This window comes from Ptychodera flava, chromosome 7 (assembly GCF_041260155.1).
Source record: "Ptychodera flava strain L36383 chromosome 7, AS_Pfla_20210202, whole genome shotgun sequence".
Taxonomy (NCBI): domain Eukaryota; kingdom Metazoa; phylum Hemichordata; class Enteropneusta; family Ptychoderidae; genus Ptychodera; species Ptychodera flava.
The window spans coordinates 3,866,000-4,007,494 of NC_091934.1; the positions used below are offsets into that span (position 1 = coordinate 3,866,000).

At 37.8% G+C, this 141,495-nt stretch overlaps 1 protein-coding gene and 10 long non-coding RNA genes across 13 annotated transcripts; 9 read left to right on the forward strand and 2 right to left on the reverse strand.

Moving 5' to 3' along the window:
• Positions 1 to 30,025: 30,025 nt before the first annotated feature.
• LOC139136593 (uncharacterized) lies at positions 30,026 to 31,443 on the reverse strand. The gene is made up of 2 exons (XR_011553199.1): positions 31,343 to 31,443; positions 30,026 to 30,235 (listed from the first exon to the last, which is right to left on the reverse strand). It is a non-coding gene; the product is annotated as an uncharacterized lncRNA (long non-coding RNA).
• Positions 31,444 to 56,435: 24,992 nt separating this feature from the next.
• Positions 56,436 to 64,610, reverse strand: LOC139136594 (uncharacterized). The gene is made up of 7 exons (XM_070704355.1): positions 63,572 to 64,610; positions 61,315 to 62,141; positions 60,491 to 60,656; positions 59,082 to 59,870; positions 58,130 to 58,384; positions 57,549 to 57,614; positions 56,436 to 57,176 (listed from the first exon to the last, which is right to left on the reverse strand). The coding sequence occupies exons 1-7, from the start codon at positions 63,736 to 63,738 to the stop codon at positions 56,936 to 56,938; spliced, it is 2,511 nt and encodes an 836-aa protein (XP_070560456.1). The 5' UTR covers positions 63,739 to 64,610; the 3' UTR covers positions 56,436 to 56,935.
• A 1,207-nt stretch (positions 64,611 to 65,817) lies between these two features.
• On the forward strand, positions 65,818 to 67,388 carry LOC139136061 (uncharacterized). Its single transcript, XR_011553081.1, has 3 exons — positions 65,818 to 65,896; positions 66,033 to 66,376; positions 67,294 to 67,388. It is a non-coding gene; the product is annotated as an uncharacterized lncRNA (long non-coding RNA).
• A 194-nt stretch (positions 67,389 to 67,582) lies between these two features.
• LOC139136062 (uncharacterized) lies at positions 67,583 to 69,693 on the forward strand. 2 transcript variants are annotated; one of them, XR_011553082.1, is made up of 4 exons: positions 67,583 to 67,645; positions 68,096 to 68,201; positions 68,339 to 68,681; positions 69,599 to 69,693. It is a non-coding gene; the product is annotated as an uncharacterized lncRNA (long non-coding RNA). The 2 variants fall into 2 exon arrangements; XR_011553083.1 differs by lacking the exon at positions 67,583 to 67,645 and adding an exon at positions 67,874 to 67,945.
• An 845-nt stretch (positions 69,694 to 70,538) lies between these two features.
• LOC139136063 (uncharacterized) lies at positions 70,539 to 81,005 on the forward strand. The gene is made up of 4 exons (XR_011553084.1): positions 70,539 to 70,593; positions 70,744 to 70,849; positions 70,986 to 71,329; positions 80,911 to 81,005. It is a non-coding gene; the product is annotated as an uncharacterized lncRNA (long non-coding RNA).
• Positions 81,006 to 83,238: 2,233 nt separating this feature from the next.
• On the forward strand, positions 83,239 to 84,200 carry LOC139136064 (uncharacterized). Of its 2 annotated transcripts, none has more exons than XR_011553085.1 (3): positions 83,239 to 83,275; positions 83,748 to 83,853; positions 83,991 to 84,200. It is a non-coding gene; the product is annotated as an uncharacterized lncRNA (long non-coding RNA). The 2 variants fall into 2 exon arrangements; XR_011553086.1 differs by lacking the exon at positions 83,239 to 83,275 and adding an exon at positions 83,534 to 83,597.
• A 10,140-nt stretch (positions 84,201 to 94,340) lies between these two features.
• LOC139136066 (uncharacterized) lies at positions 94,341 to 94,959 on the forward strand. The gene is made up of 3 exons (XR_011553087.1): positions 94,341 to 94,394; positions 94,545 to 94,650; positions 94,787 to 94,959. It is a non-coding gene; the product is annotated as an uncharacterized lncRNA (long non-coding RNA).
• A 1,948-nt stretch (positions 94,960 to 96,907) lies between these two features.
• LOC139136067 (uncharacterized) lies at positions 96,908 to 98,466 on the forward strand. Its single transcript, XR_011553088.1, has 3 exons — positions 96,908 to 96,973; positions 97,110 to 97,453; positions 98,372 to 98,466. It is a non-coding gene; the product is annotated as an uncharacterized lncRNA (long non-coding RNA).
• A 1,123-nt stretch (positions 98,467 to 99,589) lies between these two features.
• Positions 99,590 to 101,270, forward strand: LOC139136068 (uncharacterized). Its single transcript, XR_011553089.1, has 4 exons — positions 99,590 to 99,627; positions 99,778 to 99,883; positions 100,021 to 100,363; positions 101,213 to 101,270. It is a non-coding gene; the product is annotated as an uncharacterized lncRNA (long non-coding RNA).
• A 3,706-nt stretch (positions 101,271 to 104,976) lies between these two features.
• Positions 104,977 to 105,685, forward strand: LOC139136069 (uncharacterized). The gene is made up of 3 exons (XR_011553090.1): positions 104,977 to 105,045; positions 105,263 to 105,368; positions 105,586 to 105,685. It is a non-coding gene; the product is annotated as an uncharacterized lncRNA (long non-coding RNA).
• A 580-nt stretch (positions 105,686 to 106,265) lies between these two features.
• LOC139136070 (uncharacterized) lies at positions 106,266 to 112,172 on the forward strand. The gene is made up of 5 exons (XR_011553092.1): positions 106,266 to 106,335; positions 106,875 to 106,979; positions 107,131 to 107,240; positions 108,957 to 109,264; positions 111,169 to 112,172. It is a non-coding gene; the product is annotated as an uncharacterized lncRNA (long non-coding RNA).
• The last annotated feature ends 29,323 nt before the right edge of the window (positions 112,173 to 141,495 follow it).

Genomic DNA, 141,495 nt, shown 5'->3' on the forward strand with positions numbered 1-141,495 from the left:
AAAAATGGAAAAAAAAAATCCATAAAAATACAGATTTGCATATTTCATCACAATTTTAACAAATCTAAGTTGGGTTATCCCTAGGGACCTGTATACCAAATAACAAAGCTGTCTGACCAGTGGTTATGAAGAAGAAGATTTTTTACAAAAAAAACGCCTTTTTGGTGCTAATTTGCATATTTTCAACAATATCAAAAATTAATAAGAGTTTTTCAAAATCAAATATTTTATCCACACAACAAATATCAAATCAGTAAGTACTGCAGTTCTCAAGATATTTGAGTGGACGGACACCTCACAAATTGACATACATACATACATACATACATACTGACAATGCACGCCGGACAGATACCCATCCCAATAGCTTCTATAGACTATATTAGTCTATAGTAGCTAATAAACGAGAGTTAATTACATTCTAATTAAAGTAAACAAGACTTGCTTAAATCAAGATTTTCATCATTAAAAAACAGCAAATCTGTCAGGTTATAAAGAATCTTGAGCTGGTAATCTTTTTATCAGTATTTTCATCCTATTAACCAAGCACATTTTAACTTTCAAATTAACATTGTAAGTAAGTTCTGTTGAATAAGTTGAGACTGTACGTACTCAGAGAAAGCACACTGAAGAGACAAATGTTTGAAACTTAAGAAGTTCAAGGTCATCAAAAGCATCATGTAACACTTTAATTGCACTATTTACACAGATTGCATAATTGCTATAAATAGCACATGAGGAATCTTACAGCCCAGCTTTACCGTAAAAACCCTATCACTTTGACCACTCTTTTAATTGACCACTCTATTTTTTCCCTCAAAAAGTCATTTTATTTTATCCTTACCAAGTCAACCATAAATGGAAATTAGAACTTTCTCTATCTCTATTTATTTTATCACCCTATCATGACAAACTATTTTGAGCATTGCAATTTCTTTTCGATAACACACAGGCACAATAAATGATGGTTCAGAATATGTCAAAGTTGGGATCAGTGTTCCCTCTAAGGTTTTGAGAGGGTGCGCAACAGTGTTCTCCCCAGGATTTTTTGAGAAGAGGGCGAAGAGGTGGTGCGAAGCACCACAAGCGACCGCGTAAGCGGTCGCGGGGGGAGGTCAGTTTTGGAGCTTTTGAAAAACAGCGATTAAAATGGTGTCATTTGGTGGCACTTGGGGAGTATTTTTTCAGATTTTTTTCGTATAAAAAACTCAAAGGAAAGGAGATCTGAGACAGTGTACCATAACTTTTATTACAGTTCACTGATTTCAATTATGAAGATTTCATTTCTTGAAAACGAAAACGTAGTGAGAGACATACATTTATTCATCGATGTCAAAATTATCACCATAACACTCAGGTTTGGGGAGCATTTTTTCAGATTTTTTTCGTACAAAAAACTCAAAGGAAAAGAGATCTGAAACAGTGTTCCATAACTTTTATTACAAACGAAAACATAGCGAGTCTAGAGACATACATTTATTCATCGATGGCAAAATTATCACCATAACACTCACGTGTCTCATCCTGATACAAGTCCGACCGAGCCTAAAATTAGGTTGTTTTGCTTTTGGAAGGAATACACAAACGAAATTCTAACCTCCTATAAAACTTCAGTGTACTCTGCTGTCCTTGGTTACCCTCAAGCTCCTTGCCATGTTTACTCAGCTAAGTCGGTTACCTAATGCACGGTCCCTATGGAGGGACCGTGGCTAACGTAACGTTACGGACTGAGCCATGCAAATATGGCTGCCTTCGATGAGTTGCACATGGGCTTATGATCTCGGATGACATCACAAACTCGCGAGATTTGCAAGATCGATGAGAATTACGTTTGCAGTCTGCAGGATCGACGCTCACGCTCGCATTTTGCTTGTAAATCACTGTCAACTTTTTTTCCCTGTACATTTTATTGTTTTATTTTTCAAAAAAATAAATCTTTTTCATTTCTGGCAAGGGGGCGCTCGGAATTTACAAGAGGGCGCCACGCCCCTGAGATACGCCTGATTGCCTCACAGGTAGGTCCATTCATTTATATGCTAATTTATTGAGGCACGTCACACCGTACAATGAACGTTGGTGGCAACTGCGCCGCAAATGGGCGCTAAACTCGAAACACGGAAGTAAAATCTACGCTGAGATCGCACATTTCGCCCCGAGTTATCGTTTCCAAAACTAATACCGATCGAAATGACTGAGACTAATGTTGCGCAAAACATGAAATTTCACTGCGAGAGCAGTCGGAGACACTGCGCAAGTAGCGCGCAAATAAGCCTTAGCGGGAACACTGGTTGGGATTCAGGAAAGTTGCCTTTACATGTTTTAATCCTTCAAGATGGTAAGCACTTCACTGTGAACTGTCAAAAAAAGTTGAACTTTCTGATAATTCTACAATAAAATTGTTTTGGCTTTGATGATTTCCTAATTAATTCAATTATTTAAAATCATATTATTTATGTTTTTCTGGGTGAATTGATAGGGTTTATACAGTAGAAGAAATACATACAATGTAAGTCAAATTTTGGATCAAAAATGACAAAAAAAAATCCTTAAAAATACAGATTTGCATATTTCATTACAATTTGAACAAATCTAAGTTGGGTTGTCCCTAGGGACCTGTATACCAAATAACAAAGCTGTCTGACCAGCGGTTATGAAGAAGAAGATTTTTTACCAAAAACGCCTTTTTTGGCATTAATTTGCCTATTTTCAAAAATATCGAAAAATTAAAAAAAATAGTTTCTCAAAATCATATTTTTCATCTACACAACAAATATCAAATCAGTAAGTACTGCAGTTCTCAAGATATTTGAGTGGACGGACGCCTCACAAACGGACATACATACATACATACATACATACATACATACATACATACAGACTGACGCCGGACGCCGGACGGATACCCATCCCAATAGCTTCTATAGACTATAGTCTATAGTAGCTAAAAACAGAACAAAAGAGAACGTACCTCAAAGCTAAAAATAGAAATAATAGTGAAACAGTTTGTCTATTAGTAAATGGTGTAGAGGAAATGAGCTACATGCAATAGAACACATCATATTAATCATGTTTGCGAGTGTTTCAGTGAAGAGGATGCCTTGTAACAAACAGTATTTCTTTTTTACGTTTATGTAATTAGAACCACTATGTTGAAAAGGTTCTTGCAACATTGAGTCCAATCAGGAACTTATTGAGTCCAATCAGGAACTCCACAAATACGTTTACAAATGTATTTGGAACATGTAAGTTTTATATAATGCTGGTCCACAGTCGTTTGGAGAGCTATTCAGCGCTGGGACTATTCGCCCCATAGACGAGTGTGCAGAAGTGAGAAATACTCCAAGTCTGGAAACAGAATGGCTATTTTGTATAGGGATTGTGCCACCATGTCATCTTCGACGTTCGATTTTACCGTGAAAAGTAGCAAGTTCATCTATCATGTAACCGTCGACCGTTCCCTATCATTATCAAAATTCATACCTGGTACTTGATTTGCTTCACAAACGCTCGTTTCGTGTGATTTTCGGCCGAATTCGACGGACACGTCGGTAAATCATAAGCGTGAGCAACATTCCGGTCACCTCACAGTGGACGTTGGGCACCTCCACTTTACTGACGTTAGCGCTGCGTACCCATGAGGGGTGACTGGAAGGTTGTTCATGCCTTATGTTTTGGCAACGTGTCTTCTGAACTCGGCCGAAAATCACACGAAAATTCATACCTGATACTTCATCTGCTTACAAAATGCTCATTTCCTGTGATTTTCGGCCGAGTTCGAGAGACACCTGGCCAAAACATAAGCGTAAGCAACATTCCAGTCATCCCTCATGGATAGGCGGCGCCAACGTCAGTAAAGTGGAGGTACCCAAGAGGTGACCGGAATGTTGCTCACCCCCAGGTTTTGGCGAGTTGTCCGTCGAATTCGGCCGAAAATCACATGAAACGAGAGTTTCTGAATCAGATAAAGTATCAGGTATGAAATTTTAGAATGATAGGGAACGATCGACGGTTGCATGATAGATGAACTTGCTAATTTTCACAGTGAAATCGGACACGGAATGTGACATGGCGTGGTTTTTATAGCCATTCTGTTTCCAGACTTGGGGTATTTCTCGGTTCTGCACACTCGTCTATGGGGCGAATAGACCCAGCGCTGAATAGCTCTCCAAACGACTGTGGCTGGTCTAGCCACTCAATTCCCAAAGCTACCTGAACTTTCACGCTCACTTGTTCATCCCCAATAAAAAAAGAAAAATACATGACAATGCAAAGTGTGGTGATTCGTTTATGTTTCTCTGTCTGACATGCATGGAGTGGCCCTTGTGCGTTGTGTAACTGAGAGCATGTAGCTGATTAAAGATGTAAACAAGACCACATCTAGCCCAGTTTGTTAATGTCGTAAAAATACACATCGATGAAAACAAACACCCTGGTTAATGAAGTTCTGCAGCTTAATCGAATTTCACTGTAACTGGATGTTAACTACAATGTGTTTTGGTACATAGGGGTAACTACCGTATGGGAGCAAAGTTTTTTGACAAAATGTCACATGACCAGCCTCTTCCTGTACCTCATTAATTATGGACATACCTAATTCTGGGCTTAATAATAGAGCTAGAGGTCTGATTTTTGGTATGTAGGGATAACTATGGGATACAATTTTTTTGACAAAATATCACATGACCTTGATGACCTTTGACCTCAAATATACATATATGTGCGTAACTCAGTAATCACAAGGGCTACACCCTTCATATTTGGTATGATGGACACCTAACAATGACACATCCTTTAGCTCATTAATTATGCACATATCTAATTCTGGGTAAACCAACAGAACTGGAGGTCTGATTTTAGGTATATAGGGATAACTATGAGATACAATTTTTTTGTCAATATATTATGTGACCTGGATGACTTTTGACACCAAATGAACATATATGGCCATAACTCGGTAACCACAAGTACTTTATATTCGGTATGATGGGAGACCTTATGATGCCATATCCTGTACCTCATTAATTATGCACATGTCTAATTCTGGGCAAGCCAATAGAGCTAGAGGTCTGATTTTGGGTATATAGGGTTAATTATGGGATACAATTTTTTTGACAATATGTCACATAATCTCAATGACCTTTGACCTCGATTTCACAAATACTACTGCAGCCTTTCATCTTTTTTGCATATTTATTTCTCTATTGCCCCTGAGCACCGAGATGTCTCGAAACCCGGTTATTGCTGATTTGCAGCTATATTTCATTCTGCTTTAAAATACCAGCAAGTCAAGGTTTTCGGTATAAACTATTAAACACTGACAAATTAAACACTCTACGAACAAAATATATGAATTTATCAGTTGTCATAATGATGAACCATAGCATGGTTGGTAACAGTCAATTCAATTTATTAATCTCCGTCTTCAAGAAATCAAAGGAAATAAACAGATATTTGGTGGTGTGTCAATAGTCTCTGCAGGTGATATGTTGCAACTCAAACCTGTCATGGATGGATGGATATGTAATTACAGATCTATACATGGGATATTGCCCTTTATCAATAAATCTCTGGAAAGAGTACTTTACAGTCCATGAACTGTACAGATATTATGCAGCAGAAAGATGATAAACATTTTGTAGTATTACTTATTAATTGTCTCAGAGTTGGCCAATATACACAAGAAGAGATAAACCTACTTCAGCAAAAGGCTGACGAATTTTCTGGTCAAGCAGATCAATGTGAAAATACAATTCACTTGTATACTACAAATGTAAATGTTGAAAAACACAATGAAGCAATTTTCACTAGATTGCTAACAGAGAAATTACGGTGGCTCACCTGCATTCCAATGCAGCAAATAGCGCTTACTCACTCTACTGGTCGTCTGATATAAACCGCCATGTACTCCATCAGGACAGATTGGTGTCAATGTATGCAACTTATATTAATGAGCCGAATCATGCCATATATACAATTAAATGTATCAAACACAAATCTTGTGTATTCCATATCCCAACCCCATGCCTCCAAGTCAATTACTGCTTACCAACAACCAACTACTTGAACTGTCCTCACACTTGAGGAGCTTCAGTGTCCTTGACGCTATATTTTACAAACCCGGAAGTGTGTCTCACTCCATGCATTTCCTATCGATAGCGAGGGAAACTGCCCACATTACATGTATGTACCTTTTTCCAATGCCAGTACAACGCTATCTGTGCAAAATTTGTGGAGATATGCTCCCGTGTGATGGAAAACCTATCTTGTTCTAACATGGATGCAGTTGATTTTGGATTTCGATTTTGTAAATGTGATGTTGGCGCGTGTAATGCAATCTTCAACCGCCTGTGGTCCAATATCTCGCATAATAATAATAATAATAATAATATTGGGTTCTTATATAGTGCACATATCCACAAGTACATGTGATCAAGGCGCTTTTACAATTATTGTTACCCCTGGTCACTGGACCTAATATGATACCACTCAATTTAACTCCCTGGGGAGCAAACAACAGCTCACATGTGCAGCCAATAAGCGCAGCAGAGCTAAACACACACATTACAACCACTGTCCTACCAGGTACCCATCACTCCTGGGTGGGGAGAAGCAATGAGGAATAAAGTGCCTTGCTCAAGGACACAACACCACAGCCATGCCGGGGCTCGAACTTGCCATCCTTTGATCGTGAGTCCACTGCTCTAGCCACTGGCCCATGATGCCTCATCAGGCATATGATCCCCCGCATAAGGCATAAGATCACAAGAAAGATTGCTAGAAACCCGTATTTCAACTCTGTTGCAGTTTTTCAGTTGACTTCATTCCTTATCAGAGAGGTTTTTAGCTCCCATAGCCATATGTATATATGGCAATGGAAGCTATTCTTATAGGCTAGGGAACTGTCTGTATGTATGTATGTCTGTATATCTATATGTCTGTATGTGTGTCCGTCAACATCAAAAACTCCAAAACCGCTGCACATTTCATCTTGATATTTGGTGTGTACATGGATGATGGGCTGTAGATGAGATTTTGTTCAAATGAAGTTGTCATTGCCAAAAATATGCAAATTAAGTGAAAAGATGTAAAAACAGTCAAAATTGAAAAACTCAATAACCACTGAGCAGATTTCATGAAAACTTAGCATGTAAGTACTTTGGGCTGACCTGAAATGATCGTGCACATCTTGGGTCAGTATCTTGGACTTGCTATTTTTCATGATTTTTTTTGTAATTTTCTCCCCTTTTTGGTCAAAAAATCTTCTCTGAAACCACAAGTCCAATTGATTTGAAACTTGGTATGGAAGTGCATAGGAGTGACCTTTCCCAAATTTGGGCAAATCGAGGTGAAATTTGCATATTTTTAGTTTACACGTCCATAGATCCCCCCTGCATAAGGCAGATCTCCATAGACTCCCATGTATAAGGCCACGAAAAATAAAAATTTAGTTTCTCATCGTATTCATATTACAAAAAGGATGCAGTGACACAATTTTTAGTCCCCACGGATGAAGTCCAGTGAGCTTATAGATTGGGTCATGTCCGTCTGTTCGTCCATCCGTGAGTCCATCCGTTCACGCAGATATCTAGGATATTTTGACAAAATGTCACGTGACCTCAATGACCTTTGACCTCAAATATACATATTTCTCCATAACTCAGTAACCACAAGTGCTACCACCATTCATATCTGGTATGATGGGACACCTTATGAGACCACGTATTGTACCTCATCAATTATGCACATATCTAATTTTGAGCGAGCCAATAGAGCTAGAGTCTGATTTTTGGTATATAGGGATAACTTAGCAATACAATTTTTTTGACAAAATGTCACGTGACCTCGGTGACCTTTGACCTCAAGTATACATATTTGTCCATAACTCAGTAACCACAAGTGCTACACCCTTCATGCTTCATGTATGGTATGATGGGACACCTTATGATGCCACATATTTTACCTCATTAATTATGCACATATCTAATTTTGAGCGAGCCAATAGAGCTAGAGGTCTGATTTTTGGTATATAGGGATAACTTAGCAATACAATTTTTTTGACAAAATGTCACGTGACCTCGGTGACCTTTGACCTCAAAAATACATATTTGTCCATAACTCAGTAACCGCAAGTGCTACACCCTTCATATATGGTATGATGGGACACCTTATGACGCCACATATTGTACCTCATTAATTATGCGCATATCTAATTTTGAGCAACCCAATTGAGCTGGAGGTCTGATCTTTGGTATAAAGAGGGATAACTTAGCAATACAATTTTTTTTGACAAAATGTCACGTGACCTCAGTGACCTTTGACCTCAAATATACATATTTGTCCATAACTCAGTAGCCACTAGTGCTACACTCCTTATATTTGGTATGATTGGACACCTTATGACACCACATACTGCACCTCATTAATTATGCACATATATCATTCTGAGCAAACCAATAGAGCTGGATGTCTGATTTTTGGTATATAGGGAAAACTATAGGAGAGAAATTTTTTGACCAAATGTCATGTGACCTCGATGACCTTTTACCTAAAATATATGTTTATGTCAATAAATAAGTAACCACAAGTGCTATGTCCTTTGTATTTAGTAGGATGTGAGACCTTATGACAACACATGCTTTACCTCATTAATTATGCACACATCTAATGTCATGTGACTTTGATGACCTTTGACCTTGATTATACACACATATATATACATATATATATATATATATATATATATATATATATATATATATATATATATATATATATATATATATATATATATATATATATATATATATATATATATATATATATATATATATATATATATATATATGCATATCTCAGTAACCACAAGTTCTATACCCTCCAATTTTGATAGGATATTATGTTCGCGGAGGGCGATGCGCGGCGCCAATGTCCGAGTGCATCCTTTGCGGTATTTTCGTAATAACCTTATTATTATACATCTTACATTCCTGACTGGGGCATCAAATTGTCAGAGTAGTGACCGTTTTCGTGCAACGTCAACAATTTGTCTTCCGATTTTATTGCGCTAGTGTAGAACGCTATCTGGGACGTGCTTCTGCAAACTTTGGAGTGTGTGCACTACACCTACGTACAGAGTGCGCGCGAGACTCGTTCTGCATCTGGCACTCGTCCAATTGGTCTCTTGAAACCGTTCTACAGTGACTGCGCAGATATAGACGCAGGGAATGGGGTGCCTTAAAACCGTACGTGTTACGGAACGGGCGCGCGTTCCGTACGGCTTTTTTAGCGAACGCAAAATTCTATTGTTCTCGATGGTAGATGTATAATAATAGACCTTATGATGTCACATCTTGTACCTCATTTATTATGCGCATATGTATTTCTTGGCTGGCCAATACTGCTAGAGGTCTGATCTTTTTTCCCGATTTAGAACTATAACTTAGACATGCCTCATGTGTTTCAAATTGGGAACAATGACATAGACCCATGTGCCCATAGATCTCAACATATACACTCCAGTGATACTTCTTAATGACCACATTTCCCTGCCCCATCAAGACTAATACTCCTATTACAAGTGGGGACTATGTCATTGTCAATGACTTGTTGAGTTAATGGTTGTATCACAGTATTTGATATTTCTAATTCTGTATTTTTTCCATTTTATATTTTGAATAATACATTAAACATATTTCACTGTCTCCAGTACATTACATTTAAGTATTTTCACTTCATGCACTTTATCCCTTTCACACATGTTCAAATATCTGACCAGAGAACAAACACTAAATAGTCCAGGATGGGAGCTGATGTGTCAATGACGCTATTTTTCCAGGATTGGGAGCCATGGCAATGCAAATCTATATCTTTCTCCGTACTGCGCCCTGTTAGATCACCTCCAACTCCTGAAAACAACGTTCGAAATCAAAACCACGCGGCAATTTGCAAGGCAAGGGTTCAAAGATCATTTTCTGCGTGCTGGAAAATGTGGCCACCAATGAAACTTTGCATCTCAAAGCATTAAAGTTGAGCATACGAAATTTGTATTGCTGGAAGCCTTTTTGTTTGCCAAGGACCTAAAAGCTGCCACCTGATTGGTCCAAACGATGAGATAATGTACATTGAAGATACTATGATAACTATGATATAACATCATTGAAAGTCATTTACTAGTTTTATTTCAGTCAATTCAATATTTGCATTTATAATGAACATTTCTAATTAGGGATATATATATGAATTGACTCAAGCAAAGTTGATGAATCTTGCTACATATATTTAAGGCACTATTATACATGTTATTTAAATTCATTAAGCATTTTTGCTTCAGCCAATTTCTAATTTGCATATTTGATGAACTTTCTTAATTAGGGATATTTATCTGTATTGACCACAGTCGGCAAAACTTGCTATGTACATTAAAGATACTATGCTACAACATTATTCAGTCCGGGTTATGTCCATAGAGAGGATATTACAATTGACCAATCAGCGAACCTGCCGCCGCCAACGTCATGAATAATTAACCATGCAACCTTGGCTCGCAGATTGCAATGAGTTCGGAACTTTTGGCCAGATTTCACCCTTTATTTTTAGCACTCGGTAGTTTTAAGATGTAGAAGTTACGCACAATGTTCAGTACGGTTGAGATTGCGACTGACACTGGTGGTTATTACATCGAAAATTACTTCTTTTGATGGTTTTCCTGGCCAGGTACCACTCTTAGAAACCAGGATTTGACCCTTGTAAATTTACAGCAAGTTATTTGTCGCCAAATGTCGCCTATGTTTGGTCAAATTTAATTTAACCTTTCCATCTGTAGCATGGAGAATGTTTCAAACTTTGCAACGATGGGTCAACTGTTCTTGTCAATGATCGGAGCACGATGGAGCACAATTTTTTTGATCACCACGCACTTCCCGGTACGATGACCCTTCGCTCAGAAAAACGTGCACAGAATGAATCGCCGAGAAGTTAACCAGAAGCTGGTAAAGTGTACGAAAAATGTCCAATAACTCTTTGTCGAACATGGTCTAGGGTAAAGAAACTCAAAAAACTATTCCTGAAAAAATCCTTACAATTTTTAACACGGTAGAACGTCGCAAATTGACTAGACACTTCCGGGTAGCCAACATTCTCACTCGATCGGTACAGTGGATCTGTCAGGTCAGATCGCGATCTCAGCATAACATTTCAAAGTGAACCCACTTAATCTTTAACTGTCATTACATATACAGTACGTGATTGGTTCTTGCCTTAACCTCATTACATACATGGTACACCATTGGCTCTTCCCAACTATCCTCTCAATGGACATAACCCGGACTGTTATTGAAAGTCATTTGACATTTTTATTTCAGCCAATTCAAAATTTGCATATTAAATGAACTTTCCTAATTAGGGATATATACTGGGATTTACTTGATAAAAGTTGACAAGTCATGCTGTGTACATTGATCATTATATCAGGTTATAACAGTATTGAAAGTCATTTTGCATTTTTACGTCAGCTAATTCATAATTTGCATATCTAATTAGCTTTCACAGTTTGGCATATACAGCTTGAAGGACTTGACCAAAGGTATATTAAGTGGTGATACAATAACAGTACTCAAAGAAATTAATTATTTTATTTCAGCTAATTACATTATTTAAATACTTAATGACCTTGAACATCGATCTGTGGTGAATTTTGTTCATTATGTTGATCACAATACTTTCAATGAAGTTGCAAGCATGTAGCAAAGGTTCAAATTTGCACATAAACGCAATATATAATGATGCACGTGAGCACTTTCAGTTAATATCTGGTTAAAAAATAAAACAATAAAATGTACAGGGAAAAACAAGTTGACAGTGATTTACAAGCAAAGTGCAAGCATGAGCGTCGCTCCTGCAGGCTGCAAATGTAATTCTCATCTATCTTGCAAATCTCGTGAGTTTGTGATGTCATCGTAGACCACTACCCCATGTGCAACTCATTGATGGCAACCATACTTGCATGGCACAGGCCGTAACGTTAGCCACGCAACCTCCATAGGGACCCTGCATAAAGTAGTCTACTTAGCTGAGTAAACATGCCTAGGAGCTTGAGGGTAACCAAGGACAGCAGAGTTTTTATAGGAGGTTAGAATTTCGCTTGTGTATTCCTTCCCAAAGCAAAATGACCTATTTTTAGGCTCGGTTGGACATCTACGTGTATCAGGCTGAGAACACGTTATGGTGATAATTTTGACATCGATGAATAAATGCAGCTAGTTTTCAATCGGGTTTGAACCCACAACATACGGCATCAGTCGCCTAGCGGAGAGGCCACAGAGAACCGCTCGGCTAAATCTCCACTCCCAAAAAAGAGTGGTTCAATAGCTGGCTAAGTTGTTACATTTTTCTGACTGAGACCGCTCCACATGTTGTAGAGTTTGTGAGGCAGTAACGCACGCATGCTCACTATCACACATCGCACACATACAAACTTTATCGAAGTGAAGAAATGAATTCCATCACTTTAACTTTTTTTTGTATATCTGTCGCTATGTTTTCATTTTCTAAAAATGTAATCTTCATTGAAATCAGTGAACTGGAATAAAAGTTATGAAACACTGTCTCAGATTTCTTTTCCTTTGAGTTTTTCATACAAAAAAAATGAAAAATACTCCCCAAGTGCCACCAAATAACAGCATTTTAATCTCTGTTTTTCAAAAGCTCCACACGGTCACTTGTGGTGCTTCGCACCACGTCTTCGCCCTCTTGTAAAAAATTCCTGGGGAGAACACTGAATGTACATGGTAGTCGATTAGAAAACCATGATTTGTTTCAATACAAAACAAGCTATATCTGTGTATTTATAGATGCTTAATAGGTTTGGTCATGTCCGTGCGTCCTTGCATCAGTGCGTCCGTGCGTCCGTGCGTTCACGCAGATATCTTAGAGATGCCTGGAGCGATTTCATTTAAACTTGGTACAAGGATTAATTCATATGTCATACAGATGCACGTCGATTTGTTTTATGATACGATCCAATATGGCTGCCAGTTGGCCATTTTATTACGATTTTTTCATGTACAGAGCCATTACTCAGGCATGTTTCAACCGATTTTATTCAAAGTTGGTACAAATGGACATTGACTAATGACATAGATATGCACATTGATTTGGTTTTGTGATACAATCCAATATGGCTGCCGTACGGCCAGTTTGTTTCAATTTTTTTCATGTACAGAGCCATAACTCAGGCATATCTCAACCGATTTTATTCAGACTTGGTACAAGGAAATTGACCTAATTAGACATATGCACTTCAATTTGTTTTGTGATACAATCCGATATGGCTGCAGGGCTCCCCCTAAGTCACCAAAATGATTAGCCAACTCATTAGCCAAATCAAAAATCTTTTAGCCATTTTGAGTAACTTTTAGCCAGTTTATGATCTCAAGTGTGGCAACAGCTTTCTCGTCATTCAGGATCCCTAATTTTACAAATCAAGATGTTTTGTATGATGTTCATGATGGTTTTTACATTAAAGAAATATGTGTTTAGTTTTTGCATTTATAATTTGTGTTTTTATGACTTTTCAGGGATATAAATCCTTTTTTGGTGGTAAACTTTAAACACCAGAAATAAAATTAGGTAACAATTGAATTCTAAAAATCTGGTAGCAATGTTCAGTGTATATTACAAGAGGCTAAGAGGTACAGATTGAATATTTCTGCCACATTCAGTTAGTATTCACAGTATGATAGCTTGTCATAAGTTACAGGCTTCTCTTGTGGCAAATTTATGCAGTCTTCCATAACCTAAATGTTTGAGCCACACAAGTAAAACAATTTTCCATGCAGAAGACAGCATTTATGGTACAGCACAATGGCAGTGTAGATACGATTATTGTGGTATTTAAGGCCCCGGTTTTACTTGTATGTCATAGATGTGATCAAGCAGGCTGAAATAGCATCTTGAGTATAAGTACTTTTCTTGAGACAAAAAGGGCTGGGCCAAACAGAACTCTTGTAAAACAAGACACAACGATATATGTTCATTTAAATTACTCACTGTTTGAGGGCATTCATTGTTTTAATGATTATGATAACATTTTAGCCCAGATATATTTCCATTTGATATTTTGATATCATCAAGAAATGTCTGATGATGTTCACTTCTAGATCATTAAACTGATGGAATCAACAAAAATATTAAAATCATTCAGAATCACATAATTTCTTGTATAAGTTATAGCAGTTTGAAAGTAGGCCGAATGGGAGTCAGTCAAGCTGAATGCCATTTAAATTGGAAGGCAGCAAAATTACCTTTCACCTATTGGACCACCCTAGGTGGTTTCTTGTGAACCATAATTGTGTAATTAGGGGGTCTTCATGCATGACATCACATGATGAGATGACCTAGACTTGACCTTTCAGAAAACCTCAGATTTTCTCCTTTTCCTTTGTATTATGGCTCCGTTTGTGAAAGTTTCCTTGAAATTATGGTTTTTATTATCAAACTGAGTAGTTGCAGGCCAAATTTTGATACAGCAAAGAAGGTAAAACTTTTGATAGACTCAAGGACGACCCAGGGACTCACAGAAGCAAAGCAGGCCTCAGTGTATTCATGGACCTTACGTTCATGATGTATTGTAGTATCGAACAGCAACAGTGTTTGTTTTACGTACCAGGGAATTTGTAACTTTGTAGAAAGGAGATTAAACTGTTTCAATACATTGCAACTTTGTAGGAAGGAGGGTAAACTGTTTCAACATCTTACAACATTTTATTGTTAGGTGTAGTTTTCTGTTGAGGAGGTCTAAGAATTCAATAGCCACTACATTCGCCAAACAGGATTTTTTGTAGCCATTTTTAACTTTCTTTCGCATTTGGCGAATTGGCGAATAGGTAGCGGGAGCCCTGGGCTGCCAGGCGGCCATTTTATTACGATTTTTTCATGTACAGAGCCATAACTCAGACATGTTTCAACTGATTTTATTCAAACTTAGTACAAGGATATTGACCAATGTCATAGCTATGCACATCAATTTGTTCTGTGATACGATCCAATATGGCCGCTCTGCGGCCATTTTGTTACAATTTTTTCATGTACAGAGCCATAACTCAGGCATATCTCAACCGATTTTATTCAAAGTTGGTACAAGGACATTGACCTGCGTCATACATATGCAAATTGATTTTTTTTGTGATATGATCCAATATGGCTGCCATGTGGCCATTTTATTATGTTTTTTCATGTCAAGAACCATAACTCAGACATCTATCAAGCGAATTTATTCAAAGTTGGTACAAGGAGATTGACCAATGTCATACATATGCACTTTAATTTGTTTTGTGATACAATCCAATATGGCTGCCGTTCGCCCATTTGTTATGATTTTTTCATGCACAAAGCCATAACTCAGGCATCTCAACCGATTTGATTCAAAGTTGGAACAAGGACATTGACCTATGTCATACATATGCACATTAATTTGTTTTGTGATATGATCCAATATGGCCGCCATGTTGCCATTTTATTATGATTTTTTCATGTCCTGAACTACAACTCAGACATGTATCAAGCGAATTTATACAAAAGTATTTTTATCACAGACCTAATGAAGAAGACTCTATCCTCTCTAAGGACCTGTAATCAAAGTACCCGTTAACAAGTGGGGACTGTGTCATCAACGAGGACTTGTTATTGATATTAATGTACTTGATTAGACTGAGCTGGTTACTATAGTGAATGTGTGTGCAAGAAATTTGAGTTCAGAATTTCACTAGAATGTTGATTCACTATACATGTACATTCTGGTCTCTGAAGAAACTGTGAATAGATATTTCAAATACAACACAAGTTAAATCAGAGTGAAAACGACGCCACAAATTACACTTTATTAACAATAATTTTTTGCTTTTCCCTCAATTTTGTACAACATTGGTTGCAATTCCTTATCCCGTATCGTGCACCAACCCCTGTAACACAATCATTTCTCCATTCTCCCTTCACACATTGCCGATAATTGTTCCCTCAAGACACTTCACTCCGGCACTTCACACGCCATGATTAGCGCAACCTGATCTGCAATGTCACCTGCTTTGTGCTCATGTTATCTCAGCCATCCATCGCCTTGTAATTAACAATGACACTCAAATTAACCATCGACATTGTACTCGCTAAGTACCTGTTTACTTTCCCAACAAGATGTATTTCGTTTATTACGCTATCAACGATCCCTCAAGGGACCCCACGAGAAAACACGTATTTCACGTTTCCCATCGGTTCCCACAATATTTTTAAACACTTGTCTACCTATCCATCATGTACATCACGCCCCTATTACTAATTTCTCATCGAATGAAAATAGAGCATTTTTATTACGGAACCTCGTTTTAGCCATTTTTGCACTCGTCCCACTCATCGTTCCCTGCACCCAAAAACTTGTGTCCCGCTCTCCGACTTCACTTTCCCCTGTGCGCCGCTTCCTGACAACTCTCGCAAGTCCACCTGCAGTGTCACACCTTCCACCTTGTACGCCTGCTAGTCACAATGGATCCACATAACACTGCTCCACAATGTGGAAGGGTTCATAGTCAACGTTTCCCCACTCAAGACCTCGGCTAAGAATGCCAAATATTTTAACGGAGTCATCCAGACCCAAAGAGAACAATATCAAAACATTGTGTGCTTCTCGCCTGACAAACACGAAGTTTTCACATCGCTTCTTAAATCCAAAAGTCCCATCAAGCTCCAAAACGTGGACTTCATCCCCAGCAGGGCCAATCCGTCCGTCTCGGACATCCAAGTATCCAAGCGGTCCGGTTTCCAAGGTGTGCAACAGTTATCGTTTTCAATGAAAAAACCAACACCTAAAACTACAAATATTGCAGAAGTAGCTGATATGGCACAAGGTTTCGGCCCGGTAAGTATCCACTCTTTTGTCAATTATATAATGATACTCCACGCACTCGCCCGCCGGCCCGGCCCGGTCCCGTCCCGTCCACCAACAAGGATTACCGAGCACTGACAAGTAACTTTCACTTCAATGCTTACATTACCAATATCTGTCACATTTTTAACCCAATATCTCATACCATTGCATCCATACTTCGTGACAACGACCGCTCTGTACATGTATTTTCATCACAACGCTATTTTCATCAGTACTACGCGTTCCTTACCGAAGGTGATTTTCCAAACACAAACTATGTGAGCTAGTTTAAAATACGTTCGCACAGTTCTTCTACAACACAGTTTCCGTTTCCCACTATTTCTTTACGATTCGCAATAAACCACATGAACGCATCTTTTTCTTATATTTATCGATGTTTCTAACTCTATAAATTCGACTTTGACTCAAATAATGACCATGAGGGACCGTGCATACACGTACAAATGATGCTGACATACTTTCAATTCCTCGTGTATTGATTTGCTTCACCATCGCACTGCAGCGCAGTCACTAGAAACCTGTGACGTCACAAAACTCCCCTTATAGAGTGCGTGGAACGAGCATGGCATCCGGACCGTTGTACTCGCTCCAACACAAACGCAAATTTGTCACATTTGACACTGACATCTGCGTTCTAAACCCTGCTCGGTTCCTGGTCGACTTACATACAAATACCTGACGACTCGGACACTTTCTGGCATCCAAATTAATGCGTGTTTGCGTGACGGCAGACGTTCAGTTCACTGTTCCATCGCCATTTACATGTCTGCATACTCACGCCTTCCATCGTGTCAAACTCACAGCGTTGTATTGAAAACATGTCGGATTTCCATTTCTACTTTCTCTCTTTTCATTGTTTTGGGTTTCTTTTGCGAAACTAACGACTTCGGCCCTGTTAATCACTAACATCGACGAAACTTCATGTTCTTGCCTTACAGATCACCATCACTGCAAAGGTGTTGCGCATCCTCAGCGTCAAAAGCAGCAAAATGTCAGAGGCAAAATAATTGACAAGCAGTCGGTGCTCGTCGCAGACAGCTCAGGCTCTGTTGAACTTACACTGTGGGCAGGCCTGATTGATACCGTCGACATTGACAGTACGTATACTTTCACAGCTCTGAGTGTCAGACGCTACGAGTTCACCACCCTCACCACAACGCCTCAACTGCCATCACAACCGCCGGTGCTATCGATCACAAGGAAACACCCATAGAGGACATATTGCCGCCTACACAACTCAACATCGAGGAAATCGTTCAAGTCTCAGCGAAGATGACAACTGGTTGCAGTGCGTGCCACACACCCATCGTAACACCTCCCAGCACCGTACGCTTTGTCAAGTGCACATTCTGTTTTATGCGTCAGAAAACTACGGTTATGGTAACAAAGTACACCTGCAACGTGAATGTGAAGACTTCGGACAACCAAACCATGAAACTCACCATACCAAATCAAATCATCCTCGACTTTTTCGAAGAACAACAAACGCCTCCTATGGACACGGACACTCTTGAAGAATACCTTCTTGATGCCTCTCACGTCCAGATGTCTGTTCGTGACAACAGAGTTGTTGGTATGACCATTCTTCCTCCCACCATGGATGTTGAACCAGATGCTCCTCCTAAACATTGAACTGCTTTCCTACTAAAGATAGTTCTCTTTCTCATGATGTTCTTTACCACTCGTTATTACCTCAACAGTTTCATATTTTTCAACAACATATTTAACCATGTTCCTATATTTACTACCTACTAGACAGCCTACTACCCAAACTGACTTGTAGGCTCTTCAGCACCTTGTGTGCACACAGCCTTTTTTGGCTACGGAGTTTTGTGTTGATTACTCCCATTTCATTCTCTTATTTTTGACATTCCAGTGTTTCTAACAAACTCTATCACTGTGTCATGGTTTTTTTTACTTGATAGAGATGTTGTTCACAACACAAAGAGTTTTTACCAACACAACATATTTTTCACCTTTCACTGCTCCATTGACCAAATTTACCAAACATTTCCGTGACCACTTTTATCTACAACATAATATCAGTGCACTTAACGAAAATTACACCACTTCCATGGTCTTCTCAACAGTCACACTCTCAATGTTGAGTAAAACTTAACACTTTCACTGCGTAATTAATTTTTATACGTGCATTCCTGTGCGTAGTTTTCTATGGATATATGGCCTTATAAATATTGATTTACATGCATGAGCTGTATCTTTGAACTATACGAGTATTCGGGACAATTTTTCCAGTGAGTATTGCAATATGACAGAGTATCATAAAAATGAACAAAAAGTCACGTGACTCATCTGGAAGGTCACGTGACAGTGGCGGCCATATTGGATTTTAGAAAAAAATTCAAAAAATGTTGCATTTTTTGTTATTTCAATATATAGATGTGTTTTTTGTCAGCGTAACACTTATAAAATTACCACTTACATTATATCAACTCAAATTAAGCAGGGGGAACACATACTCTAAAACATATTTAACATAAATGAGGTAAATATGCATATTTATTGCAAGTTCATCTTCGAACAACAGGTATCATCTGACATTCAAAAGAGAGATATATTATATATGCTTATATACTTGTAGCTAGTCCGATGTGTAATTGTCACTGATAGATTGATGTCGTACAACATCCACAGGATACCCCATCAACTTTTATGGCGTTGGTCACCGACCCTTTGTAGCACTTTTCTCTCAGCATGCTCAGCTGGCCTACCTTTCTGTCTTGCTTGCAATCTCTGTCTTTGCTCAACTGGTTCGGGAACATATTCAAGTTCGGTATTAGAGTTGTAATTTGAAATGTGACTTCCGCTATCTCCGTCGAGTTCAGTTTCACGACCAGTGACAATTCCACTATCACTGTCTAGGAAAACATGCTCAAGGGCTTAGTCAGTGTTAAACTGTGCCCACGTCGTCATTTTTAAATACCACTGACAGAAAAATAACAACTGATCACACGATCCTGACAAATTACGGCGGAGAAATGACCGTAGACCGAGTATGGCGGCATTTGTTTACAAATTTTGCGCGCATGCTCATTTAGATTTGACCTCTACCTCGTACGTTACACTAGGCTTGAGGAAATAGTCAACAAACATGATGTAGATCAGACAAAGCCAACGTTTATCGAACGCATATAAACGCGTACGTTCTTGGCGCGTTTACGCGCCTCCCGCAGTCTGGCCGTTGGCGCAGAATGCGCCCTCCCGCGGTGAAAGTGTTAAGGCACAGACTGTAGACAAATCTATATACTGATGTCATTTTTTACTACAAACAACCCTGTGTTTCACTGTAACTGTTACATCAAGCTGTCCCTGCTACATAGTCTCACCACTATGTTGTATGATTTTTCAATTCCCTGTTATCACTTCAGCATTTCCTTTGCCAATATATTACTCGTGTTTGCATTTCAACAACAGACTGCAATATCTTTACCATTTTTGCAACTGCTCTTCCATTATGATACAGACAATGCATAGCATCTTTAACATTGTCACAGTAATTTTGACCTCTGTTATTTCATGTTAATTTCTGTCACAGTAATTTTGACTTCTGTTATTTCATGTTATTTCACCGTAAACCATTTGTCTGAAATAAAGACATATTTTCTTATTCTTACATTTCTGCCTCCTGTCCCATGATTTTCCGTTATCATACATCTGCTGCGTCCACATGTATGGTCCCTCCACATCAACACTTCCTAAACTCCAGCACCTGCCATCTTAGTATTTGGTGTACAGCTGCACCCAGCAATGGAGATATGCATTTATTCGCAAGAACCTGTCAGTGTCATAAACATGCAAATGTGTGTACAGGCAGGGATAATCCTGCACATTGCTTAACACTCTGTAACCACAGACCACATTGCTTTCAAACTTTGTACACACGTTCTTTATGATGACAATTACATTTTCTTCCAATTCTGGTCAAATTTTGATAGTTGTATTTGTGATCCAATTTCCCTCCCTTTTCATTTGTCACAACACATTTCTCTCTGCAATTGCCATCCCACAACCCTGAAATTTGGTATGCATTATCCTAGGGTTGACCTCTGCCACACTTTATTAGCTCCGCTGTCAGCGACGCGGACCTTATCAAATAGGTTGATTTTCCGTCGTCCATCAACAATTGCCTTCTCCTCTGAAACCGCAAGTCCAATTGCTTTGAAATTTTATATGCAGTTCACTTGGGGTGACCTCACTTAAGTTTGTTCAAATCGTGAAATTTGCATATTTGTATTTTTGGGGCATTTTTTGGTGTTTTTGGTAAAAAAATCTTCTTCTCTGAAACCGCTTGTCCGATTGCTTTGAAATTTAATATGCAGTTTACTTAGGGTGACTCCAGTCAGATTTGTTCAAATCATGGTGAAATTTGCATATCTGTATTTTTAAGGCTCTTTTGTCATTTTTGGTAAAAAAATCTTTAAAAATCTTCTTCTTCAAAACTACCAGTCAGAAAGCTTTGAAATTTGGTACATATGTCCCTAGGGATGATCTATTTCAGATTTGTTCAAATTGTGAAGAAATATGCAAATTTGCATTTTTAAGGCAATTTTTGCCATTTTTGGTCAAAAAATGTATTTCTCAAAAAGTACTGTTCTGATAGTTTTGAAATTTGGTATACAGGTTTCTATAGATGCACTAAGTAAATATATTGAATTTCTGATGAAATCTGTAATTTTGTATTTTTGGGGCAATTTTTGCCATTTTTGGTCAAAAAATGTGTATTTCCAAAAGTACTCATCTGATAGCTTTGCAATTTAGTATACAGGTTCCTACAAATCACCTTAATGATATTTTTAGAAATTATGATGAAATCTGCAATTTTGTAATTTTGGGGCAATTTTTGCCATTGTTGGTCAAAAAACGTGTTTCTCAAAAAGTACTGGTCTGATAGCTTTGAAATTTGATATACAGGTTCCTACAGATGAGCTAAGTAATATATATTTAATTTCTCCTGAAATCTGTTGTTTTGTATTTTGGGGGCAATTTTTGCAATTTTAGGTCAAAAAATGTGTATTTCAAAAACTGCTCATCTGATAGCTTTGAAATTTGGTATACAGGTTTCCATAGATGAACTAAATGATATTTATTGAAATAATGATGAAATCTGCAATTTTGAATTTTGGGGCAATTTTTCCCATTTTTGGTCAAAATATGTGTTCTCAAAAAGTACTGGTCTAACAGCTTTGAAATTTGGTATACAGGTTTCTATAGATAAACTAAATTTGATCTTTTGAAATTATGATGAAATCTGCAATTTTTATTTTGGGGGGCAATTGTTACCATTTTTGGTCAGAAAATTTTATTCTCAAAACACTAATCATCAGATAGCTTTGGTTGACATGTTCCTAGGGATGATCCGATGTGATATATTCAAAGTATGATGAAATCTTCAATTGTGTATTTTTGCAGCTTATTTTAGCCACTTTTTTCTGGCCACTGCATTGAGCTATCAAAGATTTCCTCCTCCTTCATCAACATGTGTCAAAAATAGTTATTCTCTTCATAAACACAGCGGAGCTATATCGGCCGCTAGGTCGCTTGTTAAACATTATGGTGACATTTTCATATTTGCACTTTTGGAGCATTTCCTCCCATTTTCAGTCACAAAATCCTTTTCTCCCCACTTTTTGGATGCAGTACTTTCCAACTTCATACTCTTGATCTTTGAATTGTCTTCTTTTACACGTCTGTACAGCAATCTTTTGTCAGAAAAATGTTTTTCTCTTAATTATTCTCAATGCATTGATACGTACATGTACCAACAGCATTTTGAATCTCTCCACATTCTGGTAAAATTTTCATATTTGAATCTTTGGGACAATTTTCTCCATTTTTCAGCAAGAGATCATTTCCTCTCAAATCGTGCGATTCCTTTGAAACTTACTATTCATATTCACATGGGTAAACTAATTTCAGTATACTCCCTCTTGTTTGCCACATCACAAACCAAATGTAACCCCAGTGTCTCTTACAATGTTTCTACCAATTTTTATATCTATCAATATTCACATCATGCATGGTTATCAAAATTTCTTAAAGTGCTTCACTTAAAATTTTCACTATGAACAAAAACTTGCTTCTTGAGGCCTTACAATTCCACCTGTCCACTTTGACTACTAAAACTCAATGCACCTGTCCATCATAGGCAGACCATCATTATTTTCAGCCCTGTACAACTCCTTTGTACTTATTTTCTACACGTTGTCATCCAAAGGACGTCGGTGCCCCCGGGCCCCATGTTTCATGTACAGAGCCATAACTCAGACATGTTTCAACCGATTTTATTCAAAGTTAGTACAAGGACATTGACTAATGTCATAGATATGCACGTCAATTTGTTTTGTGATAGGATCCAATATGGCCGCCAGGCGGCCATTTTATTACGATTTTTTCATGTACAGAGCCATAACTCAGACATGTTTCAACCGATTTTATTCAATGTTGGTACAAGGACATTGACCAATGTCATAGATATGCACGTCAATTTGTTTTGTGATACGATCCAATATGGCCGCCAGGCGGCCATTTTGTAACGATTTTTTCATGTACAGAGCCATAAGTCAGGCATACTCAACCGATTTTATTCAAAGTTGGTACAAGGACATTGAACAATGTCATAGATATGCACGTCAATTTGTTTTGTGATACAATCCAATATGGCCGCCAGGCAGCCATTTTCTAATGATTTTTTCATGTACAGAGCCATAAGTCAGGCATATCTCAACCGATTTTATTCAAAGTTGGTACAAGGACATTGACTTATGTCATACATATGTACGTCAATTTGTTTCATGATATGATCCAATATGGCTGCATGGCAGCCATATTGGTTACAATTTTTTCGTGTCCTTAGCCAAAACTTGGGCACGTCTCAACTGATTCTATTCACCGTTTATTTAAACTTTGTACAGGGACATCGACCTATGTCATACATATGCACATTGATTTGTTTTGTGATACAATCCAATATGGCTGCCGTGTGGCCATTTTTTCTGATTTTTTCATGTCGGGAACCATAACTCAGACATGTGTCAAGCAAATTTATTCAAAGTTGGTACAAGGACAGTGACTTATTTATACATATGTATATCGATTGGTTTCACGAGATGGTCCAATATGGCCACATGGTAGCAATTTCGTTATGGTTGTTTCATGTCGAGAGCCATAACTCTGGCAAGTCTCAACTGATCTTATTCAAAGTTGGTACATGTACATTGACTTATGTCGTACATATATTGTTGATTTTTTAAACAGTAAGATCAAATATCGCTGCATGGCGGTGAATTTGTTACAATTTTCTTATGTACAGAGCCATAACTCAGACATATTGCCACCAGTATCATTCAAAGTTGGTACAAGGACATTGACCTATTTCATACATATGCTCCTCAATTTGTTTCACGTCATGTAGCAGTAACATGTCAATTATTGAAGTTTCGTAAATAGGCTGATATGTCAAGAAATACTGCATCAAATTCATGAAACTTTGTACAGATGTTAAGCTCACATTGCTTTAACATTGAAAAAGACATTTATCAGTGTCATTTTAATTAATTTGTAATTGAATAAGTAATGAACTTTCCTAATTAGGGTGATATAGCCACAAATTAATACAACGTCAAATGTGATGAAACTTGATACAGATGTTGATCTCAAAGTGTTGTAAATACTGCATCAAACTTTATGAAATATGGTACAACTGATAATCTGTTAAGTGTTAGGATTGTATGCAAAAATGTTTTGCAACATCCTGTTGATTAATTCCTAGTAGACTCATTTTATGAACTTTAGGATGGTGGCCTACTTTGGTTTTATGTTTTCATCACCATGGAACTCATTCTTGGCCATTGAGTGTCATCTGTATCAAAGTATTTTATCACAGACCTAATTAATGAAGAGGACTCTATCCTCTCTGAGGAGATGTAATCAAAGTACCCATTAACAAGTGGGGACTGTGTCATCAACGATGACTTGTTTTGGGTAATTTCGTCAGTTGTGCGTTGCGGTTGATTTTGACATCATTGTTGACTTTGATCGCTAAAAACAGCATGTGCTTATGTGCTGACCGATTTACTAAGGAAGTACGCGCACTTCAGAATCACGGCAAAATCCGACATGGCAATTTGGCGTGATCATCAGATCATACATGATCCGAGATTGCACTTTAGCATGGTCATGATAACTGCCCTTACGAAAGATCAAAATTTGCCACAAGTTTGCATTCCTTACTTGGTACAAACTTGATACAAATTCTGACATCCAAACAAGCACCAATCTTGCTAGTCAGTTATATACACTTTGATTCAAACATTGGCTAAGTTTGCAGCAAGTATGTGTGGAGAGTGTGATTAACATTGCACCAAGTTTGTACAGAGAATGTAGAGGTCATTTTGTTTTTGTTTGTATTGAGTGTGCACCAAGCTTGGAGATGCGCGGGGGGGGAATTCAATATCTGGGACATGGTATCTGTTGCCTTAGCAACAGCAGACCTACTGTTGCCCTGGTAACATTTCAGGGGATTTAGATGATTGTAATTCCTGACAGCGTCTTTTTCAAAGTAATGCTCACACAACATGTGGTACATGACATCATCGTGCTGCTACTCCCCATTGTATTGTATACAAATGATTCTTTCTAAACTGGCTTATAAATGTACATTCTTTAGATATGTTTACCTTGTGAGCAGCAGATTCTAAAATTCACCTTAGAGTCATGTATCCAGATGCTAGGTTGAACATCTATGAAAAAGTTGAGAGGATATTACTACATCCAACACGCACTCACCCTATGACACATTTAACTATACTACACTGTAAAAAGAAAAAACTTCTCAGACAATAAATTTGTTAACTAAAAAACACAATATATTACTGTAGAATACAGTATCTCTACTATAATAAACATACAATCTTTGTACTTTATACATAAAATGAGCTGTAAAATATATTCTTTTTGGCATATATGTACAGTACACTATAATTCAAAATATTCCCTGACAATGGAATTTACATTGAAAAATGGTAAATTCTGTCTCTTTAAAGAAGATCATACAGATCACAATTTTTTTCAATGTGTACCAAATAGAAACTGAATAGTGAAAAAATATTATTTTAAAATCTCATAGATAGTTAACTATGAAAAACTTATTCAAAACATTTTGTAATTCACTTTGAACATTTCAAAATACCTTTCCGATGGAATGTACATGGAAAACATGAGAGTTTTAAGGTGGTTGGAAAGGCTAGAGCGTCAGTTATAAATTTCAACAAAACTATTAAAATATAAAAGTAGTCAACATTCTCTGTGGAATAAAAAAAACTAGACATTTGGGCACAAAGGCATTGCAGAGTTATAGCCTGTTAAAACTTCTGAAAAACTGACCAAATAAGAAGAAGCTGGGGAGTCCTTAGTGTATTAACTATGGTAGAGGTCCCCTAGCTTTTAATAAAATGTTTGAAAAGGGAAAGTCATTATTTGCTGTTTTTCAGGAAAGTTTGACAAGGCGGTGCTGGCATTCAGAGTAAGTGACTGCTATTGTAAATGCATTTTTAGATTCTTTGAGTGTCAAAGAGGTGTCAAAAGTGAGATTAAAAAAAAAACCTGCTCGATGACTTCAAAAGAGGGGTGCAAATGTGGCTTGTTTTCAACATTTTTGACAGAATAACAGTTTTCCTACATAATTGTATACCAATTTAATCCAACTTTGAAATGAGATATGGACATGGAATTTTTACAGCCTATTAACAAGGTCACAGATAAGATTTGTAAGGCACAATTTTCCTGTATTTGAAGTACTTTTTGAAAAATCACATTTTGAAATTTGAAAGAATTTTTAATAATTTTTTGATATATAAACCCATGTAAAATCATAAAAACAAATTTTATTTACAAATCCTGCCGTACAAATCTTACAATAAATAGTGTTAACATATTTATAACTAATTTGGTAATATTAATACTATCCAATTATAATTAAATTCAAATATGTAAAAAAATATGAAAAATTAAATTTTAATATTTACTGGTGTCATATTTCAAAATCATGGCTGCAAATATACAATTTTTATATTCTTTGGAGAAAATATTAACTAAGGGAGTTATACTGAAAATTTGAACTAAATATCTTGATTCTAACACTTGAAACTTGACATTAACTTTGAGAAAAGAATTGGTGCAAAAATAGCCTTTCCAACCACCTTAAGTTAATGTTGTATTATTTATATGTTCAAATCAAAACGCAAAATCATGGAAAAACAATGTCCATAGCTACAAAAAAAATAAAAACTTCCATGGAGTATGTGATGACCTTGACTTAACAGCGATATTTGACCAGACACTTACAGTCCAACTTCAAAAAGCAAACAACTAAGCAAAACCAAATTCCACATCACTTGGATGATAGATTAGTTCCGCCGAGTCCAAACATATTTCTTCCACCATAAGATACCGACAACTGTGACGAAAGTAACTCTGCCATGTCCGATTTGTCCAATGCACAGCATGCATGCAGTGGAGTTTCTATCACAAGTCCCAATGCAATGATCGATACGGACAGTCTCATTTCTTGTCATCATGATGTTCTCAAAGAACAGTGGCTGGTTTGAAATAGTCCTCTGTGGCATTGAAAGCGTCAAAGCAGCAAACTCTAGCTTGAAACTTAAATGAAATCCCGCGGAATTGTCCAAGACCATTTGAGTGTATAACGGACATCCATGATGATCTACTGAATGTGTTTCACTTACATGAACTCTTGCTGTCAAATGCAGGCAATGTCCTTCAATTTTAAACAACAATTGTACTCCCAAATCTCTTCTTTGTTCCCTTAATCGTCTGATGATAGAAATAATCTACAATTTCTCCCCAAAACGGCGGGTAAAAACGTTGTAAATTTGACTGCTGAAGCAATGCATGACTTCCTTAGTGGTACTGGAGTTCAAATGCTGGTGTTGGCAAAATTAGCCAATCAGATGTCTCTTTTCACGACATGTGATCTTGTAAGGTTGAAGTTCGAATACATAATTATCTGTGTGACCTGTGACCTCGATGCTCTCATTTATCTGAAATGTCAGTTTCTCGAGAAATGGGAGAGTATATTACTTTTTGACCAACTTTTATGCACTTGAAATCAATCATTTGAAGACATCTGGTGTCAGCTGGGATCCATGGTCTTTGGACATGTGTAATAATGCAAGTAACGATCATGATTTATAGCCGTGGCAATGACTTTTCCCTGCTCTGAGCATACTGGTATGACCACAGGCTCTTGAGTCAATGCAGGCGAACCGCTAGCCAAGTGTGAATGTGTTTTGGCGGACACATTGCAGGTATACTTTCAGTGGTTATGACTAGTAACCGGAACAAAAAAGTCTTTAACTGGAATTCGAGTACCATTTTGGATCCTAATCATTTAAAATATGTCCAAGGAAACTGTTTGAAAAATGGCAGCTGATACGAACTAAGTTTTAGTTGACTTTTGATGTTTTTCATTCATGATGTTGCAATAGCTAGTTTGATCATGGATTTAGCTATACCTCCATGGTTTGATAAATTTGTACATTCCACGCGTAACCTAATTCATATGTGTTTAACAACCGAGAGTATTTAAAATTTTTAAATTTGAAAAAGAATTAATTTAAAAAAGAATTAATTTGTCATTTTGTACAATGAACACAGGGTAGTAGTTCGATCATTGTTTCAGTTCTGTGATAAAACAGTGCCACGTGGGACAGCTAAAAAAATCTGAAGTTCGTACCAAACTTGATATGTATTTCACATATATCTACAAGCTTGGTACAAATTTCACAACTACCATGGTGAAAATCCCATAGTGTGTACCAAACTAGTACAAACTTGGTGCATATTTCACATGTTCAATTAAAGTGTGTATCAAATTTGTAACATATATGTACTAATGTGTAGCAAGTTTTGATCTTTCGTACGGGTAATGTTGTTTGTTTCACTGTTGTTACATATATTTCCACTAAAAGACCATGAGAATTTCCTCGTGGCCACTTGAAATCGTGCACTGTCAACATCACTATGCTTGAATCATGGAGGCAGCAGAGAGATTCTTACTATGAATTACATCGACTGTCACTGCATATTGCATATGTGTGCAAGGCACTCGTATCATATCAAAAAAATGTAGTTATTGTGACGTTTGAGCTGCCAGAAGCCAGAATTTACAGTTTACGAGAAAGTTATCTTACAATGTAAAACTCAGTTCTACTGTGAACAAAGTGCAAGCTATGTTGTATAGATATTTTGTATCACTGTGTCAGAAAATCAGAAGGAAACAACCAGTCAGAGAAACTGTGGTCAGGATGATGCTGTCCAATTTTAATATTTGTCTCTTGGCTCACACCAGATACTCATGACTGTTAAACAACATTTCAATATCATTGTATACTCAGTTTTTATAGTTAGTTTGCTTTTCACCATATTGTATGTCCTTCCCTGTACTACGTAATTCAAAATTAAATATTGTTTTTGCCTGTACATATACTTGAGGGGTGAGCCTATTCAGTCTCATACATTAAAGATGCACTGTTGACCTACCCCTTATGAAAATTTTAGCCTTCCCGACAAGATTTTCGGGAGCTCTCCAGAAAAGGTCCCGCAGTGGTCCAGGAGCTCTCCAGGACCATCTTTCCGGGAGAGCGTGGCATTGCTAACCAAATTAGGTTTGCTGGATCCCTCCCGGAAAGATTAATGTCGCTCTGCAGGACAGGTTAGCTGTCGCCCTGCTGGACGGTTATAGCTGCCGCTCTGCCGGGCTGGTTAGGTGTCGCTCTGCCGGGCGGGTTAGCTGTCGCTCTACCGGGCAGGTTAGCTGCCGCTCTGCTGGGCAGATTAGCTGCTGCTCTGCCGGGCAGGCTAGCTACTGCTCTGCCAGGCAGGCTAGCTGCTGCTCTGCCATACAAAAATCAACCTACCTTCTGCACTCTGACTAACATTTACTCCAACAACCTGAAACTTATCACTGCTGCTGAAAATCAGCCATTACCAAGCCATCACCTCACAAACTACACCACTCTGCTGCCCCCCAAAAAAGAATGCAAGGGCTAAAAATTTGGTAGGAATAAAATTTAATCCACCATATTTTTAAAGCCAATCAACATGACCGATATAAATACTTAATGTTCAAAAAATGTTCAAGTGTCCGTAAAGTCCTTAACTTCATATTGTCACAACGACGGATTATTCTGAAAGACTTGTACTTGTCTGTTACAGCTTTGGTTATCGCTTGACTTGTCATCTTGAAGTTGTCCTATGTGTAAGCTGGAAAAAATATAAAAAAGTTCAAGTCAGATATAAAGTTTATCAAACTTATGACAAAATTATGTATGCAAGTTAGAATCCTCGTTGGGGTTGAAAATTTTGACTCGTTCAACAGCCATCAAACGTTGAAGACTGTGAAATTTGCATGTATTCATAAAATAAAGAAAATGTTCCCTCAACTTGTGAATGACAAAATGTGATTTATAGCAGTAGTCTAGTATCCATCTGTTCATCTTGCAATTTGCTTCAAACCAGGAAAGTAGCAGAATCATTGGCATAAAACAAAATTTAACTTGCAGATGATTTATCCCCTGCAGTAATTCCGTTAAAATTGTAGACTTCACCATGTAAAACTCGCTTGGTTTGAGTACACTTCATTGCATACCTACATGAACTTTCCAAAGCCAAATTGAAACGTAGTTAGAAAAAAGGTAGGTCTTTGTACTGAGCTTATATCTAACTTGCTTATCAAAAGGTTGCAGCATTAAATGCAATAGAATATTGTATGCATATTTTGTGATGTAAGAGTTCATGTAGAACTTCAATGAAATATCGTAATGAAATATTGTAAATTAATCATTGATTCCCCTTACAATATGCCAGCAAAATATCTACAGGTTACATATAAACAAATGTCAAAATACGTTAATAACAATTTGAAAATAAACTTCAATTTAAGGACACACGTTCAGCAAACAGATGTATATTGATGTCATAGAGAAGTACGTTTTGGAATACATGTAGCAGGTACCAGACTCGGTCAAGAGTTTGAGAACTTAATTCGTATTCAACAATTCCTACATGTTTTGTTCTTTCTTTGTTTTATATCGTACATTGAGGGAAATTTGTATACATGAGCAAAAGTTTTACCTTTGCCAATGCATGAGAGAAGTATAATAGTATCGGCATGTACTCCATTTTTGTGTACACTGTACCACGGTCCCTCTATCGATATATCGTTGTACACTCTACGTTCAACCTCACCAGTTATACCAATTTATTAGAATTCATACAATTGAACAGTATTACTCAAGAATTGCGCCGAACAAAAACAGTAAAAAACTACGTCTTCACGTCGCAGAGAAGGCAAATCGAAAATTTACTTACCGAACTTTAAACGATCGCCTAGATCCACGAGGATGTTATGGTGATCATTGTTCAAATCGACGAGCCGATCGATCTCCACAAGCTGATCATGACGACGATGAATTTTTTTACGTCGTAAACATTGCCTATAGGTTTTACATACATAGTTAGCGTGTATGAAGTCGTCACGACGATGTCAAACAGCAAATTTACGCGAAATTTTGTCAAACTTATTGGGAAAAATCAGCGACGATTTACTCAGTAATTCAAAGGTCGTAACTGTCCAAAATTTGCCGCTGAGATTTGACCTTTGATTGTTTTACCAATCTGACCAATCATAACGAAGTCTTCACATGATCTATGATGTCATCATGCGTGATACTATTACTTCCGGTACAAAGTCCTCGCGATCGCTGCAGTGTAACTAGCATGAAGTACAGCGGACTTCAAAAGCGTTTAAAACGTACACTGACGGAAAATTCATTGAAAAAACCTAGAGCGTTCGATCGACTATCCAAGCAACAGTACATAGAGAGCTCCTGTGGCCATGACTAAGTCGCGACACGATGTCAGAATATAGCAGGAATATAGTGGCGAAACCCTACGTATAGCATTCCCATATGCCGCCGTGCTACAACTGTGTACCGTACAAAACCTTAGGTACTGTACTACTGGAACTATAGTGTGCCTTTTCGGTTTTACGGGACCCAAGTTTCAATGAAAATTGTATTCTTTGCGACAGAGTGAGATACGAAAACCAACGCATAAGTTCAACTGTGTAAACTTGTGTTCGCGTGTGTTTCTCTGGAGTCTAGGTTACACGTATTACGTGCACGTACACGCATCCATGGGATGAGAACACAATAATGAAAATGGATTTACAAGATTTATTCCCTTGTCTTAAAAACTTCAAAAGTCGGCGATTTAGTAACTGCACTGATCAAAATAAAATGTTTTTGGAAATAATTGTCGATGAGTTAATTTGTAAGGTCAAATATTGTCACAGACGTGATGTAAATCCTATCTTTAAGGGCAAGCAATGAAATGTTATTGTTATCAATTATTCTTCGTGGACTACGGCCGATTTTCGAGAGATTTTCGTTGCTGCCATGAATTTAATTTTGAAATTCTTACGGATTAATTTATCATTGGCTCAAAAAGTAACCTGATGGGCAAGGAAAACATTTTCATAGGAATCTTTTGTGGCTGCCTATAGTGTACTCATGAAACAGCATTGTTAATCATCAGAATACCCTTTTAGCAGTTTGTAGCTCGATCGCCTCAATCACATCATAGCAGCTTTTACTGTCTATTAATTATCACACTGTGAATGAACTATAAGCACTGCAAACCCACGCTCACGTTCATACATGTATATAATCGCTGGGGCTTATGTATACCATCTGCAAACTTCATTTATTTTTATTTTATTTTTTATATTTGTGATAGACAATACCGCAGCAAATATTAAGCTTACTGATCGCCTCGGTGCAACTATGAATACATAAGTCGATCTGTCCTCTGCTACCTCCATGGTCTGATAGTCAAAATGCATTAAGTGCAGAGATGCTGGTCCACTCCTATCATTTTCTGTCGCTCTACGGGCCAGATTTGTTGTTAGATTTATCTGATCAGCCACAATTATTAGGCCACTAATGTTCCTGCAGAGATGCTGCACCGGTCAAGTAATTTGCTGCCGCTCTGCCGGACAGATTTGTAAGAAAGTGATCTGCCCAGCTAGCGGGGCAGATTCTGCGGGCCAGAAATCTGCCCCGGAACTCTGCAGCTTTAGTCCCAGAACATTCCTGTCGCTCTCCCGCAGCTCTCCTGTCGCTCTCCTGCCAGGACCTCATTTTTGTAAGGGACAGTGTCCAAACTATTTTCATTGTATTGTAGATAGCTGTACATTCCAAATACTAAGTCAGTGTTGGCGCTAGGAATTTTTTCATTGTAGCCACAGTCTGTTAGTATGGCTAAAATGATCAAATTTTTTTTAGCCACAAGCAATGTTTATTAGCCACACCCAACAAATCAATTTCACATACAAATTGCACAAACCCTATTTTCAATAACGTTTGTACTTTATTATCCACATGTTGGGCCAGGGCTGTTGTACATACACTTTAATTCCTCGACAGATAAACTGCTGAGCACATTTTCTGCCAATTTTATAGTTGCAAATAATAGTGACCAGGAGCACAGTAAAACTCCTGGTCCTTTGTGAAAGTTGTCTGTCCTTCAATTAAAAAAAAATATGTATTAAACAAAAATTGGCCGTAACTTCCTTTCAGATCTATATTTTATGAATGCTGGTGAATAAATTGACCCCTCTCTTTATAGACAGGGACAAAAAAACTTTTGTTTATTTTTAACTTTTATTATGACACAAACAACAAATAGGTCTACTAGAGTTTTTGGTACAAAACTTGCACAACATGTCATGAAAAAATCATCGAAGTCTAATCATTGGCCATAATTGTTCCTCTTTTTTATTTTTTACAAGATTTAAAAACTGCTGTATATACCGTTATCTGGTGATCTTCACAAAATTACAGTGATTGCCTGACTATGCAAAGCATTTTCCAAAAGTATCAAAGAAAACTATTGGTATTAAAAAATTGCTTAGGTTTTAAGACTTAAGGTTTTGAAAATAAATGAAATTCGCAAAGTCAGTGAAAAATCAAAAGAGCAGTTCGACAGTACGACAAATTTATGATCAACCGACTCATCTCTGGTCTCACATTTTATACTTCCATGCACAGACAAAAACCTTGCTGTAATTTGTTCGATCATGGTCTAGGACCGTGGTTCGTCTGTCTTTGTTCTATTCATGGTGGTTTTCTTATTTCCTTATTTTTTGTAAATTAGAAGCTATTTTAAACCTAGTTACTTTCCCAGCTGAGAACAATCAATAAACTCTTTGTAGTTTGCAACCGTAGCTGCCCGCAAGTCGCATTGCATCGTACCGTGCATTCGCGACACATTTGCATTGTTTGGGTGTCTCGAAACTACCCAAACCGTACATGGACCCAGGGTATACAAACTGGGGATCTTAAAACTTTTTCGCGCATGCTCATTTTCACCCTGGGCAAAGTCCAACGCCATCACTTCAGTCTCATGCTCAAGAACTCTGCCGTCGATCATCGGTCGTCGACGTACAACAGAGCAAGGAATTATTTTGCACAAAGGCTAGATATTTGAATGACTGAATGAATGACTGAATATTTCGATAATTAATTTGACTGATCTAAGGGTTATTTTGATTCGTTAAAAGTGACAGAACCGGCGTGATTAACGATGATGCACGCTGTTTTGAATACGCGTTGTGCTGCTATGCTGGCGTAAACTCAAATTACCCTTCACGCTTGCACCCTGACGCGACGTACGTCATGTACGTGGTTAAATGTTTCGTACGATGCTTGCAGCATATGCTGAAAATTTTTTATAGCGGAAAATAACGTACACTTATTTGTTAAAACGTCTAGTTGTTAGTATAGTAGGCTACATAAATAATCCAGTACATATTTTGGATCGATCACAATAAACACCCGAATGTGGAAATTCGTGGTCCTTCGGAAAACAGTCGGTCTGGGATCGTAGGACTGACGCGACTTTCGAAGACAACGTCTTGGGTCAATGATCCCCACGGCACCCGTTCACGAGCTTTTGCCATGCGTGGCGAAGGCGGAGCAATTTTTTTTCGCCACAACGGACATTTATTTGCTATTTGCGACTGTGGCGAACGTTAGCGCGAACCCTGTAAGTACAAGTGTGGTGAGTGTAACAAGCAAATGTTTTTTAGTCAATGGCGCAAATTTACTTTCTATTTGATGGACAATAAATGCACGTGTAATCAATGCCAACAATCCAGTTTAAGTTATTTGGTTTAGATTAGCCATGGTCCATTATATTACAATAGTTTGTGGCTAAATTTTCCATTGCCACTGATTATTTCGAACACTGCTTTCATAATTATGTCCAAGCAATTTGACTTTTTGCCAAATTTCACATTTATGGCAAATAATAAACAGTAAGGAGGTACAAAGGACGTCGATGCCCCCGGGCCCCATGTTAAGTTTGTAGGTTTTGCATGCTTTGTGTTATCAACTAAACTATCAGGCTGACTTTACATCAGTCTTTTAATTGTGGAGCCCATTTCAGCATCACTTACATAAGATCTACTCATTAAAGAATGATGATTGAGGTGCAGAATAACATGCGAAATTTAGAGTAAAATTCACTTTGTTTTTCTTTAAGTGCAGTGTCAAACAGCAGTCTTTGGAGTTTTGTGATAGAGGCCTGAATCATTAACCCCTTGACTACCAAGGCCAATGTATTCCTATATACCAGGCCCCTTATGTTAATATTGATAAAATCTTGGGTGTGGTCATTGCATGAACACTGCTTAGAGTAAAAATGAAGTAAGTACCAATAAACCATTTATTTTCTGAATCAGCATGAAATTTCCCACTTTTTCATACATAAGTTTTGTATTTCCAGTTTTGTATTTCTGGCATTTAATGAGGAAGAAGAATCACGAGGGTGTAATTAAATAGATACTCTTGGCAACCAGATTGATTGTGGGAAATAAAAGTGTAACTTTATGAAAAATCACTTCACAGCAAACGTGTTCACAAGTTCTGTCACTGAAACCATGGGACTTCCATGCTGAAACAGCACAATGCTAGGGCTACGCTCTAATTAAATCACTTGCTTTTTTGATACTTTTATAGTGTAAAACTGTGAAGTTTTCCTTCAACATGAGGCATTAATACCAGTCACAGACGAACTCTGAGGTGATAGAAGATTGAGAAACACAATTAAGTTACTGAAATGTGAAAATATATTATTTACAGTGCTAAGAATGCGGACAAAAGGTTCACATAGCTTTAAAAGTCCAGTGAGAATTTACATTAGCAAACTTATCAATAAGCCAGTAGTCATACAAAGGTCTGTCGATGAAAAAGAAAGTGAAGCAAGGCAGGCTGGCAAAGACTGACCCATACTACCTGGTGATCGAAAATCGGCAATTTTATCGATTACCGTTGTGTTGGATTGACTGAGTATTATATTACTTCAGCATCCTATCTTCTTGAACCGTACTATCAAAAATCGTCAGTTTTACTGATGCCTGCCTTGAATTTTGAAGCAACTAGATATCCTTGATATAATGAATGTAATCTTCAGAAAAATCTGTACAAACAAAAAACGCAAATGAAGGAGACTGCGGGATATGCCTATGGCGATCGGTACGAATGCCATTTGCAATTGCAGGCAACATCCATGGTTTTACGTCATTTCTCCTGACGGCGAGACCTATTGGTACGTTGACTATGTCGTCAAGTATACTCGTTCAATTTGCTACCATTTTATCAATGTCTGGATACCATTGTGGCGAAATTTCATCCAAAGTTTGGCAAAGAAACATTACAGAGTAACCCCGAAGCTAGTTCAATACATATAGAGTAACTGTCATTTGTGTCTTATTAGACGTATACCATTTAGGACATAAGTTTGTGTCCTAAACCCCAGCGTCGCTCACGTTGATTCGTAGGTCTTATGTCCCTATGTCCCATCTGCGTTCATTCATTGGCTGCCTATATGTCCTCAAGTCTTATTAATATTTACTGTTCCGAATCCAGTTCATTCATTGGCCGCCATATGTTATTGTCCCTGCCTCACTTTCGAGTGTTTCTTGTCTCGTTCGGCCATGTGCTTACTGTAACGCATCTGCGAGCCTAGCCAATCATTACCAGACAGCTAGAGCGTAGGCGCAACGTTTGTGAAGACAAAATTGTCTTTGCACCTGCGCTGCATTTAATCTCATTGTAGCTGTGCTAAGCTATTATTATGAAAATCAGTTTTGGCTATGTGAGCTCATTACATATGCATTTAAGTGTAGGCTGACTAAGACAGAAATACTAAGACTTCCTTTGCAAGTGCTGTCATGGATGTACATGGGTCACATATGTAGAGGGTATGCAACATTCACATTTTCCAAAACTACCTGAAAAGTGACAACTCAGCAATTCCGGGCAAAAATGAAAAAAAAAACAGTTTGAACTACCATTGAATGTTCTTCTTGTTGTCCTCTGAAATGTTTTTTGGTTTACAAATAAAAAATTCAATGTGAAAGTCATTGCATTGCATTGCATTCACCATCTACAGTCCATGCCTATTTGTGGCTAACTTCGTTTTGTGTGAGGCCTAGCAGCTAGGCGATGTTGCCGTGAAGTGTGTGGGGGTTTGAATCCCGTTTGGGTAATAGTAAAAAAATTATTTCTTTAACCTGAGTGGACAGTTTCTGCTGGTAGATATTTACTTGTCCCCTAGTCTGTCTGATAGCTCAGTAAAAGCTTCGTGCTTTCCCGATTACTATATGTGTGTTTGTACTGTGTCTATGTGTCATCTGCTCCATGCACACTGTGTTGCTCGGTCGTGCACAGGATTGTAACATCTAAGTCGGTTGCCGTGATCAACTCTTTTTGGGTTGGAAATGGTGGCTGACTGGTTTTGTGTGAGGCCTAGCAGCTAGGCGATGTTGCCGTGAAGTGTGTGGGGGTTCAAATCCCGTTTAGGTTATAGTAAAAAAATTATTTCTACATGCAAATATATGCAATGTTATATGCAAATATTTCACCTCCAACATTGACTTTCACCATATATGGATTAAATCATTGTTAGAGGCCAGTGCAATCGATGTTCTTTTGTTAGCTCCGCTGTCAGCGACGCGGAGCTTATCAAATAGGTTGATTATCCGTCGTTGTCCGTCGTCGTCGTCCGTCGTCCGTCGTCGTCCGTCAACAATTGCCTTCTCCTCTGAAACCACAAGTCCAATTGCTTTGAAATTTTATATGAAGTTCACTTGGGGTGACCTCACTTCAGTTTGTTCAAATCATGGTGAAATTTGCATATTTGTATTTTTGGGGCATTTTTTGGTGTTTTTGGTAAAAAAAATCTTCTTCTCTGAAACCGCTTGTCCGATTGCTTTGAAATTTGATATGCAGTTTGCTTAGGGTGACTTAAATCAGATTTGTTCAAATGGTGGTGAAATTTGCATATATTTGTATTTTTAAGGCAATTTTTGTCATTTTTGGTAAAAAAATCTTTAAAAATCTTCTTCTTCAAAACTACTGGTCACATAGCTTTTATATTTGGTACATATGTCCCTAGGGATGATCTATTTCAGATTTGTTCAGATTGTGCAGAAATATGCAAATTTGCATATTTAAGGCAATTTTTGCCATTTTTGGTCAAAAATGTATTTCTCAAAAAGTACTGGTCTGATAGTTGTGAAATTTTGTATACAGGTTTCTATAGATGAACTAAGTAATATATATTGAATTTCTGATGAAATCTGTATTTTTTTATTTTTGGGACAATTTTTGCCATTTTTGGTCAAAAAATGTATTTCTCAAAAAGTACTGGTCTGATAGTTGTGAAATTTTGTATACAGGTTTCTATAGATGAACTAAGTAATATATATTGAATTTCTGATGAAATCTGTAATTTTGTATTTTTTTTGCAATTTTTGCCATTTTTGGTCAAAAAATGTATTTCTCATAAAGTACTGGTCTGATAGCTTTGAAATTTGGTATACAGGTTTTTACAGATAAGCTAAGTAATATATATTGAATTTCTGATGAAATCTGTAATTTTGTATTTTTTTTGCAATTTTTGCCATTTTTGGTCAAAAAATGTGTATTTCCAAAACTACTTATCTGATAACTTTGAAATTTGGTATACAGGTTTCCATAGATGAACTAAATGATATTTATTGAAATAATGATGACATCTGCAATTTTGAATTTTTGGGGCAATTTTTCCCATTTTTGGTCAAAAAATGCGTTTCTCAAAAAGTACTGGTCTAACAGCTTTGAAATTTGGTATACAGGTTTCTATATATGAACTAAGTGTGATATTTTGAAATTATGATGAAATCTGCAATTTTTATTTTTGGGGGCAATTGTTGCCATTTTTGGTCAGAATATTTTATTCTCAAAAAACTACTCATCAGATAGCTTTGGTTGACATGTTCTTAGGGATGATCGGATGTGATATATTCAAAGTATGATGAAATCTTCAATTTTGTATTTTTGCAGCTTATTTTAGCCACTTTTTTCTGGCCACTGCATTGAGTTATCAAAGATTTCCACCTTCTTGATCAACATGTGTCAAAAATAGTTATTCTGTACATAAACACAGCGGAGCTATATCGGCCGCTAGGTCGCTTGTTTTAACTATCATGGAGGTCCCCTGAATTACCTCGGCTAACTGCTATTTTTGACCCAATGACCATGGCGGCCGAAATCAGCAGACATTGTCAGTGCGAAAATAGTCTGTGATACGCATGTATCAGGTATTTTCCCTTGTGAACTCCCATCACTTGAGGAGCGGGCAATATTCAAAGATTTCAAAAAAGTAAAAACTACCCAAAATTAGTCAGTTCACTGATAAATTGGCCTAGTACCGAAACTCTAAAATCAAAACTCCACCGTCCTGAAAAAGCAGAGTCGAACGATGCCGTCTTTTTAAGAACGACTGCGTAAATGACACCCAATACAATGCTGGCAGATTGTTGTCATGATCTGAAGGTCAGGGAAGTGCACCCTCTAGTGTTAGTTTAGCATAGCTACTCATTGTCAGGAAGCTCCGGCATCAAAGTTGTCTGCATTCCCCTGACACTTGGACATCTGACACGTGGCAAAATTGGTCTTATTAGCTGTAAATATTTCTGTCAGAAAAAATACGCTGCTTCTTACCAAATGAAAAATATACAACTTTGTAGTTACACTCTTCAGCTACAGGTTCATTTGTACAAGAAAATGCTTGCCATCGGATTGTGTATTGAAGCTCCATTAGCTGTCCCATATAGCTTTTTTTCAGTATTTTTCTCCGTTTTGACTCCACTTTCTGGTGTTAATCCCTAGACTATGTATAGGATAAAGCCCGAGTACGAGGGCTCTTCTGGTATATAAAGTCCAACCCAACGATAAAATGTCGAGGCCGCAGGCCGAGACATTTTATCGTAGGGTTGGACATTATATACCGCAAGAGCCCGAGTACGAGGGTTTTATCCGACTTAAAAACTAGCGCCCCTAACTGATATATTTTCGTTTTCAATGTGTTTATGTCAACCATCCCCTTTGTCAATGTAACATGTTTAGGATATGAATTAAAACTTTTATTTGTGAAATAGCCTTCCAATGTAATGGAACATCCTATAAATGCCCTAGGCCACATTATATAAATGCCCCAGGGCACAGCAGATTTTGTGTTGCAGCTGGTTTCCGCTGTGTTACCAAATTTGAATATTAAAACGTATCAGATGTCTACAGAATATGACATGTTCACTTTTGATTGGACAGTACTTTACTACGGCGCTGTCATTCGTTTCTGGAATTTGGTGACCAAGGCTTTATGAGTAGATAAAGCACCCTGAATTGAGCACTCTGATTGGTCAATCAACAGTAGATAGTTTTTAAGATGAAATAAATACCAAGTGCATACCCTGTCAATGCAGGCATTATTGTTGAATGCTGTATTCAAGTCCGGACTAGAATCATTTATCAACAATAACAATGGTCATTACACATGTACTGGGTGTGTTGACAAGCAGAGTAATGGACACTTTAAATTAGCACAGCACAAGTATTAGGATGAGAAACTATAGTAGATTTAATGAACTAAATTACTGAAAAAATAGTCAAAAGTTACAGCTCATGTCCCTTTAATTCCAAATTGACAATAAAGGACAGCGTCATTGATTCCAGATGATCCATGTACACGTATAAGGTAGTCAGCATCTTTAATTAGACTGGCTCATTAGTTTGTTCGGACATTCACGTCTGTTGATGATTATTTTTGCAATCGTCCATAGATCCAATGTTGGTGTACATATATCATCCAAAGGATCAAGCAAGGTAAATCTGCTTGTGATCCGTTCGATGCGTAACAAAGATTACAAGACATTAGCTGTGGAGGGCAATTCATGCGCCTGTTGTGCACCTGTTCGAAGTTACTTTGACAAAACTCCTGGCAATCAGAAACAACCCTGCTAGATGCCGCGTTTCCCGAATAAACTTGAGACTTTGAAAAAGAACAGGATACCTTCAACGGAGGAATTCTTTTTAATTTCTGGCGAACGTTGCTGCCCCTGTTATATTATTGTTGATACTTCTGTCTTTTAACCACGTTGATTTATGCCTATTATAGTTGAAGTATGCACATTCCTAGCCCAACGACATATCAGATTGTATCGTGTCTTGCGTTGACTTCTGACTCAAATATACGAGCGAATTCCTTTGAAATAAATCATGACATATTTTCTGTGCATTTTGTACTATTGAAGTAAGCAACTACGCCGACATTGTGTATCTATGTGTGTGTGTGTGTGCGCGCGCGCGCGCCCGCGCGCTCACAGAAATTGGTATTATAAAGGTCATGTAGTAATACGATTTCCTTTTTTTCGTTATGTTGACTACGCTTTTGTAGAGGAGCTGCGGTAACCAAAGAGACAAACAAAGACGGGGGGTGGTGGATTATATGACCATTTAGAACTTGTAAAGAGGTGCGTATGTGACCTAAGAGTGTCATGGTGATACGGTGTGTTTGAATCCATCATAATTGGCAGCTTCACAAAGGTTACTGTCAGTCATTGTTCGAAAGTGATGAATGAAATAACACCTGGAGTCTGGGACTGCTTTGCTAAGCGCGCAGATACATTTGTACACTACAGTGATGAGCACATGGCAGAGCGAGACAATTAAGTAACACTCGAAAGTGAGGCAGGGACAATAACATAAAGTGGCCAATGAATGAACTGGATTCGGAACAGTAAATATGAATGAGGCTTGAGGACATATAGGCAGCCAATGAATGAACGCAGATAGGACATAGGGACATAAGACCTACCAATCAACGTGAGCGACACTGGGGTTTAGGACACAAACTTATGTCCCAAATGGTATACGTCTATTGCCACTAACACTTGACCTGCGTGACCTGGGTCGTTTAGCAAATCTGACCGATCATGAACAACTTTTCACAAAATGACGTCATTGTGCATGACAACAACGCTACACGGGACACACGTTTTTCTTGAGGGTCTATGATTAGATGTTCAGACCTGTGCAGAGTAGCAAAAGTAGCGGTGCTCTGACCTACAAATAACAAAGGTAAAACAGAGTACAGCTTTCGAAACATTGATTTTAAGGAAGATATATTGATATACTGCAGCTAGAATAGTCAGTCGACAAAAGAGGATTGAGCACATAACACCCATTCTGAAGGAACTTCACTGGTTACCTATTCAATATAGACTTCAGTACAAAATACTTCTTACAACCTACAAAGCTCTGAATGACCTGGCTCCGAGCTACTTATATGAGCTTATTCAAATCAAAGAATCACCATGCTTACTCTGGTCATCCGATAAATTGCTCCTGCATGTACCTAACTGCAGACATCAAACCTATGAAGAATGTGCTTTCTCACAAGCTGCTCCACTCCTCTGGAATAAACTACCATTTGAAATAAGGACACTTCCTACAGTCAACATGCTGAAAAACACCTGAAAACCCACCTTTTCTCAAGAGCATTCTGACATTGCCACAGTTGGCAAACTTTGTTGATTTATTGAATGTTATCATTTGATAGACATTTATTAATAGACAGTTTTATTGATTTATTTTTTTAATTGTTTACCTTTAGATTTTGTTTATGCAATTTTCATTCATTTTTTATTTCACCATGTTTTTACTGAGCTTTTCCTTCTTGCTTTCTTGCTTTTCCTTCTTGCTTCTTGCTTTTTACAGAATGACTTTTTTATGTACAGTGCCTTTAAGCAATTTTATTGGATACTGGCGCTTTATAAATGTTCTTGATTGATTGATTGATTGATTGATATACTAACTAGGGCAGCTGTAATACAAACTTCTCATTGATGCACAGGGCTTTCCCGGCGTTTTTATATGTGTGCATATATGCTCACAGGATACGCTGTTACACCATATTCATGCACGTATACTCAATCAATTTTCTGAGCCAATATTCCAAAACGTGCACACTCAAATTTAATTTAAAAATGGACAGAACTCATTAAATACCTGACCATCCTTCACTTTTAGACTCTGCAAAAGCAAAGACTCAATTTATGAGCCCACCTACAGCTATATACCTCTGCTCATGTTTTGCTGCTAGTGAGCACTGTGAAGAGCTGTTTATGCTTGCACCTTCTTTGTCACTTTCCCAAAGATTCAGTTGAACTCACCTTAAGGTGTAGGTTTTGGGTTTATCACCAACCAGTATTGCCAGGTACGACGTCCACATTGAGCCCATAAGGCTCGACTAGTCCTGTTTCAAAATGACCTACATTGCACGTCCTACACACATGTACTGCACGTTCTGATTGGTTAATCCGCTTCTCTGAGGTCCACTTTCGAAGCGGTCATTGAAGGGACCTCATGCGTTAGGTCTCATTATTATGTTTTATTCAATGCAGCTTGCTGTTTGGTTGTGTTGGTTTGGTCCTGCAGTGTTCACTGCCTCATTATTCAATGTCCCATGTACTTCAATTGCATATGTCAGTATTTTATTTCAATAGTCAATAATTTTTCAGTATAGTACATTTCAACATTTAATCCTTATTTCTGTGTAACTTTGCATACTAAAATCATTCTGTAATTTACATTGTTTCAAACCACGAAATTTGTACTATACGAGGTAGAAATTTAAAAGATATATATATATAGCTATATTGAGTAATTTTGAAAGAAATTGGCATCGGCACTCAGGTCTTGAAAATTAGTAATTTTAGGACCATGCAAATCATTGAGTACACTACAGTATAAACGGACATAATCTTATACCAGATGTTTGTGGATTCTTGCAGGTTAGCTAAATGGCTCTGATAAATTTCTTGATCAAGTCAATTTTGCATTTCTCCAAGAGTTTGCGAGAAAGATGTTCATACATGTCTGTTCAAAGATCGGTATATGTAGGCTACGATCGGTACGACTGACCCACAAGAATCTATGACAGCTGGCACCAGCTGCAGTCAGTTGACTACGAACAACTGTTCTTACATGGTCACAATTTTCGATCTTGGACGTGGTAAACGGCTTACTGAATTGTATAATGAACTCTATGTGTTTCCCTGGAAGCTCTATTGTTTCCTCTTGTCATTCACAGGCCTCACTGTTGTCGATGCGGCCAATGCCCCGTCAAATCAAAATGAAAATGAAAAGCGTGAACTTTGTACGTAACCAACTATTGAAAAACAACGAGCAAACATGCCTGTAATGCATTAAGGAACAGGGATAAGTAAAAACATGGAAATTTAACGCATGAAGGTTTGTCGGGCATATTTCGTTGTAACTTTCGGCCGATCCATGAACATAATGTATTACTTCAGACGTAGCCATGGGGAAGCACATGGGACATTTCATAATGAGGCAGTGAACACTGGAGGACCGGACCTACACATTAACCAATCAAGAAGCTGTAAAGTGAGAAATACATAGTAATGCGACCTAACGCATGAGGTCCCACCAATCAGCGTAACGCAAATGGGCCTTAAATTACCAGATGAACCAATCACTGATGTTGATACATATGTCATGGACCTGACTTATGAAACAGGACTAGTGGAACTGCAACGTTTCTGAGCCATTCAACGATCAACAGTATCCCCATTCGATTCTCGGGAAAAGCTAAAGATCTAGCGACTCGTAATTTCATTTGACATTGTTAGTCCCCCTGTACAAGGTCGAAGGGGACTTATGATTTGGTTTCCGTCTGTCCGTCCATCCATCCATCCATGCAGATATCTCAGACATGTCTTAGCCAATTTCTTTCAAACTTGGTACAAAGACAGTTAGCAGGATCATGTCATTTAATTGCTAATTTGCATATTTTATGAATTTTTGTAATTAAAGCCCAAGTATTTCTAACTTTAAACAATTTTTACCTTCTCGTGTCTATTTATAGACGGAGAAGGTATTAGATTTGAAAACCAGTATGCCGGTGTCAACTTCTACTTCCGTCTGTCAAGATCCGTTGACGTCATGCCATTGTGATGGGTCATATCATAAACTGATGGGGTGTTCATGGTTCAGGTTGAGATGTAGGAGAACAATTTTGAGCTGTGACAAAAATCAAGGGGCTTAGCGGCATAGCAACAGTATTAAGCCTTTCTCCAAGATTTCTTAGCTGACTACGATCTATTACAGACTACTGAGCTGACGTTAGGTGTACTCACTTTGTGGTTGCTCACTCTGTGTATGCTAGTGTTTGGTACTGCGTTGTGTGGATATCCCCCCATGGCCTCACGTGATATGGGCCTGTTGCATAACCTGCAGATAATCATATGCTATGCCTCTAGCTCTGAGTCTGAAAACGGTCATTATGTAAGCCTGTCGGCATTTTCATAGCATTTTTTTCTCATTTAATGTTGCAAAATATCGGCGAATACCTCAATATTTCAAGATAACTCTTTCTTCCCAATCGTTTCCTGGAGTTTCGGAGTCATATGAACGAAAATGAGTGAAAGTTTTAGACAGGAAAATCGGACGTCGGCCATGTTCAATGTTTACAATACAATCAGAAGTTTTAATATGAGGAGGAAATAACTAACAAACACCATTAATGATGCCCGCCCTCTAGAGGCAGACCTTCCTATATGAAATACCACATTTGATGCTTGTGGAAAGCTTGACCACGCGAAGGAGCATTTTAACTTTTAGAAAATGACAAATTGAATAAGAAGGTATTCTGAAAATGTCAAATACTGAGGAAAAATGTGCAAATATTCAAAATAAACAGGTTAAGTGACTGGTCAGCCATAAAAAACAATGAAATTGTTTATGATCAAAAGTTTTTGAGATGTGCACATTTTAACAAATACAGAAATTATTAACAATATAAATATAAGACCAAACTATTTTTTTCAGGGATGGGACAGGTTGGAAATGAGGGGTGAGAGACAAAGGCACTCCTATTGCTGCATGTGGATGCAGCCACACCAGTCCATTGACAGCATGTGTGTTCAAGTTCCATACTGTACTGACTGTCATACAAGGATAACATAAGCAAATCAAATCAAATCAAATTAGAAAAGGACCAATGCTGTTGTGTGGATTTTGCTGAACATGGCTGATTTTAATATTTCGCCCTATATATTAGGTATCCAGCAAAGGCATATTTTGATGTAAAGTCAAAATTCACACTACATTCCTGACAATATATGTACCGTTTCTGCATGAACTTTTCTTTTTTTAAATTATAGTATATTAGAACTTCAAACAGATTAACAGTTATCCTGATGTCAACCCATAATTTTACTTCACAAAGACTGTAGTTCTGCCATTTTTTTTTTATTTTTCAACCATTTTATACATTAACACAATTGGAACTAATTTGGGATAATTGGATTTTCATATTCTCAAAAGTGTTAGGTGCCCTATAGCTGAATGTTGCGATATTACAAATTACTCATAAAAACAAGTATGTAACTTAAAAAGAAAAGTAGATGAGGTTACATTTGCAGATTAAATCGACATTACTCAATCATTCAAATTATCCCAAATTTGTTCCAATCACATTAATTTTGCACTGCATAAGATGATTGAACAAATTGTATTATGTAATTCTTATTTCTGATATTTTTGTATGGTTTGTTTTCACTGGGCATTGAACACATCTTAACTCTTTTTCCAGACGGGATTAGAAGATTGTATCAAGAGGATGTCCCTACAGCCTGCACGTCGTTGGATAATCGATCCGAGCCAAAGACCAGTTTTGGCATTGGGAGCTTCATCACCAGGTAAGTTTCAATTTGCTTCTCCTTATTTGTAATAGTTTTAATTTCCCTTTGCAATTTCTTTTTAAGAAATTGTATTATGTAATTCTTATTTCTGATATTTTTAATGGTTTGTTTTCACTGGGCATTGAACACATGTTAACGCTTTTTTCAGATGGGATTAGAAGATTGTATCAAGAGGATGTCCCTACAGCCTGCACATCGTTGGATAATCGATCCAAGCCAAAGACCAGTTTGGGCATTGGAAGCTTCATCACCAGGTAAGTTTCAGTTTGCTTCTCCCTTATTTGAAATAGTTTTAATTTTCCTTTGGAATTTCTTTTTTTAAAGTTATTCAATTTGCTTCTCCCTATTTGAAATAGTTTCAATTTTCCTTTCGAATTTCTTTTTTTTAAATTATATAGTTAAATTGTTATTTCTCATATTTTGTATGTTTTGTTTTGACTGGGCATTGAACACATCTAAACTCTTTTTCCAGACGGGATTAGAAGATTGTATCAAGAGGATGTCCCTACAGCCTGCACGTCGTTTGATAATCGATCCGAGCCAAAGACCAGTTTGGGCATTTGAAGCTTCATCACCAGGTAAGTTTCAATTTGCTTCTCCTATTTGAAATAGTTTTAATTACCCCTTGAAATTTCCTTTTCAAAAATTATTCAATTTGCTTCTCCCTATTTGAAATAGTTTCAATTTTCCTTTGGAATTTCTTTTTTTTAAATTATATAGTTAAATTGTTATTTCTCATATTTTGTATGTTTTGTTTTGACTGGGCATTGAACACATCTTAACTCTTTTTCCAGACGGGATTAGAAGATTGTATCAAGAGGATGTCCCTACAGCCTGCACGTCGTTGGATAATCTATCCGAGCCAAAGACCAGTTTGGGCATTGGAAGCTTCATCACCAGGTAAGTTTCAATTTGCTTCTCCTATTTGAAATAGTTTTTAATTACCCCTTGAAATTTCCTTTTCAAAAATTCAATTGTTTAATTTTGATTTTTCATTCTTTGTGTGATTTTTTTTTCACTTTGCATTAACACATGTTAATGCTTTTTCCAGACCAGATTAGAAGAGTTTGTGAAGAGGAATGTCATACAGCCGCACGTCGTTGGATAATCGATCCAAGCCACAGACCAGTTTGGGCATGAGAAGTTTCATCTGAAGGTGAGTTGTGGTTTGTTTCTCGTAATTTCAAAGTCTTTCCATTACCTTTTTAAAGGAATATTTTTTGAGTTTTAATTTGTTTTGCAAATTCATATCATGTATTACCAGTAAATGCCTGATGATTACTGTTTTTCAGATTTGCTAAGTATACAGAAGGATGTCATAGAAGTCTTGCACAGGTGGTATCTATTTATGTTGTCTCTGATTGAATGTGTCAATTGCATGTCCTTTGTTCCAGCTAGCTAATGTACACCGGAAGAAGACCACACCAAGTTCAAAGCCCTCCAGTTGCATCCAACGATATCAGGTGATGGGGTAATAATTGTTTTCACATTGTGTTTTTACTGTGTCAAATGCATGTCTTGAATTACAGCTTGCCAATGCCAGTGGTTGCCGAAGATCAACACATAGGACAAACACCGGTGGGAAAACCAATCTCCAAGCCCACTTGCCGTACAGCCTTTGAAGTTTGATGAGAAGGTTGGTTTTTGTAGTTTGTCAATTAACAGAATTTCATCCCCCTCCCCACATGCATGCCATGGGAGCAGATTTCTCACACGAGTTTGGGATATTTGTCTAACATCAGTCACGGACATGTGTTAGACAAAATATCCAAAAGGAATGTGCGAAATCTGATCCCAGGTCCTTTGTGTGTGTGTCTTTTTCTGGCATGGCAGCAAAATGCATTAAATTGATTATGGAAACATTGAATGGTTAACTGTATCACCACCTATCCTACTTTGCAGTCGTCCACTATTCCGAGTCACTTACACAAACTCCCTGGCAAGTTTCACTGTCAATACAGGTATATAATGGGTCCAATCTACGTACTCTGCACCAGGTTTGCGCCAGGCGCATAGTCATGAAAAGGCACTCTGCGCCAGGGGTTTGCACCAGGCAGCTGCGCCACCCTTTGCACCATGCAGTCTGCGCCAGTCTCGGGCATCATCGGTACGGTCCTTTTGCGCCAGGCAAACTGCGCCTCTTTTCTGTTTGATGGGGTCGAAGTGTAGGATGAGTGAGTCGAGCGAAAGAGATGGGAAAACGAACTCGCAAAAAAAATGCAAATAAAATACGTCACTTGGTACGTCTAACAGGAGCGTACGATCGGCCACTTTTCTCTTTGGCGGGGTCGAAGTGTAGGATGAGTGAGTCGAGCGAAAGAGATGGGAAACGAACTCGCAAAAAAAAATGCAAATAAAATACGTCACTTGGTACGTCTAACCAGGTACGTCGCCGAATCGGCGACTGCCGATGCCCTTGAACTCGAAACAACACTGTCGATTAACCACATAATTCCGATCAATAACCCGATAAGTCCTAAAACAATGTGATAGAGTGACCGTGGTGAAAACTTTTTGAGTCGGACCACAGTGTGTGGGGTAGAGTAGCGTGGTCGACCTATAGCTTATTTACCCAAGAATCGTTTCCGGGTCAGGCTTTGCACAGAAAAGGGTTAGCTGTGAATAAAGACAAACGCGGAACCCCTGCACTGTTGTAATTGTCTCTATTTTTAATTTTTTATTCTTATGTTAACTAAATAGTTTCGCTTGTAACTTAATGCTTATCTAGCGTCTTTTGCTGACTGTCCGACGACAATTCTTTCTTCCACACTCGACGTTTCGCTCATGTTTTTTGTCTTGTCTGAGAGGTATGTAAGGGTGCCAGAAATCGACAAGTGCGGAGCCAAAGTGAGGGCCAGCACAATCAAAGTGCGAGCGAATGTGAGGGCTTGAAGTGAGGGCTCTCACAATCGAAGTGCGAGCGAATGTGAGGGCTTGAAGTGAGGGCTCTCACAATCGAAGTGCGAGCGAATGTGAGGGCTTGAAGTGAGGGGCGCTTTGAACCGATTAAAGTCGGGCTCAGACATACGGAAAATGAGAGTCAAAGTCGTTTTCAACGTTGAATAAAAACTTACTATCTCCAGAACACAGTCGCGGCGCGGCATAGCTCTGTGAACAGTTGAACGGCTGAGCGCGGAACGAGTACACATGACCTGCGTACAGATCATGACCCATTACATCACTTCCGTCTTTTTCGTTAACCTTTTCGTGTTTTTAGTCATTGCATTTCAAATATCACAGATATCCTTTTTATTATTAATACATGCAACTCAAGCGAGTGATACTTTTTCTGGTACCATTGTACGACTATAGCGCGGCTGATAAATGTGACTTCAGTCAAACCAGTTCACGACCTGGGCACGTGACTCAGATACTGTTTATCCGACATGGCGTCGTATGCGGAGTTTTTGTCGGAGAATTTTCGAAGAAAGAGGAAACTTTTTTGAAGAAATTTTAGAGTGGCTAGTTCATCAGATAAAGTAAGATCATGGGAAAATGTATTTTTGGAGACTTGTCTCGTTCTCTATGATTGATTTTTTGAGGATAAAAAAAATTCAATAGCTACGAAAACTGAGAAATCAGACAACAGCAAATGACAAATTCTTTTTTACGTTTGTACTGACAGTATGCTTTTTATTTTCTCTGTACACAAAGTTTGATAATGATTTCAAAAGATCAATTGCATCAGAATATCAGGGGTCATGAATGCTTGTAACCTTTACATTTTGTAAACAATGATGGATATTTTACCGCAATAAAGAATGCCATTTTGGTCAACGAGCCCTTGAATATTGTTCACTGAATCAATCTCAGTCACTGTCAATTATATTGTCACAGAAATCATAGCTATCTCTGTGTAGTCAGGCGATTGACCAGTCATTAGATAGAAATTTGACTGTCTCCTTTGTTTCATACCATATAATCAGAAAGCTCTGCGACCTTGCATCACATTTATACGTTGTTTGTCTGTAGCGGAAATGATTGTGCCGTCTCTGGCTCTGAAACTTTTAAGCCAACGACTTGATGATTAGAACAAGCAATCTATCGGCGAGCAACACATCGCGACCGAATCACTTGCTGTAAAACGAATATGCATCACCGTCCTATGCATGCATCGTGTATCAGCCTTGAGATAAACATAAACTCTGTGACAGGCATGTAGGATGTCAAAGACATTTTATGCATTTACGTTTACAACAACCTAGACTTAGTCGATTGTGAGAAAGGTGGTGTTGAAACATATTTCAACTGAACGCAGTGGCTATTTCCCAGTAAAATACGTAACTTTCACTCTCTCTCTCTCTCTCTCTCTCTCTCTCTCTCTCTCTCTCTCGTGTCAATATCGGGTGTGGTCTCTCAGCGTACCGTCATTCTAATTTGTGTTAGATGGAAATGATAATTGCAGTTTAATCTTGAAATTGGCCAAATGTCATAACTAGACAATTAATTATTGTCATGGTCTGGAGCAAGTTATCAGCGTGTATAAAAGTCGGAAGTTTTTGCTTCCGAAGGGGCGCACGCGTAAAATACTGAACGTGTAACTAAAACTCACCGTTGAAAATTTTAAGACTTTCAAAATTAAGCCTGTTGTACTGTCAACAATAAATAAGACAGAGCAATACTGCCGACCTCAAAGACTCCGCGTATTTTTTCAAGATGATATGCAAGATGATATGCTAATATTTCAGGGCGTTGACGGACCTTGTAGGCCTAATATTGCAAGGCGTTAACGTACCTTGTCACACACGTAGTACCTCTCCCTGAGCCCTCGTCAGATATTTGCATTCAACAGTTAACACCTATTTGGTAGCCCTTTTATGAATAAAGCGACTCCGCAAAGGGCGGGGTGAAAAGTGTTTGCATACAATACGGTCAAGAAGTGACCGTTCATACAACGAATGAACGGGAAAAAGTTAAGTTAATTACAGCCGTCGTTTAGTAAAGTCCTTTGATTAACCGCATACCGACAAAAGTGCGGTCCATACTCTGTGGACAGACCTTTAAGTAGCCTTCTCCCGCACTCTGTTTCAGCGTTTGATGGCAAACTCGGGAACTGAACACAGATATTTCATTATGATGTTTCTGGACCCGAGACTGTCACTTTTTACTGTCAATGTTAGATTCGTGTCTTTCCTCTATTTGTAATGTGTTTCCTACAGCAGAGTCGTGTCTCAACCTAACAGCGATGGGACCTACTTTTTTCAGCTTGATGTCGTTGATGTTCCGACAAGGTCCAAGTGCGGTATATGCATGGACGTAAGCTTACATTTGTCAATTGCACAATCCATGGTTCTAAAATTACATATCCCCATGACCGTTTGCAAAGAATGATGGAATAAGTGTAACTCGAAAATGATGACCATTTCTGTAATTTCAAGACCACGACTGTATTGTCAATTATTGTTACTTCAACTTTGAGTTTCTAGATGGTTTCTTTACGGTCAAACGAGTTTTCGGAATACATGTATTCGTTGCACCATAAAAATCAGAGATTGTTTTGTGTATTGCTCTCTTCGACATAGATCACAGGTCAGCAGTTTATTTCTCTATAAAAATCTTACGTAAGCAAATAGTCGTTGCCAGTTTATAACTCGTAACTACAATTTTTGCCGCTCCGCTCCGGGGGTAAATTACGGCATTGTGACGGTGTCGGCTAAGTGCCGCCATTAACACGTATCGGCAGGGAAAAAAGTAGTTAAATTTGTGTCGATGTCGGGATGTTCGATCACAAACGTATATGGAGGCAGTTTCGAACAAAACAATTTGAATGTGTGAAACATGCTAAAACAAAGAATGTTGTCTTATAAATATGACCCTCAAAATTTTGAATCATTCTCGCTTAACCTCCATTCGAGTAACATCTCAAACACATAGCTGCAGTAAAAAATCATGGCAAACTTCTCGTGTATCGACATGAAGAAGAGAGATGCAGAGTCCTTGGTGAAGTTATCGAAAGCAGTGGAGAAGTTTTCAAAGACAACTGGCTTTGAAATTTCATTGCTGGTATTTTATACCGGCAAAGCCAGTAAAGGTAAAACAACGTACATAGCTGGGTCAGATGCATTATCGTCATCGGTCGAAGTGTCCCTGCCAACAATTTCAAGTGCGTTTAACCAGCGAATGGTCACATCTGATTCTCAGCCCACCCCGTCAACCGTCCAGCCTCTTCCAGATCTGAGAAGCCAGCCATACCGCCCACTACATCAACTTAATATTCACTCTCTCCGGTCCCTGGTCCCCTTCTGGTGTGCTCAACCAGCAAAAGAAGTCAGCCTAGGTGGGGGAAACTCGACCAGACACCATCCTGGTGGCCGTCAGATTTGGAATTTGCAAATCCCAAAATCGATTTTAGACCAGAAGACCGAAGGGGCGAAGAAACGTGGGCAGCTTGTCTACGAAGAGTGGTGTATGAGTGTTACAGATTTTACGAGCAGGAACCACTTACAGGTAAGTTTTTTTTAAACATAAGATTATTTGTTTAACTTTATTCGCATGGTGTAAGATGGTGTGTATAATCCGCGGCTATGATGTTATATACTTTCGTGGAAGTTGAAGATAAAAGAATACTAGTATCACATAATGCAGGGATTTTTTTAAAAGTCGAATGGACTGGTACATGTGTTCATTTATATTTCATGGTTGATGTAGTTTCTAAGCACGTCTCGTTTCACTGCAGGATCTCCTTCACCCTCCGAGAGCATGGACAGTGAAACAAGGGAATCTCCACACTCTTCAAATCAAGGTAAGTCTCCCCTTGTGCAGTTGTATGGATTCATTCAGTTTACGGCAAAGTTCCAATGTCGACCCTAAACTTCATCTATGAGTGGTCGCACAGACCCGCAGAATAACGAAAAAAGAAAGCATGATCGCAGATTCAATGAGAAGATCTAGATCATAACTTGCCTATGTTGTTTAGCCATAAATTCACGCACTTTGTTTATGTCGGTTGTAGTAGAGTATACCGGACGACGCTTTACGTATCTGAGTAATAAATAAGATGAAAAGATGACAGGTTTTTAAATTTACATGTATCTTAGTCTTGAATGCCATCGATCGGGAAAGATTTAGTGCATTAATCCGTGTTTGTAAAAATAACAAAAATGACAACCGGTCGTATAAAAAAGTGTTGACGAACTTATTTTCTACGGCGACCATTTTCTATTAGTACAGTCTAACTTGGCAAACTCATGATACCAACACCTTAACAGTCACGGTAACTTCAACACTTTTGGCTTTGTTATACTCTGGCCTCAAAAACTGGTAAATACCGTAACTGATGACAAGTCACGGAGCAATATCGCCATTCACTTTTCATTTTACAACCAAGCAAAAATATACATAATATCGACTTCAGATACTCCGTGTATTTTCGTTTTTCATAGCGACTGCCGGTGAGAACGAGAAATTCTACATCTTGGATATTTGGGTTTGAATTCTCAATAGCCCCGTGCCATAACAAGAAAAGTTGTAGATTCTCTCTATAAATAAACAAGCCTTTTAAACAAGAAAGATTTGGATATCTGAACCTAAACATAAACTACGGAGCTCGAAGGTTATATTCTCCGAAACATTATCCGGCCACAGGAACATTTGTCAAAGCAAGATTTCGGATGGTAGCTGTGGGAACCGGCGGTTCTCACTCAAACAGCGTGCTATATAAGCTTACTGTCTGCCCTGCATATTGCTCATGCTCCCTTGAGCCGTGCACTTGTGCCGTCTCGACCTTACACCGTCAATGAGCAGGAAAGCGAACTTGCGGAGCAAAGACATCGCGACTGAGTGTGACAGCTCGACAGCGGCATACCAAACAATTTCCGAATTTGTCCTTCCGTATCCCGACGCACATATCTCTGTAAGTGATTTCAATTCTCGATCGAAACCTATGTGGAACTATCGAGCTCTCGCATTTGAAGCAAGGCCGCCGAGGCCTGATGATTATTATCGCCTGTAATTACATTACGCGTGTCGTTCACTTTCCCAGACAATGTATATGTCTAATTTAGAGAAGATTATTTTTATGTTCAAAAGTTGATATGCAAAGAAAATTCACTGATTAATTCATCTCCGTTCTCGCCTGCAACATCAATGAATCCCCTACCTGGTTTTGCAAGGCCATGTTACCAATATTTCTTCTGGCCCATACATGGTTATTTCTTCAGCTAGTTTTACACTATCCCTTTTAGTGCACTTGACACGTCTGGTTACCGTACATTTGCAAGGAACAAGTAACATTTGGTTTAGCACATAATGTTGGTCGAATTAGAAAGGAACATGGATGATGAAAATACTATGATTGCTCCATTTACGCAGAGAGAAAATCGGTAAATTTCAATCAGCGGGATGAAAATAATTTTGTTGATTTACACGATGAGAAAGAAGTACGCAAATTAATTTAATCTACGATAATAAGGTGAAGAAACAGGGATTTCAAAACCAGAAACTTTTTTGAAAGCGTTGTTTTTTTTTTTTCAGCAGAGACTGGCATCCAAGCTATCAGTAAGAACGTTTCCCATTCGCCATATTTGTACATGTGATCCAGTGAAAACCAATCTGAACGTCTTTTACACAGCCATTTGCGGTTACACCTTTTCTGCCTTGACTGACCTTGCACCCTGGTTCGATCAAACATGGATGTAAAAAATAGATGATCAAACAAGAACGTACGGTCCCTCCACGCTATTGTTTTCGATGCTTTGAAGTGTCGTTCACTTACCGACTAAAGTGATTTTGAAGGCTAAGGGAGCGTTCAGTTATTACGATCGGGGGTGAGCACCCTAAATATGAAAACTTCAGGGGGAATATGTTTTTTAAACAGCACAGGGGAGGAGGGTTCACTTAATTTTCATAAGTATCAGTATTCGTATCTGAACTTTCAAACACCCTTTTTGAATCAAGTACATTTGTATCAATTGTTGAAAACCTTTAAAGGCACAGATTTTGTTAGTTTAGCATTTTTCTCATAGACTCCAAATTATAGTGAATGAATCAACATTTCGGTGCAATTCCAAACTTGAAATTCAAATATTTTGTACATATACCAGTTGTAAGTACCGTATTCCAATGAAGGGGTTCCAAATTATAACAAGTCTGAATGGGAGATTTGAACGTTAACACACTGCTACTTTGTTCGGCAGGTCATGTGAAAAAATCTGAGAATCTCTTTGTGGATTCTAGCGCCCCTCCCCTTACAGAGGCTTTTGTGTGTCCAGCTTTTTTCAAGTGATGGGGGGGGGGGTTAGGGTTAATGAAATTGTTATCTTTAAGGGGGAAATCATCAATTTTTGCAAGACTACACTACTACATTCCAGCCCAGGCAGAAGAAAACGAGAAACCTGTAATAGTTTAATTTGTTTGGCCTGTATTTAGTGATCTTTTGATTTGCTTTTCTGTACAAGTTTTTCATGTGTGACAGTAGACAATAAAGATTTTCAGAAAATGTTGACATTTCAAAAAAGGACCTGTTCTTGAAAATATAGTGTTGCAGATTATGTGGATGAGTCATACAGTATGGGAATCAATATACCTACATGCTACCGACACAGGATACTAATGGCTATCTTGATGACAGCCTGTCTTCTAAATACACATATACAATTGCAAATTTGTATCACAAAGAAGGCATCAGTAAAAAGGCCTTTGAAACAAAAAACCAAATTTCATAAAAAAAACTTATACAGCCATACTATGTACCTGTGTACCAGAAATAAAAATAACAGTACCATATGTCACGTAAGACCATGTCAAACAACAGTCCCTTAAATCACATATTGCTAATAGCTCCAGTACTCTTAATCCAGTCCAAAATTGCTGATAGCCGGTACAGAATCTTCTTGTATTTTTGCAAGTTGATCCATGTTGTGCAAAGCCAAAAACAGACTTGTATGAAACATGAAGTTATCCGGCAGCATGTACGAAACCTGTGCCTTGATACGACAGAGCATTGCATTTGCTTGTTCATTCACTTGCGAGTTAATGCTGGTGATATCATAACGATTCTCATATGTGTCCAGATTATAGCCACTAGAACATCTGAAAGAAATGCACATATGAAAATTTGTTAGGGATTTCAGTCTTTATTGTTTAAATGTATGGTGTAAACAATATTGACATATCCTTTTAAGGTAGTATGATCATGAAAATGATCAAATGAAACAATTAAGAAATAAATAACGCATGATTTTCTATAGTAAATATACTGTACCTGTGAAAGGTTTAGTCCAATACGGGACATTTAGCCGAGACTGAGTAATGACTTCACAAAGTTTGAAAACGTGCCTCAAATCCATACACTACCTCACTGATAAGCATAGCCGCCATTTTGCTAATGAGCTGGGCCAAACACAAAACTGCCAACGTGTGCTGTAAATCATTGATGTATAGGCTATTAGGAAAGGTCCTTACCCCTTATGATTTTTCCAATGCAGTCGATCCACACAGAATATAGTGTTTTGAAAGAAAACTGGTTCTCTGTGAAAAAATAAAAAAATTGAAAATTTTCACACTCATCAAAAACTGCAAAAAAATAAGAAAAGCTTTGTAATATTACATTTTTCTGTTTGTAAAAGGTGTGATACATCGCTTTTTTGTTGTCCTCACTTGGATCAAACTGGATTTCAATTTTGAGTGTATTTCCTATCATAAAGCCTTATACAAAATTAAGATTTCTCTCTTATTGTACTTTGACTCTAACAGTAGATTTGAACAGAGAAGGTTGTTGGTACTGTGGGTGTGAGACTTTGTATTTTATGCATGATATCTAGATGCATCATGTCACCCTCGCTGCAACATTTTAAAGTTACAATATTCATTGTTAACAAACATGCTTTAGCTTTCTTCAATGGCCAACATACCATAGACACACAGTTTACATTGGTCGTTGGGGTCCCTGGCAACCTTTGAGCAGAGTCCCAATGACCAAGTCCCTTTAATTGTACCGTATTTGCAGACTTTATCTTTCTATAGAAGTACTGCACATAACTTACCTGTTCAAGCAATACTGATGTAGTTTGCATGCGTTGTCATACACTATGAGTTTCGGAGCTACTTCAAATCTTGTTTTAAAGATACTAAATGGATGTTCTGGTGACTCGTGTGAAAGAAGAAGTTGAAATCCATAACATATCTTGTGAGGGCAAAATAATGTAAATATCCCAGGTGACAGTGTTGGATGGCCACGGTTGAATTTCTTACAGGCATCTGTGTCTGGTTTGTTGACATCCCTTGCATATTTCCTATTTCTAAAAACAAAGGTAAAAGAAAGAAAGAAATTTATTTTTGATGATAAAGTCTGAGCTACTAGTCAGCAACATACACACACATATGCACAATATAATTGTAAAACCACTGTGGCACATTTTCAGTTAATATCTCATTTATGGGTTGTGTAATTATCAGCTGGGTGATAGCCGCTGCTCGGCGTCTTGTAGGTTGCAGTGAAAAACTTAAATTAACTTATTTTCAGCATAAAGTTGTCGTTCTGACTGGAGTTGGATTCCGTCATCCTAACGATTGATTTATTCCTAGATGCGACAAAAAAAACCCAATTGCATTCCTTCTAAATAGGATTATATGGCATTAATAAACTATGAAAATAACATTAAAGTTTAAAGTTTGCCACACTGAAGTGAAACTTTGGGGATCAAAAGTCATTATTCAAATCCAACACTGAAGCTGTGTCAAACGCGAATGAACTGCATCATCAGAGCATAGCTTCAAACCTCAAAAAGTACGTTCCAGTGTCTCATCTAATTGTCATCTTCAATGAAGCTTTTCATTTTTTTTGTTGGACTTAATGTATATACAATTACTGTATTGTCAATTGCATAGATGTAACAAAATGAAATGGGACAACTTGAAGATAAATGACAACCAATAGAACAATCATAAGATCATATTCCATCAAAATGTCTATAAGAATATTCTTAGTCAAAATACCTGTGAAGCATTGGAAGAGCTGGAAAGTACATCAGGTCGTCACATGCTGAACTGGCTGGGTTATCATCTACGCTGTCGCCACATTCATGGTTGTAGGTTTCAGCAATGCATCTTGAGATGAGCAGTAACAAATCATACACACACCCTGGAAGTGGCCTGTAAAGCTGAGTCACATGATACAGCCAATCACCGATGATGGGCACCTCTCTCTTCAACGCAGACAATATTCTACTGATGGCACCACTACCTGCCTGTGACAGTAGACTAATAATTCGACCAACATCATTTGATTGAGCGAGGGCACAAACTGGAGAATTGCGACTCAAGTCCTTTAAAATATCCCTGCAATAATTTGGTGGTTGTCTGTTGTCATCTGACAGGATAATAAAGTCTGCAATTGGTTTGCCGTTCTTTTCTTTACGCAGCTGGCTGATCATGGAATTAAATTCACCCTGGGTAAGAGAGGCCTTTGTCTGTGAATACTGGAACAAGGCAAACCGTGTCTTCTTCTGCAGCAACAGTGTCCTATCTTTGTGTTGACTTCCTCTGACTGGCTCAGTGGATGGTGTATCCTGAGATATCAAATATGGCTTCAGATATGATTTTCTGCAGCCAATTGAAGTACCATCGCAAATGATTATGTCAGGCACTGGACCACAGGTATGGCACTGGAATACACTTGTGAAGTCAATGTTGAGGAGTCGTGCAAATGCATTCCATGCTAAACGTAATTTCTGGATATGGAGTGGAGTAGCATTTGATAACACTGCATGGTTTTTAGCAAACGCTCTGTAAATAGAAATGAAATGGATGGGAGTCAAGAAGAGCACTTGTTAATGACACAAAGATCAAAATAATTGTTACTATAGACCTACCACAACAACATCAAACAATGTATACTGTTGCTTCAGTGCTATATTTTAGAGAAAGTGACAAATTTTGTTGTTTACAATTTTTTTCTATTTAGTGCTTTGATTCCATTAATGGATGGTACTGTACATGTATATACTGAGCTCATTGGTATATTGGTCATTGGTATATACTTTTCTTGTACTAATCACAAGTATCCTGTAAACAAATATGTAACGACCACAATTGCAACATGATTAGTAAATGAAACAAATAGCTTCTCATACTGTATAAATAAATAGTGTCAATGTCACTGTTCAATTCCATATAATATAGATTACAAAACAAAATAAATACTACAATTGTTGGAGCTGTAGTTCTCAAGTTTTTGATGTGCACATGCATATATATGAAAATTTTTCTAGCCTATGAGAATTGCTTCTATTAGCATATATATATATAGCAATTTTGGAACCAAATGCATGTACAGTAAGATAGCAACTTTGCCCATGACTCTTACTATTTATCAAAGATCTATATCCAAAAATTCGATGTCATACCTGTGACAAGCAGCCAATGGATTTCGTCCCTCAAGCATGTGATGTAGATAATTTAAGAGAAGGCTATAATGAACAAGGTCTTTATTATTCAGGTTGAATAAGAGGTCTTCTTGTCCATCATAGAACATCCGACATTTGCAGGTGCCACAACACAATCTGTAACAAACTGCAAAAAAATATTTGTTAAACAAAGGAAATTGAATACGTGTGAGCTTTCAGTAATATATTGCTTTTTCTTTTTTATTTTATTTGTTTCTCACCATACGGTCAAAATAAGTATGGGTCGATCAGTCAGTTGAAACAAAAGAATGAAAATATGTCTATTTGCGAAATGTAAATTTGATAGCCTCACTGTAGCATACTGCGTGCTGTGCTTTATCTCTTGAATCCTCATTGACTAAATTTATGTCTGAGGCACTTACTTTCTTAAAAATGTCAAGAAAATTGATGATGTTCAACAAAATCAATCTTCAAATTGTTGAACTTGGTCTGAAAGTCATTTTTGTTTTTCGAACAGTCAGCTGTTATGGATGTGCTGTTGACAGGAAAACTGGATGAGTATGTTGGTTTATCAGTGTTGGTCGCAAATACAATTCTGTCTTATTTTCTCGTTGGAGCAAAATATCAAGCTGCGCTCGATAGTGACAGACAAAAAATGCATCCTATTATAAAACATCACTATATTTCTGAACCTAAAGGCGTATATAAAACATCAAATACGTGACCAGGTGTCATTGAAAATTTACCTTACTACATCATAAGGATAGCTGAAACCTCTTTCTTATCAGAGCTCATTTATCTTGATTTGGTACAATAATGCTTACCCTGAATTTGTTTACTTTCACCCTCTGACCATGAATGTGTTATGGAAGTTGTTTCTTTATGGATTGTAGCATTGCCAAGTATCCATCCCATTTGTACTGGGTCAGAAGTGTCCCAATCGTGACCATTAACACATGTTGGGAAGTCTGGATCAACTCTTGGAATCAGAAAGACTGGAAATGTCTTCATGCCACTCTCATACATTGCAAATGTTTGCTTTAACTGTTCAGGTAATGGATATGATATTCTCTTGTGGGACACTGACTTAAAATTGCTTCTAGGAGGTTCTTCAAAACCCTCTGCTGGACCACAGTCATTATCTGCCAACCATGCTCTACACATTTCCACATGATGACACGAATGTTTGCCATATTTGCACTGCATACACTGCAACTGCCTAGAGTAATTAGAAAATGTCACCACAGCTACATCATCGGTATCCCTGACAGCAGCAAGAAAAGGCTCTTCAGACAGAATCTTCACAAGGGGCTCATCGTCAACAGGGGCACCAACAACTGGACCTCGAAAGAGTTTCTCAGCTACTTTGCAGTGAATGCAGCTTCCCTGATGTTCTATCATGTTCGTTGAACTGAGTCTTCTATTCTCAAGAGTTGTCTTACACTCACAATTCAGCACATAATGTTGAATAGATACATCTTCTGTATGTGTCTGCTGTCTCTGCACAGTAACGTAATGCTTCAGCAAGTTACCACTACTGTCACAGTCGGCCAAGATGTACGTGCTACCAACTTCAAAGTATCTTCCTGTTTTCTGTAAATTGTACTGATACACATGATTTACATCAAAATTAACTTCATGACTGCTGACCCTGTGAAGAAAGAGATTAGGAAAGAACTGTTAGTGGCGATGTCACTCCCATATACAGGTACCAACATTGGAGGGACTGAAGATTGGTAAACATAAACATGCAATCAGTGTTATGCTGCACACACACTCTTACTAACCCTAAACCAAAATCAATGTTTACATTTTTCACAAAACTGACATTCAAAAGGAAATGTGTGTAGAAAGCAGGTCACAATACAACTGGTAGTCTGTGATCATTACTAATAGTCTTCAGGCTTACCCCTACATTTGATGTCATGAAAAAATGTCATAAGCTTATACATTACAACCACTGTTATTGCTGATGTCATTTTGATATCTACAAAGACAAACATTTTTCACGCCTTTAAAGGGACATTAGCTGTGACTTTTGGCATTTTTGATTCTGTGCATCACTCACGATTGCAGATTTACCCCTACAATTCTACAAATTAGGACTCCCTGCTGAACAATATTGATTCACAAAGATACAGAGTTCAATGTTGTAATACCTGTGCATTAAATTCTTTGATTACCATGCATTAGTCGACATTGAGTTTTTAATGAGAGGAAATACAATAAGAGTGAAAACATACAGCATACAGATTTTCATGTCTGTCTGTCTGTCTGTCTGTCTGTCTGTCTCTCTCTCTCTCTGTGGTGTGCCCTATATTTCATGTCTAAGAAATTCAAGGATTTTCGAATCCCATAGTCTAAAACATTATATTGCTTTGTTATTATCTTTTTTCAAGAAACACCCATATTTGACCATATTTTAACTCATAAACATCATAAACACAATTTGAGGACAATGGACTAAGGCACTCACGTTCGTGGAAGCCCTGGGTGCATCGGTCACATTTACATTTATATTTAAGCCCTGGTTCGGACTTTTGTCATAATCAAATATTCATATGTAGCCGATGGTGTAACAAACATATTATTTTCCGTTTTCGGTTATGTTTCATCAAACCACGGTCACTCCACTGTGATCAAACCATACGACCTTCAACTTCCGGTTCTTTAACTTCCGGGCTAGGGGCTGTTTGTGCGGGAATGCATTTTACATTCATTCTGACATTTATACACACGGTTTGAACACAAGAATGAAACACTTATTGAAGTTAATTCAACACCTAGACTGAAGTTTTATACTTTAACTTTATTGCATTTAATACCAATAGAGCCAGACCGAAAAAGTGTGAATGACATTCAACTGTTCATGAACAATGTCGCACGTTTTTTAAGCGAGCTGGCGAAACGAGAGACACGTCTTTCCGTCCCAGCTTGCGTCCCTATCACTGATTTCTCTTAAAACTGAGCCCTACAATCGACATCTTTCACAGCATGCAATCGTATAGATAAATAAATGTTCAAACGAGAAAAATGTCGCATAAACATAAATTTCGACAACGTGGTTCATTGTGTACTAACCTGAATGTCGGAGATACTGCTGGAGTGAGTCTTGCTCTCTTTCTTGAATCGGCGGGACAGTCAGCCGGTCGATTACGTCGCTTCATCTTTCCAAAAATACACTGAGAACTGCCGTTACTGTCTTCGTTGCGAAAGACGGGGCTGCAGTTGTACGCGTAGCGTGGCATTTTGACAAAATGGCGTGCTGAAAAGACTGTTTACGTTTGTCAGTCGAAAGCATTACCATTTATGATAGACAGAGACTTTTGTATCAGTAGGCGGGGCGCGAGGATTTTGTCGCACGCTTATTGGTTGGTGTAGTGTGAATGTCGTCAGAGTAAACACATGTGCGATCCAGCAGCAAGGTCGTTGTGTTTGCACAGACTGTACCGTGCAGACCGTACATTGATTCATTCATTGATCACAAGTAACAGAATAAACTTGGACGATACTTTCATTATAGTAAAATGGTTGGTTTTACGGAGACTTAGATTGCATTTTGCGTTGAGTTGTAATCTTGAACATTGTTTCTGAAGACACCACAATCTGAACGATCGCGATCTCCGTCGTTGAGGAGAGGGACCCCGGGAGAGGGACTGTGTTCAAGCACGGTCCCTCCGTGGTTCAAGTTTATGAAAATAGTTTGAGGTTTTCTCGAAAATATTTAAACGGAAAACCATTAGACCTTCCGTTTTTAAGGTCTATGGGAAAACTCGCCTCAAAGATAAAAATTTGGGTGGATTTCGCAAAGCAAAATTTGACTTTCGTTGTTTCAAAAGCTTATGCAATGTCTCGCTGGCAACCTCCTGCCGCAAAGCTACAGCCGCGCGGCTGGCCGATATTCGCACAGCTGAAATGTAACCCGGCAACATCATCGGAAAAATCAAGCTCAAAATATTGCATGTGAAGTACTAGTTGAATATTGTAACTCACATCTCTGCGATTTATTTTCAACTAAACATCAATATTTTGAAAGTTTATTCCCAAGCTGACCAGTAAAATGGTTCACGTAACACGTAACACACTCTCTGTACAACTCTGAGTACAAGTTTCATGCAAAAATGGCGCAGATTGCCTGGCGCAAAAGGACCGTGTACCGATGAACCCCAAGAGTTCAACATGGCGCAGACTGCATGGTGCAAAGGGTGGCGCAGCTGCCTGGTGCAAACCCCTGGCGCAGAGTGCCTTTTCATGACTATGCGCCTGGCGCAAACCTGGCGCAGAGTACGTAGATTGGACCCATTATATAGCTCGTCAATACTTCAAATACTGCCATTGACCTGATGTCTTGCAAAAACTAAAAACCTCCGCTACAAGTTCCCATTGGCCTTGTGTTCATCAGTTATTTGGACAATTCGGTCTACTTTAATGAAACTGTCACAAATGACGTACACTGTCCACAATCTTGAGAATGCTGTTGTCTGCCACTGTAATCCAATCAGCTAACTTTGTCGTTCCAGTCAGTGTGTTACCCACCATGCAATTGGATAATATTTTGCGTGTGGAACAAAAGACTGTTTATCATCCAATCACAGCTTGTGTAATATCGCATAGTGTGGGACAATTTCTGAAAGTTTGGGATCCATTTCTATCACAATGTCGATCGCACAATGCCAGTGACCAGGATTATTAGAATACCCATTGCCAATTGATTTTGATGATTATTTTCTGAAAATTGACATTGTTGAAATTTATGTTTTTGGAATTTCATGTCATTTGTAGTCAGTAACTCGTGTTATTCACACTTTTATCAGGCTGAATTCTCTTTGAAAAATTGTATGGTTAAATTTTTATTTATGAAGACCAGTTTCGGTATTGGAAGTTCCATCACCAGGTAAGTTTCAGTTTGCTTCTCCCTATTTGAAATAGTTTCAATTTTCCTTTGGAATTTCTTTTTCAAAAATTATATGGTTAAATTGTTATTTCTCATATTTTGCATGTTTTGTTTTCACTGGCAATCGAACACATCTTAACTCTTTTTCCAGACGGGATTAGAAGATTGTATCAAGAGGATGTCCCTACAGCCTGCACGTCGTTGGATAATCTATCCGAGCCAAAGACCAGTTTGGGCATTGGAAGCTTCATCACCAGGTAAGTTTCAATTTGCTTCTCCTATTTGAAATAGTTTTAATTACCCCTTGAAATTTCCTTTTCAAAAATTCAATGTTTATTTTGATTTCTGATATTTTTGTATGGTTTGTTTTCACTTGGCATTGAACACATGTTAACGCTTTTTCCAGATGGGATTAGAAGATTGTATCAAGAGGATGTCCCTACAGCCTGCACGTCGTTGGATAATCGATCCAAGCCACAGACCAGTTTCGGCATGAGAAGTTTCATCTGAAGGTGAGTTGTGGTTTGTTTCTCGTAATTTCAAAGTCTTTCCATTACCTTTTTAAAGGAATATTTTTTGAGTTTTAATTTGTTTTGCAAATTCATATCATGTATTACCAGTAAATGCCTGATGATTACTGTTTTTCAGATTTGCTAAGTATACAGAAGGATGTCATAGAAGTCTTGCACAGGTTGTATCTATTTATGTTGTCTCTGATTGAATGTGTCAATTGCATGTCCTTTGTTCCAGCTAGCTAATGTACACCGGAAGAAGACCACACCAAGTTCAAAGCCCTCCAGTTGCATCCAACGATATCAGGTGATGGGGTAATAATTGTTTTCACATTGTGTTTTTACTGTGTCAAATGCATGTCTTGAATTACAGCTTGCCAATGCCAGTGGTTGCCGAAGATCAACACATAGGACAAACACCGGTGGAAAACCAATCTCCAAGCCCAACTTGCCGTACAGCCTTTGAAGTTTGATGAGAAGGTTGGTTTTTGTAGTTTGTCAATTAAGAGAATTTCATCCCCCTCCCCACATGCATGCCATGGGAGCAGATTTCTCACACGAGTTTGGGATATTTTGTCTAACATCAGTCACGGACATGTGTTAGACAAAATATCCAAAAGGAATGTGCGAAATCTGATCCCAGGTCCTTTGTGTGTGTGTCTTTTTCTGGCATGACAGCAAAATGCATTAAATTGATTATGGAAACATTGAATGGTTAACTGTATCACCACCTATCCTACTTTGCAGTCGTCCACTATTCCGAGTCACTTACACAAACTCCCTGGCAAGTTTCACTGTCAATACTTCAAATACTGCCATTGACCTGATGTCTTGCAAAAACTAAAAACCTCCGCTACAAGTTCCCATTGGCCTTGTGTTCATCAGTTATTTGGACAATTCGGTCTACTTTAATGAAACTGTCACAAATGACGTACACTGTCCACAATCTTGAGAATGCTGTTGTCTGCCACTGTAATCCAATCAGCTAACTTTGTTGTTCCAGTCAGTGTGTTACCCACCATGCAATTGGATAATATTTTGCGTGTGGAACAAAAGACTGTTTATCATCCAATCACAGCTTGTGTAATATCGCATAGTGTGGGACAATTTCTGAAAGTTTGGGATCCATTTCTATCACAATGTCGATCGCACAATGCCAGTGACCAGGATTATTAGAATACCCTTTGCCAATTGATTTTGATGATTATTTTCTGAAAATTGACATTGTTGAAATTTATGTTTTTGAATTTCATGTCATTTGTAGTCAGTAACTCGTGTTATTCACACTTTTATCAGGCTGAATTCTCTTTGAAAAATTGTATGGTTAAATTTTTATTTCCATATTTTCTATGATTTGTTTTCACTGGGCATTGAACTCATGTTAACGCTTTTTCCAGACCGAATAAGAAGAGGATGTCCCTACAGCCTGCACTTCGTTGGATAATCGATCCGAGCCAAAGACCAGTTTCGGTATTGGAAGTTCCATCACCAGGTAAGTTTCAGTTTGCTTCTCCCTATTTGAAATAGTTTCAATTTTCCTTTGGAATTTCTTTTTCAAAAATTATATGGTTAAATTGTTATTTCTCATATTTTGCATGTTTTGTTTTCACTGGCAATCGAACACATCTTAACTCTTTTTCCAGACGGGATTAGAAGATTGTATCAAGAGGATGTCCCTACAGCCTGCACGTCGTTGGATAATCGATCCGAGCCAAAGACCAGTTTGGGCATTGGAAGCTTCATCACCAGGTAAGTTTCAATTTGCTTCTCCCTATTTGAAATAGTTTCAATTTTCCTTTGGAATTTCTTTTTGTAAAATTATTGAATTTGCTTCTCCCTATTTGAAATAGTTTGAATTTTCCTTTGGAATTTCTTTTTTTTAAATTATATTGTTAAATTGTTATTTCTCATATTTTGTATGTTTTGTTTTGACTGGGCATTGAACACATCTTAACTCTTTTTCCAGACGGGATTAGAAGATTGTATCAAGAGGATGGATAATCTATCCGAGCCAAAGACCAGTTTGGGCATTTGAAGCTTCATCACCAGGTAAGTTTCAATTTGCTTCTCCTATTTGAAATAGTTTTAATTACCCCTTGAAATTTCCTTTTCAAAAATTCAATTGTTTAATTTTGATTTTCCATTCTTTGTGTGATTTTTTTTCACTTTGCATTCAACACATGTTAATGCTTTTTCCAGACCAGATTAGAAGAGTTTGTGAAGAGGAATGTCATACAGCCGGCACGTCGTTGGATAATCGATCCAAGCCACAGACCAGTTTGGGCATGAGAAGTTTCATCTGAAGGTGAGTTGTGGTTTGTTTCTCGTAATTTCAAAGTCTTTCCATTCCCTTTTTAAAAGGAATATTTTTGGAGTTTTAATTTGTTTTCCAAATTCATATCATGTATTACCAGTAAATGCCTGATGATTACTGTTTTTCAGATTTGCTAAGTATACAGAAGGATGTCATAGAAGTCTTGCACAGGTGGTATCTATTTATGTTGTCTCTGATTGAATGTGTCAATTGCATGTCCTTTGTTCCAGCTAGCTAATGTACACCGGAAGAAGACCACACCAAGTTCAAAGCCCTCCAGTTGCATCCAACGATATCAGGTGATGGGGTAATAATTGTTTTCACATTGTGTTTTTACTGTGTCAAATGCATGTCTTGAATTACAGCTTGCCAATGCCAGTGGTTGCCGAAGATCAACACATAGGACAAACACCGTGGAAAACCAATCTCCAAGCCCAACTTGCCGTACAGCCTTTGAAGTTTGATGAGAAGGTTGGTTTTTGTAGTTTGTCAATTAAGAGAATTTCATCCCCCTCCCACATGCATGCCATGGGAGCAGATTTCTCACACGAGTTTGGGATATTTTGTCTAACATCAGTCACGGACATGTGTTAGACAAAATATCCAAAGGAATGTGCGAAATCTGATCCCAGGTCCTTTGTGTGTGTGTCTTTTTCTGGCATGACAGCAAAATGCATTAAATTGATTATGGAAACATTGAATGGTTAACTGTATCACCACCTATCCTACTTTGCAGTCGTCCACTATTCCGAGTCACTTACACAAACTCCCTGGCAAGTTTCACTGTCAATACTTCAAATACTGCCATTGACCTGATGTCTTGCAAAAACTAAAAACCTCCGCTACAAGTTCCCATTGGCCTTGTGTTCATCAGTTATTTGGACAATTCGGTCTACTTTAATGAAACTGTCACAAATGACGTACACTGTCCACAATCTTGAGAATGCTGTTTTCTGCCACTGTAATCCAATCAGCTAACTTTGTCGTTCCAGTCAGTGTGTTACCCACCATGCAATTGGATAATATTTTGCGTGTGGAACAAAAGACTGTTTATCATCCAATCACAGCTTGTGTAATATCGCATAGTGTGGGACAATTTCTGAAAGTTTGGGATCCATTTCTATCACAATGTCGATCGCACAATGCCAGTGACCAGGATTATTAGAATACCCTTTGCCAATTGATTTTGATGATTATTTTCTGAAAATTGACATTGTTGAAATTTATGTTTTTGGAATTTCATGTCATTTGTAGTCAGTAACTCGTGTTATTCACACTTTTATCAGGCTGAATTCTCTTTGAAAAATTGTATAGTTAAATTTTTATTTCCCATATTTTCTATGATTTGTTTTCACTGGGCATTGAACTCATGTTAACGCTTTTTCCAGACCGAATAAGAAGAGGATGTCCCTACAGCCTGCACTTCGTTGGATAATCGATCCGAGCCAAAGACCAGTTTCGGTATTGGAAGTTCCATCACCAGGTAAGTTTCAGTTTGCTTCTCCCTATTTGAAATAGTTTCAATTTTCCTTTGGAATTTCTTTTTCAAAAATTATATGGTTAAATTGTTATTTCTCATATTTTGCATGTTTTGTTTTCACTGGCAATTGAACACATCTTAACTCTTTTTCCAGACGGGATTAGAAGATTGTATCAAGAGGATGTCCCTACAGCCTGCACGTCGTTGGATAATCGATCCGAGCCAAAGACCAGTTTGGGCATTGGAAGCTTCATCACCAGGTAAGTTTCAATTTGCTTCTCCCTATTTGAAATAGTTTCAATTTTCCTTTGGAATTTCTTTTTTAAAATTATTGAATTTGCTTCTCCCTATTTGAAATAGTTTCAATTTTCCTTTGGAATTTCTTTTTTTTAAATTATATAGTTAAATTGTTATTTATCATATTTTGTATGTTTTGTTTTGACTGGGCATTGAACACATCTTAACTCTTTTTCCAGACGGGATTAGAAGATTGTATCAAGAGGATGTCCCTACAGCCTGCACGTCGTTGGATAATCGATCCGAGCCAAAGACCAGTTTGGGCATTGGAAGCTTCATCACCAGGTAAGTTTCAATTTGCTTCTCCCTAGTTGAATAGTTTCAATTTTCCTTTGGAATTTCTTTTTTTAAAATTATTGAATTTGCTTCTCCCTATTTGAAATAGTTTCAATTTTCCTTTGGAATTTCTTTTTTTAAATTATATAGTTAAATTGTTATTTCTCATATTTTGTATGTTTTGTTTTGACTGGGCATTGAACACATCTTAACTCTTTTTCCAGACGGGATTAGAAGATTGTATCAAGAGGATGTCCCTACAGCCTGCACGTCGTTGGATAATCTATCCGAGCCAAAGACCAGTTTGGGCATTGGAAGCTTCATCACCAGGTAAGTTTCAATTTGCTTCTCCTATTTGAAATAGTTTTAATTACCCCTTGAAATTTCCTTTTCAAAAATTCAATTGTTTAATTTTGATTTTCCATTCTTTGTGTGATTTTTTTTCACTTTGCATTAAACACATGTTAATGCTTTTTCCAGACCAGATTAGAAGAGTTTGTGAAGAGGAATGTCATACAGCCGGCACGTCGTTGGATAATCGATCCAAGCCACAGACCAGTTTGGGCATGAGAAGTTTCATCTGAAGGTGAGTTGTGGTTTGTTTCTCGTAATTTCAAAGTCTTTCCATTACCTTTTTAAAGGAATATTTTTTGAGTTTTAATTTGTTTTGCAAATTCATATCATGTATTACCAGTAAATGCCTGATGATTACTGTTTTTCAGATTTGCTAAGTATACAGAAGGATGTCATAGAAGTCTTGCACAGGTGGTATCTATTTATGTTGTCTCTGATTAAATGTGTCAATTGCATGTCCTTTGTTCCAGCTAGCTAATGTACACCGGAAGAAGACCACACCAAGTTCAAAGCCCTCCAGTTGCATCCAACGATATCAGGTGATGGGGTAATAATTGTTTTCACATTGTGTTTTTACTGTGTCAAATGCATGTCTTGAATTACACCTTGCCAATGCCAGTGGTTGCCGAAGATCAACACATACGACAAACACCGGTGGAAAACCAATCTCCAAGCCCAACTTGCCGTACAGCCTTTGAAGTTTGATGAGAAGGTTGGTTTTTGTAGTTTGTCAATTAAGAGAATTTCATCCCCCTCCCCACATGCATGCCATGGGAGCAGATTTCTCACACGAGTTTGGGATATTTTTTCTAACATCAGTCAAGGGCATTTGTGAGACAAAATATCCAAAAGGAGTGTGCGAAATCTGATCCCAGGTCCTTTGTGTGTGTGTCTTTTTCTGGCATGACAGCAAAATGCATTAAATTGATTATGGAAACATTGAATGGTTAACTGTATCACCACCTATCCTACTTTGCAGTCGTCCACTATTCCGAGTCACTTACACAAACTCCCTGGCAAGTTTCACTGTCAATACTTCAAATACTGCCATTGACCTGATGTCTTGCAAAAACTAAAAACCTCCGCTACAAGTTCCCATTGGCCTTGTGTTCATCAGTTATTTGGACAATTCGGTCTACTTTAATGAAACTGTCACAAATGACGTACACTGTCCACAATCTTGAGAATGCTGTTGTCTGCCACTGTAATCCAATCAGCTAACTTTGTCGTTCCAGTCAGTGTGTTACCCACCATGCAATTGGATAATATTTTGCGTGTGGAACAAAAGACTGTTTATCATCCAATCACAGCTTGTGTAATATCGCATAGTGTGGGACAATTTCTGAAAGTTTGGGATCCATTTCTATCACAATGTCGATCGCACAATGCCAGTGACCAGGATTACAGTACCAGAATCACATAACTTGTAGCTTTTGCCGCGCTGTTGGCCTACCTGCTGGTGCGGTAACTTCGCGGTAACACCTCTTTTGTTAGCTGTTGATTTTCTTTGTCCTCGATTGCGGTAAATGCGGTAAGTGAACAATAGTTCCCGCAGCAGTTGCGACATGTACAACAAAAGAATGTGCGGTATTGCGGCAATTGGCGAGGTGTTAATGACCCCAAGTTGGTTGCCGCACAGACCTTTTGTGAAGGTTTGCTTTTGCCCCGCCCTCTGAGTTTACAATCACGGTCACAAGTTTTCACCATAGCGATCTAGGCAAAGTTGGGTACCTGAAAGCCTTTCTTTCGTTTTTTTCCTTTGTACTTTTTGTAAGTGTACGGAAATGTACAGTATACAGCAAAACTTGTATTCAGACTGGGCTGGTTTTTGATGGCATTTAGAAGCGTTCAAGACGCAGCCGAGACTCGTCCAAGTCGCGTTGAAAACACGACCCTTGCTGCTCATCTCACAATGGAAAGAATGTCAAAAATGCTCTTCGTAATGTACAGACAATACTCCTATTACCTCACGTTTTTGTCACGTTCTTGACTCTCCAATTCCTTTCGTCTACTATCATAAAATGTAGCAACTTTTTGCCCAGTCAATGTTTTATAGTGCAAACATTTGGAGAAAAGAGCAACTGATTATATGTTGTTGCTCCAAAACTGCCCAGCCTAACTCATTGCATTATCGATATCGAGTTGACCATGTGTTGTTCACTGTGCATGTCCATGAGAAAATCATTATTGAATGGTCTGGCCCGATGCCACCAAGTAATTGCTAATACGGGAAAGTAGCATGTACAGTCGTGGCATTGTTGACAAAATGAACAGAAACACTGTTCATTCATGTGTCCGCGAGCTTTCAGTTTGGCAACAATCTGTTTTATTACACTGTATGCATATATATTATTGCCTGATTACTGTATTACTGTTTAACCCTTGCGTCCTTTTTACATAGGCATAGGATTAAAAAACACCAAGCTCTCATAGGAAATAAAATTTATTACGAAAACCCAGATCTTGCATTTTTCGTCTTTTCCTTTTTTCATGATGTTCTGAGGTTGCGTCATGCGTTAGATGAACGCTACACAATAAAACAGAGTGATTAGTTGATGAGTACGTTGTTACGAAAAACTCATGTCTACGCAGTTGTAAGTTGTTTCTCGTTCGTGGCATAGATGTCGAGCAGATGATGGTAAAGGGGCCGAATCGATACTAAATACGGTCTCACATTTATCCCGCACCGTTCGGAGAGGTTACATGTATCAGCTATTGTTCAAAACGTAACGATTTAATTCCCATTTGAGTACAATAACCCGACAGTTGTAAATGGAATTCATGTTTGAATCCAATCGAAATTTACCTCTGCTCTGGCGGAAATCAACCATAGGCAGGCTTTACCCAGCTTTCCTGCAATTTCAATGAGCATGTCATGTCCGCAAACGACATTTTACGTCTTCTTTATCATTGATTGCAATACCAACGAAATGAAGACCATCGAAAATACAGAATACTAAACAAAAATTTAAAGTTTTAAAAAGGAACTTCCAAATATAGAGGGAATGGCTCTGCAATTTCAGAGTTGCGTTGTTAATTCTGAATGAAGTCGCAAATGCGAGTTCGAAGTCTGGCAACAAACTTTTATTAAATACATTATTATTCGATCACTGTACTATTGTTTTAACCACTTTCGCCCTTTTTACACAGGCATCGAATGAAAAGACCAAGAAATGACAGCTATCATAGGAATAAAATTAATTACGAAAACCCAGATCTTGTATTTTTCTTCTTTCCTTTCTTTATAATCATTCCGAAGTTGCGTTATGCATTAGATAAACGCTACACAATAAAACAGAGTGATTAGTTGATGAGAAATAAAACCCATGTCTACGCAGTTGTAAGTTGTTACTCGTTCGTGGCATAATTGTCGAGCAGATGATTGTCAAGGGGCCGAATCGATACTAAATACGGTCTCACAGTCACATTTATTCCGCACCATATGGAGAGAGGTAGCCCGGGGAGGTAGCACGTAGCGGCTACGGTATTGTGAAAAACCCAACGATTTCATTCTCATTCGAGTAAAATAACGCGACAGTTGTAAATGCAATGCTTGTCATATGGTTAGGTCCACGGTCCCTCCACATGGAGGGACCGTGTAAGGTCGAAAACATTGGTGAAAAGTAAGATAAATAACCCGCGAAATTATAGAGGAAGTGTAGATCGCATCTTCATTGCAAAAGCATGGCCGCAATGACCTTAGGACTCTGCATGACCTTGATCACATAACGCTGTCATAAAAGTGGCAATATTGTCGATTAAAGTAATTTCGAAAATAACTGCAGTGATAAATATTTCTTCTAAAATGAATCCGCTAAAAATGACTCACCAAAAGAGGTTTAAATCTTCCTTTTCTCTTGTTTGAGATCATGACAGAAGCATTTCACTGTAATGTGAAATTTACCTTTGGCGGAATGAACCATAAGCAGGCTTTACGCCACTTTGCTGTTCGATTTTAACCAAGGCAATATCGATGGATATGTAATCTCGTGTTGGCTGTCAACAACGCTTTCAGTGGTGACGCAACATACTCTGAATTTTGTAGAAGAATGTATTCTGAAAAGGTTGCCTTGTCAGTTGCTTGACATGTATCATGTCATTGTCACTTTACAGTACGTGACAATGACATAGTGCTCTTACACTCGGACGGTGATAACTTATCCTTGTCACTGTCGGCAAACGTTACAGTGCAGCGAAGACAATGTCGTAATTCTACTGGTAATGTGTAATGTGTGACTGAATCTAGTATCGTCTAATATCGAAACTAGTCAGTCCTTGGAAGTCGGGTTTGGCCAGAACTGTGAGGTGGTGAAATGTCATATATATACCGGATATTTACTTGCGATTTGACAGAATCTAGTATCGTCTAATATCGAAACTAGAGTCAGTCCTTGGAAGTCGGGTTTGGCCAGAACTGTGAGGTGGTGAAATCTCACCGCAGTCCCGAAAACGTCGATATGTCAAACTTTGATACTAGATTGTAAATATCCGATATTTAAAACTTGTGCAAAGTCGCGCCTTCATGTGATTGGGAGAACAAATGTTCATGTACTTTTATAAGTGCACATTCATGAGCTGCCTCGGACATTCATGACCATGCATATTCCATTCCCGACTTTGATAATTCCCGAAACGAATACACAAAAATCATGTACAACGTAACAATGCACACAACGACGCAATCGTACATACTTCGGGGCGCAATTAATCTTAGATTTATTTCTGGAGCTTGCTCAGTATAGGTCTTTAAAAACATCACTGCACATCGCATCGACATGACTTTCTCACACCAGAATTTCTTTACTTTGAACTAACATTGACAACCCGTCCCTTCACGAACTCATGGAGAGAGACGCAACGGTGCTTCGTAATACAATAGAGGTGTACCTCGATTGTAATATTAAAACTGACGTAGAGTCTCGTCATCTTTCCCCGGTCGGATAAAGTCACCTTACGGCAGCACGATCATACACCTGCCTCATTTTTGCAGAAGCCCAGAATTGTATTTTACACTGCGGCGTCTTGCGTAGCGGCAACGAAATACCGGTAGACACAAGTGATAAGCTTACTTCTGAGCGTGGTAGCCATGTTTGCTTCTATAAATGCCCGATCTGACAGGTTGCGCAGTTGATGAAGGTATCAATACTTCCGCGATATTGCTCATTTTCGGAACTGGGTTTTTCAACATAATGACATGTCAGTTGTTAAATTTAATTATTTAGTTTTTTGTTCCACACAGAGAATGAATTTCCAGCGTTTTAGTGACCAGTTTAGTCCCACTGTGTAATACTTCTCTGAACACAGTGCATGCGTGAGCGCTCAGATAATTTTGAAAACGGACACTGGACAGACAAGCTTGGCCTTCGCGCCTCGGTAAGATAGTGGGCCAATTCGGCTACCTCGGAAACATCAAGTCAGAATTTTTCACTGACAAATAAATAGGAATTATAAGCAAAATCAGTTCGCCTATGAAATCACTTGCAATTTTCTACAATATTATTATTACCGTTGACTTAGCTGGTACGGACTCATATAACCACAGTCCCTCCACCCGTGATATAAGATATAAACTAGCGTACCATCAGGTTGACATAGGAGCAAAGTCGTACGTGAAAAAAGTAAAGGACAAAATGCAAGTTCTAGTTTTCAAACAAATTTTATTGAGATGTAAGTTGATTCTCATTTCCTTGTCGCTAGCGCTCCCGTTCAAGACCTGAGTAGAAAGGACACGTGGTTTAAAATGTAATAAATTGACGGGGCAACATTCACTTGGATTTATTTGGTGCTCACTGTTTATTTGTTTACCCAAATTCGTAATTTTTCTAACAGAACATAAAACCAATGGAGAGCACAGTGTCTGTTGCTGGTAGTTTTATTTGTTTTGTTTTTTAAATTTTACTACATTTGATCTGCGAGGTATAATCATCTCAGAACGGGTTAGTTTTACCCGGGAAGACAACTTTTTCAAGTTACCTGCCCTGGTGGGTGGTTGCAATGCCCACGAATTTCGAACACTGGCTTTTGTAAGTTTTCAAAACTAGTAAAATATCCGTGACAGACTCGAAGAGGATGTCTCCTTGTGAATGTCCTTGAACCCATGACCGCGAGCGTCGTTTTTTTATGTGTTCCCTTTGTATAATGATCGATACACGTACATATAGAGTTGGATGGGTGATACCATTTTCATGAAGTGGTAAAAAGCAGGAGTATGCAAAAATGTCGTTGCTAAGTCACAAAGAAATTCATCCGCAAATCGCAGTGAAAATGCAATTCATAGGATTTTGATCAGTTCTAAACTAAAACTTGAAAAGACCAGACCTTGTCCATATTTTTTCATTCTTTAATTATTATTATGAGATAAAGTGAACGTCCCCTCCTGAAAGATAGTCAAGGCCGGATGTTTTGCAACAAGTCTGTAAACGTGAGTTGTTCACTTATGTAACATGTACGTAGCGATGTGTAATCGGCGACGCAACCGCTCTGAAATGATTTCGAAAAGACCATGACTGTAAAATCTTGTCTTTCCTTGTTCACTGTAATAAGCAGCGTGACATTAGGGAACATGAATGTCCCATGTAGATTTCTAAGTGCCATGCCCACACGATGTTTCCATAAACATGCCAGACTGGGCCTGTAGCTCCTTTTTTCAAATCGCCATATCTCGCGAGCCACAGCATAATTTCTGCTCCGCTGACCTACGCCAAAACGGGTAGCGCTGAGCTACTGCCGTAAAGAGGCACGTTTATTACGACGATGAATATCCCCAGCCGGTTCCCTATGTGTGCAAAGAAATTAAATACTACTTTTTAGGAAACATGCAAGTCAACTTCCCAGGCGCGTTTTATCGAGCGGCTGGTCGCGATGTGGACATGTCACTTATCGCATGTAATCCCGGCCACTTTTGACAGTGATTTTCACATGAGTAAAGTCCGACTTGTTTGAGTATTTTATTAATGATATACAGCATTGAACAGCTTAGGGGTGAACTTTTGACGATGTCGGGACCCTAGAAAATTTCACTTTTCACAATCTACCTGTGCTTTGAAGCAGTCTCCAAGCAGAAAACTGTCTCGCGTGAATTGTCTTCCATAAAACCAATCAGTAATTTAGTAAATTATTTTGCTGTGTTCATTTCCTATAAATTCTACGAGGGATAATAAATGGCATTTACAGAGCTTCCAATAGGATTTTCAAACCTGCGTAAGGCTGTACGCAAATGTTTTTATCATTCGCGTAAAATGTATCAAAAATGCGTACAACTACACGTAATCACTTATAAAACAGCTGTATACGCCATATCGAAAACTAGTTCAAAAGTCAATGAATAAAGTGTTCAATAAACATCAGCAGTGACATTTTTTTTGGGGGGGGGGACGAGTTTTACAATCTTTAATACTCTTCTGTTCTATTCTCTGACGACGGTGTTCGTTTCTGACTAATTACATTTAGATTACAACTTCCGACGATCTCTTTGCTGCCTGAACTCTATCGTCGCTGCTCTGAAGTCAAATGCGTAAAGTTTTGGGCCTTCCATGATTATAACTATCAGATCATTTACGGCATCTTCACTCAGATAATTACGTTTCGATGATTTTAATCGTGTTTTGGGTACTGAACCCCCTTCACACGGGACAGATGACACTGGAATCACGGCTGACTTTGCAATATTTGGTAAGAGTTCACGATAATCGTTGTAAAGAAGCGTACAGACCGGCCATTAAACTATTATTTCTAAGTCTGCTTAGCATTAGCTTAAATATTCGACGCAGAGATCTTCGGGGTTTACAAGCCTGAATTCAAAGAACGTATACAATTCTGGGGTGAAGAAAACGTAGTTCTAAGAAATTACAAAATTACAAAAAAATTCAACTGATGTTTAGTTATTACAAGGAGATATGGGTCGTGTACACTGTTATTTGGCGAAAGTAACACTAACTTTTTCAATTCTGGCGCCAGATTTTTCACCTGTAATGAATATATTTAGTCTGAAAGACCGTTTCTCAAACTTCCAGTCAGACCGGCTCCAAGTCTGTGGGCATATCAAAACATATAGTAAATTAAAGGATTAAATATCAGTAGACCGTCGCGCTGAGTTGTAGGGCTGTTGGGATTGATCGCGGGATGATCGCCTGGCTTGGCCAGCTATGCAGTTACCATGACTTTTTGGAACTTAGCTTCCGAGAAAAGCCAAGCGACTGGGAGCCAGTTTAACTTCCGGTAAAAAGCCTGGAAGTGAAGATACAGCTTGCAGCTTGACAAGCGTGAACAAGGGCTGATAATTTATGCAAAACTCGTAAAGTTGACGCTTTGAAGGCTTTTTGTGCGAAAACAAAAGCGAATTTTAAAATCCAAGACTTTGCTTTTTTTTTGGCTCAGTATGTACCCAGCTCTCGATTGCCGTTAACGGAACACCAAGGTCTATTGCATACAGGTAAAAGTCGCCACTTATTCACATTAAATTTCTAGAGTAAAATTGCCAAAATATCTATTTCCAATTGTAACAAAGATGGTCTCGATACCGTAAACTGCGAAACCTGTCCGATCGGGCATTTCAAAGCGCAAACATGGGTAACTGCCTATGCCACAGCGCACATCGTTGTGTATAGACTACAATTCTTTCTATACTAGGTTGCGGGGACTTATCTGACCGTACTGTCATAGAGGCGTCTTTGTCCGACCGGGAAACATAAGGAGATACGACAGTTCTAAATATTACCATGGCGGTATATTTCTATAGTATTAGAGCACAGTCTCTCCACAGATTGTTGAATGACAGTGACAAAAGTTAGGACAAACGATGTAAAATAGGAAAGTCATGTGCACTACACTGATGACCAGTTGTTTTTACAGACTCCCTGTTAGTTTCACGATCGATCAAGCAGATTACGCAGCGCATGGGTGCCTGAGGTTTCACCCGTCCGAAGAGAAATAAATGCGTCTGTAGAATTATTGTTCGCAATTTACTGTCATTGAAGACTTTACACCACTAGTCCTAGATTATCTCCATACACTTTGACGCCGTCACAAGGGAGTACATGGTCATTTTTCACCTCCTCGCATGATACAAACATGAAGCTATGGAACGGGTGTCATGATCGGTTGACGATAATTTATGAGTGAAAACGAGGAAAGCTTTATTTCAACAAAAATTCTACATTTTTAGTCGTGGATCGTACTTGTGGAAATTTTAAAACTGTATTTGAGCATATACCAACCACTAAAGTTGAAATGACTGGTACAGATCAGTGATCAGTTCCGAGTTCACCGGCATTCACTTCTTGCATTGAAAAATAGAAAACATGTCTTCTGCGATGTGTTGTGGCATCAACTTACCACCGGACCGTGACTTACCTGATGGTCACAATCATCGAATAAATTTCTCTTCGACATCACGTCTCTCTCAGATCAGTGATGTCATCTTTATTTAAGAAATTTATTAAATTATCTATCGGATTCAAACTCGCAACATACCGCACCCGGCCCACCCAGCCAGAGAAATATTTTACAGTGATAGGCTATTCATTGTATTGTATACCAAACAGAAAGACATGATTTATATTTCCCTTTACAATTTTGGCGATTTGGTGCTCAATTACTGTGAATAGCATGCTAAGTTGACTCCCAATCACCTTTCCTGTCTTGCTGTGTGGCCTACAGTTGGGCATACAGTTGACCTCTCCGTGAAGTTTAAATTAGCATTTATATTTGGTTTGTAGTAGGCCTACGGAGTCGCAATTTCTTCAGCTGTGGTTTTAAAGCTGTCAATCATTCAGTTGCCGCACAAGTTGCAACATTTAGAACAATAGAATGCGATCCCAATGAGGTGTTACCGCAGCATTTGAGTTGTCAGTGTGTTGCCGCACTGCTGTTGCCGCATGTTTTGAGGCATCAGTGAGTTCCCGCAAACGCGTTGCCGCAGTGTTTGCGGCAATAAAACAATGGGAAGTGGGCATGAAACAATAGATACCGCAGACCTTGCGGGAGAGAACAATGCTACCGCAGAGTTACCGCATGTTTGCCGCATACCGCAAAATGCGGTTACAAGTTATGTGATTCTGGTACTGTATTAGAATACCCATTGCCAATTGATTTTGATGATTATTTTCTGAAAATTGACATTGTTGAAATTTATGTTTTTGGAATTTCATGTCATTTGTAGTCAGTAACTCGTGTTATTCACACTTTTATCAGGCTGAATTCTCTTTGAAAAATTGTATGGTTAAATTTTTATTTCCCATATTTTCTATGATTTGTTTTCACTGGGCATTGAACTCATGTTAACGCTTTTTCCAGACCGAATAAGAAGAGGATGTCCCTACAGCCTGCACTTCGTTGGATAATCGATCCGAGCCAAAGACCAGTTTCGGTATTGGAAGTTCCATCACCAGGTAAGTTTCAGTTTGCTTCTCCCTATTTGAAATAGTTTCAATTTTCCTTTGGAATTTCTTTTTCAAAAATTATATGGTTAAATTGTTATTTCTCATATTTTGCATGTTTTGTTTTCACTGGCAATCGAACACATCTTAACTCTTTTTCCAGACGGGATTAGAAGATTGTATCAAGAGGATGTCCCTACAGCCTGCACGTCGTTGGATAATCTATCCGAGCCAAAGACCAGTTTGGGCATTGGAAGCTTCATCACCAGGTAAGTTTCAATTTGCTTCTCCTATTTGAAATAGTTTTAATTACCCCTTGAAATTTCCTTTTCAAAAATTCAATTGTTTAATTTTGATTTTCCATTCTTTGTGTGATTTTTTTTCACTTTGCATTAAACACATGTTAATGCTTTTTCCAGACCAGATTAGAAGAGTTTGTGAAGAGGAATGTCATACAGCCAGCACGTCGTTGGATAATCGATCCAAGCCACAGACCAGTTTGGGCATGAGAAGTTTCATCTGAAGGTGAGTTGTGGTTTGTTTCTCGTAATTTCAAAGTCTTTCCATTCCCTTTTTAAAAGGAATATTTTTGGAGTTTTAATTTGTTTTCCAAATTCATATCATGTATTACCAGTAAATGCCTGATGATTACTGTTTTTCAGATTTGCTAAGTATACAGAAGGATGTCATAGAAGTCTTGCACAGGTGGTATCTATTTATGTTGTCTCTGATTGAATGTGTCAATTGCATGTCCTTTGTTCCAGCTAGCTAATGTACACCGGAAGAAGACCACACCAAGTTCAAAGCCCTCCAGTTGCATCCAACGATATCAGGTGATGGGGTAATAATTGTTTTCACATTGTGTTTTTAACTGTGTCAAATGCATGTCTTGAATTACAGCTTGCCAATGCCAGTGGTTGCCGAAGATCAACACATAGGACAAACACCGGTGGAAAACCAATCTCCAAGCCCAACTTGCCGTACAGCCTTTGAAGTTTGATGAGAAGGTTGGTTTTTGTAGTTTGTCAATTAAGAGAATTTCATCCCCCTCCCCACATGCATGCCATGGGAGCAGATTTCTCACACGAGTTTGGGATATTTTGTCTAACATCAGTCACGGACATGTGTTAGACAAAATATCCAAAAGGAATGTGCGAAATCTGATCCCAGGTCCTTTGTGTGTGTGTCTTTTTCTGGCATGACAGCAAAATGCATTAAATTGATTATGGAAACATTGAATGGTTAACTGTATCACCACCTATCCTACTTTGCAGTCGTCCACTATTCCGAGTCACTTACACAAACTCCCTGGCAAGTTTCACTGTCAATACTTCAAATACTGCCATTGACCTGATGTCTTGCAAAAACTAAAAACCTCCGCTACAAGTTCCCATTGGCCTTGTGTTCATCAGTTATTTGGACAATTCGGTCTACTTTAATGAAACTGTCACAAATGACGTACACTGTCCACAATCTTGAGAATGCTGTTGTCTGCCACTGTAATCCAATCAGCTAACTTTGTTGTTCCAGTCAGTGTGTTACCCACCATGCAATTGGATAATATTTTGCGTGTGGAACAAAAGACTGTTTATCATCCAATCACAGCTTGTGTAATATCGCATAGTGTGGGACAATTTCTGAAAGTTTGGGATCCATTTCTATCACAATGTCGATCGCACAATGCCAGTGACCAGGATTATTAGAATACCCATTGCCAATTGATTTTGATGATTATTTTCTGAAAATTGACATTGTTGAAATTTATGTTTTTGGAATTTCATGTCATTTGTAGTCAGTAACTCGTGTTATTCACACTTTTATCAGGCTGAATTCTCTTTGAAAAATTGTATGGTTAAATTTTTATTTCCCATATTTTCTATGATTTGTTTTCACTGGGCATTGAACTCATGTTAACGCTTTTTCCAGACCGAATAAGAAGAGGATGTCCCTACAGCCTGCACTTCGTTGGATAATCGATCCGAGCCAAAGACCAGTTTCGGTATTGGAAGTTCCATCACCAGGTAAGTTTCAGTTTGCTTCTCCCTATTTGAAATAGTTAGTTTCAATTTTCCTTTGGAATTTCTTTTTCAAAAATTATATGGTTAAATTGTTATTTCTCATATTTTGCATGTTTTGTTTTCACTGGCAATCGAACACATCTTAACTCTTTTTCCAGACGGGATTAGAAGATTGTATCAAGAGGATGTCCCTACAGCCTGCACGTCGTTGGATAATCGATCTGGGCCAAAGACCAGTTTGGGCATTGGAAGCTTCATCACCAGGTAAGTTTCAATTTGCTTCTCCCTATTTGAAATAGTTTCAATTTTCCTTTGGAATTTCTTTTTGTAAAATTATTGAATTTGCTTCTCCCTATTTGAAATAGTTTCAATTTTCCTTTGGAATTTCTTTTTTTAAATTATATTGTTAAATTGTTATTTATCATATTTTGTATGTTTTGTTTTGACTGGGCATTGAACACATCTTAACTCTTTTTCCAGACCGGATTAGAAGATTGTATCAAGAGGATGTCCCTACAGCCTGCACGTCGTTGGATAATCTATCCGAGCCAAAGACCAGTTTGGGCATTTGAAGCTTCATCACCAGGTAAGTTTCAATTTGCTTCTCCTATTTGAAATAGTTTTAATTACCCCTTGAAATTTCCTTTTTAAAAATTCAATTGTTTAATTTTGATTTTCCATTCTTTGTGTGATTTTTTTTCACTTTGCATTCAACACATGTTAATGCTTTTTCCAGACCAGATTAGAAGAGTTTGTGAAGAGGAATGTCATACAGCCGGCACGTCGTTGGATAATCGATCCAAGCCACAGACCAGTTTGGGCATGAGAAGTTTCATCTGAAGGTGAGTTGTGGTTTGTTTCTCGTAATTTCAAAGTCTTTCCATTCCCTTTTTAAAAGGAATATTTTTGGAGTTTTAATTTGTTTTCCAAATTCATATCATGTATTACCAGTAAATGCCTGATGATTACTGTTTTTCAGATTTGCTAAGTATACAGAAGGATGTCATAGAAGTCTTGCACAGGTGGTATCTATTTATGTTGTCTCTGATTGAATGTGTCAATTGCATGTCCTTTGTTCCAGCTAGCTAATGTACACCGGAAGAAGACCACACCAAGTTCAAAGCCCTCCAGTTGCATCCAACGATATCAGGTGATGGGGTAATAATTGTTTTCACATTGTGTTTTTACTGTGTCAATGCATGTCTTGAATTACAGCTTGCCAATGCCAGTGGTTGCCGAAGATCAACACATAGGACAAACACCGGTGGAAAACCAATCTCCAAGCCCAACTTGCCGTACAGCCTTTGAAGTTTGATGAGAAGGTTGGTTTTTGTAGTTTGTCAATTAAGAGAATTCATCCCCTCCCCACATGCATGCCATGGGAGCAGATTTCTCACACGAGTTTGGGATATTTTGTCTAACATCAGTCACGGACATGTGTTAGACAAAATATCCAAAAGGAATGTGCGAAATCTGATCCCAGGTCCTTTGTGTGTGTGTCTTTTTCTGGCATGACAGCAAAATGCATTAAATTGATTATGGAAACATTGAATGGTTAACTGTATCACCACCTATCCTACTTTGCAGTCGTCCACTATTCCGAGTCACTTACACAAACTCCCTGGCAAGTTTCACTGTCAATACTTCAAATACTGCCATTGACCTGATGTCTTGCAAAAACTAAAAACCTCCGCTACAAGTTCCCATTGGCCTTGTGTTCATCAGTTATTTGGACAATTCGGTCTACTTTAATGAAACTGTCACAAATGACGTACACTGTCCACAATCTTGAAAATGCTGTTGTCTGCCACTGTAATCCAATCAGCTAACTTTGTTGTTCCAGTCAGTGTGTTACCCACCATGCAATTGGATAATATTTTGCGTGTGGAACAAAAGACTGTTTATCATCCAATCACAGCTTGTGTAATATCGCATAGTGTGGGACAATTTCTGAAAGTTTGGGATCCATTTCTATCACAATGTCGATCGCACAATGCCAGTGACCAGGATTATTAGAATACCCATTGCCAATTGATTTTGATGATTATTTTCTGAAAATTGACATTGTTGAAATTTATGTTTTTGGAATTTCATGTCATTTGTAGTCAGTAACTCGTGTTATTCACACTTTTATCAGGCTGAATTCTCTTTGAAAAATTGTATAGTTAAATTTTTATTTCCCATATTTTCTATGATTTGTTTTCACTGGGCATTGAACACATGTTAACGCTTTTTCCAGACCGAATAAGAAGAGGATGTCCCTACAGCCTGCACTTCGTTGGATAATCGATCCGAGCCAAAGACCAGTTTCGGTATTGGAAGTTCCATCACCAGGTAAGTTTCAGTTTGCTTCTCCCTATTTGAAATAGTTTCAATTTTCCTTTGGAATTTCTTTTTCAAAAATTATATGGTTAAATTGTTATTTCTTATATTTTGCATGTTTTGTTTTCACTGGCAATTGAACACATCTTAACTCTTTTTCCAGACGGGATTAGAAGATTGTATCAAGAGGATGTCCCTACAGCCTGCACGTCGTTGGATAATCGATCCGAGCCAAAGACCAGGTTGGGCATTGGAAGCTTCATCACCAGGTAAGTTTCAATTTGCTTCTCCCTAGTTGAATAGTTTCAATTTTCCTTTGGAATTTCTTTTTTTAAAATTATTCAATTTGCTTCTCCCTATTTGAAATAGTTTCAATTTTCCTTTGGAATTTCTTTTTTTAAAATTATATAGTTAAATTGTTATTTATCATATTTTGTATGTTTTGTTTTGACTGGGCATTGAACACATCTAAACTCTTTTTCCAGACGGGATTAGAAGATTGTATCAAGAGGATGTCCCTACAGCCTGCACGTCGTTGGATAATCTATCCGAGCCAAAGACCAGTTTGGGCATTGGAAGCTTCATCACCAGGTAAGTTTCAATTTGCTTCTCCTATTTGAAATAGTTTTAATTACCCCTTGTGTTATGTAGGTCATTTCCCCCACACTCATCATGACCTGAGTTCAATTAGTCTAGAACATTCCCAAGGTCACTGCCCTTGATGACCTCACAACCTTGAATTCAATTAGTCATGTTTGGAATGTTCTGGAAAGTTGATTAGTTGTGTAAGGGAGATAATTTTAGAACAGTAATTAGCATGTCAATAAAAGTTCTAGATTGTTCTTATATGCCTTTATAAAAGGGACGTGCACAGCTTCCAGTCAGACTTTGGGATCGTGTCTCTTGTGTGTTACTAAACTCCAGCAGTAGTCATTCTCAAGACTTTTCAAGACCTTCACTGTCAACGCTGGATTTATACTGTGGACTTTGTGCAGCTTCAAGCCTGCAAGCCAAAGGACTGTTCATTCATTCGACTGACTGTTACAACTCTGAGACTGGAGCTTTGCCGTCCCAGCTGAGATAAGTAGTCTGTACACTTTTAAAGCTTGTACTCTATCCCTGACTTAGCAATTAGTTTTATTTTTGTAATAAATTCTGTTTAAACGTTATTTGCTGAGTTCACCCTTTTGTTCGTTTTCTCTGCACGTAACAAATTGGGGGCTCGTCCGGGATACGAATATTTTGAGCCGTTTGACAACATTTTGACAGCCTTTTCAAAACTACTGTATACTGTGAACTCAGCGAAATTTAATCATGGCGGAATTCAAGCCAGACGAATTTATGGATGACCTTGATCAGGACACATTTAATTCCCTCAGAAAAGACAACCTCATAACACTGGCCAATTTCCTTAAAGTAGAAGTCAAAAGATCTATGCGCAAGAGGGAAATACAGTACAATATTGCCAAACATCTAGTTGATTTAGGCCAATTTGAGGAATCCACCTGAAAGATTATGAGCCCGAGTCTACCTCTGAACTCAGAAAATTAGAATTAGAAATGCAGACAAATTTGGAGATCAAGAAACTAGAATTACAAATGAGAGAGAAAGAATTACAAATGGAAGAAAGACAGAGAGAAAAGGAGAGAGAATTGGAAGAACATCGACTACAGTTAGAAATGAGACGTTTAGAGCTTGGACAGTCAGGAAAATTCTTCCCTTCAGACAAGTTTGACATCACTAAGCATTTCAGGTTAGTTCCCCCTTTCCAAGAAAAGGATGTTGATAAATATTTCCTCCATTTTGAGAAAATTGCTCAGAGTCTGAATTGGCCTAAGGAGTCCTGGTCTATGCTTTTGCAGAGTGCTTTGGTGGGTAAAGCCAGAGAAATTTACATTCAGTGTCAGTAGAGCAGGCTTCAGATTATGATTCTGTGAAGGAATTAATTCTCAAGGGCTATGAGTTGGTGCCTGAAGCTTACCGTCAGAAATTTAGGGATTGTGAGAAGGTGAAGGATCAAACTTATGTTGAATTTGCTCGAACAAAAGAACAACTGTTTGATCGTTGGTGTTCTTCTGAAAAGGTCAGTCAGAATTATGACAAATTACGACAGCTCGTTTTGATTGAGGAATTTAAAAGGTGCATCCGGAGTGACATCAAGACATTTATCAATGAACAAAAGGCAGATACATTGGAGGTTGCTGCACGTTTGGCCGATGATTATTCATTGACCCACAAATCTTCATTTCTCAGCAAACCATCCCAGTCCTTTTCATACAGAAACAATGCAGGTAAATTTAACTCCTCCTTTTCATCCAAGAATTTCTCAAAGGAGAGTAGGAAATCAAATGACAACAGTTCACAAAATTCAAGTAACACTCACACATCATCAGATCCCAAGTCTCAATCTCCTTCTGACAAACAGTTCGGTACACTTTCTTGTAATTATTGTAAGAAAGACGGCCATTTAATGTCAGAGTGTTTCAAATTGAAAAGAAAACGTGAAGGTCAAAGTGGTCAAAGTGGATCTAAGCCAACCGGCTTTATTTCTTCATCAACTCAATTAGAGTCTAATAATGTGTGCAACACATTTTCTGAGGTTAAATCCCTCTTATCCCCAATTAATGAGGTCAAGGTCAATTCTTCTCAGGATAGCATTATGGGTATTTTCGAACTATTTATTCACGATGGTTTTATATCACTTTCAAGTTATTTGTCTTCTGCTACCCCTGTCAAAATGTTATGAGATACCGGGGTGTGCCAGTCTCTTTTGTTGGCAGATACCTTGCCATTTTCTGAAAGGTCATTTTCAGGTTCTAAAGTTCTTATTAAGGGAGTAGATTGAAATGACTACATTCCTATTCCTCTCCATAATGTCTATTTGTCTTCGGACTTGGTTTTTGGACCTGTGACTTTAGGTATTAGGCCTTTTTTGCCTTTTGAAGGGATTCACCTTCTTCTTGGAAACGACCTTGCTGGGGACAAGGTCATTACTAATCCACTTGTGACTGATAATCCTAGTTTAGATCAGGATCCAGAGCCAATTGAACAAGAGATACCCGATTTATTTCCTTCATGTGCATTACTCGAGCCATGTCAAAGAAAACTTCCGAGAATCAAAATACTCTCAAAAATAATGTCACAGATGTTGACTTAAATGACACCTTTCTCAGTCAGGTGTTTGACACGGATCATTCCGTTATCCCTCGTGGATTTGAAACTTCCAGTAAAACTTCTGCTGACCAAAGTCAGACATTTTCTAGATCAAATCTCATTGCAGAACAACACAAAGACCCAGATATTTTGTCTTTGTTTGACAGGGTAGATGATGAAGATAAAACTTCAGATAGCTCTGTTTCCTATTATACAAAATCTGGTATTCTCATGCGTAAATGGAGACCTCCAGATGTTTTGGTTGATGACGATTGGGCTATAAACATCAAATTGTGGTTCCAAAGCCCTACCATGCTGAAATATTGCGCCTGGCCCATGAAACCCCCTGGGCTGGTCACTTAGGAGTCAGGAAAACTTATCATAAAATTCTCAGTCACTTTTATTGGCCTAATCTCAGGCAGGATGTAGCACATTTCTGTAAAACTTGTCACACATGTCAAATGGTAGGAAAGCCAAATCAGACCATTCCAAAGGCCCCTTTACAGCCAATTCCTGCATTTCAAGAACCATTTAGTAGGATACTAATAGACTGTGTTGGGCCCCTACCAAAAACAAGATCAGGAAATGAGTACATGTACTGACAATAATGTGTACATCAACTCGGTTCCCAGAAGCCATACCACTGAGAAATATAAAGACAAAGACTATAGTGAAAGCTTTAGTCAAATTTTTCACTTTATTTGGCCTCCCTAAATGTGTCCAGTCCGATCAAGGCTCCAACTTTATGTCTGGAATTTTTCAACAAGTAATGGATCAGCTAGGCATTAAACAGTATAGGTCATCCGCCTATCATCCAGAAAGTCAGGGTGCTCTTGAGCGATTTCATCAAACTTTGAAAAACATGATTAGGACCTACTGTTTTGACACAGAGAAGCAGTGGGATGAAGGAATTCATTTTTTGCTCTTTGCTGTTAGAGAGTCAATTCAAGAGTCTCTTGGTTTTAGCCCATTTGAGCTTGTATTTGGACATACAGTCCGTGGCCCACTTAAGCTCGTTAAAGAGAAATTCCTATCAGACGATGATGATTGTCTGAATATTTTGCAATATGTGCTCAGATTTTCGTACAAAACTCTCTAAAGCATGTGAATTAGCCAGAGAAAATCTTGAGTCATCTCAGCAGTCAATGAAAACCAAATATGATAAAAGCACCTCAAAACGGAAGTTTGAACCAGGTCAAAAAGTTCTTGTTCTACTTCCAATTCCTGGCAAACCACTCCATGCTCGTTACTTTGGGCCATACCTAATTGATAAGAAATTGAGTGATTTAAATTACATCATAATAACACCTGACAGGCGAAAACAAAAACAGCTATGTCACATAAATATGCTTAAGCCATATTTGGATAGGGATAATCCTACTATAACTCAGCCTGTCAGTGCAGTCAGTTCAAACCATTATGAAGATAGTGATACTGAAACTGACTTGAGTGAAAATACTCTAAACTCAAAGCTGGGCTCGGTCAAGCTTCAGAACTCAGAAATCCTGGAGAAGCTGGAGTCTACAAAGTTGGCACACCTCCAGCCAGAACAACAACAACAGGTGAAAGAACTGCTCCACGAATATAAACACCTGTTTCAAGATGTTCCAACGAGGACAAACGTCATCTATCACGACGTTGATGTTGGGGACAGTAAGCCTGTAAAACAACATCCATACAGACTGAATCCAACAAAAGCGAAAATATCTCCAGGAAGAAGTCAAATACCTGCTGGACAATGACTTTATTGAACCCAGTAAAAGTAACTGGAGTTCGCCGTGCATACTTGTTCCCAAATCAGACCACAGTTATCGTATGTGCACGGACTTTAGGAAGGTCAACACTTTAACAAAGACAGACACTTTCCAATCCCGAGGATTGATGACTGCATCGACCGAGTGGGAAAAGCCAAGTATGTGACAAATTTGACCTACTGAAGGGATTTTGGCAAGTCCCTCTGACGGATCGTGCTCGTGAAATATCCGCCTTTGTTACACCAGACGGATTGTTCCAGTACAAGGTGATGCCATTCGGAATGAAGAACTCTCCGGCAACGTTCCAACGGATGATCAACGACGTCATATCCGGGCTAGACGGGTGTGCAGCCTACGTTGACGACGTCGTCCTGTATAGTGACACCTGGGAGGAACACATCAAGCTCATGCGGAAGTTCTTTGAGAGACTGAGCAAAGCAATGTTGACTGTCAACCTTGCCAAATCTGAGTTTGGTTGGGCAAGGGTAACTTACCTCGGACATACTGTAGGACAGGGTGAGGTAAAACCTGTTGATGCCAAAATCAGTGCCATTTCAAGTTTTCCCATACCAAACTGCAAACGACAACTGATGCGCTTTCTCGGTATGGCTGGTTACTACAGAAAATTCTGTCCAAATTTCTCCACAATTACTGAGCCTTTGACTAACTTACTTAAAAAGAAAGTAAAGTTTGTTTGGTCAGAGCAATGCCAACAGGCATTTGATACACTTAAAGCCATACTGCAAAGTGCCCCAGTGTTGTCTGCACCAGATTTCACTTTGCCATTCAAATTAGCTGTAGATGCTAGTGATACGGCTGCTGGTGCTGTTTTATTGCAAGAGGATAGTCATGGTATAGATCATCCTGTTTGCTATTTTTCACGCAAATTTAACAAATCCCAGAGAAACTACTCTACAATTGAAAAAGAGTGTTTATCTTTGATATTAGCTTTACAGCATTTTGAAGTTTATGTTACTTCTTCAATCAGCCAATAGTGGTTTATATTGATCACAACCCTCTGTTTTTCTGCAGAAATTTAAGGCAAAAATCAGAGATTGCTAAGATGGAGTTTAATGTTACAGGAGTTTAATCTTGACATTAGACATATCAAAGGCAGAGACAATTTAATTGCAGACTGTCTCTCTCGTATTTAGAAATTATTGTTGTTCACTTTCAAGAAATTTTATTGTTGTTCACTTTCAAGAAATTTTACTTTAGAGTAAAACAAAATTTGAGTACTTAAATCCTTTTCAAGATTACATTTGTAAAAGAAAGATTTTTCTTTGAAAAATTTTCTTTTTTTGAAGAGGGGGTGTGTTATGTAGGTCATTTCCCCCACACTCATCATGACCTGAGTTCAATTAGTCTAGAACATTCCCAAGGTCACTGCCCTTGATGACCTCACAACCTTGAATTCAATTAGTCATGTTTGGAATGTTCTGGAAAGTTGATTAGTTGTGTAAGGGAGATAATTTTAGAACAGTAATTAGCATGTCAATAAAAGTTCTAGATTGTTCTTATATGCCTTTATAAAAGGGACGTGCACAGCTTCCAGTCAGACTTTGGGATCGTGTCTCTTGTGTGTTACTAAACTCCAGCAGTAGTCATTCTCAAGACTTTTCAAGACCTTCACTGTCAACGCTGGATTTATACTGTGGACTTTGTGCAGCTTCAAGCCTGCAAGCCAAAGGACTGTTCATTCATCGACTGACTGTTACAACTCTGAGACTGGAGCTTTGCCGTCCCAGCTGAGATAAGTAGTCTGTACACTTTTAAAGCTTGTACTCTATCCCTGACTTAGCAATTAGTTTTATTTTTGTAATAATTCTGTTTAAACGTTATTTGCTGAGTTCACCCTTTTGTTCGTTTTCCTCTGCACGTACACTTGAATTCCTTTTCAAAATTCAATTGTTTAAATTTTATTTTCCATCTTTGTGTGATTTTTTTTCACTTTGCATTAAACACCTGTTAATGCTTTTTCCAGACCAGATTAGAAGAGTTTGTGAAGAGGCAACGCGCACGTCGTTGATAATCGATCAAGCCACAGACCAGTTTGGGCATGAGAAGTGTCATCTGAAGGTGAGTTGTGGTTTGTTTCTCGTAATTTCAAAGTCTTTCCATTCCCTTTTTAAAAGGAATATTTTTGGAGTTTTAATTTGTTTTCCAAATTCATATCATGTATTACCAGTAAATGCCTGATGATTACTGTTTTTCAGATTTGCTAAGTATACAGAAGGATGTCATAGAAGTCTTGCACAGGTGGTATCTATTTATGTTGTCTCTGATTGAATGTGTCAATTGCATGTCCTTTGTTCCAGCTAGCTAATGTACACCGGAAGAAGACCACACCAAGTTCAAAGCCCTCCAGTTGCATCCAACGATATCAGGTGATGGGGTAATAATTGTTTTCACATTGTGTTTTACTGTGTCAAATGCATGTCTTGAATTACAGCTTGCCAATGCCAGTGGTTGCCGAAGATCAACACATAGGACAAACACCGGTGGAAAACCAATCTCCAAGCCCAACTTGCCGTACAGCCTTGAAGTTTGATGAGAAGGTTGGTTTTTGTAGTTTGTCAATTAAGAGAATTTCATCCCCCTCCCCACATGCATGCCATGGGAGCAGATTTCTCACACGAGTTTGGGATATTTTGTCTAACATCAGTCACGGACATGTGTTAGACAAAATATCCAAAAGGAATGTGCGAAATCTGATCCCAGGTCCTTTGTGTGTGTGTCTTTTTCTGGCATGACAGCAAAATGCATTAAATTGATTATGGAAACATTGAATGGTTAACTGTATCACCACCTATCCTACTTTGCAGTCGTCCACTATTCCGAGTCACTTACACAAACTCCCTGGCAAGTTTCACTGTCAATACTTCAAATACTGCCATTGACCTGATGTCTTGCAAAAACTAAAAACCTCCGCTACAAGTTCCCATTGGCCTTGTGTTCATCAGTTATTTGGACAATTCGGTCTACTTTAATGAAACTGTCACAAATGACGTACACTGTCCACACAATCTTGAGAATGCTGTTGTCTGCCACTGTAATCCAATCAGCTAACTTTGTTGTTCCAGTCAGTGTGTTACCCACCATGCAATTGGATAATATTTTGCGTGTGGAACAAAAGACTGTTTATCATCCAATCACAGCTTGTGTAATATCGCATAGTGTGGGACAATTTCTGAAAGTTTGGGATCCATTTCTATCACAATGTCGATCGCACAATGCCAGTGACCAGGATTATTAGAATACCCATTGCCAATTGATTTTGATGATTATTTTCTGAAAATTGACATTGTTGAAATTTATGTTTTTGGAATTTCATGTCATTTGTAGTCAGTAACTCGTGTTATTCACACTTTTATCAGGCTGAATTCTCTTTGAAAAATTGTATGGTTAAATTTTTATTTCCCATATTTTCTATGATTTGTTTTCACTGGGCATTGAACTCATGTTAACGCTTTTTCCAGACCGAATAAGAAGAGGATGTCCCTACAGCCTGCACTTCGTTGGATAATCGATCCGAGCCAAAGACCAGTTTCGGTATTGGAAGTTCCATCACCAGGTAAGTTTCAGTTTGCTTCTCCCTATTTGAAATAGTTAGTCAATTTTCCTTTGGAATTTCTTTTTCAAAAATTATATGGTTAAATTGTTATTTCTCATATTTTGCATGTTTTTGTTTTCACTGGCAATCGAACACATCTTAACTCTTTTTCCAGACGGATTAGAAGATTGTATCAAGAGGATGTCCTACAGCCTGCACGTCGTTGGATAATCGATCCGAGCCAAAGACCAGTTTGGGCATTGGAAGCTTCATCACCAGGTAAGTTTCAATTTGCTTCTCCCTATTTGAATAGTTTCAATTTTCCTTTGGAATTTCTTTTTGTAAAATTATTGAATTTGCTTCTCCCTATTTGAAATAGTTTCAATTTTCCTTTGGAATTTCTTTTTTTTAAATTATATAGTTAAATTGTTATTTCTCATATTTTGTATGTTTTGTTTTGACTGGGCATTGAACACATCTAAACTCTTTTTCCAGACGGGATTAGAAGATTGTATCAAGAGGATGTCCCTACAGCCTGCACGTCGTTGGATAATCTATCCGAGCCAAAGACCAGTTTGGGCATTGGAAGCTTCATCACCAGGTAAGTTTCAATTTGCTTCTCCTATTTGAAATAGTTTTAATTACCCCTTGAAATTTCCTTTTTAAAAATTCAATTGTTTAATTTTGATTTTCCATTCTTTGTGTGATTTTTTTTCACTTTGCATTAAACACATGTTAATGCTTTTTCCAGACCAGATTAGAAGAGTTTGTGAAGAGGAATGTCATACAGCCGGCACGTCGTTGGATAATCGATCCAAGCCACAGACCAGTTTGGGCATGAGAAGTTTCATCTGAAGGTGAGTTGTGGTTTGTTTCTCGTAATTTCAAAGTCTTTCCATTCCCTTTTTAAAAGGAATATTTTGGAGTTTTAATTTGTTTTCCAAATTCATATCATGTATTACCAGTAAATGCCTGATGATTACTGTTTTTCAGATTTGCTAAGTATACAGAAGGATGTCATAGAAGTCTTGCACAGGTGGTATCTATTTATGTTGTCTCTGATTGAATGTGTCAATTGCATGTCCTTTGTTCCAGCTAGCTAATGTACACCGGAAGAAGACCACACCAAGTTCAAAGCCCTCCAGTTGCATCCAACGATATCAGGTGATGGGTAATAATTGTTTTCACATTGTGTTTTTACTGTGTCAAATGCATGTCTTGAATTACAGCTTGCCAATGCCAGTGGTTGCCGAAGATCAACACATAGGACAAACACCGGTGGAAAACCAATCTCCAAGCCCAACTTGCCGTACAGCCTTTGAAGTTTGATGAGAAGGTTGGTTTTTGTAGTTTGTCAATTAAGAGAATTCATCCCCCTCCCCACATGCATGCCATGGGAGCAGATTTCTCACACGAGTTTGGGATATTTTGTCTAACATCAGTCACGGACATGTGTTAGACAAAATATCCAAAAGGAATGTGCGAAATCTGATCCCAGGTCCTTTGTGTGTGTGTCTTTTTCTGGCATGACAGCAAAATGCATTAAATTGATTATGGAAACATTGAATGGTTAACTGTATCACCACCTATCCTACTTTGCAGTCGTCCACTATTCCGAGTCACTTACACAAACTCCCTGGCAAGTTTCACTGTCAATACTTCAAATACTGCCATTGACCTGATGTCTTGCAAAAACTAAAAACCTCCGCTACAAGTTCCCATTGGCCTTGTGTTCATCAGTTATTTGGACAATTCGGTCTACTTTAATGAAACTGTCACAAATGACGTACACTGTCCACAATCTTGAGAATGCTGTTGTCTGCCACTGTAATCCAATCAGCTAACTTTGTTGTTCCAGTCAGTGTGTTACCCACCATGCAATTGGATAATATTTTGCGTGTGGAACAAAAGACTTTTATCATCCAATCACAGCTTGTGTAATATCGCATAGTGTGGGACAATTTCTGAAAGTTTGGGATCCATTTCTATCACAATGTCGATCGCACAATGCCAGTGACCAGGATTATTAGAATACCATTGCCAATTGATTTTGATGATTATTTCCTGAAAATTGACATTGTTGAAATTTATGTTTTTGGAATTTCATGTCATTTGTAGTCAGTAACTCGTGTTATTCACACTTTTATCAGGCTGAATTCTCTTTGAAAAATTGTATGGTTAAATTTTTATTTCCCATATTTTCTATGATTTGTTTTCACTGGGCATTGAACACATGTTAACGCTTTTTCCAGACCGAATAAGAAGAGGATGTCCCTACAGCCTGCACTTCGTTGGATAATCGATCCGAGCCAAAGACCAGTTTCGGTATTGGAAGTTCCATCACCAGGTAAGTTTCAGTTTGCTTCTCCCTATTTGAAATAGTTTCAATTTTCCTTTGGAATTTCTTTTTCAAAAATTATATGGTTAAATTGTTATTTCTTATATTTTGCATGTTTTGTTTTCACTGGCAATTGAACACATCTTAACTCTTTTTCCAGACGGGATTAGAAGATTGTATCAAGAGGATGTCCCTACAGCCTGCACGTCGTTGGATAATCGATCCGAGCCAAAGACCAGGTTGGGCATTGGAAGCTTCATCACCAGGTAAGTTTCAATTTGCTTCTCCCTAGTTGAATAGTTTCAATTTTCCTTTGGAATTTCTTTTTTTAAAATTATTCAATTTGCTTCTCCCTATTTGAAATAGTTTCAATTTTCCTTTGGAATTTCTTTTTTTAAAATTATATAGTTAAATTGTTATTTCTCATATTTGTATGTTTTGTTTTGACTGGGCATTGAACACATCTAAACTCTTTTTCCAGACGGGATTAGAAGATTGTATCAAGAGGATGTCCCTACAGCCTGCACGTCGTTGGATAATCTATCCGAGCCAAAGACCAGTTTGGGCATTTGAAGCTTCATCACCAGGTAAGTTTCAATTTGCTTCTCCTATTTGAAATAGTTTTAATTACCCCTTGAAATTTCCTTTTCAAAAATTCAATTGTTTAATTTTGATTTTCCATTCTTTGTGTGATTTTTTTTCACTTTGCATTCAACACATGTTAATGCTTTTTCCAGACCAGATTAGAAGAGTTTGTGAAGAGGAATGTCATACAGCGGCACGTCGTTGGATAATCGATCCAAGCCACAGACCAGTTTGGGCATGAGAAGTTTCATCTGAAGGTGAGTTGTGGTTTGTTTCTCGTAATTTCAAAGTCTTTCCATTCCTTTTTAAAAGGAATATTTTTGGAGTTTTAATTTGTTTTCCAAATTCATATCATGTATTACCAGTAAATGCCTGATGATTACTGTTTTTCAGATTTGCTAAGTATACAGAAGGATGTCATAGAAGTCTTGCACAGGTGGTATCTATTTATGTTGTCTCTGATTGAATGTGTCAATTGCATGTCCTTTGTTCCAGCTAGCTAATGTACACCGGAAGAAGACCACACCAAGTTCAAAGCCCTCCAGTTGCATCCAACGATATCAGGTGATGGGGTAATAATTGTTTTCACATTGTGTTTTTACTGTGTCAAATGCATGTCTTGAATTACAGCTTGCCAATGCCAGTGGTTGCCGAAGATCAACACATAGGACAAACACCGGTGGAAAACCAATCTCCAAGCCCAACTTGCCGTACAGCCTTTGAAGTTTGATGAGAAGGTTGGTTTTTGTAGTTTGTCAATTAACAGAATTTCATCCCCCTCCCCACATGCATGCCATGGGAGCAGATTTCTCACACGAGTTTGGGATATTTTTTCTAACATCAGTCACGGACATGTGTTAGACAAAATATCCAAAAGGAATGTGCGAAATCTGATCCCAGGTCCTTTGTGTGTGTGTCTTTTTCTGGCATGACAACAAATGCATTAAATTGATTATGGAAACATTGAATGGTTAACTGTATCACCACCTATCCTACTTTGCGGTCGTCCACTGTTCCGAGTCACTAACACAAACTCCCTGGCAAGTTTCACTGTCAATACTTCAAATACTGCCATTGACCTGATGTCTTGCAAAAAATAAAAACCTCCGCTACAAGTTCCCATTGGCCTTGTGTTCATCAGTTATTTGGAAAATTCGGTGTACTTTAATGAAACTGTCACAAATGACGTACACTGTCCACAATCTTGAGAATGCTGTTGTCTGCCACTGTAATCCAATCAGCTAACTTTGTAGTTCCAGTCAGTGTGTTACCCACCATGCAATTGGATAATATTTTGCGTGTGGAACAAAAGACTGTTTATCATCCAATCACAGCTTGTGTAATATCGCATAGTGTGGGACAATTTCTGAAAGTTTGGGATCCATTTCTATCACAATGTCGATCGCACAATGCCAGTGACCAGGATTATTAGAATACCCATTGCCAATTGATTTTGATGATTATTTTCTGAAAATTGACATTGTTGAAATTTATGTTTTTGGAATTTCATGTCATTTGTAGTCAGTAACTCGTGTTATTCACACTTTTATCAGGCTGAATTCTCTTTGAAAAATTGTATGGTTAAATTTTTATTTCCCATATTTTCTATGATTTGTTTTCACTGGGCATTGAACACATGTTAACGCTTTTTCCAGACCGAATAAGAAGAGGATGTCCCTACAGCCTGCACTTCGTTGGATAATCGATCCGAGCCAAAGACCAGTTTCGGTATTGGAAGTTCCATCACCAGGTAAGTTTCAGTTTGCTTCTCCCTATTTGAAATAGTTTCAATTTTCCTTTGGAATTTCTTTTTCAAAAATTATATGGTTAAATTGTTATTTCTCATATATTGTATGTTTTGTTTTCATTGGCCATTGAACACATCTTAACTCTTTTTCCAGACGGGATTAGAAGATTGTCTCAAGAGGATGTCCCTACAGCCTGCACGTCGTTGGATATTTGATCCGAGCCAAAGACCAGTTTGGGCATTGGAAGCTTCATCACCAGGTAAGTTTCAGTTTGCTTCTCCTTATTTGAAATACTTTTAATTTTCCTTTGGAATTTGTTTTTTTTAAAATTATTCAATTTGCTTCTCCCTATTTGAAATAGTTTCAATTTTCCTTTGGAATTTCTTTTTTTTAAATTATATAGTTAAATTGTTATTTATCATATTTTGTATGTTTTGTTTTGACTGGGCATTGAACACATCTTAACTCTTTTTCCAGACGGGATTAGAAGATTGTATCAAGAGGATGTCCCTACAGCCTGCACGTCGTTGGATAATCGATCCGAGCCAAAGACCAGTTTCGGTATTGGAAGTTCCATCACCAGGTAAGTTTCAGTTTGCTTCTCCCTATTTGAAATAGTTTCAATTTTCCTTTGGAATTTCTTTTTCAAAAATTATATGGTTAAATTGTTATTTCTCATATTTTGTATGTTTTGTTTTCACTGGCCATTGAACACATCTTAACTCTTTTTCCAGACGGGATTAGAAGATTGTATCAAGAGGATGTCCCTACAGCCTGCACGTCGTTGGATAATCGATCCGGGCCAAAGACCAGTTTGGGCATTGGAAGCTTCATCACCAGGTAAGTTTAAATTTGCTTCTCCCTATTTGAAATAGTTTCAATTTTCCTTTGGAATTTCTTTTTGTAAAATTATTGAATTTGCTTCTCCCTATTTGAAATAGTTTCAATTTTCCTTTGGAATTTCTTTTTTTTAAATCATATAGTTAAATTATTATTTATCATATTTTGTATGTTTTGTTTTGACTGGGCATTGAACACATCTTAACTCTTTTTCCAGACGGGATTAGAAGATTGTATCAAGAGGATGTCCCTACAGCCTGCACATCGTTGGATAATCGATCCGAGCCAAAGACCAGTTTGGGCATTGGAAGCTTCATCACCAGGTAAGTTTCAATTGGCTTCTCCTATTTGAAATAGTTTTAATTACCCCTTGAAATTTCCTTTTCAAAAATTCAATTGTTTAATTTTGATTTTCCATTCTTTGTGTGATTTTTTTTCACTTTGCATTAAACACATGTTAATGCTTTTTCCAGACCAGATTAGAAGAGTTTGTGAAGAGGAATGTCATACAGCCGGCACGTCGTTGGATAATCGATCCAAGCCACAGACCAGTTTGGGCATGAGAAGTTTCATCTGAAGGTGAGTTGTGGTTTGTTTCTCGTAATTTCAAAGTCTTTCCATTCCCTTTTTAAAAGGAATATTTTTGGAGTTTTAATTTGTTTTCCAAATTCATATCATGTATTACCAGTAAATGCCTGATGATTACTGTTTTTCAGATTTGCTAAGTATACAGAAGGATGTCATAGAAGTCTTGCACAGGTGGTATCTATTTATGTTGTCTCTGATTGAATGTGTCAATTGCATGTCCTTTGTTCCAGCTAGCTAATGTACACCGGAAGAAGACCACACCAAGTTCAAAGCCCTCCAGTTGCATCCAACGATATCAGGTGATGGGGTAATAATTGTTTTCACATTGTGTTTTTACTGTGTCAAATGCATGTCTTGAATTACAGCTTGCCAATGCCAGTGGTTGCCGAAGATCAACACATAGGACAAACACCGGTGGAAACCAATCTCCAAGCCCAACTTGCCGTACAGCCTTTGAAGTTTGATGAGAAGGTTGGTTTTTGTAGTTTGTCAATTAAGAGAATTTCATCCCCCTCCCCACATGCATGCCATGGGAGCAGATTTCTCACACGAGTTTGGGATATTTTGTCTAACATCAGTCACGGACATGTGTTAGACAAAATATCCAAAAGGAATGTGCGAAATCTGATCCCAGGTCCTTTGTGTGTGTGTCTTTTTCTGGCATGACAACAAAATGCATTAAATTGATTATGGAAACATTGAATGGTTAACTGTATCACCACCTATCCTACTTTGCAGTCGTCCACTATTCCGAGTCACTAACACAAACTCCTTGGCAAGTTTCACTGTCAATACTTCAAATACTGCCATTGACCTGATGTCTTGCAAAAACTAAAAACCTCCGCTACAAGTTCCCATTGGCCTTGTGTTCATCAGTTATTTGGACAATTCGGTCTACTTTAATGAAACTGTCACAAATGACGTACACTGTCCACAATCTTGAGAATGCTGTTGTCTGCCACTGTAATCCAATCAGCTAACTTTGTAGTTCCAGTCAGTGTGTTACCCACCATGCAATTGGATAATATTTTAAAGGTGTGAGATCAAATTTTATCACAATATCACAATGCTGCACAATGCCAGTGCCCAGGAATATTAGAATACTCATTGCCAATTGATTTTGATGATTATTTTCTGAAATTTGATATTGTTGACATTTATGTTTTTTCGAATTCATGTCATTGGTAGTGAGTAATTTGTGATATTCACACTTTTATCAGGCTGAATTCTCTTGGAAAATTGAATGGTTAAATTTTTTTTCTCCATATTTGTATGATTTCTTTTCACTGGGCATTGAATACATGTTAACGCTTTTTTCAGACCAAATAAGAAGAGGATGTCCTACAGCCTGCACTTCGTTGGATAATCGATCCGAGCCAAAGACCAGTTTCGGTATTGGAAGTTTCATCACCAGGTAGTTTCAGTTTGCTCCTCCCTAATTGAAATAGTTTCAATTTTCCTTTGAATTTTTTTCAAAATTATATGGTTAAATTGTTATTTCTCATATTTTGCATGTTTTGTTTTCACTTGCATTGAACACATCTTAACTCTTTTTCCAGACGGGATTAGAAGATTGTATCAAGAGGATGTCCCTACAGCCTGCACGTCGTTGGATAATCGATCCGGGCCAAAGACCAGTTTGGGCATTGGAAGCTTCATCACCAGGTAAGTTTAAATTTGCTTCTCCCTATTTGAAATAGTTTCAATTTTCCTTTGGAATTTCTTTTTGTAAAATTATTGAATTTGCTTCTCCCTATTTGAAATAGTTTCAATTTTCCTTTGGAATTTCTTTTTTTTAAATTATATAGTTAAATTGTTATTTATCATATTTTGTATGTTTTGTTTTGACTGGGCATTGAACACATCTTAACTCTTTTTCCAGACGGGATTAGAAGATTGTATCAAGAGGATGTCCCTACAGCCTGCACGTCGTTGGATAATCGATCCGAGCCAAAGACCAGTTTGGGCATTGGAAGCTTCATCACCAGGTAAGTTTCAATTTTCTTCTCCCTATTTGAATAGTTTCAATTTTCCTTTGGAATTTCTTTTTGTAAAATTATTGAATTTGCTTCTCCCTATTTGAAATAGTTTCAATTTTCCTTTGGAATTTCTTTTTTTTAAATTATATAGTTAAATTGTTATTTCTCATATTTTGTATGTTTTGTTTTGACTGGGCATTGAACACATCTAAACTCTTTTTCCAGACGGGATTAGAAGATTGTATCAAGAGGATGTCCCTACAGCCTGCACGTCGTTGGATAATCGATCCGAGCCAAAGACCAGTTTGGGCATTGGAAGCTTCATCACCAGGTAAGTTTCAGTTTGCTTCTCCTTATTTGAAATAGTTTTAATTTCCTTTGGAATTTCTTTTTTTAAAATTATTCAATTTGCTTCTCCCTATTTGAAATAGTTTCAATTTTCCTTTGGAATTTCTTTTTTTAAATTATATAGTTAAATTGTTATTTCTCATATTTTGTATGTTTTGTTTTGACTGGGCATTGAGAACATCTTTACTCTTTTTTCAGGCGGGATTAGAAGATTGTATCAAGAGGATGTCCCTACAGCCTGCACGTCGTTGGATAATCGATCCGAGCCAAAGACCAGTTTGGGCATTGGAAGCTTCATCACCAGGTAAGTTTCAGTTTGCTTCTCCTATTTGAAATAGTTTTAATTACCCCTTGAAATTTCCTTTTCAAAAATTCAATTGTTTAATTTTGATTTTCCATTCTTTGTGTGATTTTTTTTCACTTTGCATTAAACACATGTTAATGCTTTTTCCAGACCAGATTAGAAGAGTTTGTGAAGAGGAATGTCATACAGCCGGCACGTCGTTGGATAATCGATCCAAGCCACAGACCAGTTTGGGCATGAGAAGTTCATCTGAAGGTGAGTGTTGTGGTTTGTTTCTCGTAATTCAAAGTCTTTCCATTCCCTTTTTAAAAGGAATATTTTTGGAGTTTTAATTTGTTTTCCAAATTCATATCATGTATTACCAGTAAATGCCTGATGATTACTGTTTTTCAGATTTGCTAAGTATACAGAAGGATGTCATAGAAGTCTTGCACAGGTGGTATCTATTTATGTTGTCTCTGATTGAATGTGTCAATTGCATGTCCTTTGTTCCAGCTAGCTAATGTACACCGGAAGAAGACCACACCAAGTTCAAAGCCCTCCAGTTGCATCCAACGATATCAGGTGATGGGTAATAATTGTTTTCACATTGTGTTTTTACTGTGTCAAATGCATGTCTTGAATTACAGCTTGCCAATGCCAGTGGTTGCCGAAGATCAACATAGGACAAACACCGGTGGAAAACCAATCTCCAAGCCCAACTTGCCGTACAGCCTTTGAAGTTTGATGAGAAGGTTGGTTTTTGTAGTTTGTCAATTAAGAGAATTTCATCCCCCTCCCCACATGCATGCCATGGGAGCAGATTTCTCACACGAGTTTGGGATATTTGTCTAACATCAGTCACGGACATGTGTTAGACAAAATATCCAAAAGGAATGTGCGAAATCTGATCCCAGGTCCTTTGTGTGTGTGTCTTTTTCTGGCCTGACAACAAAATGCATTAAATTGATTAGGGAAACATTGTATGGTTAACTGTATCACCACCTATCCTACTTTGCAGTCGTCCACTATTCCGAGTCACTAACACAAACTCCTTGGCAAGTTTCACTGTCAAGACTTCAAATACTGCCATTGACCTGATGTCTTGCAAAAACTAAAAACCTCCGCTACAAGTTCACATTGGCCTTGTGTTCATCAGTTATTTGGAAAATTCGGTCTACTTTAATGAAACTGTCACAAATGACGTACACTGTCCACAATATTGAGAATGCTGTTGTCTGCCACTGTAATCCAATCAGCTAACTTTGTAGTTCAAGTCAGTGTGTTATCCACCATGCAATTGGATAATATTTTGTGTGTGGAACAAAAGACTGTTTATCATCCAATCACAGCTTGTGTAATAAATATCGCATAGTGTGGGACAATTTCTGAAAGTTTGGGATCCATTTCTATCACAATGTCGATCGCACAATGCCAGTGACCAGGATTATTAGAATACCCATTGCCAATTGATTTTGATGACTATTTTCTGAAAATTGACATTGTTGAAATTTATGTTTTTGGAATTTCATGTCATTTGTAGTCAGTAACTCGTGTTATTCACACTTTTATCAGGCTGAATTCTCTTTGAAAAATTGTATGGTTAAATTTTTATTTCCCATATTTTCTATGATTTGTTTTCACTGGGCATTGAACACATGTTAACGCTTTTTCCAGACCGAATAAGAAGAGGATGTCCCTACAGCCTGCACTTCGTTGGATAATCGATCCGAGCCAAAGACCAGTTTCGGTATTGGAAGTTCCATCACCAGGTAAGTTTCAGTTTGCTTCTCCCTATTTGAAATAGTTTCAATTTTCCTTTGGAATTTCTTTTTCAAAAATTATATGGTTAAATTGTTATTTCTCATATTTTGTATGTTTTGATTTCACTGGCCATTGAACACATCTTAACTCTTTTTCCAGACGGGATTAGAAGATTGTATCAAGAGGATGTCCCTACAGCCTGCACGTCGTTGGATAATCGATCCGAGCCAAAGACCAGTTTCGGCATTGGAAGCTTCATCACCAGGTAAGTTTCAGTTTGCTTCTCCTTATTTGAAATAGTTTTAATTTCCCTTTGCAATTTGTTTTTCAGAAATTGTATTATGTAATTCTTATTCTGATATTTTTGTATGGTTTGTTTTCACTGGGCATTGAACACATGTTAACGCTTTTTCCAGATGGGATTAGAAGATTGTATCAAGAGGATGTCCCTACAGCCTGCACGTCGTTGGATAATCGATCCGAGCCAAAGACCAGTTTGGGCATCGGAAATTTCATCACCAGGTAAGTTTCAATTTGCTTCTCCCTATTTGAAATAGTTTCAATTTTCCTTTGGAATTTCTTTTTTTTAAGTTATATAGTTAAATTGTTATTTCTCATATTTTGTATGTTTTGTTTTCACTGGGCATTGAACACATCTTAACTCTTTTTCCAGACGGGATTAGAAGATTGTATCAAGAGGATGTCCCTACAGCCTGCACGTCGTTGGATAATCGATCTGAGCCAAAGACCAGTTTTGGCATTGGAAATTCCATCACCTGGTAAGTTTCAGTTTGCTTCTCCCTATTTGAAATAGTTTCAATTTTCCTTTGGAATTTCTTTTTTTAAAATTATTCAATTTGCTTCTCCCTATTTGAAATAGTTACAATTTTCCTTTGGAATTTCTTTTTTTAAAATTATATAGTTAAATTGTTATTTCTCATATTTTGTATGTTTTGTTTTGACTGGGCATTGAACACATCTTAACTCTTTTTCCAGATGGGATTAGAAGATTGTATCAAGAGGATGTCCCTACAGCCTGCACGTCGTTGGATAATCGATCTGAGCCAAAGACCAGTTTCGGCATTGGAAATTCCATCACCTGGTAAGTTTCAGTTTGCTTCTCCCTATTTGAAATAGTTTCAATTTTCTTTTGGATTTTCTTTTTTTTAAATTATTCAATTTGCTTCTCCCTATTTGAAATAGTTTCAATTTTCCTTTGGAATTTCTTTTTTTTAAATTATATAGTTAAATTGTTATTTCTCATATTTTGTATGTTTTGTTTTCACTGGGCATTGAACACATCTTAACTCTTTTTCCAGATGGGATTAGAAGATTGTATCAAGAGGATGTCCCCACAGCCTGCACGTCGTTGGATAATCGATCTGAGCCAAAGACCAGTTTCGGCATTGGAAATTCCATCACCTGGTAAGTTTCAGTTTGCTTCTCCCTATTTGAAATAGTTTCAATTTTCCTTTGGATTTTCTTTTTTTAAAATTATTCTATTTGCTTCTCCCTATTTGAAATAGTTTCAATTTTCCTTTGGAATTTCTTTTTTTTAAATTATATAGTTAAATTGTTATTTCTCATATTTTGTATGTTTTGTTTTCACTGGGCATTGAACACATCTTAACTCTTTTTCCAGACGGGATTAGAAGATTGTATCAAGAGGATGTCCCTACAGCCTGCACGTCGTTGGATAATCGATCTGAGCCAAAGACCAGTTTTGGCATTGGAAATTCCATCACCTGGTAAGTTTCAGTTTGCTTCTCCCTATTTGAAATAGTTTCAATTTTCCTTTGGAATTTCTTTTTATAAAATTATTCAAATTGCTTCTCCCTATATGAAATAGTTTCAATTTCCTTTGGAATTTCTTTTTTTTAAATTATATAGTTAAATTGTTATTTCTCATATTTGTATGTTTTTTTTTCACTGGGCATTGAACACATCTTAAGTCTTTTTCCAGACGGGATTAGAAGATTGTATCAAGAGGATGTCCCTACAGCCTGCACGTCGTTGGATAATCGATCTGAGCCAAAGACCAGTTTTGGCATTGGAAATTCCATCACCTGGTAAGTTTCAGTTTGCTGTTCCCTATTTGAAATAGTTTCAATTTTCCTTTGGAATTTCTTTTTTTAAAATTATTCAATTTGCTTCTCCCTATTTGAAATAGTTACCATTTTCCTTTGGAATTTCTTTTTTTAAAATTATATAGTTAAATTGTTATTTCTCATATTTTGTATGTTTTGTTTTGACTGGGCATTGAACACATCTTAACTCTTTTTCCAGATGGGATTAGAAGATTGTATCAAGAGGATGTCCCTACAGCCTGCACGTCGTTGGATAATCGATCTGAGCCAAAGACCAGTTTCGCATTGGAATTTCCATCACCTGGTAAGTTTCAGTTTGCTTCTCCCTATTTGAAATAGTTTCAATTTTCCTTTGGATTTTCTTTTTTTTAAATTATTCAATTTGCTTCTCCCTATTTGAAATAGTTTCAATTTTCCTTTGGAATTTCTTTTTTTTAAATTATATAGTTAAATTGTTATTTCTCATATTTTGTATGTTTTGTTTTCACTGGGCATTGAACACATCTTAACTCTTTTTCCAGATGGGATTAGAAGATTGTATCAAGAGGATGTCCCACAGCCTGGACGTCGTTGGATAATCGATCTGAGCCAAAGACCAGTTTCGGCATTGGAAATTCCATCACATGGTAAGTTTCAGTTTGTTTCTCCCTATTTGAAATAGTTTCAATTATCTTTTGGAATTTGTTTTTTTAAAATTATATAGTTAAATTGTTATTTCTCATATTTTGTATGTTTTGTTTTCACTCGGCATTGAACACTTGTTAATGCTTTTTCCAGACCGGATTAGAAGAGTAAGTAAGTCAAGAGGGTGTCCATCCAGCCTGCACGTCGTTGTATAATCAATCCAAGCCAAAGACTAGTTTCGGCATTGGAAGTTTCATCACCAGGTAAGTTTCAGTTTGCTTCTCCCTTTTTGAAATAGTTTTTTATTTCCTTTTGTAATTTCTTTTTGAGAAATTGTATGGTTAAATTGTCATTTCTCATATTTTTTATGATTTGTTTTCACTGGGCAGTGAAGACATGTTAACGCTTTCCAGATGGGATTAGAAGAGTGTATTGTTGATGGAGATGATTATTTTACGAACATTGTCCTTTGACCTCTGCCATCCAACCAGTGTTAATTTTTATGACCCGTACGTGAATTCAACAGCATTTCAATATGAAGATCACAATGCACCAGTATGGGCACATCAAAATTTGCGCCCTTTATTTTACATTGCGTTACTTTACTGTCACAGGTCACAGCTCGAAGATTAATCCACAGTTTCCTTGGTGTACAATCTGCCATCAGTTTGCTAAAAAATAGTTGCGATTAATTCATTTTGTCTCCAGAGGGATTATACAGGGTTCACTATAGCCTCATTTTATTTTATTTGATAGAGAAACTTTCCTCAAATTTTTATCAACTTGAAGTCTAAATTATCATTAAGTTCAAATAGATTTCGTCAGTAATTTTTCAACCCCCACGACCGATGATGGAATGTTTATTTCATGATATGCCGAAATAACACTTAATCGCCCAGTTAAAGCGATGAAATTCGTTTCTTCACCTCAATAAAGTTTGTATGTGCGATGTGTGATAGTGAGCATGCGTGTGTGAGTGCTTCACGAACTCTACAACGTGTGGAGCGGTCTCAGTCAGAAAATTGTAACAACTTAGCCGGCTATTGAACCACTCTTTTTTTGGAGTGGAGATTTAGCCGAGCGGCTCTCTCTGTGGCCTCTCCGCTAGGAGACTGATGCCGTATGTTGTGGGTTCGAACCCGATTGAAACTAGCCGTATTTTCTACCCTTGGTTGGTAACTCTGCTGGTGGCTAGAATTGTCCTCAAGGTTATCGTTCGCCCAGTTAAAGCGATGAAATTCATTTCTTCGCCTCGATATAGTTTGTATGTGCGATGTGTGATAGTGAGCATGCGTGTGTGAGTGCTGCACGAACTCTACAACGTGTGGAGTGGTCTCAGTCAGAAAATCGTAACAACGTAGCCGGCTATTGAACCACTCTTTTTTGGGAGTGGAGATTTAGCCGAGCGGTTCTCTCTGTGGCCTCTCCGCTAGGCGACTGATGCCGTATGTTGTGGGTTCGAACCCGATTGAAAACAAGCCGTATTTTCTACCCTGGGTTGGTAACTCTGCTGGTGGATAGAATTGTCCCTGAGGTTATCGTTCGCCCAGTTAAAGCGATGAAATTCGTTTCTTCGCCTCGATAAAGTTTGTATGTGCGATGTGTGATAGTGAGCATGCGTGTGTGAGTGCTTCACGAGCTCTACTACGTGTGGAGCGGTCTCGGTCAGAAGAATGTAACAACTTAGCCGGCTATTGAACCACTCTTTTTTGGGAGTGGAGATTTAGCCGAGCGGTTCTCTCTGTGGCCTCTCCGCTAGGCGACTGATGCCGTATGTTGTGGGTTCGTACCCGATTGAAAACTAGCCATACTTAATATTTATTCTTAATACGAGTATCTCACAGGTTTTAGATGTGACTCGAAGTGCACTCAAAAGACATACTAAAATCCAATTAGTGAAATAGAATGGATTACTTAAGATAAGCTGCATATCTGCTCACTTAAAGATTTCAATATTAATCTATATGCATTTTTTTCAGCTCGTGGTCGATCTTTGAAAATATCTTACGGATTTGATAATGGTCTCCACAAGCGTTCTGCCCTTCCCACCTTCTCAGCGTACCTCAGTTGCCCTTGCTCTCTCCATGAAGGTCAAAATGACCGGCGACAAGGCCAAGTACTCCATGTGGACATCAGAGCTGGGGCGCACCACCGGCTACACAGAGGCGGAGTTGATCACCTGTATGCGGATAATGGCGACCCTCCTTACCAAGGCACCTAATGCTAAACAAACGGAACTTAATGGAATGGAACTTAAAGGCGGACCTTCCTTTTTAAAGGACGCAAGGTATGGCGGCTTTCATTGTGTAAGTAGACACTAAACAGGCAACACGTGGGCACACGCTCCAGAAAATGCCACTTTTTAGTTTTCCCCAGCCGCAAAAACACAGACAGACTGCCAAGCGGTCAGCACGAAGTTGCTGCCGATCGAACTCTGTGGTCATATTCAAAGTCAAGCTCGATTGGAAGACAATTTTTATAGGAAATTCGAGCGTTTGTGGTGGGTAATCAATGACCGTTGGCGATTTGAACCGACCGTCAATCAAAAGCTTGCATAAATGCTGTTTGCAGGATTAGCAAAACGTGACAAAAGGTTGAGATCAGTTTGTGTAATCAATGTTATAGAAATCAAACATCGTACTGGCCAAGTGTTTGACAGGGAGGAGAACTCCACTAATGCGAGATCCTGGGATTGAAAATTGCGGCTTTCAGGCAGTAAGTATGTGCCTCAAAAGTGAAAGACTTAAACTTTTGCTCAAACTTCCCGTAAGGAATCCTATAATCATTCTCTTTCAAAATCAAGAATAAAAACCAGGGTCACAGTGCAAATTTTGGTAGTAGAGAAACAAATAACCCAAGATTTACCGATATTTAACATTCAAAATGCCTGCCATCCCTGTGTTAACCCTATTGGGAAAAATAGTAAAATTTTGAATTTCGAAAACTAAACCGATAAAAAGTTTTCTTACACAGAGAGCTTTAAAATAACTCTCCACAAGGTGGTATATCGGAAAAGAATTGTAAAAGTTTGGGATGAGTTTGAGAATATCTGTCCCTGAGGCGCATTCAACCTTCCAGCCCATTGTGAAAACCACATTACTTCTACTTGTATAAAACTTGCAATATTATGTAAGGCTGCTAAAATGCCACTATATCACTAATCTTTAAGAAAATAATTTCCCAGTCTCCTTTTCACGAAAACTCGATTTTGTGGACTACTTGTCGCGACCACAAATAACAAACTATCATTTTCATGAACGGATAATTTCAAAAAGGGCCAATCTGCTTCACAGAAGCCTTCAGTTTCAGACTCCTGAAGTTGTTGTGAATTGTTACAATCTACCAATCAGCCATAACCTTGCGAAGCACTGCACCTAGGTCCTGCTTTTATGATCTGGCTCACGAAGGACATGGGTGTATCATACATAATACTTGGAAAATGAGAAAAGAGTTTGCGAAAATCTTAACCCTTTTCTTACCAAACAGTATCACTTCCCCGTCTGCCAAGTCAGTAAAAAAATTGAGCCAAAACCATATGTATTTTCACCCAATGGCCATGGCTAGGTGTGTTATGGCATCTTTAGTCTGTTAAAAGCATGTTCATAGTATCTCTGTCTTCAGGGACCTTCAAATCTTCACATTTTTGTTAAAATACACAATATGGAAGATGTTTTGTTTTACAAAGTTTAACCAGCTTGAACTGATGGTGAATTATGAACTTGGTAGATAAAGGGTTAAAGTTGACCAAAGCGCGTAAATGAAACGTGCCCTTTCGGTAATGATACGGCTAGTTTTCAATCGGGCCCGAACCCACAACACACAGCATCAGTCGCCTACCGGAGAGGCCACAGAGAGAACCGCTCGGCTAAATCTCCACTCCCAAAAAAAGAGTGGTTCAATAGCCGGCTAAGTTGTTACATTCTTCTGACCGAGACCGCTCCACACGTAGTAGAGCTCGTGAAGCACTCATGCACGCATGCTCACTATCATACATCGCACATACACGTACACACTTTATCGAAGCGAAGAAACGAATTTCAACGCTTTAACCGGGCGAACGATAATTATCCTTGCACCTCATGACTGAAAGATCCGTCGCTCGAGGGTGTAGAGAACCGCTCCTGCGATTGATCTTCCAGTCTACCTTGTACTGTTCTCACTTAAACTCTGATCATTTATTTATTCTTACAGACTGCCAGGGTAAAATACAGCAGTATCTCCAAGTTCGGAGGCCTGAGCCAGCTCCCTCTATTGACAAAATCTCCTGCGGTTAAACAACTAAAGATGTAATGCGATCAAGTATAGACTATACCCTTCTTCCGTTATTAACTGCTAGCAAGAAAACGTTGAAGATTGGAAAGCAAGTTGTTTATATCGAGATTATACATATTATGGATTACTAGGATGCCTTGTTCTTGTTGTTGTAGATATTCAGAAATGGACTTGGACTGACTTGCGTTGTATTTATACATACTAGATTGTATGCAAATACTAAGTGACTTTGTCGTAAGTGAGGGAACTCTCAGGTGCATGTTTTACCTGTTCCTGCTGGAGAGGGTGTTCTTGACATTTTAAAATATTGGGATAAGTGAACAAGTGAACAATTGTATATAGCACGTGACGAAGAAATAATATTAGCTGACATATGAACTTTTTCCCTTGAAATTTTTTATTTTACTTTACATTTCATCTCTTCTCCGATGCAATTCACTTACATATGGCAGTTTAAATTCTTTCTCATGGGTTTATACGTCTGTGTACATGTCAAGTCATTGAATTTCAAATTTCGGTATGTCATTCCTAAAATTGCTTTGAATTTACTGTTTTGTTTAACCTAGCATTCTGATGCGATTTACCTGTTCAAATTAAATCTAATTTCATGTATTCCTCTTAACTTAATAGACTTTGAAATATTTCCAATATATTTGAAATATTTGCTTCTGCTTTATGGACAGACTGAAGCATTTAAATGTGATGTAAATATGCATAACATATAAAGTAAAGTAAGTAAATATATAGAAAGATGGAAATCTATATTTATAGCATTTCGGAAGTTGGCTGTACCTAAATTATATTGATAGTATTTACATGAGAAAAAATAAAATCAGGTTTCTATCAAATGTAGTTCGTACTCCTGCTATTTTCAATGCTACTGAGCTGTCGTACATTTTGTTCTTTTCCATTTTATTACTCTGGTTATACACAAGTAAAATCTATTCTAAGAAATTTGTTGGTTTGGTCGATATACTCATTCGCCCGTCCCTCTGCCCCGGACAACTGTTCCTAGAGCAGTGTCCTCAGCTATCTGTTAACAACTATATATTTACTTTTAATTATCTGCTGATGTGCAGCATTGAATAAGTGCTTTCTCTGATTGATCCATTGTCACTATTCACAGCGACTTATGGAGTCTATTTGTATTGTTTTAATTATATTGGTAAGATTCCGCTACCTAATTGGATAACAACTTATTCAATGCTGCACATTAGCCCTTAATTATTAGCTGAAGGTCTGAAAACTAATATTGAATTAATTTGCAGTTGACTTTTATCGTGATAATTCGAAACCTCACACTGTCATAACCGACAATTAAAAAAACAAACAAACTGAGTGTAAGGCGTCGAATCGTGGGACCTTTTTTTCCAAAAATTTACAATACCAAACTGTGGCTATACACTGAATTTAACGTTAATATATTTTTTTCAAAGACATACCCTCTATAAATCCTACCTTTACTCGGAATTACAAACAACTGACACCTTCGGAGTAAACCGGTAGAAACAGCGGTTCACTTGTTCAGAGAAGTTGTTACTATTTCAGCATTCAACCAATTCAAGAATTTATTTCGCGACAAAATCAATCGTGAGGTAACGTTTATACAGCGTTTAAAGAGGGACTGGGGTTGAAATGAAAAACAAGCATAGATCTTTTTAACGGCACGGGCAGATAAGTTATTACCTTTATCTTCAATATTGATGGTAGATTGGAATCCAAGTGAAATGATTTACCGCTCACCATAAGTTGAGCCACCTAGGAAAATGCATGTCTCCTAATGTTTTAGATAAATTTCTAACATAATATTTGAAGAGACCATAGCTTGCTCTCTATGCGCTGTTGTTCACTTTTTGACTGGCAACACTCCACGGATATGATGCCCAAAACACACAATGATATCTGACTTTCAGGACCTAGGTCTTGCTCAAATGATAGAGAGCAGAGAAACTCTATTGTGTATGCTCGAATTTTTAGTGGTAAGAGCTAATGGGCAGGTATCACGCTGACACCACAAGTTTGAGTCTAACGTAGAGCTTAAAAAGCAAGCCCAATAAGATCTTAAGAATTAAAAATTGGAAGAGAGACAAAAAAGATGAGTGAGAGAGAGCATAAAAAGAACCAGATGAGAACAGAATGTTTTTCAACAACATAATTTTCATCAATAATAGTGCGCTTCATAGAACAACAAGACATCTCTCAGGTCACTATACGTAGCAGGTTTACTCAACTTTCGCACACTACTCCCAGAGTTAAATCACTAATTAAAAATGAATGTAATATGCAAATTAGCTGTATATTAGCGTGACACTGCTCAATGCTTCATTGGACAATTAGATATCTATCAGATCAACATTAAATTTAATACTGTTATTTTAAAGTAATATCACTAATTACAAAGTTCATTGAATATGCAAATGAACCCTTAATGAACTTGACACTTTTCAATGTTTCATAGCACAATTAGATATTTGTCAGATCAATATCTGTAGCACGTATCACCAAATTTGGTGCAGTAACTTCAGAGTTATTTACCTAATTACAAAGTTCATTTAACATGTAAATGAACCCTTAATTAACTTCACACTACCAGATGCTTTACACCACAGTTAGATATCTGTCGGATCAGTATCTGCATCAGAGTTCATCAAATCAGGTGAAGTTATTTCGGAGTTATATGATTAATTACAAAACTTCATAAGATATGCAAATGAGATATTTATTTGCTTGACACTGTCCAATGCTTCTCGGTACAATTAGATATTTATCAGATCAATATCTGTACAAGATTTCACTGAATTAGGTGCCGTAATTTGCAAGTAATATCACTAATCACTGAGTTCATTAAATACACAAATGAACTCTTAATTAACTTTACACTACTTAATGCTTTACACCACAGTTAGATATCTGTCTGATAAGTATCTGCACCAGATTTTATCATATTGGGTGCAGTTATTTCGGAGTTATATGACTTATTAGAAAACTTCATAAAATAAGCAAATGAGCTATTCATTAACTTGACACTGCCCAATGCTTGACAATACAATTAGATATCAGATCAGTATTTGTAGCATGTATCATTAAAATAGGTGCAGGCATTTCAGACTAATGTCACTAAATACAAAAGTTCATTAAATATGCAAATGAGCAGATAATTGACATGACACTCACAGTACAATCATAATGTTCTGAGTTTGTCATCTACGAAAAGTTTAATGAAATTTTGTGCAGTATTTCTTGATATATGTAGACATTGTCATTACTGTCTCCATAGGGAAACCGTCATATGCATACCTTCATTAATATGCAAGCCACACTAACCAAAATCTAATCAGTTCTAGCAAGTAGCATATGGTACCTGTCTACCAAATCTGACTTGAATCTCTCCAGGCGTTTTTGAGTTATCGTGTAAACAGATAGAGAGACAGACACACACACAGACACACACAGGACAGACAGTGAGACATCGCTATAACATTAGCCCACATGTGTGAACACGTGAGCAAAAAAGGCAGGAAAAATTACAGGAGTAGTCATTACGAGTCATTGGAGTTTGATAAGCATTTGACCAAAACATTCCGAGACCCCTTCCTCGGTCGTCAGATAAATTTGATATCATAAAGAACTTTAGCTTACTTTCCTGGAAACCTAACAGATGTAAGTACAAATATGTCATTCATTTTCAGAAAGTGGTTCAAATTGTAGAAAAAATCTGGTTGAAAATGATATTTTCAAACATTCTTGAATTAAGTTTAAGGTCTCTGTTTGCTTTGCAAATTATATTGCACTATGTTAACTTTAACAGCAATCCCGCCAAGAACGTACGCGTTTATATGCGTTAGATATACGTTGGCTTTGTCTGATCTACATCATGTTTATTGACTATTTCCTCAAGCCTAGCTTGGCGTACGAGGAAGAGGTCAAACCTAAATGAGCATGCACGCCAAATTTGTAAAAAAATGCCGCCATACTCGGTCATTTCTCGCCGTAATTTGTAAGGATCGTGTGATCAGTTGTTGTTTTTCTGTCAGAAAGTATTTAAAAATGGCGACACGGGCACAGTTTAACAACGACTAAGCCCTTGAGCATGTTTTACTGGACACTAATAGTGGAATTGTCACTGATCATGAAACTGAACTCCACGGAGATAGCGGAAGTCCAATTTCAAATTACCAAACTTGAATATGTTCCCGAACCAGTTGAGCAAAGACAGAGATTGCAAGCAAGACAGGAAGGTAGGCCAGCTGAGCATGCTGAGAGAAAAATGCAACAAAGGGTCGGTGACCGACGTCACAAACGTTAATGGGGTATCCTGAGGATGTTGTACAACATCAATCTATCAATGACAATTACACATCAGACTAGCTACCAGTATATAAGCTTATCGCTCTCATTTGAATGTCAGATGTTACCTGTTGTTCGAAGATGAACTTGTAATAAATATGCATATTAACCTCATTTATGTGGAATATGTTTTAGAGTAGGTGTTCCCCCTACTGAATGTGAGTTAATAAAACGTAAGTAGTAATTTTTAAAGTGTTACACTGACAAAAATACATTTATATGTTGAAATAATAAAACATGCAACATTTCTTTTTTGGTTAAAATCCAATATGGCCGCCATGATCACATGGCCTTCTAGGTGTGTCACATGACCTTTTGTTCATTTTTATGATGCTCTGTCATATTGCAATACTCACTGAAAAAATTGTCCCGAAAACTCTTATAATTACAAAGATACAGCTCATGCATGTAAACCAATATTTATAAGGCCATATGGCCATAGAAAACTACACACAGGAATGGACGTATAAAAATTAATTACGCAGTGAAAGTGTTAATGGGAACTACACAAGTTCTTTGGCCATGTTAGCAAAGTGCAACGAGATTGACAAACACAGTGATACTAACATCATAACCAAGGTCTGAGTGAGTCTGCTTCAGACAGACACTCTGACAAATACAGTAATACAATCATCATAACTAAAGTCTGAGTGAGTCTGCTTCAGACAGACACTCTGACAAATTACAGTAATACTATCATCATAACCAAAGTCAGAGTGAGTCTGCTTCAGACCACTCTAATTGTTTTTATCTCAACTTCTAGGGGAGCAATTACCGAAGGTCTCTTTAATTGATCTCTATTGTTTGTGTCAGATAAATACACCATGTTTTCCTTTCGCAGTGTCTGTGTATGCTCATAGGAACGGCGAAGTCTCCTGGAACTTGCTAGGTTTAAGAGGTCAATGCAGCGTTTTTTGAAAAAGTAGCATTCTGCTCCTGTTTAGTTCCGACGTCATTTAATATCATAAATATAAGGGAGAATAGTCAGGTAGTATTTGCTGAAACTTTGATTGATGTATTATAAGAAGATAAGCTAAAATTGGTATCTTTGATTGGTAATTGGTAATCCAGAAAATAACTGTTGCCGAAGGACAAGATACGGGATATGTCTGAATTGGACTTGACCTACAACCTCCATGTCAGGCAGAGTTAACAAATAAGTGACGAACAAGTGACATATTGGTATATCATAATCCAGAATATTCAGCCGACAACTCGAAGGACATGTTCACATGTTTTGATAATTGTTCAAGGTAGATGGATATTTATGTTGTAAACACGATTGGAACTAATTTGAGATAATTGGATGGTAGGGTAATGTCAATTTAAACTTCAACTATAACCTCATCTAACGTTCTATTTAAGTTACACACTTGTTTTTAAGGGTAATATGTAATATTGCAACATTAAGCTATATGACACCTAACAATTTTGAGAAATTTGAAAAATAGGAAGATCCAATATGTGAATGAAAAACGCAATTTTTGTAGTCAATAGTGACTTTCAATCACTAACTTTGGACTTTAACACAATTGGAACTAAGTTGGGATAATTAGATTTTCATATTTTGCAAATTTCACGAAAGTGGTAGGTGCAATATTGTTGAATTTTACAATATCTTAAATTACTCATGAAAACAAGTGTGTAATATAAAAAGAAAAGCAGATGAGATAACATTTGTAGATTAAATCGACATGACTTCACCATCCAATTATTCCAAATTAGTTCCAATCGTGTTCTTCGTAATTTTACAGGGAAATAAATAGGTTCAAGCAGCAGTTCCATGGAAAATTTGTTCACTTATCATAAAGTCGTAAAAACATAAGTATATTTTTAAAGCTATTAAGGGCAAGACAAGATTGATGTAGACTCTTTTAGTAACATGCTCGTGTATCACGCATACATCTCTATACAAATATATGTGCCCAGCTGATAATAATGATGCTGAAATTAAGATAGCGGCTCGGCACTCTCTTTTGTAAGGTCAAACAGTTTACTTTTAAAATGCTAGTTTTCCGATGCCAGTGACCGTAATACAGCCAACTCATAGAAAATAATAAATTATCACATGTCAATCTTGTATGTAACAGCCTCGTGCTCAACAGGTTTACCCTAGCATTTAATACATGATAAAATCTTTCTTTTGAAGCACCCTCCCAATCAGGTAATATATGTATAGTACTTTTGTTTTATTGTCTTCTGTCCGCGAATCACGAATTCTAAATGTCTCTGGTCCAATCTTGTTGTTCAGACATAATGCGATGGTTGAGAATAAAACCGCTGTTAAATGTTCTCATTGTGTACGCGCCCTAGACTATATCTGCAGCCTTTCGTCGGCTTCGCTCAATGACATCGATATCTCCTACAACACGCCCTGTTACAACCGATAACGTAGTAACTAACCGATAATGTATCAAACCCGATAACGTAGTAAAAATTTACCAATAACGTAGTAAATCAACTGATAACGTAGTGACGAACCGATAACGTAGTAAATTTTTCTAACCGATAACGTAGTAAAAATTTACCGATAACGTAGTAATTTTTCCTAACCGATAACGTATCAACAAATTTACCGATAACGTATCAATGAACCAATAACGGATTAAATCAGCTGATAACATAGATAAGTCAACCAATACCGCATCAAAACAACCAATAAGGTATCAATTAACTGATAATATCTGATTCAGTGATTCATGGGGAGCGATAGATCGATCGATTTGTAGATAGAAATATATTAGATAGATATAGATACATACAAAAAATACATAAATACATACATACATACATACATACATACATACATACATACATACATAATTATATAAATAGGTCGATAAATATATCGATACATAAATCAATCACTCAATCGATAGATCGATAGATCTATCTTTCTATCGATGTCTGATAGACGGTCGGTCGATCGACCGATCTATAGATAAATTGATGGGCAGATCGATCGATAGAATGAAGGATCTACTAATTCAATAGAAAAATAGATCAATTTATTGATAGATCGATCGATAGATTCGATAAATTGCTCTATAGATAGATGGATAGATAGATCTCTAGATCAATCTTATCACATGGCCTCGTACTCAATTTTCTTTTCTTCTATTTATTTTTTCCGTTTAGCGTAAATTGTTACGAGTATAAGTTTGTTTCTCACCCTGGACATATTGCAAAAATGATGCAGTGACGCGGTTTTTTCTCCTCATTTTTTTTACTCTTCAACCAACAAGAAAACGAAATAGAAATGCACGCAGAGATAAATGCACAGCAGTGTTGTTTTAGTACTTTTGTAAAGCAACAGTTCTGCGGTTTGGCTTTTAGTGCAGCAATGCACAGTTTTGTCAGCTTAATATAACAGTGACATATGTGTACAGTTCTGAATGGAATGTTAGTGTCAGTTATTTTGTTTACAGTTCTGTTTTATACAGCACTGAATTATGCACTATCGTCGCGTATTGATTTTTATTTCCTCGTGAGCAGAAAAAAAGGTTGACGAGGCGGGTCTCAATTGACGCGCAGCAGGATGAGAAACAAACTTTTTATTTTTCTTGGCCTAAACGTCTTTTTTCTATAGCTCTATACTCTGTACGACTACTCAATAATTTTGCGATGTCTTTGTAATCCTACTTCAAATAATATGTGACTTGACGTGAATCACGACAGAAAGGATAAAAAGGAAAGAAAAAAGCAATATGCTGTCTACAAAATCTATTGACTTGGCTAGCTTACAGGAGTAACTTGCAAAATTGATGAATGTTGATTATAAGGAATTCAATTGAGCAATGGGTCCAGATTTACCTGTAATTCAGTCCCAGAATGAGAGTTACATGAATGTGTACGGGTGCTTCACTGTCTGTTCCGCGCTGTTTTTTTGTCTACGTATAACGAGTGCATTACGAATTTTGACCTAATGTTATCGGGTTACGGATGGGTATGATTGCGATTATTTTGTAAAGGCTTATTGTCATTTTGATATACTGACGTTGTAAGTAACGAAATTTTATAATCGGTAATGATAAAAACTTTTTTCCAAGTCCTCCCAACTTCGAAAGTGTGTCGATAAAGACACTCACATGTGTGTTGTATCTTTAATTCATGCTACAGGAATACTTATCAATTAGTTCGCATTTCCCAAATTGATGAAATTCGATTCGTGATGTCTGAGTAATATCACGAAAACAGTATACTCCCAGTATATGTGACTCTGAAGGTGTAATTGCATGATTGATTAAAAAAAACGAAAGATACAACACTCATTTATATTCAGTTAGTTTCCATTTATTAATACTTTATCGGTCGATTGATAATTTATTTGTTGACTTGATGCATTATCAGTTGATTGGAATCTTTACTCTACACTATCTCTCTATTTATCTATCCGTCGGTCCATCCATCAAATATATATGTATGTGTGTATATATGTATATACATATATACATATATAGATTTATCAATCGTTCTATTAGTCGAGCAATCGATGCATTCATTCAATCATTCAATCGATATAAATATCGACCCATTGATAGATCAGTACATCGATCGATCAATCAGTCGATCTATCGATTGATCAACGGATTGATCGTTCCTATGAATCTATTCCCATGAATCACTTGATCCAATACATTATCAGTTGATTTTATACGTTATCGGTAAATTTGTTGATACATTATCGGTTAGGAAAAATTACTACGATATCGGTAAATTTTTACTACGTTATCGGTTAAAAAAATTTACTACGTTATCGGTTCGTTACTACGTTATCGGCTGATTTACTACATTATCGGTAATTTTTTACTCCGTTATCGGGTTTGATACGTTATCGGTTAGTTACTACGTTATCGGTTGTAACACGCCCTCACACTAGCTTCTACAACCAAGGCTGACTAGCAGCCGGACGATATGCCCTTGTAACGTCTGAATGGTCTGAGGCGTAGCCATTGAGGGCTGAAAAAGAGTCTTTACCACTAGCTCATATTGTCATGTTGACTTCGATATTTAGTAATTCATCTAACCACTTAATTTACGAAACGTTTCTTGCAAGAAGTTTAATTTTCTAGCCTAGCAGTGCCACTAATGATCGCTTCTGGCGCTCATTTGATTTCACACCAAGAAGTCTCCAGTATAATTTAAGTATTACCTACAAATTTCGACAGTAAATATTGCTCAGCTAATCGTAGCCGAATTGAGTAACAGAGTTGATCACAATCAACGACTAAGTGAAGTGCAAAACGGATAGGAAAGCGCAATAGAGGGCGCTGTCATCATCTCTGCCAAACAATAATATCGAAAACACAAAGTAATAATGTCGACGTCTTTACCCGTTGTGCACAAGTTCGCGCAAAATAGATCTGCGAAACTTACCAATCATTACGATGACATTGATTAACAGTATCACATGCGGATATAGTTTTTACATCATGCAAGCTCAACTCATTAACAATGTTTTAAAAGGTGTATTTTCCCGACAACCGATCACGCAATTGGCATGTCGGTCCTAAATAATGAATGTGGCACCTGGCGGCGCACTACAGATCTATTCGGTCACAGGATGAGTACGCTTCAAAAGATTCAAAAGATTAGCCATTGCAGGAATCGAAAATGATAATAACACAATATCTGACATTATTTATTGTATTACTTCCTTTGTATAATACACAGTGTGGAATATTCGAAATTCAGTTACTCTTGATTGGATTAAGTTTCCCTTCAATGCTATGTTATGCAATTGTTATCTGTCCTCGTGGATGAACACATTATATTTTACTTATAAGATGATAAACAAAACTGAGGATTTTATCACAAAGTTTTCAAGCCTTGTAAGACTGGAAGGAGAAGAATGCATCTTGAATGCATTCATATGATGATCTTTGTAAACAGAGAGCTAATTAATTTTTGTTTGTTTTTTGTTTCAGACAAGACACATTGTAATTTTAATGCATTCACAGTTATGTAGATTTGCTTTATTTGCGACCATGTTGAAATAAATTTATCTTTTTTAAAACAAAAAAAGGATGAGTATACCTCTATGCGCAATGAATAATGTGTAACTGAATGGTATGATTATCTTGCCGAAGACGTTTCCTCTTCTCTCGTATAATGTGGTAAAACGAAACAGAGTGAGAATAATAAAAAACATTTCGATTTGGTGCTTGATAAGCGTGGAGTTTTACTATGATATATCATAATCGCTCGCCCTTTGCCCGTCTGAAACTGGCTGTGGACTCGACAGTATATAATACGAAAGAAGATTACGTTCAATTGGATGTGCACGCTGCTAATTTACGTAGTATTTAACGCACTTATGCTATTTGAAAAAGTGTGAAATATGTGTGCGAGCACGGGATTTACATTAGCGTAAATATGTTATAGATTATCAATATACTGAAAAGCTGACGTCATCAGGAATATTAGTGCACATGTTTAAGAAATGTTGTCGACTGTCAAAAGCAGGCATTCAGATCAAGGAAACCCTCACGGTAGAATTGAATACTGTCATATGTTTTAAAGATGCGTAAACACAACATTTCATATGTGCATATGTGCGTAAACGTCAAAACATGTATCTCGAAAATAATATATAATTTCCAGATGTTTCTAGTAAAATACAGCCTCTGCTATTCAGTTACGGAGAATCCTTAACGTACACGAATGTATCATATCACTACGATGACTTTAAGATGCTTCGATAGGCTACCACTTGTAAGCTGACTTTCGTATCATCCCAAGGCCTATCATAAACCAGTATTAAATGCGTTGTCGAAGTAAGCAAAGCATATTCATTACTGAAATGTGCTGGAATACATATTAAAGGGTTTAAGCACTTATTTATGCTCACTTTCATGTCCATAAATGGGTATTTTCATCCTGTGATATTCACTGTTTCATTAATAATTTACTGTCGTTTCAAATACTTTTAGCTCATACCATTGCCTTTATTTTCACTTTTAATACGTGGATTGTACAACACTAGGACTGAGACAATAGTAATTTGTATGTATATGTATATGTATATGTATGTATATACTTTATTCAGTACTTTAGGCCACCAGCCTTTATGTACAACAAAAATTTAACAGAAAGAAACAGTATCAGTCGCCTTATGTGACAATGAAAGCACATTTTCTTCTCTGTCAACATTCTATTTTGTTACAAGACTTTCACGCTTTCGAAATGAGTAAAAGAGATATTTTCCAAGATTCTCCAGTACATTTTGGTTTTTTTGATTGCATAAGTAGCAAAAATTTCCATTCATTTACAGGTGTATAATAAAATCTATTAATAAATCTTCTCCTAATAGCTTCATATTTTGGACATACCATTGCAAAATGATATTCATCCTCTATGCAATTACACCCAAAAGGACATAATCTTTTTTCTCGAGGGATTCCACTCTCTCTACCCTTTTCAATAACTTAAAGAAGACAATGTGATGATACTCTAAAACGAGAAAGGGCATTTCTATATATTCTATTTGAAATACAAGAAAGATACAATTCACTGGTAAAGTTATGTCTGAACTTACTGTATGTCATTAATTTCGAACTATTACTCATATCTGAACACCATTCTTGTATGGAAATGTCATGACATCTCTGTTTAAATTGGTGAAGAAAAATATTGTTGTTTACACTATGAGGACTTAACCAAACTTCTGCAAAGCCATTTCTACATAGCAAATTTTTAATATACAATGCTAAGCAGTTGAAACCCTTTTCAGCACGGTCATACTGATATTCATAGCAATCTCTAACAATGGGTGGGCAATCAACGCTGATACAACGAAACCAGAACCTCAATATTTGTATGTCGATACATATTCTTACAGGGCGTCTCCCTAGCTCCCCCCTCACGGCAGTGTTTGTGGTGTTCATACCAACTCCCAAAATAAATTTACAAAATTTATGATGAATTTTTTCAACATCAGTACAATTATGAGTTCCCCAAATAGCACTTCCATACAGGAGAATCGGAAGAATCTTACAGTCAAAGATCCTAAATGCAATGTCTGGTTTTAGTCCATCTAATTTATAAAGAATATTTTGCAAACTGTACAATGCTTTCCTTGCCTGATCGGCTATGTATTTTTGTGCCTGGAACCAAGTACCAGAACTAGAGAAAACTATACCCAAATAATTATACTTTGAAACAACTTCAATTCTCTGATTTCCCCAAAACCATTTCTCACTTTTCTTCAGCCCCCCTGCTTTACGAAAAACAATGATTTTCGTTTTGCTTAAATTAACTTTAAGTCTCCATTTTTTACAATAATCAGCAAGTCGGTTAAGCGAACTTTGTAAACCAATTGGAGTAGAACTGAATAACAGGAGATCATCGGCATATAATGAATAAAACAGTTTTAACAAATTACAATATACCACAGTTTCAGTACCCTGCGCAAATGCTTCCCCAAGATCATTTATGTAGAAACAGAAAAGTATAGGTGAAATAACTGAACCCTGCTGTACACCAACATTAATATGAAAAAAGTCTGTTATACCATGTGGTGTTTTAACAGCTGCTTTAACGTGAGAATACATAGAATACAGTGCAGACAGAAAATTGCCTCTCATACCCGTCTTAATCAATTTATAAAATAATGAGTAATGGTGTATTCTATCAAACGCTTTCTCAAAATCTATGAAGGCGCAATATAAACGACTTTTTAGATGAAATACATATTTTTCAATAAGCGTGCGTAATATGAAAACATTATCTAAAGTGCTTCTGTGTTTTCTAAAACCACTTTGAGGTTCAACCGTCTCACTATAAGTGCTGAACCAACCAGATAGTCTATCGGTCAGGATATTTGTATAAATTTTGCCAATAACATTTAGAAGCATAATACTTCGATAGTTTTCCGGTGAATTCTTGCTTCCCTTTTTGTATACAGGGCTAATTAGTCCCACTGCCCATTGTTTGGGGAAGATACCACGAGACAAAATTTCATTATACAGTACATGTAACATATCAAATATCTCCTGGGGAGCACACTTCCAAAATTCTGATGCAATACCATCCAATCCGGGTGCTTTATTATTTTTTAATTTAGCAATACTGTTTTTTATTTCAAGCATGGAGATAGCACAGTTTAATTCTGTACAGTCAACGTCTATATTTGCATCATCATCAAGCTCCAAATTATGTAACGAATCCTGAATAGATGAATAAATATTTTCTCTATCCTCCGAGTTTAAAGCTTCTGGATTGAACAGTGTACTGAAATACATAAACCAGTCATCTCTATTTATTTTACCAGATACACCCGAAAAACCAACTTTCAACCTTTGCCAAAACAATTTGAAATTTGGTTCTCTAGCAAGCTCTTCGAGTTCTTCACGTTTCTGTTTTTGATACTGTAGTTTCTTACTCCTTAGAAGTTTTTGGTAATCTTTTTTAACTGCAATGTAGTTGTCCAAACTTTTTTGACTTCTAGAGTATCTAAAATAAGTTGATAATCTATAAACTTCTTTCTTAGTTCTTGAGCATTCCTGATCAAACCAGGGGTTAGATTTGCGTACCTTGTTCTGTTTTGTCTTTACTCTCATGTTACTACAACATTCATATACACTATTGATAATTCCATCTGTTGCCTCCTCTAAGTTATTATTTGCAATATTTTCATAAAATGTACGGCACAATTGTCTAACAGAGTCTGAATTTAAATTCTTGTGATATTGATCTTTTTTCTCGGAGTTCCATTTCAAGCTTAATAACGGATCAGAGTTTTGAGATTGTGTATCATAATAATTATCAGCCACATGACCTTGAAGTATTAACGTAAAATTAAGGGGCATGTGATCTGATTCAATACGACTTCCTATCTTGAAATCTGTAAAACAAGGCAATACATCTTCTGTAGTCAAAACATAATCATTTACACAAGTACCAGTTTTAGCAATGTAAGTAAAATTACCAATATCCTTGTCTTGGTGTAATCTTCCATTTACAATCCTGAAGTTTACCCTTGAGCAAAATTCTAACAATTGTAAACCATAACTATTTACTACTGTATCCTGTGAAACTCTTTGTGATATTTCTTGAACATTATTCATAGAATCATCAATCGGAAGATAAATGGTATTCAAATCAACATAGTCATTTACAGTACCTGTTCTTCCATTAAAATCCCCTGTCAGGATTACCTTACAATCATACAATCATTCGAGGTAGAAGACTGCGTGCAGATCTTCTATGATTTTCTGTACGCAGCAATCAAAGATAGCGTTCCTATCTCCAGAATTCGTTCACGTAAATACCCACAGTGGTACACGACTGATATGATTCTCTTGCTGCGCGAGAAAAGTAAAGCTCATTCCCGTTTTAAACGTACAGGCAAGCATTCTGACTACCTGACCTTTTCTCGTTTACGTGCCCAATTCAAAGATCTACAGCGTGCTACTTATGCAGAGTTTATCAACAACATTCAGGCGTCGATTATCGATCATTCTAAACGCTTTTGGTCATTTGTTAAATGCAAACGTAAATGTTCTTCTTTCCCCTCAACTTTATGCTACAACGATTCTCAATGTTCGACCATCGATGATATCACGGATATGTTCCGTTGTTATTTTTTGAGCACATATTGTGCAGATTCTGATCTTACCGATGTCCCATCCTGTCAGGTTTTCAAAAATGACACTTTTAGTAATTTGCACTTTACAGTTGACGAAGTTTCTAGGGCTCTGAAGACGGTCGATTGTAGTAAGGCATGCGGCCCAGACAAAATTCCGCCCACAATTTTATTACAGTGCACAGATGAGTTAAGTGTCCCGCTCTGCATTATTTTTAATAAGTCTCTCAGTGCTGGCTATTTTCCGTCTGCCTTTAAATCGCGAATGTTGTTCCGATTTTTAAGTCTGGTGCTAGAAACGATGTCACAAACTATAGACCAATATCTCTTTTGCCACTTTTTAGCAAGATTTTTGAGGGTTTAGTTCATAAGTATATTTACAATCACGTTAAAAGTACTATTCACGATTCTCAGCATGGGTTTCTTCCGCGCAGATCAACAGTCACTAATCTTCTGTCATACAACAAGTTTATTACTGAGGCTGTTTCCACTGGTCTTCAAGTAGATACCATTTACACCGATTTTTCAAAAGCTTTCGATTCAGTTAATCATCAGCTTTTGGTTCACAAATTAAATTATTACGGCATACATGGAAACCTACTCTCTTGGTTTTTTCGTACCTAGAGGGTAGGAGACAAAGGGTTGTCATCGGTGGGCACGAGTCTGCGGAGATGTGTGTTCCCTCTGGTGTTCCTCAATGCTCACTACTGGGTCCGCTTTTATTTATTTTATATATCAATGACCTGCCCATGTCTATCCATCATTCGACCATGTTTCTGTATGCCGACGATTCGAAATTTTCTCGGATCATTAAAACTGAATCGGATTGCAGACTATTGAAATCAGATATCTCTCTTGTTGGTAATTGGTGTAAAGCACGGAAAGTTAAACTAAATCTTAAAAAATGTTTTGTTATTTCATTCTCCAACAAGCGTATTCCGGTTCATTCCAATTATAAGCTTTATAAGCAATCAATCACGCGTGTTGATGTCATCAAGGATCTTGGTGTTTATTTCTCCAAAAATCTAAGCTTTGTACATCACATCAATTGCACAATCAAAAGAGCACATCAATTGGTCGGTTTTATTAAACGGACTTGCTGCGACTTCACTAATACCACTGCCATCAAAAGTATTTACATTGCACTTGTTAGGAGTATCCTTGAGTATTGTTCAGTAGTGTGGTCTCCACACCAGAAGTCGTACATTGACAAAATTGAACGAGTTCAGAAGAAATTTATTAAATTTCTTTGTTCTAAGGAGGGTATGGAGTACAATGTTGATAATTATTTTACATTATGTTCTTATTTTAAACTTTCGCCTCTTTTTATTCGTCGTCAAGTTTTAGATCTTTGTTTTATTCACAAGTGTGTCAATTTCATTACCGATTGTCCAGATATTAATAGTTCCTTCACTTTTTTTGTGCCCCCAAGGCGTCTTAGGTCTTCTGACCTTTTCCGGATACCAAATCACCGCATTAACCTGTCTAAATATTGTTTTTCGTCTCGGGCAGTGTCACTTTTAAATAGTGTCTATCGTTTTGATATTGATTTGTTTACCAGTCTTAGTGCTTTTAAAACACAAGTGTCATCTGTTTTATTATCTCTTGCTGATAGTCATTTTACTATCGAGAGTTTTTGATGTTTGTCAGTCTCTGTTGTTACTTGTTTAGTGCCTTTTTTTAAAATTAGTTTCTGCTTATTGTAATTTGTCTTTTTCATCTTTTAATTTTTCTCTGTTTGCAACCAGTTATTGGGCTATGCCTGTTGGATGTCAGAATGAATGAATAAATAAATAAATAAAATATTGACATGTGTATTTTATTAGATAACATTCAAGGGTGTCAAAAAAACTTTTGTCAGCAAAATTTGATCCCTCAGGGGGTCTATATAAAACAACAACTATATATAAAACAACAACAACAAATTTACAGAGTCCAATATATTTTTATTTTTCTCCATTTTCAAATATTTAATTATCATCATCATCATCATCATCAATATCGCTGAATTGAATTTTGCAGCGCATGTGTATAGCATGGAGGTAGCTTACCTCCATGTGTACATAGAGGCTGTATCTAATTTTGCAGCGCATAATTTGTCCTTTCCTGCAAATACTATCAACTACAACAACAATAACAACAACACCAACAACTTTACTGAGTCCAAATATATTTTTATTTTTCTTCATTTTTAAATGTTTAATCATCATCATCATCATCGGAGCTCGAGGACCCTATGGTTGAACACGAACTTGCTGGCTGTTCATGCCACGTATCATTTTCAGCCCGGATCCGTTTTCAGCCGTTTTTACATAAAACTGACCAGATATCAGAGTTATATGTTCTCTTACTGTGTCGTATGCAGTATTTTCCCCAGGTTTCGCCGCTGCTGTCCAGATAAATTGAAGATTTTGACAGAGCTCGTGTGCTACTAGGCTCACTCTATGAACGCCCTCTGGCAACCGACAATAGTAATTTCCATGAGACGTAATGTGTAATAATAATGCATAACAAGCTTCAGTAATCGATATGTAAGTCACTGAAACTGCCCTCGGATAAATTTAAATTCACAAACGCCATTCACGTGTATGCATGCATTCATACGTCTTTCATTTGACCAAGACATACATTTATTGGCTTTGAAAAATACCAGCAAGCTCTGATATTATTGCAGTCAAATGATTTTATTTATAGCACATAAAGTATGAGACATCTTAAGAGAACATAAAAATGTTCAAATATTGTTTCGCCCAGAAGGCTACGCAACTTTTAAGCCTTACACACGCAAGTCAAAATGTTAGGCTCCTTGGGTATTATATGAAGTCTCCTGTTATTTGCAAAAACAAATATTGCTTATAGCGATCATTTGATCTTTTCATTAACTTTTAGGATTTTCATGAATTCCATGCATAATTTTGAACACGTTCTGTACCTGAATATAATTAGCCGAGGAAAATCGTGTATATTTATGCACTTCGCAATTTGGGGGACCAGTTGCTGTGATTATGGGCTCCTGGATTACATAGCCTACAAATTATACAGCCATCTTCGAAACAACTACCGTCAAAGTACATAATCTTCCCGTTGTGTCTGAAACTGAAAAACGACGGTTCCAATTCTGCGCTTTCGGTAGTTCTGTTCTCTGTTCAAATATTGTTCTTTGTTAATCATCTGACCAAAATATTCTGTGATAATTTCTTCTGGCTCAATATTCACATTTGCAAACGACCCATAACTAACGTTGTTATCGATGAATATAACATCAAACGGCAATTGTCGTTTGTGCAGTTTAATGGTCAAGTATTGATCTATGACGTATGCATGTTTCTCTAGAGAAGAGCAACAGAACGATTGATCCCAGACTGGCCTCTTCGGCGCAGAACACTTGACCCAATAACTTCGTTTACCATGAGTTATGACACTTGAGACAGCCTTCTTTTCGGATCTTCTTACACAATTCTATGGCAAATAGCCTAAATTTCATTGGCAAATAAATACGTCGTTCATCAGTAGTGAACGCTTGAACCGATCATTAAGGTAGAACGCACCTCGGGGACAGACATTCGGACTCTCAAACTTTTACAGTTCCCTACTGATACACCACATGTGGGGATTCATTTTAAAGCTCTTGGTGAAAGAAAACTTTTCACCGGCTTAGTTTTTCGAAATTCGAAAATTTTACTTTTTCTCCATAGATTTAACACGGGGATGGCGGCCATTTTGAATTTCTAATACGGGTAAATCTTGGGTAATTTGTTTCTCTAGTACCAAAATTTGCACGGTGACCCCCTATTTTTATTCTTGATTTTGAAAGAGAATGATTGAAAGATCCATTAAGGAAAGTTAGAGCAAAAGTTTAAGTCTTTCACTTTCGAGGTGCATACTACCTTAATATCGATGATAGAGATTTTGTGTCCGTGTGAGGCATTTGGTTCTGGTTGGAGGAACTGCTTGATGAATATATGGAGAAACGGGCAAAAGGGCACTGGTCTTATTCAATTTAGGATTTCTTGGCATATTTACGATGGTGACAGACGACTGATTATGAAATATGATTATTTTCCTCTGGAGCTGGGACTGTTTTTGTGCAGTTTACGTTAGTGTCGACACGATTGTAGACGGAGAGAAAATGAATGGTTGTAGTTATGATATGCATGGCCAACAACACTAAGGACCCTCAGCAGCAGAGGAAGAGAGCAGTCATAAACATAGAGGGTTGGGAAGACTTAAAATCGTCGAAGATAACGAAATTTACGGCAGTGGACTTTAGCGGCTATGAAAGCCCAGTTTAAGTAGAAATATTGCAGAAAAGCGGGTGTGCCTGTAAATAAATAACAACAAGGGTGGAGCACATGGAATTGCAAGCGTGGCACTCATCATTTCAGAGACAGAACACACAATCGAGATTATTGTACTTCAGTCGCTTGGCACAAAGGTTGAAGTCGAACTGGCAAGAGGAGAATGAGTAGACTGGTAAAGGAATGGCAATTCACAAATAAAACTAATTAGTTTTATTTTGACAATTAAATGTATGAAAGTAACATCGACGAAATCGTCAACGCATGTGAATCCGATATGATCATGTACCTCTAAGTAATTATGTGTCTAACAAGCGTGAAGTTGCCTTTGAGTCTGACCATGTAAAATGTTTAACACAGGACATCTTTCCAGACATAAGCAGTAAATTACTTCCACATTTGCGGGCAATTCTCCGTCTCCAGGCATTTTTAGCACAAAATAAGAATTCAATTGTTAAAATATCGTAATAACCGTAACCAGGTCAAGGATGACCTAAGACCATTACATTACACTCGTCTCATTTTATTCTTGTTTAGGATGTTCTGCTTTACTTCTAGGACAACTTTACGGTTTCGATGTACGCCAAGCAGCCTTTTAGGTTATTCTGCATAGCAGGGCCGCCAGTGTCTGTTACCGGCCACGCCTGCACAGTGTTACCGGTAACGTATTAAATCCTGCTTCGCAGAGCTGCCTTTGAGGGAGCGTAGCGTACACCGCAATTAAGGGGCGGCCTTGACTACGAGTGCACATTTTTATGACGCTGACGCAGTTTCTTAGATTTCTCCCTTCGAACATGTAACTAGCCATTTCCATTAGGTTGGTAGCTGAAAAAATTACACTTATTCATATTAACTTGTGAAATACCCAGATTGTAAAAATAAATATTTTCCTGTTATATCAAACATGCACAGTTTAATTTGTCAAACGGTTGTAATTTGTCGTAGTTTGAAGAGTGGAGCAGGTCTTCAACAATATAACGGAGCGGTGCACGCTCGTGCAGAGACGGTGATATGCATGAATTTCCGAATGAATTCAACTTTTCACTCTCAATATTTATGTCTTTATGTGATTTTACAACCATATAACAATATGAATGAACATCGGTCAATATATTTTGTATTTCTTTGCCCAACACCATTGCAGGTGACAAATGGGGATGTTTATATTAAATATATGTTTTGTCGCTTTTTATTTAATTTATAGGAACCTCCACATGAAATCAAGCATGATTTTCCAAAGTCGATGATAAGTCATTGCTTTCCACGGCGTTATGCAATATATTATCGTGGTGAACACGATTAAGAGCTTGGGATATTACTGCAAATATTTTATTTTGTTATAGCAAAGATCTTTATGCAATGTCATTATGGTTTATCATATGATACTGCGTAAGTTGCTGGTCCTGTGGCACTCCAGGACACAAGTCAAAGAATTGTCCTCGCGCCCAGGATGCTGGCTAAGAAGAGTGCGCCGACATCACATCGTTCTCATCGACTCCACGCGTTGATTCCACTGCGGACTCTTTCAGTCACCCATTTCAAGAACTCTTAACTTCAAAAGGTATACAAATCGGTTTTTGGAATATTCAGCACATCACCAACAAAATAGATGAATTACATTTCAAACTGAACATCAGTGTAAAGCCTTTCGACGTACTCATTTGTAGTGAAGCATTTCTCAATGAATTACATTCCGATACTGAATTTTTGATAAATGGGTAAGAAATATGCAGAAAAGACAGGTCAACCGGAATAGATGGTGGCCTCATTGCTTATATAAAGTCAAATTTTCCTGTCAAACGTAGCTATGATCTTGAAAAGTGCAACACTGAGATTATCATTATCGAACTATATATTAAGTATACCCGTTCAATCTTTGTAATTGGTGTGTATAGACCACCTAGTTCAACCCTTTCTGTTTACAAAAATATTGAGAATGTTATGGAATCCGGTTTTTTTGAAAACAAAGAAATGATTGTATTAGGCGATTTTGAAGGACTGTGGTCGTCGCGCTACGCCTACTCGTAAGAGGGGTTCCCCCTATTGTACACATATCCAAGGCCGCCAGACTAAGTTACGGGCAAAACATGACCGTAGCACTATTGCATCCCTATATTTTTTCTGTAAAAATTCCATTTCGTTTTTTAGGGATCCCAAGGCTTCTGAAATATACAGGGTTGTTACCCTGTGGGGAGGGGGGGGTTGTAGACCCCCCCTCTAGCACACGGACTAATAGTTGCGATATTGGCACTTCTTAAAGCGGCGGCCGGTCTGTTCCAAGCATTCCCACTTACCAAAGCTAACACGCAATAGCAGGTCAATCAATCTGAGTTAAATATCTATAGAATATTGATCATGATTTTTTTGAATTGGGCTCGGCTACTTTTATCGCTCGAGCGTACTTGAGAACACTTACCCGTACGCGTGTTGCAGTAATACGCCAACACACTATCGAATGACCGCTTCTAGTCTACGACATCGCTGGCAAGACGAGAGCTTCATTTCCAGAGGCCCAACAGGAGTCCAGTCGACAATAACGAAAGCGACAGAAATCTACGTAGCACGCAGAGCAATGCCCGCCGCAGCAGCAGAGCGAAGAGTCTGTTCGGTGGTCTGCGCGAACGTAAGTGGCGAGAAAACCGGGTATAGGCAGGGCTCGAAATTAGGGTACTCCCGCGTCCACAGACTACCAACTTTTTTTTCTGGGGCTACCAAAATCCATGAAATGGTAGTCCACACGGACTAACAAAGCCTGGGACCCGAAATTCAGACAGTACTTGGCATGCCATGTCCGGTTCGTCACTTTGGGAGGAGCTAAGGCTGCATTCACAAATAACGATTGGGGGAGGGGGCTGGAGGAATCGCGATTGAAATCTTATTTTGTTAAGATCCCAACTCACTACCAAAAAAATCTCAAATCCCCCTCTATATGATGAAAATTTTTTAAGCCCCCCTCAAGCTCGTTTATCAGTAAAGGATATGCGCGCGTAAAAAAAAAACACGTATCGCGTCATTCCGCTAGTAGATGTTCGACAGTACCTATTATCAGCAGCTTGTGAAGTCATATTCCTAGGGCAAGTTCTTAAGTTCTTTTTTAAACGCATCAATGAACTTTTTGGATTTATCAGAGCCAACTTGAGTTAATCCAACTGAATTGCTCCTGCTGAAGACCACACAAAGTGATGATCATAGGAGAGTGGGGAAATCGTAAATTCTGGCTAATTGTCATATTGTAAAAAAACCGAGCACAGTGACCTACCAAAAATTCGTTTCAAATGTACAAGACATATATAATTATGTTTCTCAAAAAAAAGACTATGCCAGAAGGTTAAAATATTCAACCAAATAAATGTGTTCATCTCTGAAAATTTGGTTGTAATAATGCCAAATTGGGTTAAAAATATCTAATTCCGTTTAGTCACATATTTTTTCATTCAGTCTTTACTGTCCAAAGTTTCGCTTTTGTATGATTTTATGATGAGAAGGTAAAAATCTAGAAAATCAAGCATGGTGACACTGTCTTTTGTCTTTAACATTTGATTATTGTCATATGCGAGAATTCAAAATTCCCCGATAACTTTTAAAGTATCCTGGTCCTCCATGTGTTGCTCTCTGGCCTGATCTTGTGTACAAGTATGTTTCACTGTCACGAGCGTCATTTAACCCGAACTCTTCTTCAACTACCATGTGCATCAGAGTCAGAGCTACCTCTGTCACTGCTCAGGTATGCAGTGACAGTGACACTGCAGTAGCAGGGCAGCATCTGATAGTGACACTGCCCGCAGGGGGTAGCTGTATTAACTTTGATAATTCTGACAATATATTTGTTCAGTTAAAACAACTGTGTTCTTGTTCTACTCCCTGCAGCACATTGAACTGTCCAGTTATCAGCTTGCCAACACAGCCTGTGTATGTGTGTCATGCATTTGTATATCACAGGCAACAGACTGTCAGTCTGGACTCTAATTTGTATATACAGGCTTGGTTGACAAACTGAATATTGTGTGTTTGAGGATGCTATAGGGAAACAACAAAAAACTGAAGTTGACATATCGCACAGAATATATATATATAATGGTCTATTTTTATCCCTGCTACAATATGACTCATTGCTTAGAAGGTTGTGTCGTTGTTATGACAATTATCGACATTTGCATTCAACTCTTGGAGTGAAAGGGGTTTTCAAATAGATCACCAAACCTGTTTCTTTGGGTATTAAAGGTGCTCAATATTCACATCAAATAACTAGAAAATTCACTTCATGGGCAGAATCTTGAAAATAGCCTTTTGTTGTCTGGTTAAAAGAAAAAAGATATCCCTGAACTAAAATATGCATGGGCTACCAGCCATTGTCATTGGGCTACCAACTTCAGAAAATGGTAGCCCTAGTGGACTACCAGGGAAAAAAGTTAATTTCGAGCCCTGACCGGGTACAGGCAACCAATAATTCTGAGTACAGGTATCAAGTCAAGCGAAGGACCTTTCATAGGTCTTTTTGTGGGGTTATCTCATTTTCAGGAGGATTAAGACTCGCCCAACACTCAGGAGGTAAAGTTTGCAAGCAGCGATAGGCCTACACTAGGCCGTTCGATCACTGTCATGACCGCATGATAGCTTTTTGCCATACAAATTTCTGCAAGAGCTTTTGCCAGCCTAAAGAGTTAGTGGGTGTGAGTGTCAATATGTACTGACTGATAACAGCGAATTTTAAATTTAACGCCTAAACAAAGCATGGCCAGTGATAGGACGGAAACGCCGTTCCACTTATCACGAACACCCCCACAAAGTGTAACAATTTGTTTATCGCGTCCTGAACGCTATTTTCAGTACAATTTCAGACGTAAGCTGAGCACAATCGTTCTAGACAAAACATAAAAAAAATTTTCACTGGTGCTTTACATAATGTTGCACGATGCTTTCTCAAACAAGCAGGTCTTTGATGCTGAACGATTGTGACTAGAAAGTCTATTCCACAAGGAAGCAGCGGCATTCATCTGTGCAGTCGTAGCTCTCGTTTTTCCCGGAAGAATTGCAACGGGAAACTCTGAATCGTGCAACGGAAAAATGTTTTTCCGTCGCAACGTACGAGAGCTATGGCTGCTGCTACGGCGATATATGAGAAAGAACGATCGTCATAATTTGAGTCTTGTTGGTTGAGCTTTAAGAGGAACTTCGTCACTTGGAGAGATCTAAATTCCGGTTTATGAAATCGAAAACTTTAGTGTATACACAGTCCCTCATAACAAGACTGGTTTCTAATAGTGTAATACTGTTAAAATCGTCTCGGGTTTATTGGAGGAGAACGGAAAAAATTGAGACATGATTCTTGAAGTTGGCGTGCAATGTCAGCCGTGAGTTACGTATAGCTTCCGCATGTTCGCGGCGTTACACGGGTCAGCCGGCATGTGAGCATTTTTTCTGTTTGTCTGTGATTTAATATAGTGAGTTAGTCAGCATATTAAAATTAAACTACAATATATCAAAATTGGACCACGTATATATCTCACATGGATATACTAGGCTTACATTAGAGACAAGATACAAACAGTTAACCGCCGGCTAAGTACAAAGCTGGAATCGAGGTACGGGCCCGGGGACGCCAGCGCTTACAAACAGGCGAAGTTGGTCTGTTTTTGTTTTATTTTTATGTCCCATTAGCCGAAATGTTCTGCACCTGTGAATGCCGGACCCTTGTCCATAACAACGGAGAAAACAGCAGTTTTGTAGTCATTCAAGTCGCTTGAACTGGACCAATGATACATGTCATACCGTCGTACCGATCGACATGATCGCAAGTGTAGCACTCGTCGCTGGCGTGTAATGCATACCATACAATGTCAGCTTAGAGCGTACGGACATAAGCGAGCGCGTTCATGTATGGCCGTGGTTTGAGGGACTGTGGGGCTTAAGGATGTACGATCGGAAAAATATTAAATAGCGTACTGCGCAGATTTCCACCCAGAAATGTATCCATAGTAACCATGCGCGCATAGTGACGTTCCGAACGTTTTTGCGTTGTACAAAATGTCGTCTGCAGGTAAAGGAAAATTTCTATCTCGCGGAGAAAAATCGCGACAAGAAAATGTTCCGCGTGCCCTCAAAACACGCCGGAAGGTACGAGAATTCAGCGAAGAGATAAAAAAAATGCAACATGACCATTACATAGCCTGTACAGCGTAAGTCAGAAGCGTGACGTCCGATTCGCTCGCTATACAATTAGCCTATAGGCCTAAAGACGAGTAACAAAATCCCAATGATAATGTCGCTAGTAGACCTACCGGAGAATGGAAGAATGGCCGTCGCATTGCCGATTTGAGTGTACTAGCCGAAAATCCCGACACTTGTGTCAGTTGTGGGCTTGCCTTACGATTGTCATCGTGTATTTGGATACGATTCACGGCCTCGACTCCTGGCTCCACGTAGTGTGTGACAACTTAGGGACTGGTCAGTTTCTTCGGCCGGGGGGGGGGGCGGTGGATTATTTTTTGCCGACGTCAAAAAGTGGCTGACCCCCCCTATTCCAAATTTTGAAAACAGGGCTACCCCCATCCAAATTTTGAAAACAGGGTGACCCCCCCCACACGCGACAACTGTAATATGTAATAATATAATACTGTAATATATATATATATATGTAAATATATATATATATATATATATATATATATATATATATATATATATATATATATACATAAATATATTATATTTTACATACATTTATATTTTAAGTCATTCTGTGTTTTAATCAAATTGTTGGCATGTCAGTTGTAAGATAGGAATTTCAAAGTGTCAATCTTAAAGTTTGAATACAGTATATTTTGAATGAGCTGTGAATGTATTTCACACTTTCTATGCTTAACCAGATGTCCTGATCTTGTTGTACAGAAATGGATGTTAATCATTAATATCAAACAGGAAAAAGCAGTAAATCAAAAACTTTGAATCTCCTGAGGAGCCATACAGAGGCATTTTAGCCAAATATGATGTGTGCAGAGTCTGAGACGACCTTCTTGTAACATTGATATTTGTGCATGTTGCTTTCTCATACTGAATTATCATAGAGAGAACAGAAAAGTATCAGGAATTTGTCATACTTTTCATATGAAATGCAGATTTCATAAAAGTACACTTTCACTTAGCAAACATCAAGATATCTCTGGCATATATCTCTGATTTATTAAAGTATGGCGCCCGAAGGGCGCGGAGAAAAATATGAAACATCCTGATATCTCTGATATATATGTCTTGTATATTAAAGTAATGCACAGGAAGGGTGTGCTGAAAAATGTCTGATATATTAAAGTAATGCGCTCGAAGAGCACGCTGAAAAATCTTGAACATACATATATCTCTGAAATATGTATACCTAATATGTTAAAGTTGGGCGTGCTGATAAATATGTCTGACTATTAAAGTTACGCGCCCAAAGGGCGCGCCGAAAAATGCAACTGGATGAAATTTGTGGCTGACACGATGCATTTTAGGCAATGATGAGCCTGTGTCGAAATTCAAAAACACACTGACCCCACCTATTGGGTATTTCAAAAACATGGTGACCCCCCTATCACCCAAGTCAAAAACAGAGTGACTACCCCCATGAATCCACCGCCCCCCCCCAGGCCGAAGAAACTGACCAGTCCCTTAGCCTGCAGCGAAGTCAACCTAATCCCTACCGATAAGCGTCAGGGCAATAAATATTTACGTGATTTTTTGTGTGCTGTAATAATATATAGACTCTAAAAAGTAGAAGAATCTGAAAGTCTTTGCTTTGTTCTGTCATTTTCCTTTCATTAAAATTTACAGGTATGCTTGAATCATGACCATGCCTGGACAAGGCCACTGCAGGTCAGCAGCAATTGAAGAGCGCTCTCGCGCGGCGAATCCGGGAGAGCATGGTTTATCGCAAGAACCAAAATCCTAGTTACATTTTGCAAAATTGTGAAAAATCGAGCTCGGTGACCTACTAAACGAAATGTGGTTTCGAAAAATTCACAAAAAGAGCTATTATTTCAAAAAGTTTGAGAAAATTGACATTAGTAGAAACTATCAATAATTAATAAATTACCCTCTCCCATTCCTAAGATTTGGGGCATATTTATTGCAATTTTGGTTAAAAAATAAATATCGTGACTTTTAACTCAATTTTAATGTAAGTAAAATCTTCAAAGTAGCTTAAATTTATAATTTATTTGTTCTTTTAGAGTGTAAACATGAAAAATGCAATCATGATATAAATATGAAAATGATGACCTGTTTTATTGATTTTTAGTGATTTTGTGAAAAAACGTGAATTTTTAATGTCATTTTGTAAAAAAACAAACCCGGTGACCCGATCTTTTTTCCCAGTTTTGAACTACTCTCATATGTAGGTATTCAAAAAACCCAATTTGAAAAAATTGACATTACTTTTATTTTTTCCGATCGTACATCCTGAAAATACTCGAAATTATCGTGTGTCGCAACGCATTTCTTTTCATTTTCCACCAAAATTGGTGACTTTGGTACTTTACAACATAACATGCACTTTAATAGTTTGCTGGTATCCGTTTCAACTCACATCGTTTCGTGTTGCCGTTCTCAACTACCGACAATCCAGTCGTTGTGGACTGACCAGGTGGGACTGCAGAGAAATACTTAGAAGAGCCAAGTGTAGAATTAGGGATAAAGTCGAGATAATTTGTTTGCGTCCTACCAACCTTATCCGAAGCATTCTTTGTAGTTTTATCGCCCTTGTTCACGCTGAATATTCATAGACGTGGGTACTATCCGGTTCTCAGGGCCTGGGCCGGATAGTGCCCACGTCAAAATTTGTATGGCCAAAAGCTGGAGTGCGTTGTACGGGTCATAATATCTCTCAACACGTCCCTGTGCGTAACCGTGCGATTTTCCCACCAAATGCCGCGAAAACCCGCTCGTTTTGTCTAATTTTTCCTGTTAATTGACAATTTCTTGCCACGTATTACTAGAAGAAGTTAGCAATTGTTATCAATAGTGGGTCGTGAGTCAAGTCTGTTGCGGGGCGGATTCTTTTCTATGCGTATACGTCAACGCATAGACGGTAGAGAACTACTGTCTATGGTCAACTCGGTGACCGTTCTCCCGATGCCACAGCATCTCCCTTGTCCTGCTCTTGCTTGTATGCAATTTTGTGCAAGGCATTCTGCTTGTTGCTGGCTTAAATATTTATACAATGTTGATCATTTCACTGATGTTTTATTGCTGTAATGTACATAGCATCGTGTAAAACCAACGTGACCGCGCGCGATCAAACTCCATTTGTTCACCGTAACTTCATGCAGTAATATACTCAGCGGTATAATGTACCGAGTGTATTGTCTCAATGTTCGTCGCCTTACATGAGCTTATAAATAGAATAAAAATACACCACAGAAGTTCGTTTCCGATCTTAATATTTTACTATTGCATGATGTTGAATCTTACAGAGGCGTTTACAAATTGAAGGACCGCTTCCATCTCAATCTGATTAATGTTGAGAAGACTTATGTTTACAAACATTCATGTCATACCGCACTTCTGAAGCTCAACTGTTAAGAAATGTTGATAATGGTTTGTACAATGGTTTAATTTATTTAGACCTGTGTATTGCCTTTGACCTGGTCGATCACAATATTCTGTTAAGGAAACTCTCCATTTACGGTATTAACGGTACATCTTTGAATTGGTTCCGTTCTTTACCTTCAAATAGATATCAATTTGTTAATTATATGGGTGAGAAGTCAAAGATTTTGCCTATCGCATGTGGTGTTCCACAAGGTTCCATTTTGGAACTTTTCTTTTTGTAAGTTTTCATTAATGATTTACCATTGAGTATTAATATGGGCAATTTAGATATGTTTGCCGATCATCACACACTTTGTGGGATTACTATTGATGAAATTGGTACGAAACTTCAAGAGGATATTTTACCAATTTCCACCTTGGTTTCAAATAATGTCGTGTTCATTAACACTTCGAAGACAAAATGTATAATTGTTGCTTCAAGCCCAAAAGTCAATCACTTGTCTGATCACACTCGATATTCCGATCAACTACACTTGCATCTCTCATATGTCAATGGGTGAACTGCTTTGATTGAGCAAGACTGACCTATCTCACTAAGTTAAGGTAGAACGCACCTCGGGAAAAGATATTTGGAATCTCCAATAAACGGTTTAGTTTTTCAAAAAGCGAAATTATATTTGTTCTTCATAGAGTTAACCCAGGGACGGCAGCATTTTTGAATTTTAAATATCGGTAAATCTTGGATATTTTTTTATCCAGCACCAAATTAGCACGGTGCTCCCCCGTTTATATTCTTGATTTAGTAAGAAATGGATGAAAATTTCATTAAGGAAAGTTTGAGCAAAAGTTTAAGTGTTTTACTTTCGAGATGCATACTACCTTAAGGGCCTTGAACGTTCCAACAGAGACATTAGAAATTGTCTACTGTCTATGGTTCAAGCCTCACAGTGTGATGTGTGCGCTGCCTTGAATTTTCAAGACTCAGACCTGGATTTGTGAACGGCCTTGAATGTCCAAGCCTCAGTGACGTGTGAACAGTCTTGATTATTCAAGCCTGAGACCTAAATGTGTGATTAGCCTTAAATGTTTTAAATCTCAGCTTTCTATGACTACACCGCCTTTGATGTTCCAAGTCTCAGACCTTGAAGAGGACGATGCTTTGAATTTCCAACTCTCTCATATGTTGAATAGTGCATTGTAAGACTCAGCTAGATGTCTGCCAACAGTCTTTCTTGAATGTTCCAAGTCTCAGAGTTCTACACCTGTACTGCCTTGAATGTTCAAGTCTGCTCCACAAAATAAAACTGCCTTGAAAGTTCTCGTTTTGGATTCTCGGTGTGTTCAGAGCCTTAATTTGTTCAAAGTTTTCAGATCTCGATATGTGAAAAGCCTTGAATGCTCAAGTCTCCAATCGTAATGCATGGATATATGGTTGAGTATTAATGTCACAAATCTCAGTATGTGCGCAGCCTTAAATGTACATTTTGAAAT

Bases quoted from the DNA above. Each gene is read 5' to 3' on its own strand.
- LOC139136594 (XM_070704355.1), bottom strand. From the start codon at position 63,738: ATGCCACGCTACGCGTACAACTGCAGCCCCGTCTTTCGCAACGAAGAC. The intron at 58,385-59,081 runs GTATTTTGACTA...CTTTGTTTTTAG, and splicing joins GCTCTTCCAATGCTTCACAG to AAATAGGAAATATGCAAGGG. The intron at 57,615-58,129 runs GTAAGTTATGTG...ATTTTTTCACAG, and splicing joins CATCAGTATTGCTTGAACAG to AGAACCAGTTTTCTTTCAAA.